This window comes from Hemitrygon akajei, chromosome 7 (assembly GCF_048418815.1).
Source record: "Hemitrygon akajei chromosome 7, sHemAka1.3, whole genome shotgun sequence".
Taxonomy (NCBI): Eukaryota; Metazoa; Chordata; class Chondrichthyes; order Myliobatiformes; family Dasyatidae; genus Hemitrygon; species Hemitrygon akajei.
This window is the reverse complement of record NC_133130.1, coordinates 61643037-61787215: the sequence shown is the minus strand read 5'-3', so window position 1 is coordinate 61787215 and position 144179 is coordinate 61643037. Positions and strand designations below refer to the sequence as shown.

General features: G+C 39.4%; 1 protein-coding gene across 1 annotated transcript; it reads left to right on the top strand.

Moving 5' to 3' along the window:
- Positions 1-25152: 25152 nt before the first annotated feature.
- On the top strand, positions 25153-125702 carry LOC140730501 (EGF-containing fibulin-like extracellular matrix protein 1). Its single transcript, XM_073051032.1, has 11 exons — positions 25153-25454; positions 25961-26048; positions 26325-26373; positions 28052-28312; positions 99935-100057; positions 107814-107933; positions 111730-111849; positions 112670-112789; positions 121948-122071; positions 124484-124676; positions 125242-125702. The coding sequence occupies exons 2-11, from the start codon at positions 25968-25970 to the stop codon at positions 125401-125403; spliced, it is 1353 nt and encodes a 450-aa protein (XP_072907133.1). The 5' UTR covers positions 25153-25454; positions 25961-25967; the 3' UTR covers positions 125404-125702.
- Positions 125703-144179: the final 18477 nt, after the last annotated feature.

Below are 144179 nucleotides of genomic sequence, written 5' to 3'. Positions count from 1 at the left end.
ACAGTTCTTTTCCCCAGAATTAGAGGACATGGGTTTTGGGTGAGAAAGCAGAGATTTATTAAGCAACACACAAAAAATGCCAGAGGAACTCAGCAGGTCAGGCAGCATCTACGGAAATGAATAGATAGTCAATGTTTTGGGCTGAGACCCTTCTTCAGGACTGAGAAGGAAATGGAAAGGTGCCTGAATAAAAAGATGAGGGGGGGAGTTTATTAAGAACCTGAGGGGCAACTTTTTACCCAGAGTCCAGCCTTTATATGGAATGAGCTGCCAAAGGAGGCTGTTAAGGCAGGCATATTAATGACATTTAAAAGGTGTTTAGACAGGTGTCTAGACAGCAAAGATTTAGATGGATATGGCCAAATGAAAGCATCTGGCTTAGATGGGAAGATTGGTTAGCAGGGACCAGTTGGACTGAAGGGACTGCTTCTTTGCTGTATGACTCTGTATGCAGCTCTTTCTTGAAAAAGGAATGTTGTACCAAAGTACTATAACTGTATATCACCAAACCCAGAGCACTGTTTTTATCTATAGTTTTAAAACATGCTTGTCAGGTTGCTGCAGATGTACTTACAATGTGTTTTTAAGCAGTAAATCATCACCGTACAACAGTAAATGTCACAGGTAGCATTGCCAACAGCACCAACAGATCAAATACTTCAGGATACAAAATGCTTTCTCTGGACCATCATGAGTCCCAGAGAAGATAGTGCCCTGTCTGAACACCAAACACTTAAAACAAGTTCAATGTCATGTACAAATTAATAGCAATGCACTTCAAGAACTCTGCACTGATATTCAACCTCCAGTTTCACGTGCCTCTTTTTCCTTTCAGGATATTAATAATGTAAGATTTCTTCACATCAAGATAAGCTGCAGCTTTGAGTATTCCTGTATTTATCAGATTAAATCACTTGTTTTAATTTATTGCAGCATCAAGAGCAGTGGAAAAATATCAGTGTTATATTTCTACATCAGGTGTTGGAATGTGTTGCCTTCTATATGATTCCAGTAAGTATGATCTGTAATTTTCCTTTGGAGCCTTTTCCAGTAAGTTGATATTTGCAGATCCCATCCTGTAGCTTGTTGTTCAGACTTAAGAGTAAACCTGTTTCTCTTTTGTGTTTACTGCACAGAAAAATGTTAATGATTTCCTGCTGTAATAATGTGATAGTATAATGTATGTAAGTTAATATATCCACACTTTCCAAAAGGCAGATAGAGAAAGTAAAATTCACTTGTTACTTTTTGTTTCTGCTCCCACACTTACCATGGTAGAACTCGAGTGCAGACTTATCTAATAAGCAGAAATAGTTCATGATCACTTTCATCACTCAGCAATTTTAAAAATAGTTCACTGTAAAGACCTGGAGGACATCTCTTTCAATCATTGTATGCTTAATCATATCATCTGCAAACCTTTCTCCCAATGTAATAATGTCCTCTAGTTTTGAAGGGGTGTGCTATTGTGAACTCCAGTGTGGATGTGTGTCCACACATTCTGGGTAAATCTAAGGAAGATCCATAAAATGTAATTGAAGCTCATTATATTAAACACAACAATATTTTACGTCTTGCAGCATTAAACAGGATGTAATTGATTAACAACCGCATCTCTTCAATTTCCCATAAGTCTTCCCTTGCCCCATCATCCCAGACATAACAGGGATAAAGTTCCTTCCCTTGTCCTTACCTATGAATCTACAAGCCTATGAATATATTCTCTGAACTTCCAACACCTCCAAAGCAAACCCACCACAAGCACATTTTCCCCTCTGCACTTTTAGAAAGGATTTCTCTCCATGGCTGCCTTGTCCACTCATTCCTCCCCATCTGCTACAAGTGAACCCTTCTAAGAGTGAATTTGATACTGGTTTCTTTGACAGGAGGGTGCAGAAAATAGGAGAACTGCTGGAATCTGCTGAAAACTCAATGATGGATGCCAGAGTGGGATAGAAAATGCCTCCCTCCACCAGCTCTGCCTCTTCCTTCTTGTTGGTCATCGAACAAAAGATCAAAATAATTAGAAAACTTTCACCGCTGAAAGTAAGCACGAGATGAATTGCAATCATAAACTGGTCATAACTCAAATAGGTTTAATCTAACAGCAACAGCTTAGCCAGGTTGTGATTACAGAAAATATAAAACTGGTGAGCAAACGCCCAATCAGAGATTTTGCAGCAAATTAAATCTGTGCAAAGATATTGTGATAAGCAGAGGCTCAGACAGAGATTACAATGAATACAAATGCACTTGATGAGAAAACTAGGACCAGCATATAACATCAACCAGGCAGTTTAAGCAGAAGCACTAGAGAAGATTGAACATTTCCGGCCATCAGTTGCAATAAGTGCATGATCATACATGCAAACTTACAAATTAGGAGCAAGAATAGATCACTCAGCTCTTCAAGCCAGTTTGGATTTTCAATAAGATCACGGTTGATCTTACCTCAGCTCCACATTCCATCTACCCAGTGGAGACTCACCTTTCACAGACCTCTGCCTTAAAAATATTTAAAGACTGTTTCTACCACCTGTTAAGATAGATAGATACCTATTGATCCCAAAGGAAATTACAGTGTCTCAGTAGCATTACAAGTGCACAGATATACGAATATCAGAAGAGAAGTAAGAAAGAATAAAAAATAATTTACCTTGAACAGTCTAACAGGAGGGGTCATCACTTCTCTGGCTGTAGGTCAACTCATTATAGAGCCTAATGGCCGAGGATAAGGATGACCTCATATAATGCTCTTTGGAGCAGCACAGTTGTCTTAGTCTATTACGAAAAGTGTTCCTCTGTTCAGTCAAGGTGGCAGACAGATAGTGAGAAACATTGTCCCAAATTGCTAGGACTTTCCGTAGGGTCCTTTCTTCTACCACAGCCTCCAGTATGTCCAGTTTGACCCCTATAACAGAGCCAGCCTTTCTAATGTTTATTGAGTCTGTTGGCATCACCCATGTTGATGCCATTGCCCTAGCACACCACCACATAGAAGATTATACAACAGACTGATAGAACATGTGAAGGAGAGGCCTGCATACTCCAAAGGACTCTGTCTCCTCAGGAAGTAGAAGTGACTCTGGTCCTTCTTGTACACAGCCTTTGTGTTTGTGTTCCCCTCAAGTCTGTCAACCAGGTGCACCCCCAAGTACTTGTAGGTCCTCACCACATCCACGTCCTCACCATCAATAGTAACGGGGAACAGTGCAGGCTTAGTCTTCCTAAAGTCCATCACCATTTCCTTTGTCTTACTGATGTTGAGCTGCAGATGATTCAGCTTGCACCATTTGACAAAGTCCTCCACCAAGTCCCTGTATTCATCCTCCCGTCCTCCCTTTATACACCCAACTATTGCTGAGTCATCAGAGAATTTCTGCAGATGACATGACTCAGTGTTGTATCTAAAGTCCAAGGTTTACAGGGTAAACAGGAAGGGAGCCAATATATTCCCCTGTGGGGCCCCAGTGCTGCTTATAGCCATGTCTGACACATAGCTCTGAAGCCGCACAAACTGTGGTCTGCCAGTCAGTTAGTCCATTATTCAGAATACAAAGGAAGAGAGTTCCAAAGATTCACAACTCTGAGAGAAAAATATGCTTTTGGCTAAACTTTAAAAACATAGGGCCCTTCATTTATAAACAGAACTTCCTAGTTCTAGATTCACCCACAAGAGATTTTCTTTCATTGCCAAGCTATCAGGACCCCTTAAGATCTTCATATGTTTCAGTCAAATTCTTCATCATTCATCTTTGTCCCACCAGATACAAGCCTAACCTACCCAACATTTCACGAGACAATCCTCTCATTTCAAATATTTGTTTAGTAAACTTCCTCTGAATTGTTTCCTTATCATAGAGTTGTCAATGCAGTTCAGCACATCATGAAAACCAGCCTCCCTCAGTGAACTTTGTTGACACCTCTCAGTGCCTCAATAAAGCAGCCAGCATAATCAAAGACCCCATAACCCGCAGACATTCTGTCTTCTCCACCCCACCCCCAGCTCCCATCCAGCAAATATCATCCACGCTGGGCTCAAGAACTGCTTCTATCCTGCAGTTATAGGACTATTGAACTGTCCGCTTGTAAGATGAAATAGACTCTTGACTTTACAACCTAACTCATTATGACATTGCATTTACTCTCTATTTGCCAGACTTTGGTCCTGTCACTTATCTATCTATATCCCTTTGCAGCCTTCATATGTCCACTTCAGAGTGACTCTCCTTCTTTTAACATTTATTATCGGGATATTTAAGTGCAATACCTTTGAAGCTTCATCCATTTTATTAATGAAAACTGTAAAAAATGAGGTATTAGTACTGATCACTCTGACTGACCGCCTTTAATATCTTCCCAATCAGAAAAGGACTCAATTCTGCCTTCACTCTAATTCCTGTTATCCAGATAATCTTTTATCTATACCAGTAAGTTATCTCCTATTTTAGGAGCTATCATTTTAGACCATAAGACATAGGAGCAGAATTAGGCCATTCAGCTCATAAAATCTGCTCCACCATTCTATCATGGCTGATTTATTATCCCGCTCAAACACATTCTTCTGCCTTCTTCCCGTAACCTTTGACACTATCAACCTCTGCTTTAAATCAACTCAATGACTTGCCCTACACAGCCATCTGTGGCAATCAATTCCACAGATTCTCTGCCCTCTGGCTGAAGAAATTCCTCCTTGTCTCTGTTCTATATGGACAGCCCTCTATTCTGGGACTGTGCCCTCTGGTCCTAGACTTACCCACTGTAGGAAGCATCCCCTCCAAATCCATTCATTACAGGTCTTTCAATATTCAATAGGTTTCAATGAGAATCCCCTCTCCCCCATTCTTCTAAACTCCAGTGAGTACAGGCCCAGAACCACCAAATGCACCTTGTATGTAAACCCCTCCATTCCTGGAAACATTGTTTTGAACTTCCTCTGATAAAGGGGCCCAAAACTGCTCACAATACTCCAAGTGCAGTCAGATCAATGTCTTATAAAGCCTCAGTATTACATCTTTGCTCTTATATTCTAATCCTCTCAAAATGAATGCTAACATTGCATTTGCCTTCCTCACCACTGACTCAACCTGCAAGTTAACCTTTAAGGAATCCTGCACATGGACTCCAAAGTCCCGTTGCACTCCTGAATTTTGAATTTTCACCTGGTTTAGAAAACAGTCTATGCCTTTATTCCTTCTACCGAAGTACATGACCATAGACTTCCCTACACTACATTCCATCTGCCACTTCTTTTCCCATTCTTCCAATCTGTCTACGTCCTTCTGCAGACTCCCTGCTTCCTCAACACTACCTGCCCTTCCACATATCTTTATATCAGATACAAACTTGGCCACAAAACCATTGATTCCATCACCAACATTATTAACATATAACGTGAAAAGAAATGGTCCAACACCTACCCCTGCAGAACACTACTAGTCACTGGCAGCCCAGCAGAATAGCCCCCCTTTATTCACACTCATTGCCTCCTGCCAATCAGCCAATCTTCTATCTATGCAAGTGTAAGGGGTTTCTTCTCTTATGTTACTGCTAAGGCTAATAAAATGGCTTCTTTGTTATGTTAAAAGTAAAAATGCTTCTTTGTTATGTTAACTGGTGAGAGAGTGCTTGTTTGCAGCTTGTTTGGTTTATAATTACTGATAATGAGAATTGTATTCATTTGTTAACCAATTGGGATAGATGTTATTCTTTCTTGTGAGTCTGTAAGCTAGTGTTGCACAGGCTTTTGGGGAGAAGGCGTGATAGGAATAGAGAGAGGAGACGCGATGCTGTAAACTGGGCGATGGAACGGACCCTGAGCAGGGGTCCCAGGCCCAGGGTTTTCGGCGAGGAGAGGAGACGAGGACAGATTCATGTGGAGCGTCTGGTCAGCCACCATTGTTGGTCCCAGACGGCAGGTCGAGGAGGTCTGAGGGGATCAAATGGTGGCAAAAAGACTTCGTTAACTGAGCTCCAATGGGTGTGCATGAAGTGGTTGGACTTTGATAAGTCTGGCACCTTTTACTTTTCCTTTTTTATTGTATCTCTATTAAGTACATAGTTCCAATAAGATCTATAAAGAGTAATTATTTAATTGCATATGGTGTACTGTCTGTTATTTGGCATGGTGGGGACATCACACAGCATCCACACAAGCTGATTACCCAGTTTGGCAGGGCTGAAGGCTGCTCCCCCTAGATGGAAGCGAGCTGAGCGAGCCTGAGGCTTAGCAGGGGGCTACACAAGCATCTTCCCTGTAATACCATGGGCTCTTATCTTGTTAAGCAGCCTCATGTGCAGCACCTTGTCAAAGGCTTTCTGAAAATCCAAATAAGCAACATCCATTGACTCTCCTTTGTCTATCCTGCCTGTTATTTCCTTAAAAATTTCTCCTTAAGGAAACCATGCTAACTTTGGCTTATTTTATCATGTGTTTCCATGTACCCAAAACTTTATTCTTAATGATGGACTCCAAAATTTTCCCAACTACTAAAGTCAGGCTAAGTGTCCTATAATTTCCCTTTCATAAAGAGTGGAGTGACATTTTCCAGTACTCTGGAACAATTCCAGAATCTACTGACTCTTGAAAGGTCATTATTAATGCATCTACGATTTTTTCAGCTATCTCTTTCAGAACCCTAGTGTGTAGTCCATCTGGTCCAGGTGACTTATTGACCTTCAGACCTTTCAGCTTCCCAAGGACCTTCTCCTTAATAATCGCAACTACACTCACTTCTGCTCCCTGACACTCTTGAATTTCTGGCATTTTGTTTGTGTCTTCCACAGTGAAGACTGATGCAAAATACTTATTAAGCTCGACTGCCATTTCTTTGTCCCCCATTACCTCCTCCAAAGTCATTTTCCAGCAGTCTGATATCCACTCTCACCTCCCTTTAACTCTTTATATATCCGAAAAAACTTTTTGTATCCTCTTTTATATTATTGACTAGCTTACCTTCATATTTCATCTTTTCTCCCTTTATGGCTTTTTTAATAGCCTTCTGTTGGCTTTTAAAAGCTTCCCAATCCTCTAACTACCCAGTAATTTTTCCTCTATTATATGTCCTCTCTTGTACTTTGATCTCCCTTGTCAGATGCAGTTGCATCATCCTCCCTTTAGAATATCACTTCATCTTTGGCATGTATCTATCCCGTGCTTTCTTAATTGCCTCCAGAAACATCAGCCATTGCTGTTCTGGAATCATCCCTACTAGCATTCCCTTGCAAATAACTTTGGCCAGCTCCTGTCACATGTCTCTGTAATTCCCTTTACTCCACTGTAATACTGATGCATCTGACTTTAACTTCTCACTCTTAAACTGCAGGGTGAATTCAATCATGTTACGATCACTGCCATAAAAAGTTTCTTTACTTTAAGCTCCCTCATCAAATCAGGTTCAATACACAATATCCAACTCAGAATTGCCTTCCCCTGAGTGGGTTCAATCACAATCTGCTTTAAAAAGCCATCTCATAGGCACTCTAAAAATTCTCAGTCTTGGAATCCAGCACCAACCTTATTTTTCCAATCTACCTGCATATTGAAATCCCCAATGATTATCCTAACATTGGCCTTTACACATGCTTTTTTCATCTCCCATTGTAATTTCTGTCCCATATCCTGCAGGAGGCCTGTAACTCCCATCAGGGGCTTTTTACCCATACGGTTTCTTAACTCTACCCACAAGGATTCTACATCTTCCAATCATATCTCTCTTCTTTCTAAGGATTTGATTTCATTTTTAACAACAGAACCACCCCAACCACTCGGCCTACCCGCCTATCTTTTGATACAATGTGTATCCTTGGATGTTAAGCTCCTATGATCTTCTTTCAGCCACAACTCAGTGATGACCACAACATCAATATCTAACAGTGCTACAAAATCATCTACATTATTCCATATACTGCGTGCATTCAAATATAACATCTTCCTGTATTCATCACCCTTTTTGATTTTATCCCCATATTACTCTTCAACTCATTCCACTGATTGCAACTTTGTCCCAACATCTGGAAATCTAAAACCCTGCCATTCATTCAAATGTGCTGTCATCCTATTCCTTCCATGAATAGCATGTGTACTGGGGCTAATCCAGAAATGACTACTTTGGAGTTTCAGCCTCTTCCCTATCTCCCTATACTCACTGTGCAGGACCTCTTACCCCTTCCTACCCACCTATGTTATTGGTGTCAATGTCCACCATGGCCTCTATCTGCTCACCCTCCCTCTTGAGAATATTTTGCAGCCACTCTGAGACATCCTTGACCTTAGGAGGAAACACACCACCTTGGCAGCTCTTTCGGAGCCACAAGATCTCCTGTCCATCCTCTTAACTATCGAGTCTCCTATCACTGTCACTATAGCTGACTTTACCTTTCCCTGCTGGACCTCAGAGCCCGCCATAGTCCCACTGGCCAAGCTGCTGCTTCTGAGCCCTGATAGGTCATTCAATACCCCTGCCAGCAGTATCCAAACGGATGTACTTGTTGCTGATGGGATGGCCACAGGGCAACCCTGCACTAACAGCTTACTCCCCTCAATCGTCCTGGTGGCCTCTGGGTGTGGCCATCTAAGTAAATGTCTCATCTATGAGGTTTTCAGCCTCCTGGACAGTCCTGAGTATATCTAGCTCCAGCTCCAGTTCCTTGACCTTGTCAGTCAATGCTGAAGTTGGGTGCATTTCCTGCAGATGTAATCGTCACTGAGACCGTTAGGTACCTGCAATCCCACATTTTACAGGAGTAACATTCCACGGCATTAGCTACCATTCTGTCTACACTTGTTATACCTTTGGCTCTAACTTCTTAAGCTTAAGTTCTACAATCAACTGAATGATTGCAAATGACTGAAAACCCTTAGCCTACACCTCATCTCACTGAAGCCTGTTGAGCCAATGTCTGACAATTCTAATGCTAGCGATAACAGGCTATTTTCCACAATAACCTGTTATATTGTGTAAAATGTAGTGAATTCAAGTGCCACCTCTGCAAAGGAGTAAAATTGTATCCAGTGAATATTCTCCAGGGAAGGAAACAAAAAAAAACAACTGGTTAAGGAACTCAATAGGTCAAGCAGCATCTGTGGAAGTAAAAGGATGGTTGACATTTGAGAAAGGACCTAATGCAGTGTCCCTCCTTCAGTTTGTTAATCTTTGCTCCAGACTCCAGCATCTGCAATCTCTTGTGTTTTCAGGAAGTTTTCCATAACTGCTCCACCTCAGCTCCCACAGTTTGTGCTTGATCAATAGTGCTTACTGAAATGGTAATTAATGGTAAACAGTTTAGATATAATCGTTGTTGAGCTTATCAATAGGGTTTCGGTAATCAAATCTGAACAAGCATACTAAGCTCCTCACTTACAGGGGGAACAGTTAATATTCAGCATGGGAAATGTTTACAGATTGTTGTGCTCACAGAGGGAATTTATCCTACCTACATCCTGGATGCAAGTAGGGTAAAACAAGTGGAAGTAGAGATTCATGGTGTACACTTGGGTAAGCTTGGTCTTAATGCTGAATCCTTATGAAATCTCAACATGTGTATTAAAAAAGATAAAAAAACTGTTTTAACTGTTTAAGAGTAAACACGAGGAAATCTGCAGATGCTGGAAATTCGAACAACACACACAAAATGCTGGTGGAACACAGCAGGCCAGGCAGCATCTATAGGGAGAAGCGCTGTCGACGTTTCAGGCCGAGACCAACCGAGTCCTGACGAAGGGTCTCGGCTCGAAACGTCGACAGCGCTTCTCCTTATAGATGCTGCCTGGCCTGCTGTGTTTCCCCAGCATTTTGTGTGTGTTGTTTTAACTGTTTAAGTATCATCTAGCAAACAAAATAAATATGGGTATATTAGAATATATTCAAATCTCATTAAAAAATAAGAAAGGAAATGGAAAAATAAAACACTTGCCAATCTTAAAGGAAATTTATGAATATGTAATGGCCTAGAAATTAGATTTGTTCAATTTTAGGCTTATAAAATGGGTGCCAAAATTTTCCCTAATGCCAAGTATTTGAGTTGTCAATTAATAAGAAATTGCAGTTGCAGTTCACTCCCTTTGAAACCCAACCTGCATGCATCATTGGGCCTGGGCAATCTGACATATGAAGTCCTCTATCCAGTTTCTCAGTGGGCGGAAGTTCAATTGGAAATGGGTACAAATACATCAAAACATGCAGAAGATTGAGTTTCTTAGTATAATTTCCACATAATGAAGGGAGTAATTTATAGTATTTTAATATGTTGCTAATAAATCTGCTGCAGTCGGCACATGGCGTTGTGTAATGTATTATGAAGAAACAACATTAAAAAGAATGTTCCTTAAGCACTGTACTCCATTACAGGTTAGCTATAGTTTTGTATATTGGCATTATTGATTGACAACTTAATTAAAGGGTTGACAGTAGTGCAAGAGGACGTTACAGGAGAGGAAGGTAAAACATATGGCAAATTCAGATTGTTTATGTCTGTAAGAAAGATGGTAGAGTGCAGAAGATTGATATGGTATACCATATTGTAGAAATTATCACTTGAACATGTTCATTCATCTCTAGTGTTGTTTTTACTTCACTGTCCATTTTCTACTGTAGCTTGTGATAAAGTGGAAGCCAAAACTGGGAGCCAGTTCTGAGTTAAGATCGACTAATAAGAGAAGAAATGCCAGAAGATTCAAATCAAAGAGTTTGACTTTCAATTTTGCATGAAGATGCAAGATCCCACTAACAACAGTGTGGTCACAACCAGTCCAAGGGTGTTGATTAGGATGTAAATAGTGAGCAAGGCACTGAAGAAGATTTTTTTGCTCTTCCTCTTTATATCCACCTGAGAGGGCAGGCAGGGCCTCCCTTTCAGAATACCGCAATTCACACAATGTAGTCGTCAATAAGTAAGTCTTTGTGCACAGATGTCTAAGAGGAACTGAAACCTCCGGTCTCAGAGTTCAGTTTTCTATGAACAGAATAATGGTTGACTATCAAGTTTGATCTCAATTCATTGGGGAAGAGAAGGTAGTCTAAAAGTTATGAAAGAATTGTAAAGCCATAAGAACATAAATAATATATATTTATTATTAATTTTATCACCTGACAACTCCTTGTGTTGTTATTCTCTGATGGAAAGTTCAAAAAGATTTGAAAATAAAACAGTAAAGATTATTACCATATAAATTAGAATGTTCAGTGGGTCTTTCTGGGACTTTTAATATTTTAAAATGGAAAGAGTAATAGCATTTATATCAACAAATTTTAGATATATGAGAGAACAGATCTCCTTTAGAGCCATTATCTGTGAAAAATGGAAACCAATCAGATGGAAAATTAAGTGCACTTTCAACTATCACTTCAAGATCTTTCACCCAATCAAAATATTTCAAATTATTTTCAATATTTTTATAATATGTCTGACCATCACCACGATTGACTATTTTCATCATCTTTGTGCCAATATTTAAGAAAAAGCGATGAGATGAATAAGTTATCAAAACTGCATACTTCCTCACCACTGCTTACCTTGGCCCGTTCCAAGAACAATCTTTGTGGTCACATGCCAGGTTTAGAATTGAAAGAAAGAAGTGGGGGGGGGGGGTGAAAGCAAAAAGAAAGAAACTGGGGATCTCATTCGTCTGTCACATTACAAACACAAATGTAATATGCACTATATTTATTACAGGATAGTTACTCATCTGGATAGGTTTCATCTCAGCTCATGGTATATGTAAACAAAGAGAAAAGATCTTTGGTGAAGAAATGTAAGGGAAAGAAACGTTCAAAAAGCAAAGATACCCTTGCCAAAGTTAATTAACTAATGCATATTTGTTGCAATTCTGCTACCTCCACTATTTCACTTCCTGCAGTGGCTTGCTGTTAACTTATAATAATACCAAAGAGTAAACAGAAAAGGAAATAATATAAGGGCACTGCTGTGTTAAGTCAGCAAAGAGAAAAATGTGTTTAGCCACCAGCTTTCCAAAGTAAAGTTACATCTGAACAGAAAATTATTGAGACAGAAGGACATTGTTAATTTTTGCATATGTTTCTCATTGTCCAGTTCTGCTGAGTAACATTCTGTAAAATGTTACTTGAAATCATGGAAGTTCACAGCTCAGCATGCAGTGAATAGGAACAAGTTATACAATTATCTTCTTCAACTAAGTGCTGGTGATTTGCAACTACAGAACATTATATGCATTGTCAATTTTATAGACTGATACTGGTATGATTTTGGAAGTGCAATTTGTTGAAATTGTTTTTCCAGTTATTTTTACTGGACGAGAAACTGCATTAAAATAAAAGATTGGTTTCACAACTTAGACCTGGAACTCCTGAAATGAAGCTTTCCTTTCCAGGATTTTAGTTGCTTTGAGTTGACTTCTCCTCCCATGAGCCAGTTTGTAATGGGAAGATATTAGAGCTTGCCCATTGTCTCATCTGTTACCCACTGAACTATCTTCCTGTTGACTATATTTCCGACCTTCTGGATTTCCCGAAGGAATAATATTCCTCCTGATATTTTAACATTGTTGAGAGAGAGAGAGGAATATTTGTGCTTATATGGGCTTAAAATGTTAATTTTAAGATCTATCAGAAAGCAGACAACACTTTAACCACACAGGCATATAGTCATCAGTTAAAGCCATCTTTATCTTTTTCCATTGATTTTCCTTCTTCAATCTTTGCCTTTTATTTTCTCTGCTCAATTGCTTTCTTTCACTTTAACAAGAATTAGTATCATAGTAGTTCTTTACCTGTTCTGCACATTCAAGTAGTAGATCACTCAATGAGCTACTTAAGTCTGAGGGACATCAATCTCTAAAATCTCCTGTCTTTATCCTTGATATCTTTACTATATGGTTTGATAAATGACTTATACCAAGGAGCTTAATTTCATCACAAAAGAAAAGCATTTTGGCAGAAATTAAAAATGAAGGTTACATAAAACATAGACATTTACATTTTTCAGGATTTGTGGCATCATTTCATAAATTAATTCTGATAACATTAAATAAAAAATAATTGCAATATCACAATTGGAATCACCCTACAACATATTTAGTTCAGTTTCAGGCTGATAAATTGCTAATTCCATCAACACTATTTCACCAGAAAAATATCAACAACCCTGATTTGCCATCAATAGAATGTCTATGTGTTTCCATCAAGGTAAAAACAACAGATTTTAAACACCAATTAAGAATTTCCTGTCAAACTTAAGAAATTACATTTAACTTATACCATTTCCTTTGTGTTTTCTTTTTTATAGTAGCAGGCTACCTAGTCTAACCAATTAATCTGCGTCAATGTTTATTCACCTCCTCCCATTCTTTTCAATTAACCTTATCACTTCTATTCCTTCCTTCTATTTCATCTGCTTATGGATTGTCTTATGCCTGGTTATTATGTTCCTCGTGGTATAAAAGCATCTCATTTTTTCCCAGATATAATGCAGCACTTGATGTCAAATGATAATGACAGTGAGCTAGTGTTTCCTTTTAAAATTTCCACACCTCTATTTCAAAAGCCTTTGAATTAAATTGGTAAATATGCTTGCTAAAAATCAATTTATACTGTAGAGAATGCCTGTTGAAATCTGTGTTCAAGCTCACCTTTTGTAACACCCAAAACAACAAAAGACAATTGTTCCACCAGACCGTACTGAAGCTGCCAATGGGAAAGGCCTGTGTGTGGCTCACTGCTCCACAAATCTCTGAGCCTGTTGGAACAAGAATAATTCACTGTGGGCCTTGAGATTATTTCACCAATTAAATAAACCATGAGTGATCTGTAACCAAACCTGTCAAGGAAATGGGCTTTAAGCAGGCACTGCAACTCCTCAAAAAATACTAGTTTTGAAGCTACACACACAAAATGCTGGTGGAACACAGCAGGCCAGGCAGCATCTATAGGGAGAAGCGCTGTCGACGTTTCGGGCCGAGACCCTTCGTCAGGACTAACCGAAAGGAAAGAACTTCTTCAGTGTAGGCATCACTGGCAGAGGCTTCGCTGCGTTCCACCAGCATTTTGTGTGTGTTGTTTGAATTTCCAGCATCTGCAGATTTCCTCGTGTTTAGTTTTGAAGCTGTTGACCTGCAGCATTGCATAAATAGAATACACATTTCTATTACCTGTTTTTAATAATAAATTTATTTTATTTAGAGATATGTGTGTAACAGGCCCTTACTGCCAAAAGAGCTACCTCACCATGCAACCCACATGTTCAATTCTGTCCTGATCACAGGACCATAAAGCCAGAAGACATAGGAGCAGAATTAGGCCATTCAGCCTATCGAGTCTGCTCCACCATTTCATCACGGTTGATTCCGGATCCCACACAACCCCATACACCTGCCTTCTTGCCATATCAGGAACCAATCAAATATATGCACAGTCTTGGCCTCCACTGCAGTCTGTGGCAAAGCATTCCACAGATTCACTATTCTCTGGCTAAAATATTTCCTCTTTACCTCTGTTCTAAAGGGTCGCCCCTCAATTTTGAGACTGTGCCTTCCAGTTTTGGATACCCTGCCATAGGAAATATTCTCTCCACATCCACCCTATCCAGTCCTCTCAACATTCAGTAGGTTTCAATGAGATCACCACGCATTCTTCTAAATTCTAGTCAGTACAGCCCCAAAGCTGCCAAACACTCTTCATATGTTAACTCCTTCATTCCTGGAATCATCCTCATGAACCTGCTCGGGGCTCTCTCCAATGACAACGCATCCTTTCTGAGATATGGGGCCCAAGCTGTTGACAATACTCTGCAGCCTGACGTGTCTTATAAAGACTCAGCATTATCTCCTTGGTTTTCATATTCTATTCCCCTTGAAATAAATGCCAACATTGCATTTGCCTTTTTTACCACAGAGTCAACCTGTAAATTAACCTTCTGGAGTCTTGCACGAGGGCTCTTAAGTCCCTCTGCACCTCTGATGTTTGAACCTTCTCCCCGTTTAGATAATAGTCCAGACTATTGTCCTTTTACTAAAATACATTATCATACATTTCCCAACACTGTATCCCATCTGCAACTTTTTTGCCCATTTTTCCAATTTGTCTAAGTCCTTCTGCAATCTCATTGCTTCCTCAGCACTACCTACCCCTCCACCTACCTTCATATTATCTGCAAACTTTGCCACAAAGCCATGAATTCCATCATATAAATCACTAACAAACAATCTGAAAAACATGGTCCCAATACCGACCCCTGCGGAACACCACTAGACACTGGCAGCCAAGCAGAAAAGGCCCCTTCTATTTCCACTTTCTGCCTCCTGCTTGTCAGCCATTCCTCTGTCCATGCCAGTATCTTTTCTGTAATGCCATAGGATTTTATCTCGTTAAGCAGCCTCATGTGTGGCAACTTATCAAATGCCTTCTGAAAATCCAAGTAAGTGACATCCACTGCCTCTCCTTTGTCCACCTGCTTGTTACTTCCTTGAAGAAGAACTAACAGATTTGTCAGGCAATATTTCCCTTTACAGAAACCATGCTAACTTTGGCTTAATATTCAAGTACCTCGAAACATTATCCTTTATTTAATATTAAATTTCAACACTTTCCCAACAACTAAGGTTAGACTAACTGGCCTATAATTTCCTTTGTTTTGCCTTCCTCCCCTCTTAAAGAGTGGAATAACATTTGCAATCTTCCAGTCCTCTAGGACCATGCCAGAATCAAGTGATTTTTCAAAGAGCATCTGTTAACTCTTCAGCAACTTCTCTCAGGACTCTGGGATACTATCTATCTGGCCCAGGTGACTTATCGACCTTAAGACTTTTGAATTTGCCTAACACTTTTTCCTTTGTAATAGCAGTGGCACTCACTCCTGCTCCCTGACACTCCCAAACCTCTGGCACACTGCTAGTGTCTTCCACAGTGAAGACAGATGCAAAGTATCCATTAACTTCATCAGCCATTCCTTTGTTCCCCATTACTATCTCACCAGCATCATTTTCCAGTGGTCCAATATCAACTCTCACCTACCTTTTATCCTTTATATAACTAACAAACCTTTGGTATCCTGCTTTATATTATCGGCTAGTCTGTCCTCATATTTCATCTTTTCTCTTCTTATGACCTTTTTAGTTGCCTTTCATTGGATTTTAAAAGCTTCCAATCATCCAACTTCCCACTCACTTTTGCTACCTTCTATGCCCTTTTCCTTGGCTTTTTTGCAGTCCTTAACTTTCTTTGTCAGCCATGGTTGCCTACCCCTACCATTTGAGAACTTCTTCTGTGGGACATATCTATCCTGTGCCTTGTGAACTATTCCCTGAAACTTCAGCCATCTCTGCTCTGCTGTCATCCCGACCAGTATCCCCCTCCAATCCACCTAGGCTAGCTCCTCTCTCATGCCTCTGTGATTCCCTTTATTCCATTGCGATACTGATAAACATGAGTTATGCTTCTCCCTCTCAAATTGATGAATTCAGTCATATTATGATCACTGTCTCCTCAGGGTTCTTTTACATTAAGCTCTGTAAAAGATCTGGGTTATTACATACACTCAATCTAAGATAGTTTTTCCCCAAGTCAGCTCAAGCACAAACTACTCTAAAAAGCTATCTCACAGGCATTCAACAAACTCCCTCTCTTGCAATCCGACACCAAGCAGATTTTTCCAATCCCCTTGCAATCACAACCCCACATTTTGGCTGCTCTTTGGAGGACTGTATATGATTCCCAGAATGTTTTTTCACCCTTGCAATTTCTTAACTCCACCCACAAAGATTCAACATTCTCTGACCCTATGTCACCTCTTTTGTAATTCCATCTCTTGCCAACAGAGCCACACCACTGCCTATGACTTCCTGCCTATCCTTTCTATACAAAGTATATCTTTTGATGTTAAACTCCAACTATGACCTCCTTTCAGCCACGACTCAGTGACACCCATGGTGTCATAGCAACCAATCTCTTATTGCACCACAAGTTCATCTAGCTCATTCCGAATGCCATGTGCTTTGTACAGCATCTTCAATCCTGCATTCTTTGCCCTTTTTGCCTCTGTGGTACAATTTAACTCTTTGCTCTGTCTGCACTTGACCCAATCATTGGCTTGTCCTTCCTTACATTCATGTCATCTAGTTGTAAACCTGGTGGCTCATCCTCAGCTCTATCATCCTAGTTCCCATCCCCTATTTACAATAATCAATTAACCTACTAACCCGTATGTCTTTGGACTGTGCAAGCAATCTAGAGCATGGCCACAAGTAGAACATACAAACTCCTCATAGAGAGTGTCAGAATTGAACTCTGAACTCTGATACCATAAGCTTTAATAGCATTGTACTAACCACAATGTTACTGAGGTACCCCAATCATAAAAATTAGAATAACTATTATGACTTTCCTGAGATTTCGTCATTCATGTATTATTAATCAACATGCTTCTGAAACATAAATCGCATTCTGTGACTGTTCATTGTGTTTTTGTGTCAGTGTTATGCAGCATATAATGAAAAATGCTTTGTAATGTCACCTGTTGATGTCTTCAATCTTGTACAAGTTTCCTTGGACTTAAACTGCTACAAAACAGAATATTTTATTGATGTGCGGAAATAGGTTTATCTCTCATTTAATTTATTTTTTCAGTAATATTGTCACATTAATTACTTCCAGAAGTTGCTGTTTACCAAAACAAAATGTAGTGCATGATCTAATTAACTAAGAAATGTTTCAATAGTTTTATTTTTTTCTATCAAGACCTGTGGAAAAACAATATTTTTGAACTTGTACATTGATGTATTTTAAAACATGGTATTTATATGCCAGTTTAACTTCGTACTTAATTATACTGGCTCTAAATAATCCTATAACTATCACACGAAAATGATGACTGAGCTTTATTTTTTAGTTGGTATGGGGATTGGTGATAACATTTTAAAAATATATCCAAAGGAAAAGTTTTGAGGGATATGGGCCAATTGCAGGCAAATGGGATGAGCTTAGATAGGCACTTCGGTCAACTCAGCCAAGTTGCACTGATTACAAATTCAATTTCCAGTGGACATAACAGATCTCATGTCATTATTTCAAAACAGTATATTTATTCTGGTGTAAAACGGAAAATGTTGGATTTATTTTATTTCTTTGCATTGTTAATTCCATCATTCCCTAGTTTTTGGTTTTAATTCTCTTCTGGTGCAAAGGCTAACATTAATCCCTCAGAAAAATTCAACTAGCTGGGCTTATTCCACTCCTTTTCCTGAGACTTAGCTCTGTACAAACTGACTGTTTCATTTGCCTCAGAATATAAAATTTCTAAAGTAACTGATGAACTCCTAAGATTCTTAGAATATTCTTTTGACACAGAAAGCCTAGTCTGCAATCCAGCAGTGCCACAACTAGCAAATCGGCACTAAAAACCATTTTTGTAAAGATAACAGTAACACTGAATTTATTTTCAATGAAGACAGACAAATTATTAAGTCGTCATGTTGTGCAAAACTGACCAATTTCTTTGTTAAACAGTTTTGCGGGACTGCACAACACCATCAGTGGGACTTTTTTTAATCCTGTACAGATGCCATCCATATTGCCACAAGAGCACCAGCTCTTCATTCCAAGGTGTATTACTGCTTTGACTCAAGGATAACATACTTCTTCTGCATGTGATCATGTAAAACTCTCATGGCCATGATGTTTCCATTATATTGATGTTCATTCTATTGCCCTGAGATAATTTCTCTCTCCCTCTAGTGGAAGCATTTCAGCAGCAGAAATGTTTAAAGCTTTTGTCAATAGGCATTCCTGCAATGAAAAATCCACCACAGCAAATATTTGGAAGCAATTCCCAACAAACTAGGTAAGCAATTTGGTAGCATTTGTGACACTCTGCAAAGCCATGAGTACTTCTAATAAGACTAAAAGTGTATCTGACCCTTTTCTGAAAATCATTTTTAAAAAAGAGAGAATGTTTATGTTCCTGTGAAGTTTTTTAGTGGAATTGAGGTAGTTGTAAAATTCTGGTCCTTAGCTCAGCTGAGATTTGGAAAAGTGAAAAAGATTAGCTGCCGTATATGCTGTGACTCTCAATATAATTCAATATTTACTTTAGACTACCAACTGAGAAGTCAGTAATTCATATCAAAAGAAAAATTCTTGTTATCTGGACATGAACATTGGCATCTTCATCAGCTCCCTTCATTTTGGCCACGATTCCAGCTATATCCACCCTCATTTATCAGAACCAGGTTTATTATCACTGTTTCTACCAAACAAAATCTTTTGCCCATTACTGTGGTTCATTTGAAGCAAAATGAGAACCCTAAGACCATTTGGAAATATCTCTCAGGTCAATATGTATTACCCATATTCTCAACATCAAACCTGGCCTGTGACTGAGAGGGTCCTACTTAAGTGTTGAAATAAGAATCCATTTTCCTGTATGCTCTGCCTCGCCAATAATGCAATAGTTACTTTACTTATGGAGCCATTGTGCAATACAAACTCTTTTGCACAGTTGGTCGATGCTAAACATGGTGTCCATCCAGCTGGTCCCGATTTCCTGTATTCAGGCCATATCTCTCTAAGCTTTGCTGCTCAATGTACCTATCCAAGTACTTCTTAACTGATACTATGGTACCTGTCCAACCACTTCCTCTGGCAGCTTATTCCATATATTCACCACCCTCTGTGTGCAAATAGTTGTCCCTCGGGTCCCTTTTAAATCATATTCCTCTTCCCTCCAGCTTATGCCCCCTAGTTTTGGACTTCCCTCGCCTCAGGAAAAGACCATCCACCACATCTATGCCTCTCATAATTTAAAAAATTTCCTGTAAAGTCACCCCCTATTTCTTCTATGTCCAAGGAATAAAGATCTAGCCTGGCCAAACTCTTCCTATAACTCAGGCCCTCTAGTCCCAGAAGCATCCTTGTAACTCTTTTCTGCTTGCTCGCAAGTTTAACCACATCTGTCCCATAATGGGGTGACAAAAACTGTACACAGTACTCCAAATGTGACTTCATCAACAACTTATACAGCTGAAACCTACTGTCTAAACTCTTATGCTCAATCCCTGACTGATGAAAGAAGCATGGTGGCCTTCTTCAAGGGAACTTATTGAGAACTCTTACATTTTGATATCTTCTTCTATTTCTATTTCTGAGCAAATACATAACGTTTAGTGCAATAAAATCTAAAGTCAAAACTTAACGAACATGAAATATATTAGCTGCAAGGAAACCGACTCAATCCATTAAAAGCCATCCTTTTACAACACTCAGCCTTATGTTAATAACCTGAAGAAAACTTTTCCAAAGCTGCTGCCAATTTAAGGTTTTAATGTTTTTTTTATATTCATATTTTAGGCCAACTAGTTCTAAGAAAATTGAAGATATTTCAAAATCCATTTCTGTGTAATTGTATTAGTGTTCATCACTCTCACACATTAACTCCTTCATTATAGCATCTACTTAGCTTTAATAAACCGAGCGTCTTTACAATATTTAACTTCTTCAATTAATTACAAAGTTTCACTTGCAAATAAAAGTTATGTTTTGTTTTCAAGGCGTTGTACACGGCAGTAAAGAATGCTGACAAATTGCTTTCATAGGAAGCATTCACTGGCCAGTGGCCTGATGCTTAGAATAAAGTTGTGAATGAAAATGCAAAGAGAAAAACAAATTATATGCATTAAAACAATTAAAAGTTGCCAAAAAATAATTAAAGGAAAGCCAGAACTAAAAAAAGCTGTAAATATTGGTCAAAGGTATTTGAAAATGATTCATGAAATATTGCAAGCATGGTGAGAAATAAAAAAGATAATTACCCTTGATGAAAACTCTTTGATACAGAGCAGCCCAGCTGTAAAGATCAGTTTTCTTTCTGATAACAAGAATAAAAATGGGAGGATTACTTAAATATTCAGAATTGAAACAGTGCATAGACGCAAATATTTTTTCCAGCATTATTGCTTGGAAAAGTTCTCAACATGTTGTATGAAAAGGAACCAAAAGATGAAACATCTTTTGATGAACTTTTTTCATACCCACATTTAATGAACTCTAATTATATAAAAAATATCTGAGTAGAATAATGAGTGTCAGTAGATCTGGGAAACTTCATTTTTAAAATATAATACAATTGGGAATGGTTACCAGGTCAAATTCTATTGCCCTAGAAAATTTTTAGACAGCATTAACATCCCTTTACAGCATAAATATCACTTACATTGGGACGCATTACAATTTTCAATTTATATAGGCCTAAATATTCCTTTCTTCCCTCATTTCAGAAGCATTCATATATTTTATGTCTTTTTAACTTTCCTTCCATTTAATCTATTTAGCAAATTTTAAAAATGCTATTTTACTTTCTATTTGCTCATGACTAATTTTATACTTCCCATAATTTTTCTTGCCTCTAATTACTCCACACTTGTAATATTTTCCTACAGCAAAGTTAAACTTTTAAGTTTCTAATGCTCGGGTAAACTAAATATGGCTGATGGGCCAGTAGTATGAATATGAAAATACCTTGAATACAGCAGCAAAATCATTTTTTTCTGAGTGGCCACTAGATGGGAGTCTATGTGCTCGTTTTGAGACTGTATTAGAACTAACACAAAAAAAACCAGCACTCATAAACATTTTAAGAGTTGTTAGACTTGGCATCATCTTGTATTCGTATGCAACATGTATTCTCTGCAAAATGTTTCTTCACTCGATGAATTACATTTACTTGTCAGCTTTCAAGGCCTCTATCCATTTCCCATACTTAGACTGTCTATCTTTCTAAATATTTCCATATTTGACAAAGTGCAATTAGGTATTTTCCTCCTTATTCTACCTCGAAAGTAACATCTTATTTGTAAACTACATTTGTTAGAGTTAAACCATTGGATACTGCTTATCAGAGAGTCTTCAAGCTGGAAATGGCCTGAGCTCACTGCATTTCGAGTCTTAGAACACTACAGCACAGAAACAGGCCTGTCTAGTCCATGCTGAACTATTCATCTGCCTAGTCCCATCAAATTTCACCAAAACTATAGCTCTCCATATCTTTCCCATCCATGTACATATCCAAATTTCTCTTAAATGTTTAAATCGAATCCAAACCCACCACTTGTGCTGGCAGCTTGAACTACACTCTCACTACCCACTGAGTGAAGAAGTTCTCCCTCATGTTCCTCTTAAACATTTGACCTTTTACCCTTAACCCATGACCTCTAGATCTCATTTTACTCAACCTCAGTGAAGAAAATCCACTTGCATTTACCTAATCTATACCCCTCATAATTTTGTATACCTCAATCAAATCTCCCCTCATTCTCCTACACTCTGGAGAATAAAGTCCTAACCTATTCAGCCTTTCCCTATAACTCAGGTCCTCAAGAACTGATAAATTTTCTCTCCACTCTTTCAATCTTACTGATACCTTTCCCATGGGTAGGCGACAGAACTGCACATAATATTTCGAATTAGGCCTCACCAATGACTTATACAGACAACTTCAACAGAACATCCCAACTCCAGCACTGAATACTTTGAATTGTGAAGACCAATATGCCAAAAGCTTTCTTTACAACCCTATCTACCTGTCATTTGTTGTTGTTTATTTGTATATTATTCATTGCCAATTTTTAAGCGCCAAAAAGACAAAGGTTCAAACTTCAAATTAAGTTTATTATCACCATATACTACCCTGAGATTTACTTTTTTGCAGGTATTCACATTAAATACACAGAAATGCAATTGAATCAATGAAATACCACACACAACAAACAATCCAATGTGCTAAAGACTGTGCAAACACAGAAAAGAAAAAATACAAATAAATAAACAAATAAGCAATAAATATTAAGAACATGAGTTGTAGAGTCCTTAAATGTGAGTCTATAGATTCTGGAATCAGTTCAGTTTTGGAGTGAGTGAAGATCCTATTGGTTGAGCAGTAATAACAGTTCCTGAACCTGGTGATGTGGGACATAAGACTCTGAATGGCAGCAGTGAGAAGAGAGCATGGCCTGGATGGTGGTGGGGTGTCCTTGAAGATGAATGCTGCTTTCCTGCCACAGCGCTTCTTGTAAATGTGCTCAATGGTGGGGATTTATTTACCTGCAATGGACGTGCACGTCGCAGGTTGCAGGTGTGTTGAAATAAATGTCGGTGAGATATCTTCACCAGAGACACACATATAATGCCATCAAATTACACGGTTACAGATCCCACAACCAGCCTGGGACGTAGGGACACTGTACAGATGAGTGCTGCACCAATTGCCTCCATCTCATCGTTGTGGGCGAGTGCCTGGGTTGGAGCAAAACTCTCTCCGGTCCACTCTGCAATGTTGTCTGTCCTTTTCTTCCTTTGTCTGCCCCTTTTTCTTTTCCCCTGCATGGTCTTTGAGAGTCCACATGATCTTGTAATGTGGCCATACCGTCTCAGTTTCCTTGTCTTTACTGTGGTCAGCAGATCTCCATTGTGCCTCGTGCTGGGTGATGGTTCTTTGTACTTCTTCATTTGAGACGTGGTCTGTATAGAAGGTGCTGAGGAGCCTACTGAAGCATCTCATTTCTACTGCCTGGATCTTCTTCTGTTTTGTTGTCAAAGTCCATGATTCGCATTTATACAATAAGATGGAGTGCACAAGTGCATGCAGGAGTTCCAACTTGGATCTGAGAGTGATGTTATTGTCTCTCCGGACTGGTTTTAATTTAACCAGTGTTGCTGTTGTTTGGGTTGTCCTTGCAAGGACTTCAGGCTTCTTGGTTGATGATGGCACCATTTAACAGTCTCCAGTTCTTGTCCACTGATGATGGTTTTTGTTGTGACTGGCTCCTTGCTCTTTCTCATCAGCATGGTTTTCTCTGCACTGGTCTCCATGCCATATCTGGTAGGTGTATCATCCAGACAGTTCACCAGGCAGACCAGTTCATCCTCACTTCCTGCCAGTCCATCAATGTCATCAGCATTGGTTATGGTCTGTCCTCCGATACTGACTGTGCAGATATGGTCTTCCAGGGCATCTGTTATTATTTGCTCCAGGGAAATGTTGAACAGTGTGGGTGAAAGGAGGCAGCCTTATCTGGCTCCAACTGATGGGTGGAACCACTCTCCAAATGTGCCATGAACAAGCTCCACACTGCTAGCTTTGGTGTGGAGCTGCTTGATGGTTTGGATCAGCTTCTGGCCCAGGCTGTATCTCTTCACCGTGGCCCAGTGCGCATCGTTGCCACACCCTTCATGCAGTGGATGAACAAGTGGAAGATGTCCTGTGGATGTTAGCCGTATTTCTTGCACGGTACTCCGATATTGAATATGTGTTTTGTTGTACTTCTTCCACTTCTGAATCCAGCCTGTTCTTCAGCAATTACTTCTTCTACCTGTAGTTTCACTCTGTTCAAGGTGACTTTCAACATCACTCATCTTGCGTGGCTGATAAGAGTAATGGTTCTATAATTCTGGCACACTGCTGAAAGTTGCCTTTCTTTGGGAGACAATTGAGAGACATCGTAGAAGATATAACGGTGCTGCGAAGATACCCGTGACTTTCTCGCGGTTTATTAATTTCAATATCTATATTTCCCTCCTCTTCAGAAAAAGAACTGCTCATTCATCACTGCAGAGAAGAACGCTGACCTAGGAGCTCGTGCCGCTTGTCAGAAAGGCTTCGAACTGGAGGTGGTCGAGCTCACCGCGTTTATTTGTATTTTATTATTCATTGCTTGGATGAACCTCTCGGTCGCGCCAGCCAAAGGTTGTCGTAGTAAATCACCCACATGCTGGGCTGGAGTTGTGTGTTGTTCTTGGCTCTCAGAGTCAAGGAGCAGTGCAAACAGAGGCCGTTTCACAACTGCAAATGCGGGCTTGAGCTTTTTAACAAACTTCCGATAACTTGCCCACTCAGATACATTGTAGTATCGTTTTCAGTTCATTCTCGTCTAATTCCAAGAAAATTATTTATGTCAACATATTTTAAGACTTGTCAAGTGTAGGGGCTTGAGTCAATGGAAAATACCACACACGGTGAAAATTGATTTTGTTGCTTATATTTTCTATCAACTGCCGATGACGAAGTCTATCGCTTATATTTGGAGAAGCATTCAATTTTACAGGCAGTAGCTTTATTCCAAAGCAACCCACAAGTATGCCACTATTAGTTTACAACCCCATTTGATTGTGGGATGACAGATCACTGATTGCTGGTCCCGCCTGCCTTCACTATATAGGCAGCGAGCAGCGGTATCACCTGATGACTGCAGTTGCAGCAAGACTCTCGTTAACTGCTCCTGAAGGGTTTGTAGTTCGCTCTTCTGTTATCAGTTTGGGTATTGTGGTTAGCCTGTGAACCTGCAGAGGGAGCAACACCACTGCCGCACAAGATCTTCCTCATAAACCACTGCAAGTCACATACTCAGCACTGCACTCCTGATCTGGTTTTAAAAAAAAAACAGCTAAACTCGAACAGAGAATTTTAAAGAGCTGTGAAGTCCGCTGTCATTAAAGGTAATACAAGTATATTTCGATAACGTTTAAATAAATGAATAAGATAAATATAATTTGGATTCTGGTTGTAATTCCATGTGCTTTTTACTTTTATGGGTGTTTATTTTCATTTTAACTATCTGGTAATCTCTTTCTGAATGCACCTAAAATATGGTCATGGATATTCACAAATGTATGGAAATGAAAAAGATAATTATCATATGTGAAAACCAAGTGGTTAAACATAGAAGGAATTTTGAAATCACTGAATGAGGGAATATTTTTGAATCATTAATAATCTGATATGAATTTGGAAAACCATGAATGCTTGCTTCTCCTCACTGTTCTCTGCTGCTTGTCAAGACTTGTACAAATGTTGTTAGATTAAACTTGAACTCATTCCAAAATATGTGTTAAAAAGTCCTTTATGTTTATCATGCATTCTCAAATGATAAATGTAGACTCATTATAAAAACACTGCAAAACTTGTATTTTGTTAGTGATTATAAATTATTGTTGTTCTTTAGATACAAGATGCTGCATTGGTGTTTGCTGGTGACATTTATTTTGCACAGTACATCCTCACAAGAGACTAGTGAAACCATCACATATACGGTAAGATATCTTGAAGAACTGAACGTTAAGGACCACATAAGATTTATTACAATTAAATCAGCTACTGCAAGGACACATTTATAGTAATTTATAATTCAATAAATTTACACTTTTAACGCATTTGATAGTTGCTCCTTTCTGAAAACATTGCTGACTTAGAAAATGACAGTTCTCTTAATTTAAGTTTTTTTGGTATGTTCCAAACTATTATTATTAACCAATTAATGCAAATGTGTGCTGAACTTTGAAACTTTTTTTGCCTTTATATTCCTACAGCAGTGTACAGATGGTTATCAATGGGATCCTGAAAAGCAACAGTGCAGAGGTAAGATAGTAAAATAAGAGAAACTGGGATTTCAAGTTTATCTCCATTTCACTTTTTAACTTTTCCATTTTTCTGTAATTTTCATATCATATTGTAATGACATCAGAACTAATGGTGATGAAGTATTTGACAATATTTATGAATGATCAATAATAAATATAACTGAATTCTAGAAGTCAATAATTGTATCTGCAGAAATTTAACAAAGGTATTGGAAATATATTTACATTATCATTCAATGCCAATTTTAATACTTAAGAAAATAAATGACAGTTTTTCAAAAAAAAATCCTGAATAAAACATATCATTGCTGATGCGTAATTTGATCAGCATCCTGAAACCAAACCAAGATCTGACTTTCTTCTTGGCTGTTTGTCTTGCTTCCCTGTTTTGAAGTTGAATTACCCCATTTCCTTGGTCCTTCCACTGCTTATTTCTTCATCCTTTAGTCTCCTTGGTTATGGGAGTGTTCTTTCAAGTTTAGATTTATTGCCATCTGACTGTACATATATACAAGCAAAGGAAACGATGTTCCTTCAGACCACGGTGCACCCACAAAACAATCATCACACACAGAACATAAAACAAAATATTACCACAAATAAGTTAATAAAATATAATTCAAAGTGCATGTAGTTTGCAGCACAGGTAAACAGCTCACTGGCCTAGTGATAAGACCTCAGCAGTGGCAAGGTATTCATTAGTCTCATAGCCTGAGATATCTAGTCTGGCAATCCTAGTCCTGATGCTCCTGTACCTCCTTCCTAATGGGAGTGGATCAAAAAGATTGTGGGATGGGTAGGAGAAATCCTCAACAATCCTTCAGATCATTCACCCAGCAACCGGCTATCAATGAGACTAAAATTTCATTTCATTTCATAAATTTCATTTACGTTTTCTGGAGATCTACCACATCAAAATTTTGTTCCACACAACCCAAGCTGTTATGTACAATTGAAGAGGCTCATATAATTACCTACTCTCCACTTACTCCACCATTGCAGAACTACAAAGGAAAGGAGGTAGGTCAAAGGTTCAGATCAAGAATCTCTGGGAGAGCCGTGAAAGTGATAGAGAGGGAGAGAGAGGTGGTAAATTATGGAGATTGGGACCTTGAAAGTTGTTGGCATAATTTGGAGGCTTGAACATCTGCTGAAGACTGTAGGCTAGCAGTTGGATATGGAGGTCAAAATTTAAAGAGGAATTGCATGAAGGGAATGGTACTACAAAGAGTAAGTTTTTATATTAGAGCTTTATGAAGCCTAAGACTGCTTGGTAGAATCTGGTCAAGTAACTTACTCTGAAGCAGGACTTGCATGTCTTGAAAAGACCAAGTTCTGCATGAATGTCCCAAGAGTGACATGAGATATATGCAGAATGTACACGTGGAAATCATATAAACATTGCATTATACACATCATAACTAAGCCTCTTTTTTCCAAGGTATGCTAATTCAAATTTCCATCAACATTATGGGCATGTGTTTTTAAAAACTTAACATATCAAAGTCGAAGATGCACACTCCCACTGTTGGATGGGGGGAATGGGGCTGATCAGATTTCTTCTAGTGCACCATTAACTTCTCTGTGATTCTGTGCAGTAATATCTGACCTTTTTATTTTCTTTAGAAAATAGTCTTTCACTTTTTAAGTGTTTTTTTTGTTTTATTGTTTTTCAGATATTGATGAATGTGAGACTATTCCAGGTGCATGCAAAGGAGAAATGAAATGTATAAACCATTACGGAGGATACTTGTGTCTGCCTAGATCAGCTATTATTATCACAAATAGTAGTGTTGAAAGTAGGATTGTACCCACAACCACTCCTGCTCCTGCTCGTGTCCCTGATCCAACTCAACGGGTCTATCCAAATCTACCTCGCTTCCTGCCGTGGAGATGTGCACGTGGCTTTACACTTAATGATCAAAACCAGTGCAAAGGTAAGACAGCATTGTAGACATTTTTTTGCAATTGGATGCTGGTTGAAAAAGAATGGTGCTGGTTATTTAACATAACTATGATTTAATATAAACAAATATACAATAATACATTTATTGAATATTTGATTATTATTCCAATGCAATGAGTTCAGTGGGATATAATCATTTAAATTTATTTCATATATCCACAGAAAGTATTATTGCTTCTGTTATCTTTCACATTTTGCTTTCCACTGATTTAGGAAACTCATTTTACTTCATATTCTTGGCAATTACAGAGTTCAGGAGCACTTGATGAGAATCCAGCAGGATGCAAAATTCCAGCAGGGAGGTTAGGCAATGTCACTGACCTTTTCCTTGTAAATCTTTTTAAGATTTCTAATAGTACAGATGCTTTGTGCGTTGTATACAGTAGATTGTTCTTCTATACAGAATAGTGACAAGTACCACCTTGAGAGGTTTCCAATGACCAGAAGCTTAATTGCTATGACTACAAGAGCAAATCAAAAACAGAGTGGCGACTGTCTCTGCTTCTGACTCCACAATGCTTCTTCACAATGCTGCTTCATCTTTAGGGCATAAGTGATGAATTCGCCGGAGTGATTTGCTTTGACTATTACTGGTGTAGCAATACTTCAGAAGCCCATTTAAGCAAGGGGCTTCTAAAGCAGCCCACTTAATGGGGATCCACATTCTTGTGTAAACAATAATTCTATCTTACTTCTTCTACCCAAGCACCTGCAACATACATTGTTTAGTGCCATGCCATGGTGTTTCCACAACTTATGAACTCCAGAAGAAAGACAGCAGGAAATCCCCAAAAGGTTCTCCTCCAAGTCACATGCCTTCTTGACATGGAACTATAACACTAATCCTATTATCTTTGCATTTAACTATTCGAGCACTCTACCAAATTGCATTGTTGGAGTAGCTTCATCACAAGGTCTATGATTGTTCAACAATATGGCTATTATCACCTTTTCCAGAGCTATTCAGGATGATTAACAAAAACAGTCCTTTCTATGGATGAAGAACAAATGCAATATATCCTCAAGAAATACCTATTAATTTTTCTGAGACTAAGTGATGTGAATTGGTTTGAATCTATGCACAGAACATGTTTAACATTTAGCAAGGCTTACAAGCAAGTAATATACTTTTTGGGCCAGAATTGGTCCATTGGCTGAATGGAGTCAAGAAAAATACAGTGAGTTATTTTAAAAATAAATAAACTGTTCAAATCTAATTGACTAGTTTAGGCAAAGTCAGGCATGAACTCTGCTGCATTGAATTAAATAAACATTTCAATGCAGCTGACTGCAGAAAGAAAAGGTTCAAAGCTTTCCTTAATTAAATGCTTAAATATTTAAAGTGTGCAATTGCACTGAGGAAACATAGAAACATAGAAAATAGGTGCAGGAGTAGGCCATTTGGCCCTTCGAGCCTGCACCACCATTCAGTATGATCATGGCTGATCATCCAACTCAGAACCCTGTACCTGCTTTCTCTCCATACTTCCTGGTCCCCTTAGCCACAAGGGCCATATCTAACTCCCTCTTAAATTTAGCCAATGAACTGGCCTCAACTGTTCCCTGTGGCAGAGAATTCCACAGATTCACCACTCCCTGTGTGAAGAAGTTTTTCCTCATCTCTGTCCTAAAAGGCTTCCCCTTTATCCTTAAACTGTGACCCCTCATTCTGGACTTCCCCAACATCGGGAACAATCTTCCTGCATCTAGCCTGTCCAATCCCTTTAGAATTTTATACGTTTCAATAAGATCCCCCCTCAATCTTCTAAATTCCAGCGAGTATAAGCCCAGTCGATCCAGTCTTTCTTCATATGAAAGTCTTGCCATCCCAGGAATCAATCTGGTGAACCTTCTTTCTACTCCCTCTATGGCAAGAATGTCTTTCCTCAGTTAGGAGACCAAAACTGCGCACAATACTCCAGGTGTGGTCTCACCAAGGCCTTGTACAACTGCAGTAGAACCTCCTTGCTCCTGTACTCAAATCCTTTTGCTATGAATGCCAACATACCATTTGCCTTTTTCACTGCCTGCTGTACCTGCATGCCCACTTTCAATGACTGGTGTACAATGACACCCAGGTTTCGTTGCACCTCCCCTTTTCCTAATCGGCCACCGTTCAGATAATAATCTGTTTTCCTGTTCTTGCCACCAAAGTGGATAACCTCACATTTATCCACATTAAATTGAATCTGCCATGAATTTGCCCACTCGCCTAACCTATCCAAGTCACCCTGCATCCTCTTAGCATCCTCCTCACAGCTAACACCACCGCCCAGCTTCATGTCATCTGCAAACTTGGAGATGCTGCATTTAATTCCCTCATCTAAATCATTAATATATATTGTAAACAACTGGGGTCCCAGCACTGAGCCTTGCAATACCCCACTAGTCACTGCCTGCCATTCTGAAAAGGTCCCGTTTATTCCCACTCTCTGCTTCCTGTCTGCCAACCCATTCTCTATCCACATCAATACCATACTCCCAATACCGTGCTCTTTAAGTTTACACACTAATCTCCTGTGTGGGACCTTGTCAAAAGCCTTTTGAAAATCTAAATATACCACATCCACTGGCTCTGCCCTATCCACTCTATTAGTTACATCCTCAAAAAATTCTATAAGATTCATCAGACATGATTTTCCTTTCACAGATCCATGCTGACTTTGTCTGATGATTTCACCGCTTTCCAAATGTGCTGTTATCACATCTTTGATAACCGACTCTAGCATTTTCCCCACCACCGATGTCCGTCACCAACTTGCGCGAGGATTTACACTTCAGTGAGCCTATCCTATTCAGCAGCAAAGCAATGGAAAACTGCCTATTTGCGTTCTAAGCCTGTCAGGTCACTTGTCTGAGTGCTACTGGTACCACATAACTTAGTACTACCTGTCGCATGGTCAGGTGGTCGGCGACTAAACCAGCTCCCCCCCCCCCCCCCACCCCAGGCTTGCCTGGTGAGGAGGGTGGCTAGACACCCTGCAGGATGAAAAACAAGACCTGTCAAAGGGCGGATGACCCCTCTCGTAGGGTCAACGGCCATCTAGCAAACACGTGCCATGAAGCACGGAAAGGGCATCCCTTGCATCGAAGCTTGGTCTGGCTATTCACTGCAACAGAATGTCCCCCAGCCATCTTGGACTGCACTATGCCATTGGATCCGGGAGGGGATGTCGAGAGGGTCGGTCTGGACGTGTGCAAACCCCTACTCACCTAAAATCCATTCACACACACGCTGTTCCTTTCTGAGGAGTGGGGTTTCCCCACTAACTGACTGGAAGGAACTATTATCATCCTTTGGGATGGATAGTCAGAAGAAGACTAAGCAATTGATTCATATTAGTTTCTTTTTCAAGACAAGCCTCCCTCCTCTCTATCTTTTTGCCGCAGACTGTCCTGTTGTCTGCACATGCAGTATGCGGAAATAGGTAGATGATCTTGCAGCATATTTAGAGATGGGCACTATGATGTTGTGGGCGTCGCTGAGTCATGGCTGAGAGAAGATCATAGCTGGGTGTAAAGTGGGTAGACTTAACATTCATCAGAACAGTTGCCAGGATGTGGGATAGAAATTACAATGGAAGATAGAAAAGGCATGTCAAAAAGGCAATGTTACAATAGTCATGGGGATTTGCATGTGCAGGTAGATAGGGAAGATCGGGTTGGTATTAGATCCCAAGAGAGGGAATTTGTAGAATGCTTATGAGATGCCTTTGTGGAGCAGCTTGTGGTTGAGCTCACTAAGAGTAGATAGATAGATAGATAGATAGATACTTTATTCATCCCCATGGGGAAATTCAACATTTTTTCCAATGTCCCATACACTTGTTGTAGCAAAAACTCATTACATACAATACTTAACTCAGTAATAATATGATATGCATCTAAATCACTAACTCAAAAAGCATTAATAATAGCTTTAAAAAAAAAAGTTCTTAAGTCCTGGCAGTTGAATTGTAAAGCCTAATGGCATTGGGGAGTATTGACCTCTTCATCCTGTCTGAGGAACATTGCATCGACAGTAACCTGTCGCTGAACCTGCTTCTCTGTCTCTGGATGGTGCTATGTAGAGGATGTTCAGGGTTTTCCATAATTGACCGTAGCCTACTCAGCGCCCTTCGCTCAGCTACCGATGTTAAACTCTCCAGCTGAGCGATTCTGGTTTGGGTGTTGCATAATGAACCAGATTTGATTAGGAAGCTTAAGGTAAAGGAACTCTTGGGAGGAGGCCGTGATCATAATATGATAGAATTCACCCTGCAGTTTTAGAGGGAGAAGACGAAGTCAGATGCATCAGATTCACAGTGGAGTAAAGGAAAATACAGAGGCATAACAGAGGTGTTAACCAAAATTGATTGGAAGGAGATATTAGCAAGGAGGAAGGCAGAACATCGTTGGCTGGAGTTTCAGGGCATTTTGGAAGGCACAGGATGGGATACATCCCAAAGATGAAGTAGTATTCTAAAGAAAGGATGAGGCTGTCAAGAGAAGTCAAAGACAGCATAAAATCCAAAGAGAGGACATATAATTTAGCAAAAGGTAGTAGGAAGTTAGAGGATTGGGAAGCTTTTTAAAAACAGAAGGCATTGACATATATCATGAAATATGTTCTTTGGTGGCAGCAGTACAATGCAAGACATACAACTGACAATCATTACAAAAACTAAACAGAGTAATAAAGGAGTAGTGAAGTGGTATACATAGTCCATTCAGAATCTGATGGTGGGGGGAAGGATATACTCCCAAAACAGTGTGTGGATCTTCAGTCTCCTGTACCTCCTTCCTGATGATAGTAATGAGAAGAGGGCATGTCCTGAATAGTGAGGGTCTTTAGTGATGGATGCCGGCTTCCTGAGGCACCGCCTTTTGAAGCTATCCTCGATAGTGAGAGGGTTGTGCCCGTGATGGAGCTGGCTGAGTTTGCAACCCTCTGCAGCCTCTTGTGATCCTTTACATAGTAACTTTCCTCCTCTCTCACCTCCACACCAGTCCGCATGCTCTCCACCATACCTGTGTAGAAATTCCTTAGTCTTAGAGACATACCAAATCTCCTCAAACTCCAAATGAAGTATGAGTGCTGTCATTCCTTCTTTGTGATTATAAATGATGAAATTACACGGTGTTTCTTCCAATTTTATTCAGAATAACTTTTAAATCAGAGAGTCAATTAAAAACCCATAAAGTTTTCAGATTATTGGTAATATGTTGTCAATGGAAAAATGAACCTGAGAATAATGCAAAATGGGCTGCTTTCCATATCTACCTTTTAACATTTTTGGTGTAGCCATTGTGTGGTGACTGTTTTGTGGTTGAATTACTGAATTTGAGGGTTAAGAACTGGAGTTTTGTCAATACAAGCTTCAGCAAAGAGGATGAGCAATGCAAGGCAAGGTAAGATCAATTACTTTCTCCATGGTCTTGATGATTTAGAAATGGCAGTTAGGGTAGTTTTGTGATCCTCCTGCAGAATATGAGAGATCCAGGAAACTTCCAGATTATCTGGTCTATGTCTATGGGAAGTTCATCTAGTACGAGCTCTTAACTGACCACATTAGGCAACTAACTGGAGCTGCAGCTGGACTCACTCAGGAGCATCCATGATGCTTAGAGTAACATAGACAGCAGCTTTATTGAGACTGGCATTCCAAAGGTACAAGCAACAGGCATTTGGGTAACTACCAGGAAGAAAGAAGGTGTAGACAGTGTTTGCAGGATTACCCTGTGGTCATCGCCATCAGAAACAAGCATATTATATAGATGAAAACAAAAACACAAAATGCTGGCAGAACTCAGCAGGCCAGACAGCATCTATGGGAGGAGGTAGTGACGATGTTTCGGGCCGAAACCCTTCATCAGGAGTGAAGTAACATGGGATGGTTGAGGGGGGATAAGAAGTGGGGGGAGGGATAAAGTAGAGAGCTAGGAAGTGATAGGCTGGAGGGAAATGGGCTAGGGGGAAGGTGGAGAATTATGGGAAATAAAAGAGAAAGAAAGGTAGAGCTGGAGGGAGATTATAGTGAGGGGGGGAAAAAAGAGAGAGAAAGAGAACCAGACTAAAATAACAGATAGGGATGGGGGTAAGGGGGGGCAGGGGTATCAATGGAGGTCTGTGAGTTGGATGCTGGCAGGTAGGAGGCTACCTAGGCGGGAGATAAGGTATTGCTCCATCGACCTGCATGTGGCCTCACTTTGACGGTAGAGGAGGCCATGGACAGACATGCCGGAGTGGGAGTGGTCTGTGGAATTGAAGTGTGTGGCCACAGGGAGATCCCGCCACTGCTGGAAGACTGAGCACCGGTGTTCGGCGAAACGGTCTCCCAGTCTGCGGCGGGTCTCCCCAATGTACAAATGGCCACATCGGGAGCACCGGATACAGTATATCACCCCAGTTGACTGGGAGGTCAGGGTAATGCATTGCCCCCTGGGTGCCAGGGTCAAGGGTGTCTCTGAACATTTGCATTGGATGCCCTCATTATTTTATATTGTCTAATGCAAAACATGTGTACTATAAATGAATGGAAAAATTGTGGTTGTTTTCCATTGTCCTTAAAAGAAACGTGGGATTATCTTCCAGATTAATTTTTCTAACATTTCTGTGACCTGACTGTAGCAATAAATTATATTTTTAGTTTAAAAAGAAATGGGAGGGCACCACAGTAGCATAGCTGTTAGCACGGTGCTTCTACAGTTCAGGGTGTCAGAGTTCAGAATTCAATTCCTGCCCCATCTGTAAGGAGTTTGTACATTCTCCCTGTGACCACATGGGTTTTTTCCTGGTTCTCTGGTTTCCTTACACATTCCAAAGATGTACCAGTTAATAGATTAATTGTTCATGGTAAGTTCTCCTGTGATTATGCAAGGGTTAAATAGGTGGTTCATTGGGCTGGAAGGGCCTGTTCTGTGCTGTATCTTTAAGTAAATAAATAAACACCCTCAAGGGGAGGAACAAGCAGCCAGAGGTTGCTGTACATATTGGTACTAACAACATGTATAGAAAATAGGATGACATCTTGCAGAGTGAATCTAGAGAGTTGCAGATGTTAAAAGGTAGGATCTCTCGAGTTGTATTCTCTGGATAACACAGTGCCATGCACCAGTGAAGGTGTGATTAGGAAGGTGGGCAAATAAATGTGTTGCTGAACAGATGGTGCAGAAAGGAGGGCTTCAAGTTCTTGGACAACTGGAATCTCTTAAAGGGTGGAGGTGAGCTGACGTGGAGGGATGGGTTGCACCTGAACTGGAGGGGAACCAATACCCTGGTGGGGAGACTTGCTAGAGGTTCTTGGGAGGGTTTAAACTAATCTAGCAATTGGGGGTGGGTGGTTGCGGTGGGACCCTGAAGTAGTTCTGCAGCAGATGAAGTTAAAGCAAATACAGAGGTTAAAATGAGTGTTTTTTTTGTCGAGTACCTCTGCGAAATTTCCTGATGACCAACCATTTTAATCCCTATCCCCATTTCCGTTCTGACCTGTCAGACCATGGCCCTCTTCTGCCATGGTGAGGCTACACTCAGGTTGGAGGAGCAACACCTCATATTCTGTCCAGGTAGTATCCAAGCTCATGGCATGAACATCAATTTCTCCAACTTCTGGTAATTTGTTTTCCCTCTTGCCAAATCCTCCCTCTTGTAACCCTCCTTCCATGGTCCACTCTCCTCTCCTATCAGATTTCTTCTTCTTCAGCCCTTTACCTATTCCACCTATTACCTCCCTGCAGTTTATATTGACCCTACCTCCCAACCCCCACCTGGCTTAACCTATGACCTTCTAGCTTGTCCTCCTTCCCCTCCCTCCACCTTCTGCATCTTCCCTTTTCCTTTTCAGTCCTGATGAAGGGTCTTGGCCTGAAACATTAACTGTTTATTCATTTCTATAAATGCTACCTGACCTGCTGAGTTCCTCCAGCATTTTGTGTATGTTGCTCTGGATTTCCAGCAACTGCAGAATCTCATGTGTCTGAAAAGAGCAAGTCCAGTAGGCAGAGACACGACATGGAGCTCGGCATGTCTGATAGGCAAAACAGCATGTATTTTAATGAAGAAAATTGATGAGTAAGGCAGGTAAACTCAGGGCACAGATTTGCACATGGGATTGTGATACTATAGCTCCAGGCCCTTCCCATCGTGTGCAAGCCCAGCTAAATGTACAGCCCATACATACCAGTGAGCAATTGTGGATGTGTCAGCTGTAGTCTTCTGTCATGTAGGAACTCAGTTTGTGGCCATATTCCAAGTTGAAAACTGTTTGGACTATAAACAGTTCACAGGAATGGACTCTGCTACAGGGGCCTGTATTACAGAAGCATGGTTGATAGATGGCTAGGACTGACAGCCCAGTGTTCCAGGCTCCAGCTATTTCTAGCATAATAGAGATAGAGGTAAGAGAGGAAGAAAGTTACTATATTGGTTAGGGAGAAATATCACAGTAATACTTATTAAGAATATCTTGGGGGTGGGGGATGAGAGGTGGGATGTCCAGCAAGGCTTTACGAGTAGAACTTGGAAACGAGAAAGGGGTGATCACCTTGATGTGATTATGTTATAGGTGCCCACACTAGTCAGTGGGAATTAGAAGAACAAATATGTAGGGAAATTACAGATGTGTGGGAATAATAAGGTTCTTAAGGATGATTTTAACGTAACTTCCCTAATATTAACTGAGACTGCTATTGTGCCAAGTAATGAGATGAGGCAGAATTTATTAAGTTTGTCCGGGTGTCTTTTGAGGTAATATCTAGATAACCCTACTAGAGAAGGAACTACACTAGGCCTTCTGTCAGCACCTGGGCAAATAGCTGATTATCATAATTCTATTAGGTTTAAATTAGGCATGGCAAAAGTTGGGACCAGTTCATAAGTTTTAGTACTAAATTGGGATAGGCTAATTTTGATGGCATTAGATGGGAAATTGCGAAGGTTGATTGGGAGTGGTTGTCAGTGGGTAAAAGGACATCTGGCAAGCAGGAGGCTTTTAAAAGGAAAAATTCAGGGCCAACAAGAGCAAGGAAACATATGTCAGGTACAGGCAGCTGAGTTCAAGTAAGTCCCTTGAGGACTTAAGGGTTATACACTTAAGAAGGAAAGTAAAGGAGAATCCTAAAATATTTTTTGTGTATAGTAAGTGTGAAATGGTAACTGGGGAGTCAGTAAATACCCTTAAGAGTGAGTGTGAAGACACAGGAGATTAGCAAGGACTTAGATTAATACTTATCATTTATACTTTGGGAACTGATGTACTTAGGGAAGTGCACAATGGAAATGTGAAGTTATTTCAGGAGCACTTGCATGGAGTTCTGCATAGGTTTGTCCCATTGAGGCAGGGAAACGATGGAATAGTCAACATCTAGTCGACAAGAAGAAAGAAGCATTCTTAAGGGTTAGGAAGCAAAGATCAAACAGGGCTCTAGAGTGTTACAAGGTAGCCAGGTAGGAGCTTAAAAATGTATTGAAGAGAGCTACAAGGGGACGCGAGAAGGCCTTGGCAAGTAGGATTAGGAAAATTCTAAGGCATTTTACACGTATGTAAAGAACAGAAAGATGACTCTTGCTTGACAAATCTGTGGCAACTCTCTGAAGAAGTAACAATCAGGATAGACAAAGGAGAATTAGTTGACATTGTGTACTTGGATTTTCAGAAGGCCTTTGACAAGGTGCCACATGTGAGGCTGCTTAACAAGCTATGAGCCCATGATATTACAGGAAGATCCTAGCATGGATAAAACAATGGCTGATTGGCAGGAGGCAAAGAGTGGGAATAAAGGGAGCCTTTTCTAGTTGACTGCCAATGAATAATGGTGTTCCACAAGGATTGGTGTTGGGACTGATTCTTTTTAAATTATACATCAATAAGTTGGATGATGGAATTGATGACTTTGTTGCAAATGTTGCAGACAGTATGAAGATAGGTGAAGGGCAGGTAGTTTTGAGGAAGTACAGAGGCTACAGAGGACTTGAACAGCTTATCAGAATGGGCAAAGCAATGGCAAATGGAATATAGTGTCGAGAAATGTACGGTCATGCACTTCGGTAGAACAAATAAAAGGGTTGACTATTTTCTAAATGGAGAGAAAATACAAAAATCTGAGGTGCAAAGGGACCTGGGAGTTCTTGTGTAGGATTCCCTAAAGGTTAATTTGCAGGTTGAGTCTCTGGTGATGAAGGCATAAGCAATGTTAGCATTCATTTCAAGAGTTCTAGAATATAAAAGCAAGGATGTAATGTAGTGAGGCCTCACTTGGAGTATTGCAAGCAGTTTTGGACCCCTTATCTTAGAAAGGATGTACTGAAACTGGAGAAGGTTCAAATTAGGTTCACAAAAATGCTTCCAAGGTTGAATGGCTTGTCATATGAAGAGTGTGAAGTATGAAGAATGGCTCTGGGCCTGTATGCATTGGAATTCAGAAGAATGAGGGGTGACCTCATTGAATCCTATTGAATGGTGAAAGATCTCAATAGAGTACATTTGTAGATGTGGAGAGGATGTTTCCTATGATGGGAGAGTCAAGACCAGAAGACACATGCACAGAATTGAGGGGTGTCCTTTTAGAATGGAGATGAGGAGTAATTTCTTCAGCCAGAGACTGGTGAATCTGTGGAATTCTTTGCCACAGGTAGTTGTGGAGGCCAAGTCTTTACGTATATAAGGTAGAGGTTGATAATTTATTGATTGGTCAGGGCATGAAGAGATATAGGGAGAAGACAGGAGAATGGGGCTGAGAGGAAAATTGGATCAGTTATGATAAAATGGTGGAGAAGACGCAATGGGCCAAATGGCCTAATTCTGCTCCTTTACCTTATGGTCATATGACGATCTTGATAGTAGGGCCAATCAGGGATAAGAGAGGAAATGTGCTGGAGCTGAAGCCCTTAATGAATGTTTAGCTTCAGTATTCACCAGTAAGAGGAACCTTGATGAATGTGAGGTGAGTGTAGAGCATGGTAATATGCTGGAATATCTTGATGTTAAGAAAGAGGATATGCTGGAACATTAGGGTAAGTCCTTGGGGATGATCGTTGCATTCTCACTGGCCAGAGGAATAGTACCAGATGATTGGGGAAAGAAAATATTATTAATTTATTGAAGGTAATAGTGATAATCCTGGGAATTATAGACCAAAGAGCCCTAGGCCAGTGGTGGGTAAACTGTTGGAGAAGATTATTAGAGAGAGGATTTACACACATTTGGAGAAGCATAGCCTGATTAGGGATAGTCAACATGGCTTTGTGAAGAGTAGGTCATGCTTCAAGAGCCTGATTGAACTCTTTGAGGAATTGACAAAACATTTGACAAGGTTCCTCATAGTAGGCTCATTCAGAAAATCGGGAAGCATGGGATCCAGGAAAATTTGGCTGTGTGGATTCAGAACTGGCCTGCCCACAAAAGGCAGAAGGTGGTAGTAAGATGGAGCATATTCTGCCTGGAAGTCCATGATCAGTGGTGTTCCAAAAGGATCTGTTCTGGTACCTCTGATCTTTGTGATTTTTGTAATCGACTTGTCTGAGGAAGTACAAGGGTGGGTTAGTAAGTTTGCAAATGACACAAAAGTCAATGGCTTTATAGATAGTGTAAAAGGATGTCTTAGGTTCAACAGGACATTGATAGGATATAGAGCTGGGTTAAGAAGTGGCAGATGGAATTCAATCCAGAGAAATGTGAAATAATTCACTTTGGAAGATCAAACTATAAGGTAGAATACACTGTAGAGTTAATGGCAAAGTTCTTAGCTGTGTGGAGGACAAAGGGATACTGGATATAGATCCCTTAGTATCACAGAGCAACTTGATAGGGTTTTTGAGAAGGTATAAGGTGTGTTTGCCTTCATTAGTCAGTAATTGAGTTCAAGAGCCATGAGGCAATGGTGCAGCCTATAAAACTGATGAAACCACACTTGGAGTATTGTACTCAGTCTGGTTACTTCATTATAGGAAGAATGTGAGAGCTTTAAAAGTAGTGCAGATGAAAGTGTGCCTTATAAGGATAGGTTGAGCAAGCTAGAACTTCTCTCTTTGGAATGAAGAATGATGAGACAGAATTTCATCGAGGTGTACAAGATGTTAAGAGGCATAAATAGAGTGGACAGCCAGACACTATGTCCCAGGGTGGAAATGACTAATATAAGGGGGCATAACTTTAAAGTGTCTAGAGGAAAATATGGAGGAGATGTCAGAGGTAATTTTTTTTGGCAAAGTGGTAAATACTTGAAATGTACCACCGGGGGTGGTGACAGGCAGATACATTAGGGATATTTAAGAGACTCTTGGGCACCTGGATGAAAAACAAATGGAGGGTTATGGAAGGGAAGGATTAGATTGATCTTCGAGTAGGTTAAAGGTTTGGCACAACATCACGCTGCTATATGATCCTCCACGATCTCCATCAGCAGAGTTGCATCACAAGGCCGTGTGATTTGCCCCAGCTCTACTTGCTTTGTACTTGTGTCTGTGAGACTGACCATAGCTCCAGTGCTGTACTTAAATCTGCTGACGACATCACTGTTGTTGACCAAATCAAAGGTGGTGACAAATCAGCAGGTAGGAGGGAGATTGAAAATCTGGCTGAGTGGTGCCAGAACAACAACCTCTCCCTCAATGTCAGCAAGACCAAGGAGCTGATTATTGACTTCAGGAGAAGGGAATTGAAAGTTAATGAGCCAGTCCTCTTCAGAGGATCAGAGGTGGAGAGGGTGGAAACTGTCAATGCTTCAGTGTTATCATTACAGAGGATCTGTCCTGGGCCCAGCATGAAGTGCAATTACCAAAAAAGCACCACAATTTCCACTTCCTTAGAAGGTTTCAAAGACTTGGCATAACATCTAAAATTTTAACAAGAATATATTGACTGCTTGCATCACGGCCTGGTATGGAAACACTAATTCTCTTGAACAGAAAATCCTACAAAAAGTACTGGGTACAGCCCAGTCCATCACAGGTAAAGCACTCTTTCCCCTCCCCTCCCCACCCCCTGTTGAACATATCAACATGGAGCATTGTTACAGGAAAGCAGCATCCATCATCAGTGACCCCTAACAGCCTGGCCAGCATGAAGAAGGCACAGAAGCCTCAGGACCCACACCACCAGGTTCGGGAACAGTTATTAACCCTCAACTATCAGGCTTCTGAACCAGAGCAGATAACTTCACTCACAGCAACACTGAACTGATCCCACAACCTATGGACTCACTGTCATGGACTCTTTTTCTGTCTATCGTATCTTGTTGTCTTTTGCATACTTGTTGTTTGTCCGTCCTGTTGACTGCGGTCTTTCATTGATGCTATTGTGTTAATTGGATTTACTGTGTATGCCCACAAGAAAATGAATCTCAGGGTTGTACATGCTGACATGAATGTACTTTTATAATAAATTTACTTTGCACTTCGTACTTTTTCTCTCTATCTGTCTTTTCCATGGAGGCATATATGGGAACCAGTGAGTTCAAGGAAGAGAACAATGTTATCCTGAAACATATCAACATTATGAAAGAGGTGGTGTTGATTGATTTTTTTTTACTTAAATCTTTTAGTGGCAGTTGATTTGAAGATCTAAGAACATTGCAGGATTTCAAAAAAATTTATTATGATAATTTAAAAATTTCAGCTATGAAGTCAGCTCAGTTACATTTTAGGGCGTGAGCGTTTGTAATGACATTTACCTTCTCTTGAACTGGGTGTAGTCCTTTCAGGAATAATTAACTTCATTCACTAGTGAAGATCTCCACTCAACTTTCCTTTTTAAACCTTCCCCCTTTCACCTTAAAGTTATGCCATTGAGTATTTGATATTTCCACATTGGAAAAAGGACTCTGACTCTCTACCCTCCCTTGGCCTCACACTCCAGGGGAAAGAGTCCCAGTTTGTCCAACCAGAATTACTTCCTAATTCAGGCAATATCCTGGTGAGCCCCTTCTGTATCTTCTCCAAAGAGTCCACATACTTCCTATAGTTTAGCAACTAGAACTGCAAGCAATAATCTAAATGTGGCTTAACCAAAGTTTTGTTCAACTGCATCATTAACTTCCCAACTTTTATACTCACCCTGACAGTTGAAGGCAAATATACCATATGCCTTTTTACCACCCTATCAACTGGTGTTGCCACTTTCAAAGAGCTATGGATCTACACCCCAAGATCTCTCTATAAATCAGGTGCTCCTAAGGATTCTGCCATTTATCCCACTCTTTCCCCTTGTATTTGACCTGCCAAAGTGCAGCACCTCACACATGTCCATAGTAAATTCTATCTGCCATTTCTCTGCCTGCATTTCAATTGGTCTACATCCTGCTGAATCCTTTGACAAGCTTCCTCAGTATCCACTACTCTGTCAATTTTTGTCTCATTAACATACTTGCTAATCAGCCCAACTCTTTTTTTTAGGCCATAATATGATCATAAACATAGGAGCAGAATTAGGCCACTTGGCCCATTGAGTCTGCTCTGCCATTCCATCATGGCTGATTAATTATCTCTCTCAACCCTATTCTCCTGCCCTCTCTCCATAATCTTTGACACCCTGAATAACCAAAAACCTATTAACCTTTTAAATATACCCAATGACTTGGCCTCTCAGCTGTCATCACAAAGAATTCCATAGAGTCACCAGGCTTAAGAAATCCCTTCTCTTCTCTGTTCTAAATAAAGGTTCCTCTATTCTGAGTCTGTGCCCTCTAGTCCTAGATTCACCCACTATAAAAAACATCCTTTTTACATCCACTCTATCTAGGCTTTTCAATACTTGATCGGTTTCAATGAGATCCCTCCTCATTCTTCGAAACTCCAGTGAGTACAGGCCCAGAGGCATCAAATGCTTCACGTATGTTAGTACTTTCATTCCTGGAATCATTCTGATGAACCTCCTTTGGATCCTCTCCAAAGTAAGCACATCTTTTAATCAAGGGACACAAAACTCTTCATAATACTCTAAGTGCAGTCTGACCATGGCTTATAAAGCCTCAGCATTACATCCTTGCTCCTATATTCTAGTCCTCTCAAAATGAATGCTAACATCACATTTTCCTTTCTTGCCACTGACTCAACCTGCAAGTTAACCATTAGGGAATCTTGCACAATGACTTCTGAGTTCCTTTACACCACTCATTTTTGAATTTTCTCCACATTTAGAAAATAGTCTACACTTTTAATCCTTCTACCAAACTGGATGACTGTACACTTCCCTACACTATATTCCATCTGCCACTTTTTGCCCTTTCTCCCAATCTGGCAAAGTTCTTCTGCAGACTCCCTGCTTCCTTAACATTACCTGCCTGCCATCTTTATTTGTATCATCCACAAACCTGGCCACAAAGCCATCAATTCCATCATCCAAGTCATTGACATAGAATGTGAAAAGAAGCTGTGCTACTGATCCCTGCAGAAAACCACTAGTCAGTGGCACCCAACCAGAAAAGGGTTCCTTTACTCTCGTACTTTGGTTCCTGCTGACCTTGGCTTCCTTTATCATGTGCCTCCAAGCACCCTGAAGCTTCAACCTTAATAATGGACTCCAAGATCTTCCCAACCACTGAAGTCAGGCAAACTAGCTGAAATTCATTTCTTTTGCCTTCCTCCCTCCTTTCTTATAAAGATTAGGAGAATGGGCAAGAGAGTGGCAAATGAAATACAATGCTGGTAAGTGCATGGTCATGCACTTTGGTGGTAGATATAAATGTGCAGACTATTTTCTAAATGGGGAGAAAATCCAAAAATCTGAGATGCAAAGGGACTTGGAAGTCCTTGTGCAGAACACCCTAAAGGTAAACTTGCAGGTAGTGTCGGTGACGAGGAAAGCAAATGCAATGTTAGCATTCATCTCAAGAGGTCAAGAATACAAGAGATGTGATACTGAGGCTTTATTTGGCACCAGTGAGTCCTCAGCTTGAGTATTGTGAACAGTTTTGGGCTTCTCATCTAAGAAGAGATGTGCTGGCATTGGAGAAGGTTCAGAAGAGGTTCACAAGGATGATTCTGGGAATGAAAGGTTGTCATATGAGGAACATTTGATGGCTCTGGTTCTGTACTTTCTGGAATTTAGAAGAATGGAGGGATCTCATTCAAATCTTTTGAACGTTGAAAGGTCTACACAGAGTTAATATTGGAAAGCAAATTTCCAGTGGTGGGAACATCCAGGACAAGAGAGCACAGCCTAAGGATAGAGGGGCATCCATTTAAAACAGAGATACAGAGAAATTTCTTTAGCCACAAGGTGGCGATTTTGTGGAATTTACTACCATAGCCATCTATGGGGGCCAGGTCACTGGGTGTATTTAAGGCAGAGCTTGATAGATTCTTCATTGGACACAGCATCAAAGGTTATGAGGGGAGGCTGAGGAAGGGAAGAAATGATCAGCCATGATTGAATGGCAGAGCAGATTTGATGGGTCAAATGGCCTAATTCTGCTTGTCTATTTTATGGTCTTAATAGAGTGACATTTGCAATTTTCCAGTCCTCTGAAACCATTCCTGAATCTAGTGATTCTTCAAAGATCTAATGCTTCCACAATGTTTTCAGCTACCTCTTCAGAACCCTGGGGTGTAGTCCATTTGGTCCAGATGATTTATCTACCTTCACACCATTCAGCTTCCCACACTTTTCCTTAGTAGTAGCAACTACACTCACTTCTGCCCCTGGACACTCTCAAATTTCTGCTAATGTCTTCCACAGTGAGGATCGATGCAAAATTCTTATTAAGCTCATTCACCATTTCTTCATCTTCCATTACTACCTCTACAGCATCATTCTCCAGTGCTCCAATATCTATTCTCAACTTTCTCTATATATCTGAAAAAACCTTTGGTATTCTCTTTGATATTATTCACTAGCTTACCTTCATTTTTCATCTTTTCTCTCTTTATGACTTTTTTTAGTTGTCTTCTGTTATTAAAGCTTCCTAATTCTTTAAATTCCCATTAATTTTTGCTATAGTAAATGCTCTCTTTTTTGCTTTTATTCTGCCTTTAGAATACTACTTCATCATTGGGATGTATCTAATCTGCACCTCTGAATTGCCCTGTGAAACTCCAGCCATTGCTGATTTGCCATCCTCACTATGCATGTCCTTTTCCAATCACCTTTGGCCAACTCCTTTCTCATGCTTCTGTAATTGCCTTTACTCCACAGCAATGCTGATACATCTGACTTTATCTTCTTTCACTCAAACTGCAAGGTGAATTCTATCATATTATGATCAATGTCTCAAGGGTTCCTTAACCTTAAGCTCTGATCTGATTCATTGCACAACACCCAATCCAGAATTGCCTTGCCTTTAGTGGGCTCAACCACAAGTTACTCCAGAAAGCCATCTCATAGGCATTCTACAAACTCTCCCTCTTGGGATCTAGCACCAATCTAACTGTCCCAATCAACTTGCACAACGAAATTCCCAATGACTATTATAACATTGCCCTCTTTACATTCCTTTTCTAATTCTTATTGTAATTCCAATCCCACATCTTGGCTATGCCTGTGTATAAGTCTCATCAGGGTCTTTTTATCTTTGCAGTTTCTTAACTCTGCCCACAAGGACTCTACATCTTCTGATCCAATGTCACCTGTTTCTAAGGATCTGATTTCATTTTTTACCAACAGAGCTCTATGTACCTGCCTATCCTTTCAATACAAAGTGTATCCTTGAATGTCAAGCTCCCAACTATAATCTTCTTTCATCATGTCTCAGATGTCCACAACATCATACCTACCAATCTTTAAATGCACTACAAGATCATTTACCTTATTCCATATACTGCATACATTCAAATGTAACACATTCAGTCCTGTATTCAAAGCCTTTTTAATTTTGGCCCCATGTTAATTTTGCCCTATCATTTGCCTGTCCATCCTCACTATCTCATTACACATTGCATCGACTCGTATACCAACTGCCCTAGCCATATCACTCTGGTTCCCATTCCCCTACCAACTTAATTTAAAACCTTCTCAACAGCTCTAGCAATATTGGTCCCCCTCGCATTCAACTGTTGCCCATTCTTTTTTGTAGAAGTCATACCTTCCCCAGAAAAGATCCCACTGTTCCAGAAATCTGAAACCCTGCCCCCTGCACCACTTCCTCAGCCATTCATTCATCTGTACTGTCATGCCGTTCCTGCCCTGACTAGCGGATGCTACAGGGAGTAATCCAGAGATGACTACTGGGGTTCCTGCACTTCAGCCTCTTCCCTAACTCCCTGTACTTGCTGCACAGGAACTCTTCCTCATTTCTACCTACAGTATGTGCACCATGACTTTTGGCTGCTCACCCTCCCTCTTGAGAATTTTCTGCAGCTGCAATCTTTTGTCCAAATCATTTACATATTACAAGCAACATCGGTCTCAGCATGAGCTTGCAGAACCTATTTGCCACAGAACTCCAGTCAGATTAACACTATGCTCTGTCTTCTTCAGCTAAGCCCATTTTAAATCCAATCTCTCAAGTCTCCATGGATCTCAAGTACCTTAATTGTCTGGGTCTGCCTACTGTGAGAGACCTTCTTGAAAACTTTCTTCAAACCTTATACAACATCATTGTCCTCCCCTCATGAATTAGCTTTATCACATCCTCACTTAAGTCTGTAAGAATGACCTTCCATGATAACTATCCCATAGTCTATGCTTTTCCAGATGCAGGCAGATTCTACCCCTAAGAATCTTTTCCAATAAATTCGCTACCACTGATGTAAGCCCCACCTCCTGTTCCCCACAGCCTCTAATTTTCTGGGTTGCCTCTAGATCCATTCTTAAATAGAGTATCAACACTGGCTATTTTCCAGTCCTCTGGATCCTTGCCTGTGACTAGAGAGGACAAAAATATCTCTGTCAAGGCCCTTGCAATCTCTTCTCTTGCCTCTTACAATAAACTGAAATGTGTCCATCAGGTCTTCTATTCTACCTAATGTTCCTCAACACCTTCTACCCACTCTCTGAAACCTCTACATCCTTCCTATAGTGGAACAACCAGAAATTAATGCAGTCTTTCAGATGCAGCCTCGGAAGAGTGGTTTCTGCAGTATTGCATGTAATACTAAAATAAAAAAGCTACAACAGCCTGACTCATGAACTCAGTGCCTCCACTAATAAAAGCAAGTTCACCATCTGCTTGCTTTACCATGCAATCAAACTGAACAGCCACTTTCAGGGAGCTAATGACTTGGATCCAGCATCTGTCTGTCCATCAAGACTGTTTAGGTTCTTTCCATTGAATGTGTATCCTTACATTTGATCTCCTGAACTGCGATCCCTCACAATTAAATAAATGAATCTCCATCTGCTGTTTTTCCATCCATATCTGCAGATGATTCATATCCTGCTGTATCCTTGGCAATCTGTTACACTATCCACAAAGCTAGTCTTTGTCTGTAAAATTGCTAACTCACTTGCCCGTATTATCATTTACCATTGTATTGTAGTGGCCATTTTGTTAGGTACCCTTGTACACTTGCTCATTAATGAAGATATCTAATCAGCTGATCATGTGGCAGCAACTCAGTGCATAAAAGCATTCAGATATGGTCAAGAGATTCAGTTGTTATTTGGACCAAACATCAAAATGGAGAAGAAAAGTGGTCTAAGTGACTTTGACCGTGGAATGATTGTTGGTGTCAGAAGGGGTGATTTGAGTATCTCAAAAACTGCTTATCTCCTGGGAGTTTCATGCACAACAGACTCAGTTTACAGAGAGTGGCAGTGGGTGGCAGTCCTGTGAACAAAAACACCTTGTTAATGAGACAGGGCAGAGGAGAATGGCCAGACTGTTTCAAGCTGATAGGAAGGCAATAGTAACTCAGATAACCATGCATTGCAATGGTGTGGGGAAGAATATTTTTGAATGCATAGCATGTCAAACATTGAAGTGGATGGGATGCAGCAGACATACACCCAGTGGCCACTTTATTAGGTACAGATCTCTAAGCATGGACTTGTAGCCAAAAGCCAAATAATGTCCCATTAACCACTGCTCTTTGCCTTCTATGGGCAAACCAATTCTGAATCCAACTAGTGGATGTCACCATGGGATATACATCTTAATCTTTTGAATGAGCCTATCATGAAGGTTGAATAATTTAAAAACTGAACTAAGAACGGTAAATGCTGAAACATGTAGCAGATGAAGCAGCATGTGTGATAGGGCAATAGGTCTGGTTTAAGGACCAGGGAGCAGAATTTTCTGTTTTTATTAAAGATTTTATGAACTTGTTGCAGAATAGCTTTAACCCAACGCCAAGCGATAACATGCAAAGTTTTATGTGTACTTTGCGATTAAAAGGCAAATTGAAGTAAGTTTAAAGGCAATTTGAGGAAGTTATTGCAGGACTATAGATGTGGCGACACACTCTCACAAATGCTAAGAGACAAAATGGTGTGCAGAATCAGTGGTGATCAGATTCAGAGGCAAATGTGACTGAGAATCGCTCAAGGAGTGGTATCATCAAATAAAAATAAGCAGGCTTTGCAATTGAAACTGGCTCTTTCATGCAAGGCTAGGGTTTTGATGCAATACACACTGTTCTGAAGCAAACTGAACATCATTTTCAAAAGGTAACCAGAGACTTCCTGTTTCAGAGGGAAACGTAGGCCTTCTGAATGCAGATTCGAGCAAAATCTGTTGCATTAACCTAGCTTGTCACAATGAATATAAACTACAATTGAGTTAATACTAAGAAAAGAAGAAATGCTGAAGGAGCTGTATGGTTTGCTTGCCTTTCTTAGTGGAGGCACTGAGTTCAAGAGTCAGGAAGTTATATTACAGCCTTATAAATCTCTGGTTAGGTTGCATCTAGAGTTCGCAATCAATTCTGATCTTCCCATTTCAGGAAAGTTGTGAAGGTTTTGGAGAAGGTGCAGAAGTGGCTTACCAGAAAGCTGTCTGAATTAGAGGGCATGGGCTATAAGGAGAGTTTGGGCAAACAAGGATCATTTTTCCTGGAGTGGCAGAGGCTGGGGGGAGAGCTGATGGGAGTTCAAATATTGTGAGAGGCACAGGTGGAGAAGAAAACTGGTGAACCAGGGTCAAAATATCAAATATTAGAGGGCACACATCTAAGGTGTGAGGAATTCAATTCAAAGGAGTTGTATGGGGCAAGTTTATTTTCAACCGAGACTCGTGGATACTGGAATGCATTGTCAGGGGTGGTAGCGGAGGCAAATAGGACAAAGGCATTCCGAAGGTTCTTAGAAAGGCACACGAGTGCACAGGGAATGGAGGAATTATGGGCATTGTATAGGGAGAAGGGATTAGTTGAGTTAAACACTTAATTACTGGTCTAATTATTTCAACACAGCATCATTGCTCTGTACTGTTCTTGACATCCCAGAGAACAAAACAATGGCAAACATCCCCAAATCACCATGACCCCTGCTGAACTGCAAGAGAACTACTATCAATTATATTCAATTAATTTATTTCTATAGATGTTATTCGTGTACATGGTTCAGAATTATGATTGAAACATTGAGCTGCAGTTGTGCCTGGGATGAGAGTACTGGACTTTCTGCTCTGCAAAGGAATGAGAAAACCTTGTAATAATTTGATAATGTCAAAAATTGTGCCTGTCTATATGGAATAGTTAATCCCTTCAATATTAATTGCTCAACTTATTTCCATTATTTTAAATGACTAATTTTTAATATTAATAGTTACATGTCAATTTATTAAAGCCAAAAAGATCACTCATTAACATCAGCAGGCAACAATATATAAGCTTTTGTCTTAGTACACCGAGATATGTTGCATAGAGTAAGCTAAGTGAAGCTGAACCTAAGTTTTATTGGTTGGTATCAGATTTCAGTTCACTAAGGGTTTACTTTATACACAAAGAGGTTCAAGAAGTGAACTTGTACACAACACAAATATTTGAGTCGGATATTGAGGAAGTAGTGGTATTAGCAGCTTGGATTATTATATTGTATAATTAGAAACAGGACAATTTGAATTGCAAAACTCTAAGGAAGCCAATCACAGCAGACCAGAATAGAATACTTGAGAATTGATAACCCTTGCTGAAGAATCTGTGAGAGCATAAATCTGATGGGTTAAATGGCCTCCTTCTGAACTGTGTTTTCTTGAGAAGAAATAGAATGCAAGTGAGGATTGACCACTGGGGAAATCTTTGTGTTAATGGAAAAAGAGTCATACAATCAGCCTTCAACTGCTGCACAAATGGAGTGATTTGGGAAAAAAAATCTGGATAATTTACAAAATTTTTTGGTGAGAGGCCATTTGATGTTAATTTGTTTCAAAGTGTCTAGTTCCAGATCAAGTAAGGAAAAAAGAAATTAAGCCAATGAAAAACATTTTACTAAGAGGGAAGAGGGAGGGGAAAAAAGGTGAAAGCTGGAGGCAACATTGATGAAATTAAGGTCAGAATGGGTGCATGAAGCAGCACCAATGCAGTCATCAACCCATCCACCCACCACCTTAACAGGGATAGAGTTCCTCCTGTCTTCACATACCACTCGATTAGCCTCCACATCCAACACATCATTCTCTGCAACTTCCACCATCCTCAATGGGACTCTGCCCATCAAACACATTTTTACCTCCCCCTGGCTCTTCACTTTCCACAAGGATCACTCCCTCTGTGCTTCCCTTGTCTAGTTATTCGCTCCCTGTTAGTCTCCTTCCTGGCACGTATCCCTGCGAACAGTAGAACTGCTACACCTACCCATTTACTTCCTCCCTCATCTCCATTCAGGGGCCCCAAACAGTCTTTCCAAGTAAGGCAAAACTTCACCTGAGAATCTGTTGGGGCCATCCACTGTATCCAGTGCTCCCAATATGGCCTCCTCTACATTGGTGAGACCCAACATAAATTAGGGGACCGCTCTGTCAAGCACCTCCACTCCATCCACACAAAGCAGAACTTCTCAGTGGACAAGCATTTTAATTCCTATCTCCATTCCTGTTCCAACATGTTGGTCAATGGCCTCTCTTCTGCCATGATGGGACCATTCTCAGGTTGGAGCAGTAACACCTCCAACCTCATGGCATGAACATCAACTTCTCCTTCCGGTATATTTCCCCCCTTCCCTCTTCTATTCCCCACTCTGGACCCTTATCTCTTCTCCTCACCTGCCTATCACCTCCAGCTGGTGCCCCTCCTCCTTCCCTTTCTCCCATGGTCCACTCTCCCCTCCTATCAGATTCCCTCTTCTCCAGCACTTTACTGTTACCAATTATTACATCCTAGTTCCGTTCTTCATCCATCAGCCCTCCTCCGCCACCCACCTGCCTTCACTATCATCTTCTGCCTTGTCCTCCTTCCCCTCATTTCACCTTATTCCTGCACCTTCCCCTTCCTTTCCAGTCCTGATGAAGGGTCTTGGCTCAAAACGTTGATTATTAATTCATTTCCATTGATGCTGCCTGACCTGTTGAGTTCTGTGTGTGTTGCTCTGCATTTCCAACATCAGCAGAATTCCTTGTGTTTCTGAATCAATGAATAGAGTTAACTTCTCAGGTCCATGACTTTTTATCAATGACAAACAGACTTAAGGGTCCATTGGGAACAGTTTTTTTAAGAGTTACTACAATGTGCAATCTGAAAAATGCACTGCAAGCATTCTCTTCTGATAGCAATCAAAAACTTGTATAGCATAGTAAAAGGATCTGGTTTTAACAATGATCATAGCTGAAACGGAAAGGAAAATACACCAAATGTTACTTTTTTTCCTGTTAAGACTGATATCAGTGTCAAGTATGGAACTGCTGTGGTCAGTATTGCTCAGTTACAGTATGCAGTTTTTGGGAATCATTACACTCAAAATGATCAAACAGGAAATACAAAAAGCTAAGACCATAAGGCAATTTAAGGAATGATCCAGTAAAATGTCTTATTGATGTATGGACAAAATATAGAATTTACTGCCATTTATAATGTACAAAATTAAGAAATTGTATTAAAAATAATTAACATAAGCTATTAATTTTCATTTGTTGATCATGCTAACGTTGAGATATTTTAAAAAAGCAAGTAATACGATCAGGAGCATTATCCCTTAAAGTCTTGCTGGGACTGTATCAGACACTGTATTTACATGAATAAAAATGCATTTACTGATTATGATGATGGAACACCAGTTTACTTTGTCAATTCAATCCTTAAGGTTATCAGGTTGAGCAATTGATCTGGCATGGCAAGATTTACAGTAATGCACAATGGAATGGGCTAATAATAAGAATATCTGATGAGTGTGAAAGAATTGTTACATAAGCACAATACTGAGTATTTTAAGAATGATGTTTGAAATAGCCTTCATTGCATTGCGCATTCATAGCCTAAGGATATTTATTCCTAAGGTATTATAGTATTTTTATGTTACTGAAATGATTCAGAAACGTTGGTAATAGAGTAGGTTCAATGAAACGAATCTCCATCTTCTGTTCCTATTCAAATAGGCAGGTTAAAATTTTGAAATAATTTCCAGGTTTTAAATGGATTTATACTGTATATCTTTAAAAAGTGACATTCATTTGGTTAATAGATAATTTCATGCAGATGCTTGTGGTTTATTTTTCCAAACCAACAGGCCGTGTTCTTTAGCTGAGTGTTTTTGAATTTTTTTTATGCAGGCACCATTGCGTGATCAAACTTGGACTCCAAGGGCTTTTTAATGCTGACATCATTGAAAAATCTGGAGATATTTTAGGTGGAGATTAATGAAAACTCCCATGTGTGCTACGCAGCCAGAACATGTTTGTACGACCACATTTATCAGAGCCAAATTAGCCAGATAAACAAGGTCACTAGAGTATGAGTCACATGTACAAATGTAATAATTACATATTTCAACATAATACAAGTAAAAATAATTGGAATCATTATGGAACTGGACGATCTAGCATATAGGTTCCCTATTTTTTAAGTGATTAACAATTTTCATCAAACATTTCTTTTAACTCCATTATACATTCCACCTGCTATTGGGAACATCAAAAGAGATTTTCTTCTATAGAACAAAATATTCTCTAAGTATATTTTATGTAATCACATCCTTTCCTTTACAGGCCCTCACAGGTGTAAATCACATGGACAAAATAAACTAGCTAATCAAGTCCATGTATCATTTCCACATTCATATTTTCTTAAGTGCTGAAAGGTGGATCACAGCAATAAAATTAATTAAAAACTAAATTTAACGTATTACTCATGATGTGATTTTACTCTTCATATTTTCCACCCTAGAAGTTATGGTTATAAAAGAATAAAGAAAACAGAAATAAATTCTAATTTTAAAATAAAAATAGAGGGCTATACAGTAGGGAAGTACTAGACAGTTTCTAGAGTAGGTCACATGGTTGGCACAACATTGTAGGCCAGAGGGCCTGTAATATGCTGTAGATTTTTATGTTCTATGTTCTAAAATTACTGGTAAACCAACTAAAATGAAACACAAAGTGAGGACAATCATGAGATAAAAATGAAAGAAACTGAATGGCTCCTGCAATATGTAATAGATATATGGAGAAATTTAACATGGAGGGTTATATGGGAGTCAGGGTTTAAGGGTCGACACAACATTGTGGGCTGAATGGCCTGTACCGTGCTGTATTGTTCTTTGTTCTTTGTAACTGCTATGTACTAGAATCAAACAAACCCGGAATGCAACATGGAAGTTATTACATACCTTTTGAACAACAGTAATTTTAAATTTGAAATGATCAAAAGTAATAGTTTTGGCACAAAGTTTCAGAAGAGCGGTTTTAAAACAGTGAAGAGAGTCTGTATGTAATTGAACAGAAAATTAAATACCTTTTAATATTTGGTAAAAGAAAATAACAATATTTCATAAAAAGCAAGAATAAATACTGTATGAATACAATGGTTCATTAAGAAGGCTTGAAAGAACTGCAAACAAGTGTAATTATCAAAAGCAGGGAGCAGGTGGAGATTCTCTGTGCTGGCTTGCTGTCATTATAGAGAAAACCTGTTGGAAGGAATGGAATGAAATGTGGGCACTGAAATACAAATAACACCAATGTGTTATACATTGTTATCATACCAACATAAATTTAACAGTGTCTTCTGATGGTTATTTGGATCATAGCCATTCCATGCAATCAGAAAAATTACATTTTTAAAGGCCCATGTAAGTATATAGTCTCCAGGAATCTTTTGTCAACAAAAAAACTTTAAAATAAAACAATTCTCAGCCAGCCTGGATACTGGCATGGATGCTGTGCTTTGAAGACTAGAAAAGCACATATAAACAATTTTTTTCCACTCACAAAATATCCCATGACACAACAGAACAATTATTGTAGGAGCCTAACCAACTTACACCAAACTAGTGGCAAATCTCTGCTGTGGGCCTTGTTGTGTATTTAATATTTCAGTAATATTTGAGTCATATTGTAAATATATTGTTTGATTGGGTATTCTTTGCTGTTTACATAATTCATTACAGTTTATATGTAAAAGTACATGAGTGGCATACGTCAACATGCCACCACATCATAAGTGCATGCCTTGCTATAAGTAAAAGTGAAGAGTACGCGGGTTATCCCCGGCTCTGTGTTTTTCTTTCAATTAGTTTTTATGTTTTGGAGTTACAAAACATAACAATGGTGATGAGGAAGTTCTAAATTAACCTGGGACAACTACCTACCTGTTGAAGCACAGCTCAATGTTTGAGTTTTTAAAAAGAGTACAGCACGTTTTTTTTCCTTCACAAAGGGACAGTTATTTTCTGTCTTTAAAAAAAGGCAGAAAGTGAATGAAATTCACAGGTTCATAATGTGAATGCTGGGTGATGATAATCACAACTAAAAGAAAAGCAGAAATGGCTTGCTATATTGGAAAGCTGGGAACATTCGATTGCACAAAAGGTAACTGGGTGATGTGTACTGAGTGAATTGAACAATATTTTCAAACAAATGGAATAGACAATGAGAGACAAGTTCCAGTTTTGCAATGGAATAGACAATGAGAAAAAGTTTCTGTTTTGCTGAGTGGAAATGGTGGAAGAACATATGGTTTGCTTAGGAGTTCCACCCAAGCCAAACAAAATTAGCTTTGTTGATATTGTAAAAGTAATGCAGCAACATTTAGAAGCAAAACCACCATTGATTGCAGAATGCTTTAGGTTTCATGAGCAGAATCAAAAAGAAGAGGAATCCATTTCAGCTTATGTGGCTGAATTGTCAAAATTATTCAAGCATTGCCAGTTCAGTGATGGGTTTAATGATGCACTGAGAGATCATCTAGTTTGTGGAATCTTACAAGAAATCATTTAAAAACAGCTCCTAACTGAAGTACAACTCACATGTAAAAATGCAGTTGAAATTGCTGTATCAATGGAAACAGTGGCCAGTGATGCAATTGAGTTGTAGTCAGGAATGAACGTGAACATGAACAAAATTGCAGTGACTGACAGAAATCTGCCTGGCCGAACAAACTGTGTTACCTTTGTGGCAAGTGATTACTTACGATAACACCGTAAGACCATAAGACAAAGGAGTAGAAGTCAGCCATTCGGCCCATCGAGTCTGCTCCGCCATTTCATCATGAGCTGATCCAATCTCTCCTTTAGTCCCATTCTCCCGCCTTCTCACCATAACCTTTGATGCCCTGACTACTCAGATACCTATCAATCTCTGCCTTAAATACACCCAATGACTTGGCCTCCACTGTCACCCATGGCAACAAATTCCATAGATTCACCACCCTCTGGCTAAAAAAATTTTTTTGCATCTCTGTTCTGAATGGGCGCCCTGCAATCCTCAAGTCATGTTCTCTCGTACTAGACTCCCCCACCATGGGAAACAACTTTGCCACATCCACTCTGTCCATGCCTTTCAACATTCGAAATGTTTCTATGAGGTCCCCCCTCATTCTTCTAAACTCCAAGGAGTACAGTCCAAGAGCAGTCAAATGTTCCTCATATATTAATCCTCTCATTCCCAGAATCTTTCTAGTGAATCTTTTCTGAACCCTCTCCAATGTCAGCACAACCTTTCTTAAATAAAGAGCCCAAAACTGCACACAGTATTCTAAGTGAGGTCTTACCAGTGCCTTATAGAGCCTCAACATCACATCCCTGCTCCTATACTCTATTCCTCTAGAAATGAATGCCAACATTGCATTCGCCTTCTTCACAACTGACTCAACCTAGAGGTTAACCTTAAGGGTATCCTGCACGAGGACTCCCAAGTCCCGTTGCATCTCAGAACTTTGAATTCTCTACCCACCAAGTCTCTCTGCAGACTCTCTGTTTCCTCAGCACTACCGGCCCCTCCACCGATCTTTGTATCATCAGCAAACTTAGCCACAAAGCCATTTATTCCATAATCCAAATCGTTGATATACAACGTAAAAAGAAGTGGCCCCAACATGGACCCCTGTGGAACACCACTGGTAACCGGCAGCCAACCAGAATGGGATCCCTTTATTCCCACTCTCTGTTTCCTGACAATCAACCAACGCTCTGTCCATGTATGTAACTTTCCCGTAATTCCATGGGCTCTTATCTTGTTTAACAGCCTCATGTGCGGCACCTTGTCAAAGGCCTTCTGAAAATCCAAATACACAACATCCACTGCATCTCCCTTGTCTAGCCTACTTGTAATTTCCTCAAAGAATTGCACTAGGTTTGTCAGGCAGGATTTTCCTTTAAGAAAACCATGCTGAGTTCTGCCTAACTTGTCATATGCCTCCAGGTACTCCGTAACCTCATCCTTAACAATCAACTCCAACAACTTCTCAACCACCGATGTCAAGCTAACAGGTCTATAATTTCCTTTTTGCTTCCTTACCCCCTTCTTAAATAGCAGAGTGACATTTGCAATCTTCCAGTCCTCCAGAACCAGGCCAGAATCTATCGACTTTTGAAAGATCATTGCTAATGCCTCCACAATCTCCACTGCTACTTCCTTCAGAACACGAGGGTGCATTCCATCTGGTCCAGGAGATTTATCTACTCTTAGACTATTCAGCTTCATGAGTACTTTCTTATTCGTAATTGTGACTGCACATATTTCTCTTTCCTGACACCTTTGAATGTCCAGTATATTGCTGATGTCTTCCTCAGTGAAGACTGATGCAAAATACTCGTTCAGTTCCTCCTTATCTCCCATTACTATTTCTCCAGCATCATTTTCTATCAGTCCTATATCTACTCTCACCTGTCTTTTACTCTTTATATACTTGAAAAAGCTTTTAGCATCCTCTTTGATATTATTTGCTAGCTTCCTTTCATAGTTCATCTTTTCCCTCTTAATGACCTTCTTAGTTTCCTTTTGTAAGCTTTTAAAAACTTCCCAATCCTCTGTCTTTCCACTAATTTTTGCTTCCTTGTATGTGCTCTGCTTTGCTTTTACTTTGGCTTTGACTTCTCTTGTCAGCCACGGTTGCATCCTTTTTCCATTCAAAAATTTTTTCTTCTTTGGAATATATCTGTCTTGCACCTTCCTCACTTCTCGTATAAACTCCAGCCACTGCTGTTCTGCCGTCCTTCCCGCTAGTGTCCCTTTCCAGTCAACCTTGGCCAGTTCCTCTCTCATGCCACTGTAATTTCCTTTACTCCACTGAAATACCAACACATGGGATTTCGGCTTACACCAGAGCAATGCAGGTTTAAAGGTGATACTTGCAGAAAATGCAACAAAGTAGGACACGTACAAAGAGCGGGTCAGGCAGACACAAATAAATGGGCTGCACAGGGAAGAGAAAAAGCTAAAAAGTCAAACTGCACTTTCAAAAAGAGCACTAATCTGTATGCTGTTGTTGAGTAATCGGATAATAATGAGAGTGACACAGGACATTTACTATTATGTGAAAAATAACAATTAGACAAGTAATATGGCTTACACCAGAAGTGAACGGCAAATTAATTAAAATGGAATTGGACACTGGCTTGGCTGATTCAGTCATTCGACAAAATGAGTTTGAACACCATTTCTAAGATAGTAAACCGAAGCCTGCAAATATCCAACTAAAAACTTATACTGAAGAGAAGGTGACCCCTGTGGGAGTGACATTCATAACAGTGAACTACAACAACCAACAAGCTACATTGAGATTATATGTGGTAAAACAGGAGAACTAGCTTTGGTGGCTGAGACAACTACAACTTGATTGGAAATCTATTCACCATCTGCATGCCACATCCCCTGCAAAGAGTCAACGGAGAGCAAGTTAAGAAAGGTAATGTATGATGCCACAGCACTGTTCGAGGATGGTATTGGAAAACTGAAACTTATCAAGTGTAAAATAGCATTAAATGAAAATGCCACACTGGCTTTACAAAGCCCATCTGGTTCCTTATTCCAACTGCAATGAAGTAGCCAGTAAGCTAGACTGCATGGAGGCTACAGGAATTCTTTCCAAGGTTGAGTAGAGACCATGAGCAACACCAGTGGTCCCAGTAGCCAAGAAGAATGGGTCTGTCAGGATCTGTTGTGATTTCAACTGAAAATAGATCAATACTCTCTCCCCAGGATAGAGGATATCTTTGCAAACCTTTCTGGAGGGAAACTGTTCAGCAAAGAGGACTTAGCTGAAGCCTACATACAGATGGAGATGGAAGAAAAATCCAAAATGTTTCTTACCATCAACACTCACAAAGGGCTTGATCGCTATAATAGGAAAATTTTTGGGTGATCAACTGCACCTGCACTCTGGTAGAAAGCTATAGACCAGGTGCTGCAAGACTGCCCAGGCACACAGTGTTATCTGGATGACATGATTGTTACCACTAACAATGACAAGGAACATCTCAAGACAGTGTTAAAAAGATTAGAAGATTATAGGCTCAGTGTATGATGCAACAAATGTGAATTCTTTCAACCAAGCATCACTGACAGTGGTCACACCATTGCCACACAAGATTACACAAGTGTGCAGAGAAAATTCAAGCAGTGGTGGATGCCCTAGGGCCAAAGGACATGTCACAATTACTATCCTTTTTAAGATCCGTTAATTACTATAACAGGTTTCTGTCAAACATGGCTACTGTGCTCCAACTCTTGAACTCATTACTTCAAATTAGGAAGAAACAACAATGGACAAAGCAGTGTGAGGTGGCTTTCCAAAAGGCAAGGGAAATGGTGACATCAGATACTGTACTCACACATTATGACCCACATCATCCAGTGAAGCTTGCTTGTGTTGCCTCGCCATATGGATAGGTGCAATCATGTCACATATTATGAGTGATGGACGTTAACACCCCATAGCCTTTGTATCATATTCTCTTACCACTGAGGAGGAAAATTGTGCAAAGATTGACAAAGGGGCCTTAAGTCTGGTTTAGGGTGTTAAACTTTTCAACCAGTACTTATGAGAGAGAGTTTACCCTCATTAGTGATCATCCAACCACTCATGTCCATCTTCAGTCCACAGAAGGCTGTTGCACTATTGCAGAGATGGGCTCTGTTTCGTGGAGGACACAATTACAAGCTTAAATTCAAGAGGACAAGTAATTATGAAAATGCTGATGGATTTGCTGTTTACCCTTGGAAAGGAAATACCTGAAAAATTTACAGAACAGGACACTGCTCTTAACATATTCTCCCTAATGCAAACTGAAAGTTTCCCTATTATGGCAGAGATGATCCAATGGGAAAAAGAAAAGATCACACACTGTCTCAGATCTACATAGCAACCCAAAATGGCTGGAATGTGAAGCAGAAATTGTAGTTACCCACTTTAACCAGCACTGGGTTGAATTTTTCCTTGACAGAGATTGCTTTATGAGGGGATTGAGAGTTGTTGTACCATCCAAGCTGAGAGCTAAAGTGTTGGAGGAGCTACATACTGGTCATCTAGGTGTGATCAAAATGAAAGTGTTGGCTTAATGCTTTGTCTGGTGGCCTGGAATAAATCAGCAGATTACACAGCTTGCCATGCACCGTTTGGGATGCCAACACCTGCAGAAGATGCCAAGAGCTGCCCCATCACTGGGAATGGCCTGCATTGCCCTGGTAGGAGATTCATGTGGATTTTGCCAGACTATTTGTGGGCACCAAGTTCTAGGTAGTAGTGGACGCAGCTACAAAGTGGCCAGAAGTGTTCCCAGTAGCCTTCACCACAGTCTCATCAACTCCTGGTGTGTTGAGAAGCCTTTTCTCAATGATTGGTGTTCCAGAACACTCAGCCAGTGACAATAGACCACAGTTTGTTGCAGAACAGTTTCAGTCATTCCCTAAAGTTAATGGAATAAGATATAGTACATCTGCACCATACCACCCAGGTACAAATGGCTTGGCAGAAAGGTTTGTCCGGAAACTTAAGAAGACAATGCAAGCAATGTCAGCAGAACACACTACACTGACTCCTTGCATATCGCAATGCAGCACACTTCATAACCAACGACTCACCAGCTATGCTGTTCCTGAGCCGTCCCTCATACTCAGGCTTGGACCTCCTCAAACTGAATCTCAGAAGGAGCACGTAAGATAAAGAGCTGAGTCAAATTGAGGGCTCCTCAAGCAAGGTTTGATGTCTTACTCCTGGACAAACAGTCCTGGCGAGGGACTACAGAAGCGATCAAGAGTGGATACTTGGAAAGATACAGAGCTGAACCACTCTCCTACACAGTGGAGATTGTGTCTGATATCATCTGGAGACAAAACATCGATCAGTTGAGGAGAGCAAAGTCAATTGTTACAGAAGAAAGGAGTCCAGAGATGTCATAAAAACTTCCTGCAGTCCCAGAGTCAGCTCCTACAGCCACCAGGGAACCTGAGATCTGAGATTGTTTTACAACCTCAAATCTCTCCTGCCAAGAAGAGTGAACACCCCACCCCCCACCCTCCCAGGTCAGGAAAGACATTATCCCACAAGAGTAAGAAATCCTCCACAGAAATTAAATCTTTAGGTCTGTATGAGACAATTTAAAAATTGCTTTATGCTGTAGATGTCTATATGGTAGTTGTATTATATGGTAGTGTGTGTGTGTGTGTGTGTGTGTGTGTGTGTGTGTGTGTGTGTGTGTGTGTGTGTGTGTGTGTGTGTGTGTGTGTGTGTGTGTGTGTGTGTGTGTGTGTGTGTGTGTGTGTGTGTGTGTGTGTGTGTGTGTTGAGATGCATTCTATATTGAGTTAAAGGTTATAGCTAAGCAGGGAGGAATATTGTGTATTCTATATTTCAGTAATATTGTAAATACATTGTAATTGGACATTCTTTGGTGTTTACATAATTCATTATGGGTTATACCTAAGAATATGTGAATGGCATATGTCATTATGCCACCACGTCGTACGTGTGCCAAGAAGAGTTTTAAAAGTAAAAATGCAGAATACGTAAGTTATCTCTGGCTCCATATTTTTCTTTCAATTAGTTTTTATGTTGTGGACTTACAAAACACAACAGGTCCCTATTTTAATACAGCAGTTCAAGGAAATCATGATATGAGCTGTCGATGTTATGCCATCATTTTCTGCAATTTTAACTCACTCAGTGGAGACCCTCACCAAAACAAAATTGTCAGCTCATTATTTGGATTCTGGCCCTTGAAAGTCATTTGCAGATTTGAGCTTGATGAATTAGGGGATTATCTTACACAACTGCAGAACAGAGGTGGGATACTTAAGTTCCATCATCAATCTTAATTTATTGTTCATGACGAAGCATAGACTGCAGCTGGAAATGAGAGATAGCTAGGAAGCACATGCTGTCTAGAAGGCTATCCCTAACACAGAAAGCCTCCTTTTGGATGCCAGATTGTATATTTACACAATAGTTTCAATTCAAGCTCACTAACTTAATACAGTTAAACCCACAGTAGATGTCTGTGTACATCTACTGTGCAACATTTACATGTTTTCTGCCCTAGAGATGGAAGAAGAAGCTCTCTATCTCTAAGTTTGTGCTTAATCTATCCTGAAATAAGTACACTGTTGTATGTCAAACTTGTATTTGGAGGAAGTCAGAATCATCTTCATAGGAATTGAGAATGGCTTGTTTCTGCTCTAGTGTGTATATTCTGTAATTGCTAATGAGGCCAGTCTGGGACTGTCAGACTCTTCCACTGATGGAGTAGAAGGTGATGTGAGCTTCTGAGGAGTCCATAAGCTGCTGAGCAACCCCTGCTTCCCACACCACCCCAGATTCTAAGTGTTCTAAATGCAAAGGCTCAAATTTCTCAATACATTTATACTTCCACCAATTTAAGTGGTTGTGAACTGACAGTTCCCAGAAGGTAATTGGTACATTGTACAGTATTTCTTTATGGAAACTTCAGGTATATCCTTGAGTCTTTATTTCTGTCTTCCTTGCAACGTCCTCTCATGTCTGTTTCAGGAGCCTGGTGTCAGGCATGGGAATGGGCTCATAGTCATTCAAACCTGAATGCTGTGGATATTGGCCTGGAAGAGTTTGCATACTGTCGTTCATTTGTCCTCCCAGTGAGTTTGTAGCCAGAATGTTGGTGGAATGTTTTCCTTTGCCTTGAGGCACCAAATATAGGTAGTTGAAGTCTTAAGCATTTCAGAAGGCAGATGAAAGCAAGAACAACCAAGCTTTTGCATTAATGATTTACATAAATGCAAACCAGGGAATGTGGAGCATCACAAACAGAACTAACTGCACATTCTTACCAATTTGCATACAAAAGTTTAGAATAATAACAGAACTGGTTCAGCTCAAAGAAATAACGCAATGAATAGCTATTTAAACACACAATTACTAAAACAATCTTGATAATTGTCAATTCATCCAAAATTCTATTGCCTACATCTTTTCTCTTCTATCTCATCCTCATTGGTTCTTGGTCCTCCAGTGCATTTAAATTAAAATTGTCTTCAATGTATTTAAGTCCCTTTAGAGTCTCCACCTTTACCATCTCTGTAACTTCCCATGTTTCAATGCTTCTTCAAATCTTTATTTTGGTATCTTCTGAATCTTTGAAATGTTCATCCTGAACCTCCCCATCTTGCTATTTCCATTTCCTCCTTTAAAACCATCTTTAAAAATACATCTTTGCAGCATAGTCTTCATAAAATACATAGATATTTTCATCAAATAATATTTCTATGAAGCACTTTATTGAAGAGGCAATATGAATATAAATCATTGATGTTCCCAAACTGACAGACCTCAACATTCAAATAAGTCAGTCAGAACTCTAAGGTAAAACTATTAAAAGGAAAAAGAACGGAATTGAGGGCACTTTAAGAGCCAGATTTTCAAGGCACGTATTTGGCCCTGGTTTGCATGTTGAATACCCTTGGGCCAAGCAATAGCACATACAGAAGTTGCCAAAGAATATGTAACACAGAAACTGGAAGTATAAAATATCCACAAGGGGCCAGACTGGATGCTGGCTAAAGTCATCAATAATTAAAGCAGGAAATTAATGATGCTTTTTTTATGTATTTCAGAGGTCCTTAAAGACTAAAGTAGTACCTGAGGACTAGAGGGTAGCAAAGTAATTGATCTATTTAGAAAGACAAATACTGTGGTAATTATAAAGCAACTAACTAAAGCCTGTATTTGCATAGAAAGTGCTTAAGAGCAATATGTAGCTATGTAATTTAAAAATCACAAAGTTGGGAGTAACATGCAGGATTAAAAAGTAAAAGAAAAAAGGTCAAACTTTAATTCACCTACCACCATTCACTACCTGAGGATTCCCTGAAATGCTTCCCATGCACTCTTACAGTGGGTCAAGGTTATACTATAGATAATGGAACTTCAGCATCTTACGTTCATAAACAAAAGAAAATCTGCAGATGCTGGAAATCCCAGCAACTATGGAAAATGGTACGGTCAACTTTTCGAGGAGAAGTCCTGCTGAAGGTTTTCGGCCTGAAATGTTGACTGTACTCTTTTCCATAGATGCTGCCTGGCCTGCTGAGTTCCACTAGCTTTTTGTGTGTTTTAACATCTTACATGCTGACGTTGTTTTCGTAAAACTTCTTGAAAGGCAACTTATTGTGTATTAATCTAGCAGCATTGAAACTAATGTGTGCAATACTAAACAAAGGAACATTCAAGGAGAACAGAAAAGGTATGAACTAATCTTTCAAAATCAGTGTTACAGAAATTGAAATAGGCAGTTCTTGGGATTGCATAGATGTTTCTTGGAGTTAATAGCCATGTCAACTTCAGATGTATAACATTTGAAATGATAAACATTATGGTTATCTATGTCTATGCATGGCCTCCTCTACTATCAAGATGAAACCACACTCAGGTTGGAGGAACAACACCTTATATACCGGCTGGGTAGCCTCCAACCTGATGGCATGAACATTGACTTCTCGAACTTCTGTTAATGCCCCTCCTCCCCTTCTTACCCCATCCCTAACATATTTAGTTGTTTGTTTTTTTCCCTCTCTCTGCCCATCACTCTGCCTGTTCTCCATCTCCCTCTGGTGCTCCCCCCTCCCCCTTTCTTTCTCCCGAGGCCTCCCATCCCATGATCCTTTCCCTTCTCCAGCTCTGTATCACTTTCGTCAATCACCTGTCCAGCTCTTAGCTTCACCCCACCCCCTCCGGTCATCTCCTATCATTTCGCATTTCCCCCTCCCCCCACTACTTTCAAATCTCTTAGTATCTTTCCCTTCAGTTAGTCCTGATGAAGGGTCTCGGCCCGAAACGTCGACAGTGCTTCTCCTTATAGATGCTGCCTGACCTGCTGTGTTCCACCAGCATTTTGTGTGTGTTGTTTGAATTTCCAGCATCTGCAGATTTCCTCATGTTTAAACATTATGGTTAGTAGATTTGGGCGGAAATGAAGACAAGGGCTTCAGTCTTCCCAATATTCAATAGAGAGGTGACATAGGGTCAGAAGGTGTTGAATGGTTGTGGGTAGAGCTAAGGAAACGAAAGGGTAAAAAGACCCTGATGGGAGTTGTGCGTCGACCCCAAAACAGTCATAAGGAAATGGTCTACCAATTACAATGGGAGATAGAAGATGCATGCCAAAAGGGCAATGTTACAATAGTCATGAGGAATTTCAATATGCAAGTAGATTGGGAAAATCAGGTTGGTGCTGGATCCCAGAAGGGTAACTTCTAGAGTGCCTATGAGATGGCTTTTTAGAGTAACTTCTGGTTGAACCCACTAGGAGATCAGCTATTCTGGATTGGGTGTTGTGCAATAGACTGAAATTGATTTCAGATCTTAAGGTAAAGGAACCCCTAGGGAAAAGTGATCATAATATGATCAAGTTTACCCTGAAACTTGAGGAGGAGAATCTAAAGTCAGATGTATTAGTATTACAGTGGAGTAAAGGGAATTACAGAGGCACAAGAGAGGAGTTGGCCAAAATTGATTGGAAAAGAACACTGATGGGGATGATGGCAAAGCAGCAATCGCTGGAATTTCTGGAAGCAATTCAGAAGACGCAAGATATATACATCCCAAAGAGGAAAAGGTATTCTAAAGGCAAGATGACACACCATGGCTAACAAAAGAAGTCAAAGCTGACATAAAAGACAATGAGAGGGCATATAATAGAGCAAAATTAGAAGCAAGTTAGAGGGTTGGAAATCTTTTTATAACCAACAGAAGGCAACTAAAAAGTCATTAAGAAGGAAAAGATGGAATATCAAAGTAAGCTAGCTTATTAAAGAGGATACCAAAGTTTCTTCAGGTGCATAAAGTGTAAAAGAGAAGCAAAATGGATAACAGACCAATGGAAAAAGATGCTGATGAGGTCGTAATGGGGGACAAAGAAAATGTTGGATGAACTGAATAAGTATATTGCATTAATCTTCACTGTGGAAGACACAAGCAGTCTGCCAGAAGTTTGAGAATGTCAAGGAGCAGAAGTGTGAGAAGTTGCCATTACTGGGGAGAAGGTTCTTGGGAAACTGAAAGGTCTGAAGGTAGATAAGTTACCTGGACCAGATGGTATACACCCCAGGGTTCTGAAAGAGTTGGCCAAAGAGATTGTAGAGGCATTATTAATTATCTTTTAAGAATCAATTGATTCTGGCATGATTCAGGAGGAATGGAAAATTGTATATGTCACTCCACTTTCAAGAAGGGAGAGAGGCAGTAGAAAGGAAATTATAGGCCAGTTAATTTGACCTCAATAGTTGGGAAGATGTTGGAGTTGGTCATTAAGGATGTGGTATTGGGGTACTTGGAGGTACATGATAAAATACGCCACAGTCAGCATGGTTTCCTCAAGGGAAAATCCTACCTCACAAATTAGGTGGAATTCTCTGAAGAAATTCTCTAAAGAGGATACCAAAGTTTCTTCAGATGCAAACCATGTAAAAGAGAAGCGAGAATGGATATCAGACCAATGGAAAAAGATGCTGGTGATGTACTAATGGAGGACAAAGAAATGGTCAAGGGTGGGAACCAAACTGAAGTGATGAAGGAAGAGGCAGTTGGCTCACAAATAGAGAAAGCTTGGAGACAGTGTGTGAGAGAGGATAGGCAGCTGATAAAGAAAGGACTCACTCAGACTGATGGTTTGAGATGTGTCCATTTTAATGCAAGGAGTATTATGAACAAAGCGGATGAGCTTCGAGCATGGATCAGTACTTGGAGCTATGATGTTGTGGCCATTACAGGGACTTGGATGATGCAGGGGCAGGAATGGTTACTTCGCGTGCCAGGCTTCAGATGTTTCAGAAAGGACAGGGAGGGAGGCAAAAGAGGTGGGGGCATGGCACTGTTTATCAGAAATAGTGTCACGGCTGCAAAAATGGAGGAAGTTATGGAGGGATTGTCTACGGAGTCTTTGTGGGTGGAAGTTAGGAACAGGAAGGGGGCAATAACTTCACTGGGTGTTTTTTATAGACCACCCAATAGTAACAGGGATATCAAGGAACAGATACAGAGACAGATTCTGGAAAGGTGTAATAATAACAGAGTTGTTGTGATGGGAGATTTTAATTTCCCAATTATCAATTGGCATCTTCCTAGAGTGAGGGGTTTAGATGGGGTGGAGTTTGTTAGGTGTGTTCAGGAAGGTTTCCAGACACAATGTGTAGATAAGCCTACAAGAAGAAAGGCTTTTCTTGATCTGGTATTGGGAAATGAACCTGATCAGGAGTCAGGTCTCTCAATGGGAGAGCATTTTGGAGATAGTGATCACACTTCTATCTCCTTTACCATAGCATTGGAGAGTGATAGGAACAGACAAGTTAGGAAAGTGTTTAATTGGAGTAAGGGGAAATATGAGGCTACCAGGCAGGAACTTGGAAGCATAAACTGGAAACAGATGTTCTCAAGGAAACATACGGAAGAAATGTGGCAAATGTTCAGGGGAAGTTTGCGTGGGGTTCTGCATAGGTATGTTCCAATGAGACAGGGAAAGGATGGTAGGGTACAGGAACTGTGGTGAACAAAAGCTATTGTAAATCTAGTCAAGAAGAAAAAAGAGCTTACGAAAGGTTCAAAAAACTAGGTAATGATAGAGATCTAGAGGATTATAAGGCTAGCAGGAAGGAGCTTAACAATGAAATTAGGGGAGCCAGAAGGGGCCATGAGAAGGCCTTGGTGGACAGGATTAAGGAAAACTAAGGTATTCTACAAGTATGTGAAGAGCAAGAGGATAAGACATGAGAGAATAGGACCAATCAAGTGTGATAGTGGAAAAATATGTATGGAACCAGAGGAGATGGCAGAGGTACTTAATGAGTACTTTGCTTCATTGTTCACTACAGAAAAGGATCTTGGTGATTGTAGGGATGACTTACAGTGGACTGAAAAGCTTGAGCATGTAGATATTAAGGAAGAGGATGTTATGGAGCTTTTGGAAAGCATCAAGTTGGATAAGTCACCGGGACCAGTCGAGATGTACCCAGGCTACTGTGGGAGGCGAGGGAGGAGATTGCTGAGCCTCTGGCGGTGACCTTTGCATCATCATTGGGGACAAGAGAGGTTCCAGAGGATTGGAAGGTTGCAGATGTTGTTCCCTTATTCAAGAAAGGGCATAGAGATAGCCCAGGAAATTATAGATCAGTGAGTCTTACTTCAGTGGTTGGTAAGTTGATGGAGAAAATCTTGAGAGGCTTTGTCAAAGGCAGATCATGCCTTACGAGCCTGATTGAAATTTTTGAGGATGTCACTAAACACATTGATGAAGTTAGAGCAGTAGATGTTGTGTATATGGATTTCAGCAAGGCATTTGATAAGGTACCCATGCAAGGCTTATTGAGAAAGTAAGGAGGCACGGGATCCAAGGGGACATTGCTTTGTGGATCCAGAGCTGGCTTGCCCACAGAAGACGAAGAGTGGTTGTAGACAGGTCATATTCTGCATTGAGGTCAGTGACCAGTGGTGTGCCTCAGGGATCCAATCTGGGACCCCCTACTCTTAGTGATTTTTATAAATGACCTGGATGAGGAAGTGGAGGGATGGGTTAGTAAATTTGCTGATGACACAAAGGTTGGGGGTGTTGTGGATTGTGTGGAGGGCTGTCAGAGGTTACAGTGGGATATTGATAGGATGCGAAACTGGGCTAAGAAGTGGCAGGTGGAGTTCAACCCAGATAAGTGTGAAGTGGTTCATTTTGGCAGGTCAAATATGATGGCAGAATATAGTATTAATGGTAAGACTCTTGGCAGTGTAGAGGATCAGAGGGATCTTGGGGTGCGAGTCCATATGACACTCAAGGCTGTTGCGCAGGTTGACTCTGTGGTTAAGAAGGCATACGGTGTATTAGCCTTCATCAATCGTGGGATTGAGCTTAGGAGCCAAGAGGTAATGTTACAGCTATATAGGACCCTGGTCAGACCCCACTTGGAGTACTGTGCTCAGTTCTGCTCACCTCACTACAGGAAGGATGTGGAAACCAGAGAAAGGGTACAGAGGAGATTTACAAGGATGTTGACTGGTTTGGAGAGCATGCCTTGTAAGAATAGGTTGAGTGAACTTGGCCATTTCTCCTTTGAGCAACGGAGGATGAGAGGTGACCCGATAGAGGTGTACAAGATGATGAGAGGCATTGATCGTGTGGATAGTCAGAGGTTTTTTCCCAGGGCTGAAATGGCTAGCACAAGAGGGAACAGTTTTAAGGTGCTTGGAAGTAGGTACAGAGGAGTTGTCAGGGGTAAGTTTTTTACGCAGAGAGTGGTGAGAGCATAGAATGGGCTGCCGGTGACGGTGGTGGAGGTGGATACAATAGGGTCTTTTAAGAGACTCCTGGATAGGTACATGGAGATTAGAGAAATAGAGGGCTATGGGTAACCCTAGGTAATTTATAAGGTAAGGACATGTTCAGCACAACCTTGTGGGCCAAATGGCCTGTACTGTGCTGTAGGTTTTCTATGTTCTATGTTTCTATGTTTTTAAATAACAAGCAGGATAGACAAAGGAGAATCAGTGGAGGTTGTGTACTTGGATTTTAAAAGGCTTTTGACAAGGTGCCACACATGAAGCTGCTTAACAAGTTAAGAGCACAGGGTATTATGGGAAAGTTACTAACATGGTTAAAGAATTGGCTGGTTGACAGGAAGGAAAGGGCAGGAATGCAAAGAGCCTTTTCTGGTTGATCACCAGTGACTAGTGATGTTCCATAAGGTCTATGTTGGGATTACTTCTTTTTACATTGTATGTCAATGACTTGAATGATGGAATTAATGACTTTGTTGCAAAGACGTGGCAGTTCTTGTACAGGATTCCCTAAAGGTTAATTTTCAGATTGAGTTTGTGGTGAGGAAGATAAATCAATATTAGCACTCATTTCAAGGGGACTGGAACATAAAAGCAAGGATGTAATGCTGAGGCTTTATAAAGCAATGGTGAGCCTCACTTGGAGTATTATGAAATGTTTTGGGCTGCTTATCTAAGAAGGGATGTGCCGACATTGGAGAGTGTTCAAAGGAGGCTCACGAAAATGATTCCAGGACTGAAAGGGCTTGTCACATGAGGAGTGCTTGACGACTGTTGGTCTGTAATCACTGGAATTCAGAAGAATAAATGGTGACATCATTGACACCTGTCGAGTGTTGAAAGCCCTCAATAGCGTGGATGTGGAGAGAATATTTCTCATGGAAGGGGAGTCTAAGACCAGAGGATATTGCCTCAGAATAGAAGGATGTGCATTTAGAATGGAAATGAGGAGGAATTTTTTTCACCAGAAAGTGGTAAATCTGTGGAATTCGCTGTCATAGGTGGCTGTGGATGCCAAGTCATTGGATATATTTAAGGCAGAGGTTGATAGATTCTTGATTCATCAGGGCATGAAGGGATATAGGGAGAAGGCAGGAGACTGGGGCTGAGAGGAAAAATGGATCAGCCATGATGAAATGGCGGAGCAGGCTCAATGGGCCAAATGGCCTAATTCTGCTCCTATATCTTATGGCTTTATGGTCTTGGACTGTACTCCTTGGAGTTTAGAAGAATGAGGGGGGACCTCATAGAAACATTTCGAATGTTGAAAGGCATGGACAGAATGGATGTGGCAAAGTTGTTTCCCATGGTGGGGGAGTCTAGTATGAGAGGACATGACTTGAGGATTGCAGGGCGCCCATTCAGAACAGAGATGCAAAAAAAATTTTTTAGCCAGAGGGTGGTGAATCTATGGAATTTGTTGCCACGGGCAGCAGTGGAGGCCAAGTCATTGGGTGTGTTTAAGGCAGAGATTGATAGGTATCTGAGTAGTCAGGGCATCAAGAGTTATGGCGAGAAGGCGGGGGAATGGGACTAAAGGGGAGATTGGATCAGCTCATGATGAAATGGCAGAGCAGACTTGATGGGCCGAATGGCCGACTTCTGCTCCTTTGTCTTATGGTCTTGTATGAAATCATGCCAAACAAAGCAAAACTTGCACACTGCCTATCATTACATAAGTGGTCTGCTTTCAAAATTCAAAACTAAGTGGACAGTGCATTTAAAAGAAAACATTTTGGAATAGATTGGTAAAATCTGAGTCTTGGAATGAGCAAAGTTATATTGGGATTCAATAGGCATGTCTGTTTAAAGTTTAAAAACAGTAATTTTCCCAGAAAATGGATGGTCTATTATTATTAATAAAGCAAAAATAACAAAATAACAAAATGATATCATAACTAATCTGGAGTCCTCTGGAAGTAATCAACAATAACTATGAAAATAATGAAACAGTAACTTGAATTCACAAAATTGATTCCAGGATTGAATGGCTTTTCACATGAAGAATGTTTGATGGCTCTGGGCCTGTATTCAGTAGAATTCAGAAGAATGAGGGGTGACCTCATTGAAACCTATCACATTGTGAAAGACCTTGATAGAGTGGATGTAGAGAGGATGTTTCCTGTGGTGGAAGAATCTAAACCCAGAGGATACAGCCTCAGAATAGAGGGGCGTCCTTTTGAAGTGGAGATGAGGAGGAAGTTATTTAGCCAGAGAGTGGAGGATCTGTGGAATTCGTTGCCTCAGACAGCTGTGGAGGCCAAGTCTTTATGTTATTTAAGGCAGAGGTTGATAGATTCTTGATTGGTCAGGGCATGAAGGGATACGGGGGAAAGCAGGAGAATGGGGCTGAGTGGAAAATTGGATGAGCCATGATGAAATGACAGAGCAGACTCAATGGGCCAAATGGCCTAATACAGCACCTGTATCTTATGGTCTTATACCATGACAGTAATTACATTCTATGCTCTCCAGTTATAGAAAGGAAGCCAGAGAATTTTGAAATTGACAGGTCTAGCATAGTTACAGCTTGGTTGAGTTGATGTCAGTGTTACTAGGCAGTCTTTGTTGTCATCTGCTTTTGGCTTTCAGAGATATTCCACATTGCTGCCCAATATATAGTATGAGGTTTGGAACTGGAATCAGATTGGTTTCCATAGCCATAAAATGAACATAACTGCAGTAGTCCTGATCATTTTGCAGAAGACACTGTTGAATAGGCAGAACAGTGCAAGTAAACAGATCCCATGCAGATAGATGTTTGTTGAGCAATCTTAACAGTGATGCAGAAATGAACTGAAATTCTTTATCTCCTCAGTATATATTCTTTCAAAGCCAGAGCCCTACTGATCTTCATTCCATTTCAGTTGCTGAGAGTGATCACTAAAGTTGTTCTGTTTCTGCCTTTCTCACTGCAGTTTCTTTATTGGCTTCGGGGGATGGGTGTGAGTGTTGTCCTGTCTGATGTGCCTCTTGTTGCTCATCTTCTTTTCCGCAGTAGTCACATTGGAAAAACTGAAAGCTCAGCAGAAAACCGGAACTCATCAGAAACTGTACATACAATAGGCATTGAATTGTGAAAGGAACGCAGCATGTGGTTCTTCTGAAAATAAATTAGGGAATGGACAAAATAGAAAAGAAACAGGAAAAAGTTGCTGTATCAGGACTTTGAGAAAAGTGGTGGTGGTAACTAAGTGGTTGGTCAATGAGTTCCTTGCAATTTTGATAATTTAAAGTCTGAATTCCTGATGAGTATATTGTATTTACAAAGATTACATAGCTTAGTGATAAAATGTAACAGGTTATAGTATACAGCCCGACCCATTGAAACCCGGAATTACATCTATGCCTATTAAATGATATTAAAACACTTTGATCAAAAACCTTTTTGTTAGGTCCACAAACACAAAGAAATCTGCAGATGCTGGAAATCCAAGCAACGCACACAAAATGCTGGAGGAACTCAGCAGCCCAGGCAGCATCTATGGAAAAGAGTACAGTCGATGTTTCGGGCCAAAACATTGACTGCTTACTCTTTTCAATAGATGCTGTCTGGCCTTCCGAGTCCCTCCAGCATTTTGTACGTGTTGCTTTTTTTGTTAGGTGTTAATAAATCTAGCTACAGTATTTATAACTGTTATCTAAATACCTATCAAGTCTAGAGATGTGAAATTGAATCTAATCTTCCTAGAATCAAAAAGACTACAAAAAGAAATCAAGATGCAGAGTTAGTATAAATTGCTTGTTATATAATTTTGCAAGCATCTTATCAAGTTCCAGATTTCCATTTGGATCAGAGAAATACAATTCTGTGATTTATTGAATAACATTCATGTGCTGACATTGTGTTGAAATTAGTTTGATTCTATTCCAATTAATCCTTTTTATCTCTTCAATACCAAAGATCTAAGAATCATCATGAGACAAAAGAAATAGTCGTTCCATCTTCCAGGCACAAGCCGATCATAACTCCCTAATAGGTCAAATTTTTTTAAAACAAATGCCTCGCAAGTTCACACAGGATATTTGTCAGTAGCACAAGCAATTTCATTTAATTTAATCTCAAGATTCTAAGTGAAAAGCCAATTTATAATGCAATGGAAATTTTATTTTCATCTAATTTTTAAAAAATATCAAGTTTCTCTTGATTTGTACATTAAGGCAACAGAGTTTTGTTTTAAGGTACCTTTAAAAAGACTCTTCTAGATACAGTCTATGCTTTTTTTGTCATGAATTCCAGGTAATCATTTCAGATGCTATGATCTTTCTCATCAAAAATAGAAAATTAGAATTCATGAACTTCAGGTCTTGCTTTAGATAATATGGAATATATTCTGAAAAATACTTTATTGATACATTCATCCTATTTGTTATGTTTTATAAAATCCTCCAAGTCACTTCCTTGAGGTAACTTACAGGCTGACGTTACTTACAGGCTTACGCTACAGAAATTTTTTGGTGTTGGCAGAGACTATATTGGAAACCAATGTAAGATTACATTCTTCATATCAGTTCTGAAAAGAGCATTGTTTTTTTTATCAAAAGGCAGTTGTCAAGTTAATTTTTTGTGTGTAACTGAACAGCTCAAGGCACAGAGTTTTCTTTGACTCAGAAGATGATATACATTTTCTTGGTCTTTTTAAGAGTATTGCCATCATCTGCAACCTTGAAATGTCTGAGAATGGTACTTTGATCGTCTCAATTAGAGCATCCAAAACCACTTACATAAAAAAATATAAAATGTCGCTATTAGCCAACAATGGCTGATAGTGTTTTACATAGCTTTGTGTGGGTGGAAAGGGGTGGTAATGAAGGAAGAAATGCAATGATGGGCCAAAAATATGTAATGGACAAAAATATGTGTGCTGCTGATTGAAAAAGTATATTTTAGGATGATTTTGAAGATCAGATCACTATGGCTAAATTGGTCTAGATGGCAGTTCCAAATTCACAAATTTAAATGCCCAATCTCAAAAGGTGAGGGAGATATAACTAAGGATAAGCCAGCTGTGCAGAAGGATAAAAGTCTGGGATCAATTATTGAGATAGCACAGGTAATGTTGGTTGTCCACGGCGATGACGTTTGTTTGTGCAGCTCATCAATTGTACATCTTATCAGGGCACAACGTCCAGTCTAGTCCTGAGCCTTCCACCGAAGCTGCTTAGGTACAACATCAGCATGCCTGGGGTTGCCTTTCACACAGTTCTTAAACCTCTTATGAGGTTACAATCTGTCTCTTCTTCCTTGCGACAGCAATTGTTTGGATATTCTGGGATCCTCCAAGTGTATAAACATGCCCCTGTCCAGAAAAGCTGGGCTTGCAGGATCATTGTGCTCTCTACTCTTTCGAGGACTTCCAGGCTGGTGACACAGTCCTGCCAACGGATGCCCAGCATTGATCTCGGGCTATGCGTATTGCTGTCATTTTAATTTCTGTGGGCAGTCTCAGTTCGGCTGCTACAGGAGTTCATCTCGCACAGGCATTCTTTTCAGTCTTTTTCTCTGCAGTGCTGCATCTCACCTCCAACAAGGTTTTCAAGCATTCCAAAGCTAATTTACAGGCCTAATGGGAAACTATGTTACTCTCACTCCAGAACTAAAGTCACCATAATTTCAGAATTCAAGCTGTGGTAGACAGACAATATTTATGTATACGTGAATTCAGAAGGTAAGCTCCCCATCATTGTCTATTCATACACTAAAGCATTGATAGAATGAGCTTTACACTAAATGTGCACAAAGGTGTCCTTTACCAGTCTTCCTACACAGTTCAACAATAATGATTGAAATCTTGGGAAATGTGGCCTCTTCCCTATATCGTGGGAGTTATCCTGCTGAGATTCCTGATGAAATTCCCTCTGTTTCACTGTACCCGCCCTTGGTTGCCTGAGGACAAGCGTGTTTGAAGGCAATGACTTTAAACTAGTAAAAAGAAGCTGGGTTGCTGAGCAATAGTAATTCCTACCCTCCAGGCTGATACAGACTACTTATAATTGCATCTCAGGACATTGTTGAAAGACCAGCAATATGGCCTCTCTGCAAAATATTCCAAATCCATCAACAAGATAAGCAAACCAAGCACACTCCTTTCACATGTTGATATCAGTCACATAGCCAAGGCCAGACTCTTCATTCCGAAGGGAAGGACTAATGATAGGTCTCAGCCCACTTGTGACAGAATGCACAGAACTGCAGTTATATGATCCTGAGACTGCCAAGGTAGCACCAGGATAAAAGTGTGGTCAAAGCAGATATATTTGTGATGTTTCATAAACATTTAGATACATATTTAAAAGAGAAAATAGGAAAATAAGGCAAAGTGAGAAAAGAGAAAAATACTAGAATTAATTAGTGCTGGCAGAGGTACAACGAGTTGCATGGCCCCCTTCATACTGTTTGATTAATCACTCATACCCCCTGAAAGAGTAGAAATTGAACAAGTTCATTACAGTTCATCTCCGGGTGATGAACATTCAACTGCTGAACACCCATGCATACAAACAAGCTTCCATAATATGATTAAATTCAAAAGGTTGGTGCATTTACACATGTTGCTTCTACAAACAGCAGAACCAGTTTCCTCTCTCACCACTTTTAGTAATTGTTCTTATCAGTTTTATGTACTTTCAATGCTATTCTTTAAAATACAGAGGCGATATGATTGACATATCGAGTGCTGCCACTGCACACATCTAGATAGGTCCCTGACTATGTCCACCAAACACAAAGGATAATCTTGGATTCCACGCAGCAGACACACTAAACTGGTATGATTTTCTGATGAACCTGTACTGTGTGGTACACATTAAATTTTATTTGTAGTAGAATTTATTGATGTGCAGGTTGGTTGAGAGCTTAATTGTACTGGCAATGATCCATTCCATTGTTAAATGACTGGCTATCTGCACTGTAAGATTCCAGTCAGAATTTCACATGATTTAAATATCTTAATTAATTTCACAATATTTTTCTTTTGCTTCTAGTAAATCAAAAGAGATATTAGTTCATGCTGTAAATTATTGTGTAACTTAATGCCAGACAATCTCTCATAGATATCCAGACAGTGGTTATAAAATATTACACATCCATGACTGAACAACATACCAATGTACCAAGCCATTATAGTCCTAAATAAACATAAAACCTTTGAAGTACAGTGGAAATATTTTAGTAATCCAGATGAAAAGAAATGATATCAATGAATGTACACAGTGAACAAAAGGACTCCTACTCCTTCAATTACTTTAATATCTCTATTTTATTTTTACAATGCCTACAGACAAATGAACCAAGAAGCAAACAGCTTATTTGAATATTGCAGTTTTTGTTAGATTATTTCACAAAAAAATAATATCTCTGTGATTTGGTTCAGAGTCTGTTGCCTCCAAACATTTTGATCAATCATGATTCATTGTCAATTGTTTTTGGTAATTCTTAACGTTTCTCTCATAGAACTGTATTTATGTAATCATTCAAAACCATAGAACAAGAAGATTTTAGCCTTTGTTCAATATATTATGGAATATTTTAAAACAATCCTTTATATTTTATTAAGTAGGAAATATAATTTTGTATTTCAAGCATCAAGAAGAACTACAGGAGCATTTAATTCTAAATAATAAAGTATTGTATAAAATAAGACATTAATCCTTGCATGTTTGCTGTTAAAGATTAAATGATAATTGTACATACCACATGGAGGATCATGATGTAATTTAGAATTCTATGCTTTTGAAAGATTTTGGTAAAAATTTTGAAGTATTCAGAATTAATTGCACTCATTTAAAGTGCATTAAATGAAGGGAGCAATTTATTTTGCACTTCCTACCAAATTTAATGCTCTCATCTGTCACAGTTGACCAACTTGCTGTTGATTACTCCCATTGTGTGTAGTGTTTCGCATCAATTTCTAACAAATCAGATGTAAATGGGTTTGCTTTATATGCCTGAAAGCTATGATGGAGGAAGGTAATGGTTATGGCATTGAACTAACACCCCAGAAGTTATGAATTAAATCGATTGCACCACACAGAACAATCATGAAAACTCCAGTTCTTACATTAATAAAAGCAATTGATTCACTAGGGAACCTGTCAGCCCAAACAGTATAGTCTAAACAGGACTCCTGTCCAAACTATTAGTCAAAGGAAGAATAGAAAAAAGGTGCTGGCCATGTCTGAGGAGTAATGAGAAAAGCCATTAGTAACAGTGCCAGATGCCTTGGGTGGTTGCAAAGTTGAATACAAAATGCTTGAGAGTGAAAGAAATGTGGGTACCAATTCACAAGATAAATTTCATCCTACTTTTATGTACTTGGGACTAAACACAACAGTTGGGCAAATTGACTGAATGGGTTTCAAACTGAGTCGAGTGGAGCAGGAGAATTAGGAAGCGCTCTTTTGAATAGCCATGTCTTTTCCTTGAGTACACACATCTATTGATGTAACAGCATGTCAACTTCTGAGCCTTCACAGGATTCACAGAAAACTCTTTGTTGCTTTAGATTTATAGTTTCAGATTCAGCCACTGCCTTATTTGTCTTACAGAATAAATGGATAATGACTATCTTCATAATTGCAGTTTCTCCCTTTTTTATTGGTTGGTCTGATATACTGATGATGCATGAATCATTTTCTCCTCTTTCTCTAATGTCAAAACAACTTTCATATGACATTCCATTTCATTACCTTATGCACTACATCAACTTGGGAAAGAGAATTCATGAGAAACAAGCTGCGATAGGAATATGCATGATTTTGTTTTTAAGAAAGGTAGAAAGAGAAGGTATCTAAATGTAGCTAATTCTAACTTGGTATTCATTGCGATTTTTGTGTAAAGTCTGGTATGAAACCAAGCAGATGTTACATATAAATGAACAAATTCTTAGGACAAACGAACTAGCAAAACAGATCATGGCAGTCTTAAGCTGGTTTTTCATTCCAGTTATGAAGTGGACACCATGTTTGTAATAAATAGCCTAAATTATGTCAAACAGAGAAGCTGTAGGGTAACCTAAGGAGCATCCTGCTGAAGTCCATCAGATGGATATTTGACTGGAAAGCTAATAGTAAACCTGAGTTTAGATTGGGGTACAGCACAGTGGGAGGGTATTTATGTATTGTAAACCAATTATTCTTGCAGCGTCCACAGAAGTTATCATTATCTTCCTGACTCCATGTAAATTATTGAACTATTACAGTATATTTCCTGAGCCTTTCTTGGAACCGATTAGAGAGTGCACACTAATTAGTTCTGAATTAAAATGGCTATGTTGGGTAGAAATTGAGCACAAAGATGTTGACCATCAGTGCTAAGTGGTAAGCCATCAAAGCTAATTATTCATTTAGAGATAACAGGCCCCATCAGCCCAATGGCCCACCCCACCGTTTTACACCATGTGACCTATTAACCTACTAACCTGTACTTCTTTGGGATGTGGAAGGAAACTGAAGCACCCGGAGGAAACCCGAGTGGACGTGGAGAGGATGCACACATACCTCAATGACAGCAGCAGAACTGAACCTGGATTGCTAGTGCTGTGATGGCATTAGGTTAACTCTCTGCTACTGTGATACTTACCAGTTGGCCTTGAGGAAAATTCCTCATGTGAATCTTGGACAAAGATTTACTCTTCATTTGATATATGCTGCTTGGAGGTGTCAATTCAAAAGGCTCCATTGCTTCAAGCAATTGTAATGCTATAAGGATAGCAGACAGTTTATCGAACATATTAAAGAAATTTAATGATGTAAAGAGAAAACAAAGAATATAGTATTATTTGCTAAATATTATGAAATGTTATTAAAATTAGAGTTTGATAAAACTAAAATATCATAAATTGAGTTATTTGTAAATCTTAAATGACTTTATATTTTGAAATATTTGTATGAAAGAATAATGACACATACACATTAAATTACATTGATGAGACCAGATAATCTGCTAAACTATGAGATTTTGATGGTAAATACCAGCAGTTCTACAGAAAATGGTGTTTGTGTGTTTAAATGGCAGCAAATACGGGATATGCCAATGGTGAGACTCTTTCTTGCTGAGATTCCCAAGAATTCCAAAGTCCAATTATTTTGCTCCAGCTTGGGCAATACAAATATTCCTGTTTTCCTGAAACTAAAGAACGACCCTGTAACCCACAATGATAATGGATCTTTGCTGTAATTCTGGTGAAGTTTCACATCACTAAGACAATGGGGATTAAATTTATTACAGCCAGTAGTAATCTTAACCAGATTGATTACGGATTCCTTGGGATCGGAACAGCGTGCTTTCCCCATTGCCAACTCTAATTGCTCTCTACTTGTATCATAAACGAACGATATCCAAAGGACCACCAGTATTGAGCAAAAAGCATTATTCAGGGCCTCAGTACAAGAAGGTAAATATTAAAGACATCACAACAAGCAGCTGAGTGATGACAGTGATGCCATACTATATTAAAGCACATTGCATAGTATAAGAGCTTTTGATTTTTCTTAAGGTATATCAGAGGTTGAATTGGATTGCCTGTGAACAAAACTGCAATGATTCTGGATTTAGTTTCAAGTATGTGTGGGTGTAGAAAATGGAAATAATATTTGGAAGGAAAATGTGATAGAAATAGAGCCAGGAATAAAAACAAAGGCTTGAAAGGAATATTAATATTTATAAAAGACTTGATTGGCAGATGTATTCTTTTGTCTTTTACACAACTGATGTGGGAAACATCCAAGAGCCAAAAAATTGAATTCTTAAAATAGTGAAGAAATGTTGCTGGCAAAAGATTGGAATCCAGAGCCAGGGCTGGAGACCCCACAGTCTGACGGCAAAGTAAATGCTTGGGAGATCAGTATCCTGGAACGAACAAAGCTGCACCTGCATCACTGCAGGGGAGAAAAACTCCGTTAAGGGAGAACATGGACGTACTCCCACAGGAATTAAACCATTGTTTCGTTGACCACACAGGTAGTAGAAAGATTGAGTTACAAGATAAGGGTTTTGATTATGTTAAAAATGGTAAGCACAACAGTTGAACAATGAACTTGAAGCTCAAAATATTATACACAAGCAAGTGATTGTTATTATGATCTAAACTTCATAAATCTTTATATGCTATATGCACTTTTCGGTGTTCTTACATACACGCAGTAGCCCCTTTATTAGGCACCTCCCTTACCTAACAAAATGGCCACTGGATGTATGGTTGTGTTCTTCTACTGCTGTAGTCCACCACCTTCAAGGTTCCACATGTTGTGCATTCAGAGCTGCTCTTCTGCACAGTACTGTTGTAACATCTGGTTATTTGAGTTACTGTCACCTTCCTGTTAGGTTGAACCAGTCTAGCCATCTTCCTCTGAATTTTCTCATTAACAAGTCATTTTCACCCAAAGAATTGACACTCACAGGATTTTTTTATGTTTCTCACACAATTCTCTGTAAACTCTAGACACTGTTGTGTGTGAAAGTCCCAGGAGATCAGCTGTTTCTGAGATACTCAAACCACCCCATCTGATACCAACAATCATTCCTTGGTCAAAGTTACTTAGATCCCATTTCTTCCCCATTCTGATGTTTGGTCAGAACAACAGCTGAACCTCTTGACCATGTCTGAGTTGAGTTGCTGCTACATGATTGGCTGATTAATTATTTGGATTAAATGAGCAGATGTACATTTGTATCTAATAAAATGGCCACTAAGTGTATGAACCTTGCTATTTTCCTCTCATCCGGCTTTCATACGAGGTTTTGCATTCTTACACACTTGATTTTCATAAATAATGTTTTTTTTTCTATGTTTGTTCCTTGTGCTTTCCTACTGTTGTATAATTTATTCGCACATTGAACCCCCAGTATACAGCAGTTCAATCCACAGTGCTTGATATTTAATTAGGCTGAGATGAATTGCTGTCATTATGGATACTTGTTTCAATACTGCCCATTTTGTCCAAAACACTGACAAGATGGTGGCATGCTCGGGAGCAGCAGCCACTCCTGGTCCAACCAAAGGTGTATTTGTTCATTCTGTGTGTCTTTTTTACAATTGTAAGTCACTATGAGATACTACGAACATCAAGTACTGCAGGAGTATCCCTTCAGCGAGTTGCTCAATAGCGATGGAGCTGGACTTCATTGCATACCGTTATTGTGCAGTCATCTGGACTTGTTGCCAAGAAAGAGCATGGTCCAACAAACGGAGTGAATGATTGTCCTGGATGTTTTTATCATGATCATAAGACCGAGTTGGTTATTGGTAATGCAGAATACTGAATATGGTTTACTGGTTCATTGTCGAGACCAATGTAAGGGGAGCTGCGTCTCCTCATTTGTGGCAAGTTCTAGGCCTAGGTTGAGGGTTCGCCTGTTGCAAGTGCCCAGGAGATGGGAGGCAGTGTGGGAGAACATCTGTAGGGCAGGCAAGACTCTGTATAGGGGTTTAGGCTTGCGCCTCCTGCCAGTGCAACCCTCAAGTATTCACTCCGTGTTGCCTTCAGTGTTCACTCAGTGCACTTCACTCACTTCACTTCAGTTCTGCCCTCCCTTGTTTGCTCTGTGCTGCCCTCTGGTGCTCACTTGGTGGAAGACCAAGTTGGACCAGGATAACATCCTGTAAATCTGGTCATGCCACTCAGGGACTTGAGCTATCTTTTTTCTTTGTGACTGTATTTTTTTCTGAAATTGTAACCATATGTGCTATTTGTGCTATGCACTATGTGCTGTTGGTAATGTGTTTTGCACCTTGGCCTGGAGGAACTCTGTTTTGTTTGGCTATATTCATGTATGTTTGAATGATAATTGTGCTTGAACTTGATTTTGCACTAATGTCTGGCAGAAATTTATGCTCCAATATGTATTTGCAGGGAAAATTGTTTAAATATGATTATTTTATTTTTCAAAGCACATCTTGGAATAAGTGCTTGATAGAAGAAATGGTTTAAAAGGAACTCAAAACAAATTCCGAATAGAAAGCTTGGTGCTTTAACTAAAGATCCCAGCTGAGTAAAGCTAAGAGCTTAGCTATTACTTAAAATAAGATGCAAGGTCCAGGTGTGCAAGTCCACAGCCGCATATGTCATTTCTAATATTCAACAAAAAATTGTCTTGCATTTTTGAATTACTTATATGTTTAGACTTTTATTTGTAAGATTGTGCCAACCAAAACTAATGTTTCTGAGCTACCGGTGCTGTGATGACAGAGCAAAGAGGAATTTGGCAATGCAAGTATGTAGGAAAATAATAAGCTTGTTTGGGCAGAGTTCACTGAATCATGGCAGCTGCATCAGGGCCAAAGTTTCTTGCTTCTAATATCTCTGGAAAAATTCAGATGTAATCATCATAGAATTAAGATTATAGGTGTATTGCATCTTTTACTTACTCACATATATACATTTAAAAACTCAACTAAAATCACAATATTATGGATAATTGGCAAAGGATAATTTTACTTTTGTTAAGGACTTTTGTGTAGCAACCACTGGTTAAATGGTAGTTCTTAAAGGAATGCTTTGGTTACTGGTCTCAATAATGGCCTTTTTGAAATTAGCTAAAGCAACTTTCATATTTAAGTATAAACCACAATAGCAATGTATTTTAAACATCTAAAAATGAATAGACAATTTAGTATGATTACCAAGGCTGTACTGCAAACCCACAAAAGTCAAAAGGTTGTAATTGTCAGATCGTTGGTTTGAATACATGGAAAGGAAATGCTTACTCACAATAGTTAAATAAGATGCTTGCTGAATACCTTAATCAGATAAAGAGGTGTCCCTTTGTTTACAGTAATAAGGCTTAATGTTAATTTTAATTTTAAGGATATATCAATGTAAGAGTAACTATATCATAACACACAGTGTCACTTTAGTTTCATGATTACATGGAACAGATAATCACAAAAGAATTCATTTGAATCAATTGTGTTTTTTTATTGCAAGTTCAACATTCAAAAAAATAGTTGAGAAACACTAACAAACAAAATTGAGCTCGGTAACACTTTTCCTCGAGCGCAGTTGCATTCAGAGTATGTGAATACTTCTGGCATGATTTTAGCAAAAGTATGCAAAGGTATGTAGAGCAAACAGATCATGACATCAATTCGCTTCAAAGGCTTTTTTTATGCTTAAGCTGCTATTTTTGAAGTACCACGTATTTTTCTTTCTCAATGTCCTGGAATTCAACATTAATTTAACGACATATCGGACCCTGGCTATTTAAAATGATCAACTATTAGCATAGTTAAAGATTAACTGCTACAGTTCCACACATTTTGGATATCATGGCCTTTCAGCCCATCTAGTCCATACTGAACTATTATTCTGCCTAGTCCCTTAGACCTGCACCTGAACCATAGCATTCTATATCCTTCCCTTCCACGTTCCCATTCAAAGTTCTCTTAAATGCTGTAATTGAATCCACATTCACCTCTTCTTCTGGCAGCTCATTCCACAATCTCACCAACCACTGAGTGAAGCAGTTTCGCCTTTATGTTCTCCTTAAATATTTCACTTATCATCCTTAACCTATGACCTCTAGTTCATGTCTTACACAACCTCAGCTGAAAAAGCATGCTTGCATTTACCCTATCTATAACCCTCATAATTTTGCATACCCCTATCAAATCTCCCCTCTATCTCCTATGCTCAAGAGAATATAGTCCTAATCTGAGGCTATAGGTTCCTATAATTCAGGTCCTCAAGTCCCAGCAACATCCTTGTAATTTTTCTGTACCCTTTCAATCTTGTTGATATCTTTCCTTTAGGCAGGTGACCAGAAATGCACACAATACTCCAAGATAGGTCTTATACAACTTCAATATAACATCCAAGCTTCCTTAATCAATAATTTGATTTATGAAAGCCAATGTGCCAAAAGCACTCTTTATGACCTTTCAAGGCGCCACTTTCAAGGAATTATGGATCTGTATTCCCAGATCCCTCTGTTCTTCCACATTCCTCTGTACACTACCTCACTCTGTGTAAGTCCTTCCCTGGTTTTATCTCCCAAAGTGCAACACCCTACATTTACTTCCATATGCCTTTTTTCATTCCTTTTCTCCAGCTGGTCCAGATCTCACTAGATGCTTTGATAGCTTTCCTCATTGTCCATTACACCCCCAATCTTGTTCCCATCCACAAATTTGCTGATCCAGTTTACCACATTATCATCCTGATCATTGGTATAAATGACAAATAACAATGGACTCAGCACCTATCCCTGCGGCATACCACTAGTCACTGGCCTCCAGGCAAAAAGTCAACCATCTATTACCACTCTCTGGCTTTCCCCCCAGAAAGGCAATATCAAATCCAATTTACTGCCTCATCCTTCTCTGCTCCATTCCCCAAATAATAATATTCATGGTAATATATCATCTCCATTAGATTGGAACTTATCATTAGAGATTTGATGGTAAGCAGAGCCAGCTTTATCTATATATCTAATCTTGAAAGCAATGATTTTTTTTGTATTTAATCAGTGATACGTGTTACTTTTCTTCACTTAGAATAACTAACATCTGTCCTGCTATTCATTTGGAACTTTGTGTTTCCATTTTTTTTACAAGGATTCATGGTGAACAACAATAGAACATATGTAAGTCGTTTTGTGTCACTGGTCTTTATAAGCATTGGTAACTGATCAAACTTTACTTTTTAGTCAGAATATTAAAAAGATGGGCTTCAATCTCCAAAATAATGAATGTCTCCTATCTGGAAATTGAGGATTACATTCTAATGTAGTGCCTTTGTTCCTCAAAGTCCAAAGTAAATTTATTGTCAAAGTACATATAAGTCACCGTATTCTACCTTGAGATTTATTTTCTTGCTGGTATTTACAGGGAAAAATTAAATACAATAGAATTTTACAAAAATCTATACATAAACAGACACAAAGACTGACAACAACCAATGTGCAAAAAGAAGACAATCTAAAATAACTCGGCTTTACATCAAAATATACAGTGAAATGCATCATTTGCATCAAGTCAAATCAGCAAGGATTGCGCTGGACAGTCTGCAAGTGTCACCATGCACCTGGCACCTACAGAACATTCCAGAATCAGAATCACTGACATATGTAATGAAACTTGTTTTGTGGCAGCAGTACAATGCAATACATGATGTATATTATAAATTAACATGAATATAAATTACAAAATATTTCAGAAATCTGATGGTGGATGGGAATAAACTGTTCCTAAAATGTTGAATGTGTGTCTCAGGCTCCTGCCCCTCCTCTCAATGGGAAGAGGACATGTCCTGATCGGTGGGTGTCTTTAATAATGTATGCTGACTTTTTGAGGCAACACCTTTTGAAGATGTCCTCGATGGTGGGGAGGCTACTGCCGTTGATGGATTATGGTTGAGTTTACAAACCCTTGTAGTTCTTTACAATCCTGTATAGTGGCCCCTCCATACGAGGCAGTGATGTAACCAGATAGAATACTCTCCATGGTACATCTATAGAAATTTGCTAGAGTCTTTGGTGACATGCCAAATCACTTCAAACTCCTAACGAAATATAGCCACTGGAGTGCTCACTTCATGATTCAATCAATTTGATGCACTCAGGATAGATCTCCAGTGATGTTGACACTCAGAAACTTGAAACTGCTCACCCTTTCCATTGCTGAATCCTCAATGAGGACTGATAGGCTTTCCCTCGGCTACCCCTGCCTGAAGTCCACAATCAATTACTTGGTCTTACTGACGCTGAGTGCAAGATCGTTGATGTACCACCACTCAACCATGTGATCTGTCTTGTTTCTGTACACCACCTCATCACCATTTGAGATTCTGTCAGCAGTTTATTTATGTCCTTTGCACCGTACCTAGCCCCATAGTTATGGGTGTAGACAGAATAGAGCATCAGTCTAAGCACACATCCTCAAGGTGCACAAGTGAAGAGAAGAGGTTATTTCTGATCCACACTGGTTGCGGTCTCCCGATGAGGAAGTGAAGGATCTGGTTGCAGAACAAGGTACAGAGGCCCAGTTTTTGAAGCCTATTGATTAGAACTGAGGGGGTGGTGGTGTTGAATACAGAGCTGTAATCAATAAATGACAGTCTGACATTGGCTATGTTGTTCTCCAGGTGATCCAAGGCCAAGTAGAGAAATAGTGAGATTGCATCTGCTGTAGATTTGCTGTAGTGATAGGCAAATTACAGCTTGCAGAAATCAGAACTGATCTTTTGTAATATAATGAATTAATGAAACCCCCGTTGGTATTTGCTCTCTGAGATCCCTGCCAGAGATTTTTTATCTTTATAAATGGTTTTTACTGGTATTTTCCGATGCAGGCATGTGATATTACATGAAGAAGCATGTGACAATTGTAACTCTACCAGAAGCACTCAGGGCTATGAGACACAATATAAGTTTCCCAGTGTAGGAGATCAGTAATACAGTTTGTACTGAAAAAAAAATTTTGACATGTTCCATGCTGCTGTTTAAATTCTGAAACTTCTGTTTCAGTACTCTAACACATATATAAGTTTAACCATCTGGCTATTGTTTCTGGTATGCCAGTTTACTTTTGACAACATGCATTGACCTGTTCTCATTGAAAAGCTGGATGCACATTGAATTTCAACAAAATTAAAAGGTTTTTTATCAAGAGTTTATGAAATGTTGTATTTGAGAGTTTTGCTAAATTTTTCTTTCCCTAAGTTTCCCCATGGGTCTGCTAGTGATGATATTCAGAACTAATCCTGTCAAATACCATCTACTCAAGGTCCAATTTGATTTGTTAAAAGGAACTCACACTTGCCCAGTATGCAGAGGATCTGTTTACCCAGACTGCAGGCTCCAGCTGTGGCACTTTTCCAAAATTACATAACTCTTGCTTTGTATGCATTACTCAAGAAAACTAAAAATAATTTTCTAATAAACAAGAAAATGTAATAAAGACACAATTTTGAAACTTGCAATTCATTTCTTATCTTGTGTCCAACTTATATGTAGCATGTAAAATACACATGTTTTTAATCACAAATTAATTTCAAGTCATGTAATGGCAGAGCAATGCAAAATCAGGCAAAATATCAAGGTTTCATTTAATGGTTGAAGTCCCTGAAATGACCAAAGTGCTGATTATAGATCTTGTCTTGCAGGGAAGATTAGGCCAGACACTTCCCCATGGAGAAGAGAACTGTAGAGCCAGTTCGTTCCTTGTATCCTAAAGTTGTTTAGGACAGTGCAATACTTTCATTGTTAGGGAAGTAAAGTCAAATTTTTTCCTATGTGAGTAGCAACAGAAGTGTGAAAAAAAGAAAGTAAAAGAATAAAAATGACCAGAAAAGTGCAATCATCAATAGCAGATCCAGGGACTCATAGAAGGAAAATTTAGCAAATTTCTCAAATGTATCACCTCATAATGAGAATATTATTTTAATTTGCTATTTTCTGCCTCTGCACTTGGCTTTGGAATATCTGGATAACAGCAATACATAAGTCAGGCTGCATTTTATGGATTACAGCTCGGTGTTCAACACCATCATCCTTTCAGTACAAAGCAGAAAACTTCAAAACCTGGACCTCCATACATCCCTCTGCAACTGGATTTCTGACTTTCTCATCGGGAGACCACAATCAGTGAAAACCAATAATAACACCTCCTCCTCACTGATAATCGAAGCAGGTGCGCCTCAAGATGAATGCTTAGCCCACTTCTCTGCTCTCCCTGTACTCATGACCGTGAGGCTAAGCACAGCTCATACACCATCCATAAATTCGCCGATGACACAACTATTGTTAGCAGATGTCAGATAGAGAAAAGGACGTACAGGAGTGAGATAGATTGGCCATTTGAATGGTGTTGCAACAAAAACCTTGCACTCAGCATCAGCAAGACCAGAGAATGAACTGTGGACTTGAAGAAGGGAATATTGAGAGATCAGGACACCCGTCCACTTTGAAGAGTCGGCAATGGAAAGGGTGAGCAGCTTTGAGTTTTTGGGTGTCAATATTTCAAAAGATCTATCTGGTCCCAACACACTGATGCAATCATGAAGAAGGCATGCCAGTGGTTATATTTTATTAGAGTTCTTGAAGATGTATAGTGGAGAGTATTCTGAGTGGCTGCATCACCAACTAGCATGCAGACTCCAATGTGCAAGAACAAAAAAGGTTGTGGACTCAACCATCTCTGTCACAGGCAGCACCAAGGACGACTTAAAAGATGGTGTCTCAAGCAGGTGGTAGCCATCATTAACAACCCTTGCCTTTTGTGTCCTGCCCTATTCTCATTACTACCGTGAAACAGGAGCAGAATTAGATCATCTGGCCCATCGAGTCTACTCCGCCATTCAATCATGGCTGATCCTTTCTTTTCTTCTCCTCAACCCCAGCTCCCAGCCTCCTCCCCATAACCTTTGATGCCATGTCCAATCAAGAATCTATCAATCTCTGCCTTCAATACACCCAACGACCTGGTCTCCACAGCTGCTTGTGGCAACAAATTCCACAGATTCACCACGCTTTGGCTGAAGAAATTTCTCCCCATCTCTGTTTTGAAAGGGTGCCCCTCTATCCTGAGGCTGTGTCCTCTTGCCCTAGACTCTCCCACCATGGGAAACATCCTTTCCACATCTACTCTGTCTGGGCCTTTTAACATTCGAAAGGTGTCAATGAGATCCCCCCCCCCCCGCCCATCCTTCTAAATTCTAAGTGAGCCTTACCAGAGCCTTATAAAGCCTCAGCATCACATCCTTACTCTTGTATTCTAGATCACTTGAAATGAATGCTAACATTGCATTTGCCTTCCTCGCCACTGACTTAATGTGCAAGTTATCCTTTAGAGTATTCTGCACAAGGACTCCCAGGTCTCTTTGCATCTCAGACTTTGGATTTTCTAACTGTTTATAAAATAGTCTGCAGGTTTAGTTCTTCTTTCAAAGTGCATGACCACACATTTTCCAACATTATATTTCATTTGCCACTTTCATGCCTATTCTCCTAATTTGTCTACGTCCTTCTGCAGCTTTCCTGTTTCCTCAATACTACCTGCTCCTCCACCGCTCTTTGTATCATCTGCAAACTTGACAATAAAGCCATTTGTTACATCATCTAAATCATTTATATGCACCATAAAAAGAAGCGGTCCCAACACCGGCCCCTGTGGAACACCACTAGTCACTGGCATCCAACCAGACAGGCATTCTTTTATTCCCACTCACTCCCTCCTACCAATCAGCCAATGCTCTAACAATGCTAGTAACTTTCCTGTAATGCTATGGGCTCTTAACTTGGTAAGCAGCCTCATGTGTGGCACCTTAGCAAAGGCTTTCTGAAAGTCCAAATATACAATATCCACTGCATCCCCTTTAACTATCCTACATGTAATCTCCTCAAAGAATTCCAACAGATTCATCAGGCAGGACTTTTCCTGAAGGAAACCATGCTGACTTTGTATTATCTTGTCCTGTGTCACCAAGTACTCCATCACCTCATCCTTAACATTTGACTCTAACATCTTCCCAACCACTGAGATCAGGCTAACTGGTCTATAATTTCCTTTCTACTGCCTTCCTCCTTTCTTAAAGAGTGGGGTGACATTTGAATGTTCCAGTCCTCTGGCACCATGCCAGGGTTCAATGATTTTTGAAAAATCATTTCTAATGCCACCACACTACCTCTTTCAGAACCCTAGGGTGCAGTTCATCTGGTCTGGGTTGCAAGTATCTTTAGGTCTTTCAGCTTTTTGAGTACCATCTCTCTTGTATTAGTAACTGCACCCACTTCCTTGACACACTACAACATCAGCCATACTGCTGTGTCTTCCACAGTGAAGACTGATGCAAAATACTCCTTTAGTTTATCAGCCATTTCCTTGTCCCCCGTTATTATTTCTCATGCATCATTTTCTAACGGTCCTATATCCACTCTCATTCCTTTTACTTTTAGCATACTTGAAAAATCTTTTACTATCCACTTTGATATTATTTGCTAGCTTGCTTTCATATTTCATCTTTTCCCTTCTAATGATTCTTTGAGTTGCTCTCTGTATGTTTTTAAAAACTTCCCAATCATCTATTTTCCCACTAAATTTTGCTTCCTTGCATGCCTTTTCTTTTGCTTTCACATTAGCTTTGACTTCCCTTGTCAGCCATGGTTGTACTATTTTACCATTTGAGTATTTCTACATTTTTCATTGGGAAGGAGGTACAACAGCCTGTAGACCCATTTTATGAACAACTTCTTCCCTTCCACCATGAGATTTCAAAATGGTCCATGAGCACTACCTTGTCATTCCTCTTTTGAACTATGTATTTATTTATTTGTAGCCAATGCAATGGATTCCGGTGAACTGGAATTTTGGCCCAATTAAACAGCTGGCTCAATTAGCCAAAGTTTCATGGATATAGTTCAAAAGGTATAAAAAAAAGACAAACTACCATTAACTGAATAACAAATAGTACATTTAAATGAAATAGAGAACAATATCAATACTACTACTGAACTATAAAGCTGTATATTAGTTCCTAATAGTTAGTGATAGAAGAATTTATTCCAGTGAACCTGGATACTGCTACATTCTTTTGATTGACTGTGAATGCACAAAAACAGCACAGACAGTGCAGATAATGGGACTATCTTCTTACAATGCTATAAAAAATTTAATCTTCCAAATCTTCATTTTCATCATAATATTCAACATTATTGTTGATACCTTCAAATTCTTCATGGTTCCAAATTTGTTGAAGCCGTGAAATCATTTCATTTTCACTTCCAGCTGTTTCTGGCATCTCTAAGCCTGAATGCTTGAAACCACAGTGAGCAGATCAGTTCTGAATTGTTTTACCTGCTCATTTCTCGTAAATTATCACTGACAAAAATCACTGCTTTTTTAACACAAGCACACACAACTGACGCTATTTAAAATCTGTTCTCTCTAAGCACTGTGTAGTGTCTAAAAGCCACACAACTCCATGTGTCTGATGCTAGTTAGAAACCATTCAGCAGCAGTCTCCTGCACCAGTGAAGCAGCATAGTATCCCATGTAAACAAAGGGAATCCTGGCTATTTCTCAATTAGTTCTTGTTCTTTAAGAATTGTCTCAAATAAGCAGCTGCTCTGATTTACCAATGGCCCAACTAACTGGAATCCATTGTAGTAATTTTTGTCTTGCACTGTCTTGCTGCCACAAAACAACAAATTTCACAACATATGTCAGTAGTAATAAGCCTGGTTCTGGTTATGAGCTTTTTGAAGTTTATTCAGTGTTCTGACATAATAAAGAAAGTACATGAAGATGCATTATAGGACAGTTCATCAGTAGCTTCTGAATAGTTGCTGTTGATTAACCATAAATCACCAGCATCACTGAGAAAGTAAGCTACTATTGCAATTTACTTCTATTTTCCGACCCAAAGAAAATTTCAGAAATAAGCACCATATCTCCAATGAACTTTAATTGAATCTGGCACAGTTCCAGATATCGGAAGATAAATCTGAACCATGATCAGAATGTTGACTTTTGGCCCAATGACATTGTAATGAAATGTACTTTTATTTTCTTTCATATATATTTGGGCTCTCAGAAATGATGATTTATTTCCTTATGGAAACGTTGTTTTTTATTCAGCAGCACTGGCAGCTTCTTCTGTAACACAGAGGTGCATTCATCACAGCCCAGACCACCACACATCAGGGTTGATTTTCAACTTCTCACCTGGCATTGCAGATCAAGTAGTTTCTGTAATCGTTGGCACATCTTTGCATTACTTCTATGCAGGGGGTGAGCTTAAAAATTACCAAGACCAAACTATTCTTGGTGTATTTTTTCACATAATGATCCTCCTCGTCATTTGTTCACCTGAAGTTAACAGGTCTCAAGTAAGTTTGAAACGTTTATCAGTTCATTCCCTAGAATGAAGAGTAAGCAATTTTCTGTTTAGAAACAAGCAGGCAGATTTTCCACACTAAATGAAGACATGGGTAAACAAGGAATACTGCACATTTATTTGTTTCCTGCTGAGTCAAACTTTCACAGGGTGTAGTCCATTTGACACTGCATACCTTCTCCAACTTTCATAAGATCACAGCCAGATGGAGTACCAGAGAAAAAGAGAAAATGGTGTAGTGTCAAGAGAACAAACTTCCCTTCTATGTCAGACTTCAGGAAACTGGGTGAAGTACACACCCCTGACTTTATCAAAGGGGCTGAGGTGGAGATCACTGAGAGCTTCAAGGTCCTTGGAGTAAATATCATCTATGATTTGTTCCGTACTGCCACAAAAAGCACGCCAAAACTTCTTAATCTTCAGAATGCTCAGGGAATTCCACATGTCCCTGATGACTCTTAGCAATTTTTATGGAAGTACCAAAGAAAGCATCCTATTCAGATGCATCATAGCTTGATATGGTAACTACTCTGTCCAAGACCATAAGAAATTGCAGAGTTGTGAACACAGCCCAGTTCATCATGCAAACGAACCTCCCCGTCTTTGCCTCCATCTACATTCCCAATGCCTCAGGAAAGCAGCCCACATAATCAAGGAGCCTCTTCATCATTGTCATTGTCTCTCCCTCAGAGCAGAAAATACAAAAGCTTGATGGCGTTAACCACCATACTTAAGTCCAATTTCTATCCTACTTTTATCAGACCCTTGAATGGAGCTCTAGCACACAAAATAATGAACTCTTGATCTCACAATCCGCATTGTCATTGTAATTATATATGGCATAATCTATCTCAATGGCATTCAAAATAAAAGCTTCCCCATGAATCTCAGTACATGTGACATTAATAAACCTATACCAACAGCTGACCTTTCACCTCAAAGCACTTTCCTGCTCTAACTCCAAGTTCTTTAGCTCCTTCAGTATCTTAAAATATTCTCAATATCTTAATCATTCTCAATTTCATTGAATAACTGAGGAATCATTTCTGTTAGATTTATCATCTTTGATCTTTTATGATTTCATATCATCTTCAAGAGATTTTTAATGAATACTGTATCTACAACAGAAAATATGTCAAGGAAATTACATACTGTATGTTATATTAAAAAAAGAAGCTCAATCTTCTAAACTGAATTTGTTCATGTTCCAGTCTTTGTATCTATGCCTTATAATCTGATCCTACATTTACAATTATTGTCTTATGACTGCATTATGTCCTGTTCTGTAGCTGAACTTAAATCCATATTGAGCAAATATCACTTTAAGGAATTTTACCTGTACTCAATACAGCTATTATAGTGGTTCAAAAGTAACCATGACTCAGTAATTTTCTGAAACATCAGTCACCAAGTGACTTTTGGCAGGACAACCGGAATTAAACAGGGTGATTCAGTTAATGGTTTCATTTTTCAGTAACTCACCTAGCTCCAATAATTCACTCCTTGTGTAACTTAGAGGCTGAAATTCCCAAAGCAACTAAGGTTTGCTGGCACACACTGCATAAGTGGTACAGAAGCAGCCCAAAACTTTGACAGTAATGGTTTTGAACAATTTTCCCAGTGAGAAATGCAACTGTATCTTCAAGTAACGAGCAAGCCCAATGAGGAAGGTATATTTCCAACATAAATTAACATTTTTATTTTATGGTTTTCCTCACTTCAGAAGAGAAATGTTTAGTTCACTTTATATCAAGCCTCTGAATTTATTCCAACTATTGATAGGCTGTGGAGATAGAGAGATCAGATATAAATGGAGAAATAAAATTCTGCATGAAGAAGCTTTTTCACTGCACACATCTGCAGCACTAAAATTCAAACCTGGGTATGGGAAGAAGAAATTTATCTGAAAGTTGGGTGAATTCTTCCAGGCATCACATTACAGAAATATCCTGAGTGAGCAATAATGCAGCACTTCAAGCAGCAAATACAGTGTAAATGCACTTATGATGGAACCTGGCAAAGACTGGAGAGCTTAAAGAAAGTTGCCAAGGGCAAAGTAAAAGTTAACAGCGTAACCTACTAATAGAACCATAAAACCATAGATCACTACAGCACAGTACAGGCCCTTCAGCCCTCCATGTTGTGCCGACCCATATAATCCTTAAAAAAAAGTACTGAACCCACACTACCCCATAACCTTCCATTTTTCTTTCAGCCATGTGCCTGTCCAAAAGGTTCTTAAATACCCCTAATGTTTTTGCCTCCATCCCTAGCAAGTCATTCCAGGCACTCACAACCCTTTGTGTAAAAAACTTACCCCTGATGTCTCCCCTAAACTTCACTCCCTTAATTTTGTACATATGCCCTCTGGTGTTTGCTATTGGTGCCCTGGGAAACAGGTACTGACTATCCACCCTATCTATGCCTCTCATAATCTTGTAGTCCTCTATCAAGTCCCCTCTCATTCTTCTACGCTCCAAAGAGAAAAGTCCCAGCTCTGCTAACCTTGTTTCATATGACTTGTTCTCCAAACCAAGCAACATCCTGGTAAATCTCCACTGCACCTTCTCCATAGCTTCCACATCCTTCCTATAATGAGGTGACCAGAATTGAACACAATACTCTCAATGCGGTCTCACCAGAGATTTATATTCTCACCAGAGAATATATTTCATGTTCTAACCATCCTCTTCTGCCAAGCTCAAATGCAGTCTTACAACTGGCACTAAATATTTCTTTTAAACCAGGGGTTAATACTTTACAATGTAATGGAAATGTGCATGTCCTTACCAACTCTCAAGTGAGTGAAAAAATAGGCCTCTATTGTGTAACAAATTATAGTGAAATGAACAAAATTAAATTGGTAACCAATTGCAAGCCAATTATATATCTATTTTGCTTTTCAATGGAAAATTGAATGAACTCTAATTTGTAATTACTGTTTTTTTTTTATCAATTTCACCTTGAAAGATTTTCCTCAGCGAGATCATTTAAAGCATAATGGTAATTTAAAGGCTCAACCCCAGCCAGGCTTTCTTTGCTGAGTCTCTCGTTTGTACAAATGATATTCTGGCAGTCTCTTCAAATAACTTTGCTCTGTGTAACCAGTATCATGTGTAGGCAAACCTTCCTCATTTGAATTCTGTTGAAATCTTCCTTATATTCCATCTGTCACATGAGACTTCCAAAACCTGAACCTTACATTTCACTGCAGTATTACTAGTGGATATAGAGAGGGGAAAGAAAAGTTAGAACCAGCTCATGACCATCTCCAACAAGACAGAACCTATTCCAGAAGAGATTCACAAGGATGTTTCCAGGAATGAAGGGGTTAACATATGAGGAGCACTTGGCAGCTTTGAGCCTGTACTCACTGGAATTTAGAGGAATGCAGGGGAATCTTATTGAAACCTGCCGAATGTTGAAAGGACTCGAAAGGGTGGATGTGGAAAGGATGTTTCCTGTGATGGGGGTATCCACAACTAAAGGGCACAGCCTCAGAATTGAAGGGCAACCTTCTAGAACAGAGGTAAGGAAGATTTTTTTTAGCCAGAGAGTAGTGAATCTGTGGAATGCTCTGACACAGACTGCATTGGAGGCCAAGCCTTTTGGTATATTTAAAGGGGAAGCTGATCAGTCAGGGTATCAGATATGGCAAGACAGCAGGTGTATTGGGTTGAGTGGGATCTGGGATCAGCCATGATGGAATGGTAGAGCAGTCTCAATGGGCTGAATGGCCTAATTCTGCTCCTATGTCTTCTGGTCTTATGGCCTTATGGTCCCGAAGCTGAACACAAATATAATTTCAGATTGTGTATATCAAGTAGGAATTTGGAGAAACAAGAAATTAACTTTTATTGAATATATTGTGTTTAATTGCATAATGTGCTGATGCTTTGCATAGTTCAACTAAGCTAAACATGTTTTGTTGATGATTTACATTTGTATTCAGTGACTGAGGCTTCTTGCTTAATGTCCAACAATGTCCCAGTGAAACTTTCCTTTCACCATTCTCATCACTGACAATGCCAAGGTTTTCAGGGAAGAAGTCTAAATGGGAAAGAAGAAAATGAATCTTTAATGACATGTTGCATTTCATGGTTTTGTATGTTTGAAGCATTTTGCCAACCAGTTGCATGTAGTTTGGTGCTCAGTAGTTGCCAAGAAATGTTTCAACAACATCCTTGGATGACTTCCATGCAATTTTCTCCAGTCCCACTAGAAGTTCTTCGAATTGCCTGTCATTGGTGACCTGTATGATTTGTGGACCAATGAAAAACGCCTTCCTTAATCTTGGCATCAGGTATTCTGGGAAACAACTGTCTTAAATTTCAAAATCCTTTTTGGAAATTTTTGTGCCTGGTAACAGCAGATTACATCTTTGCAGTCTTGAACCCAGTAATTCTGTTTTTGGCTTTGACAAACACAAGTCTCTGAACAGGTCATTTAACTCAGATTGTGTTATTAAATCAGGCTCACTCAACATAAAGGATTCAAAATCTGTACCAGTATCAGTGTTCTTTTCCATTCCTGGCTTGTGCATCATGGCATCTTCATCTGCCTCCTCTAGACTCCATGTCCTGTTTTTCTTGCCTGGACAAGATAGAAAACTTTTCAGCTGACATTGTGGGCAACATTTAATTGACTTGAATTATCGAATGAAATACCAAATATAGGTGATTTCAAAAAAATGGTGTGTGATAGGGATATTTCATGGTGATTTTCATGATCAGCAGCTCAAAATCCATAAGGTATACTCAATAGTATTCAGGAAGCAAAATGTTTGTTGTCCAATGTTAGTGGTTCAGTGGAATACACTCTGTTTGCCTGAATGAGTTCAGCTCCAACGCCAACAGACCAAAGCCGCCAATTTGTTTGATTACATATCCATCTCCCTAACTTTTTATTCACTCCTCCAGATGACCACCATGGAGGCAATGTGTACTATTCACAAAATGCACTGCAGTAATTTACTTAAGCTACTCCAGTAGCAGTTCCCAAGACACAATTTATAACATGAAGATGGACAGTGGTAACAGTCACAGGGGAACACCACCAGCAGGTTCCCCTTGAAGACATACCATGACTTGGAAATATATCACAATCTCTTCTTCGTCACCAGCTCCAAATCTGGAAACTTCCTACTAGACAATGTTGAGAAAGAACAATCAATACTCCTGTGCTTAGCAACAAATCTGATGAGCCAGCATGAACTCCAGACTGGAGGCTTGGTTTTGTCAGTTGTCAAAAACTTCTTAAGCAGTTTATTAGACCGTTTTGTTCTGGAACTTCCATATGACAGCATACTTGTTATTCATAGTCCTGCAGATACACTTGTTTAGGACAGTTCACTTCTGGAAGCACATTCAAATGTCACTCCACTCTTTAAGAAAGGAGGAAGGCAGCAGAAAGGAAATTATAGACCAGTTAGCCTGACCTCAGTGGTTCAGAAGTTGCTGGAGTCAATTGTTAAAGATGAGGTTCTGGAGCTCTTGGTGACAAATGATAAGATAGACAAAGTCAGCATGGTTTCCTTCAGGGAAAATCCTGCCTGAAAAACCTCTCAGAATTCTTTGAGGAGATTACACATAGGATAGATAAATGGGATGCAGTGCATGTTGTATGTTTGGATTTTCAGAAAGCATTTGATAAGATGCCACACTTGAGGCTGCTTACCAAGTTAAGAGCCCATGGGATTACAGGAAAGTTACTAGCATGGTTAAAGCATTGGCTGATTGGTAGGAGGGAGTGAGTGGGAAAAAAGGATCCTTGTCTGGTTGGCTGCCAGTGACTAGTGGTGTTCCACAGGGGTCGGTGTTGGGACCGCTTCTTTTTATGGTGCATATAAATGATTTAGGTGATGGAATAGATGGCTTTGTTGCCATGTTTGCAGATGATATGCAGATTGATGGAGGAGCAGGTAGTGTTGAGAAAACAGGAAGGCTGCAGAAGTACTTGGACAGATTAGGAGAATGGTCAAGAAAGTGGCAAATGAAATACAATGTTGGACAATGCATGGTCATGCACTTTAAATGAAGAACTATATCTGCAGACTATTTTATAAGCAGGGAGAAAATCCAAAGTCTGAGATGCAAGGGGACCTGGGAGTCCTTGTGCAGACCACCCTAAAGGTTAACTTGCATATTGAGTCAGTGGTGAGGAAGGCAAATGCAATGTTACTATTCATTTCAAGAGATGTAGAATATAAGAACAGGGATATGATGCAGAGGCTTTATAAGGCACAGGTGAGGCCTAACCTTGAACAGTATTGGGAAAAGTTTTGGGCTCCTTATCTAAGGAAAGATGTGCTGGCATCGGAGAGAGTTCAGAGGCAGTTCACAAAGAAGAGTCTGGGAATGAAAGTGTTATCATATGAGGAACATTTGATAGCTCCAGACTTATTCTCGCAATAATTTAGAAGGATGAGGGGGGGGTCTCATTGAAACCTTTTGAATGTTGAAAGGCCTAGCCAGAGTAGATGTGGAAAGGATGTTTCCCATGGTGGGGGAGTCTAGGACAAGAGGGCACAGACTCAGGATAGAGGGGCATCCATTTAAAACACCGATGCAGAGAAATCTCTTTAGCTGGAGGGTGATAAACTTGTGGAATTTATTACCACAGGCAGCTTGGAGGCCAGGTCGTTGGGTGTATTTAAGGTAGAGATAGATAGGTTTTTGATTGGACACAGCATGAAAGATTATGCAGAGAAGACCAGGAAGTGGGGCTGAGGAGGGGAGAAAAGGATCAGCCATTATTGAATGACAGAGTAGACTCGATGGGCCAAATGGTCTAATTGTGCTCCTGTGTCTTGTGGTGTTATTCTCACCCAGTAGCATCTTCTGTATATACAATAACCAACTCACAATCTTTGAACAATTTTTAAAGCACTACAGTCACCATGATTAAGGTGCACCTCCTGGTGAAGATTGTCTCAAGTGACTTACCTATTATATTTGTGTACAGTGGAATCTGGTATGTTACTGATGTCATCTGCTGTGGTCTAAAAGAAAAAAAAAGAAAATATCCCTGGTAATCTTGTAATCCTAATAGTTTGACAGTCTAAGGTCCAAGCTGCGACAGCACAACAGGTCCTGACTGGTACACTGTTCCTTCAAATGGAGAAACGCAACCTCTTTGACGGTGCCTGCCTCCCTTTTGATCCTGTTCTCTTGTGCCTTACTCCTTCTCCTCCAACTTCCAAGACAGTCTTGCTGCACCATCCATTGATTGTAGTCAATACTGCAGTACCATAACATCACATTTTCATAAGTCAAAATAAAATTTTCAATGGAAACAGCAAATGCACAGATGTTAATTGGTAACTCAAAATGGCAAACCAGTAAGAAAATTTGAAAGTATTGACTGATCCCTTTCAATAACAGTGCAAAAGCAGTCCTCTCCCTTAACAGTGCCTGATGTTGCTGGCTGAGTTTGTCATGAGGCTGGTACAGCTCTGGGAAAAGTCCTCCAATAAACAAAGAACCTTAGCTTGAATATATTAGTAATTTTACAGGGGTGTGTCCTGCTTGGCAGCGGAGCAACCTAAACCTAACATGCACCAGGTACAATTATTTGCAATACTGTATATCAAGGACTTCACGTAATACCACCAACAAGTAGATGCGGTTAAGTTCCATTAAGTTTCTAAGTTGATGTACCTTTGGAAGCTGAAATGGTAATAAGTAAGTAAAACTCCAGAAACAGTTATGCATCATCATCCACGACTGAAGTATGTGTATTTTTTCCCTCTTTGAAACAGATATCGATGAATGTGCATTAGGTAGCCATAACTGTGGTCCAGAACTAATCTGCATAAACACAAGAGGCTCATATAGCTGCCGCTGCAAGCAGGGTTATCGCAAACGTGGAGATCAATGTTTGGGTACGTACAGTAAAACTACTCAGAAATGGATGTTGTTTTTGCTTTGCTTTAAGTTCTTAAATATGTTTTGAGGAATATCTTTCTGACATCTTGGGACTTCACTCAAAAACATGATTTGAAAGGTAAGTAATTTTCTGCTCTTGTTTAAATCAAAAAAGGTAAATCTCAAAAATTGCCTGGTCTGTCATTTATCATTGCCACCGGGATTTCTTTAAAATAAACATTACTTAGAAACAATAACCTCTCCAGACAACAGACAATTTAGTGGGTGTCAGTCAGAAAGGGCTTTTCTCACAGGTAGTAGACGGTAGCTGATGTATTTACAATCACCTTCAGAGGACGTGCTGACTGGATGATCCATCTTGGTTTCATCATGAGGTTCCCACCTTTACAGAGAACAGCTTTAGCCAAGTTAATTAATTCCAACAGATATGAAGGGCAGAAACAAATGATTATAATAGAAGAACATAAGACATAGGAGCTGAATCAGGCCATTTGCCCCCTCAAGTCTTCACTGCTATTCCATCATGGCTGATTTATTTTCCCTCGCAACTTCATTCTCTTGCTGTCCCCATAATCTCTGACATCCTTACTAATCAAGAACCTATCAACCACCACTTTTAATACACCCAATGACTTGGCCTCCACAGTTGTCTGTGGCAATGAATTCCACAGACTCACCACCCTCTGGCTAAACAAATTCTTCTTCTCTGTTCTAAAGGGACATCCTTCTAATCTGAAGCTGTGTCCTCTGGTTTTAGGCTCCCGCGCTACAGAGAACATCCTCTCCACATCCACTCTGTCTTGGCCTTTCAATATTCCACAGGTTTCAAAGAGATCCCCCCTTCATTTTCATTAACTCTAGTGAGTACAGTCCATAACCATCATACATTAACCCTTTCAATCCCAAGATCCTTCTTGTAAATCTCCTCTGACCCTCTCCAATGCCAGAACATCCTTTCTTAGAAAAGGGGCCCAAAACTGCTCTTAATACTGCAAGTGTGGTCTGACCAATGTCTTATAAATCCTTACTTTTATATTCTAGTCCTCTTGAAATTAATGCTAAATGAAAGATATCAGACTTAATAACATTCCACCTGTACAATTAAATTGGTCCAATACAGCTTATATTATTAGAAATTCCTGGAAAATGTTGAGAGTTGTCCAAGTGTATCCTGCCTAATGATGAATCTAACCTAATCAACTATTGCCTGCTTAAACTGTTTTCATTCATCAGTAAATGGCGAATCTGTCAGGAGGAATGCTATCGGGTAACATTTTCCAATAATCGGCTCTCCGGTGTTCAATTTGCATGATGCCAGAACCACCTGGCTCCAGAACTCAACACATTCTTGAGTTAAATATTGGTCAGAGAGCTGAGATTCAGATATAAAATGAGGGTGAATGCCTTTCATAGACATGATATTATTGATCCATACTAAAACTGAATATAATAGAAATGAAAAGAAAATGGAGTTTAACTGTAAAACCTATTTCCTCTTCTTAACCCAAAGAAAGGATCAGAAATCAACTCTTTGTAAAGTCCATTGGCACTTTGCACTTCATGGTGGGAACGGGGCAAAGACTTTACAAACAAATTATGTGCTATGTGGATCAGAAGTGTTGTAGAATGCAGGGATTCCTAAATATTTTTATTGCACTGAAGTAAAGGATTTGGGATGGATTGTGGGTTGATATCCCATCAACACAATAATTTCAAAATCCTTCAAACAATGATAAGTAGTTAATGATGGAATGGAGTCCAGTCATTCTGGATCAATATTTGTGTTGAGGGAAGCCAGGAACAAACTCCTGACGAAGGGTCTCAGCCCGAAACGTCGACAGTGCTTCTCCCTATAGATGCTGCCCAGCCTGCTGTGTTCTACCAGCATTTTGTGTGTGTTGTTCTTTGTTTTTCTGATCATTCTCCTCCTTAAGGCTTTTGTTCCTCTTAAGCATAAAACTCAGCCCTTACCTAAATAATGAGGGTGAGCTGCCAGCGTCTTCCTGGCTCTGCAAGTTGCCTGTATTGTCTGCCGTGACCTTCTAAAATGTCCTGCAAAGGGGAGAACAGTAGAAGGGCTGAAATCTCATTGACCAATCACCAAGAGTACTGTACCATAGTGTCTTGAGTAAAATTCCTGCTGCTTCCAAAAAAGAAATAAGTTCATTTTTCAGTGAAAGCTGTTGTTTAGACCCTGTCTATCATGAGAAAACTGAGCAGGATAATCCTAAATCAGTCACTAAAAAGCTCTTGATTAAAATTGTTGTATTTGACTTTAATAATAGTTTACAAGTTCTGTGGCTTGGTGGTGCACCACTTTGTGCTGCTACCGCACAGTTGTACGGGCCTACATTCAATCCTAACCTCGAGTGCTATCTGTGTAGAGCCTGTAAGTTCTTCATATGCCATGTGGGGTTCTGCTGGGTGCTCTGGTTTCCTTCTAAACCCTAAAGGTTCAACAGGATATCTGGCTACTGATAAATAGCCTTTAGCTATGATTCAAAAGTACCCATACAAATTCTAATCAGATATTTTAACAGTAAATTTCAGGTAAATACCATGAATCTATTAAACTGGGCCTTGCAGCATTCAATACACAAAATTGTGACAAAATTATTTTCCTAAACCAATAACGTTAACAGGGTTTGCAGATTCCCACGTGAAGATTATGTTATACACTAATTCATTCTTCAGTCACAACCAAAGAGATGAAATTATATCTGCAGCCATCTGTATGGTTTTCTGCAAAAACCAAAGCTGGGAGTCACTGAACTATCCCAAGCCTCTCATACATATCATTCTTCAATGTAGGTCTGTGCTAAATCTAAAGTTAAAATTAATTTATCACTTCTTGTCTAGTTTTCACAATAACAGTTTCCAAATAATTCATTTAGTTTGCAAAAACATTCCTTGAGTCACTAAAGAAAAAAAAATAGTTCAGGATTGTGTGACTTAGTATACACGCATGTAAAGAAGTACTTCAATTCTTTATTTCGTATAAGGTGGAAAAAGTCACCCAAATTCACATACAAGAATCATTGAAAATAAATTAATCAGTTTTATTATCAATGATACCAAATGCATAATTTATTGCTGTGTATATCCTGTAAAAAATATTCCCAAGCAAACTATATTTGTTATTACATCATCTGGACAATCCGCCTCACTAAAAATGAACCCAGTTTAACCAGTTGGATCAAATAAAAAAATGCATTCCACATATTCTATATGTCAAGTAACATAACAAAATTTGCCAGTAAAATATGGTTAGCTACAAAAGCAAAGTGCATTTTCCATTCAGGAATACAGTTTCCAAGTCTTCAATCATCCCTTACTTTGAACTGCAGTTTGAACACCTAGAAGAGTAGTTGGGTAAGAGTGGAGATAAAGTTCAGTTCTGGTTATGAGTAATAAACCAGTGTAGGAGCTTTATAAAAAAAACCATGACCTCAGCTCAAAGACACATCGATATTTGATCTCATGAATCTATGTTCAATGTTCACTGTCACTTCAGTTGTTGATTAAGTTTTTTAAGAATGTACGGTAAATTTGGCTGCAATATAATGAGATGGGAGGAAACAGGGACCTTGAGGGCAGTTTTACCATGAGCGGGCTTGTCTGGTCCTGTCACATTTCAAAAGCTTTTTGCCCCAGTCACTGCCTACTAGACTGAGAAGCTGGCTGGAAATCAGACAATAGACAAGGATGGGAGGAGGAAATATCAGGAGAGGAGAGGACTGAGATATCAGGTAAGGGGAGCTCAAGGTGACTCAAGAGGGGACACCTGAGAGTTCAGGATAGAGAAAATATTGAAGGATGGCCAAAGAGATTGGGAAAGGATCAATGGAGTACTGTGAGCGATTAGTGCAGAGAGAGGCTGATGTGAGAGGAGATGGTGGACTGTGGCAGATATAAGAAAGGGAGGAGTCTCTGGGGATGTGTCCTTGATTGGATGGAGGGTCACATTGTTCCTTCTTCTATCTAAATGCCTCTTAAATGCTGTAATTGTATCCAGCTTGACCACTTCCTCTGCAGTTTATTTCAGGTGTTCACTACCCTCTATCCAAAAAGGTTACCTCTCAGACCGCTTTTAAGTCTCTCTCCTCTTACCTTGTACCCTCTAGTTTTGGACTTCCTAACCCTGGGGGGAAAGACTATGACTGTTCTCCTTATCCATACCTCTCATGATTTGATAAATTTCAGTGAGATTACTCCTTATTCTCCTACGCTCTGGTCTAATGAATAAAGATCCAGCATAGCCAACTTCTCCCTACAACAACCTTGTAAATTTCATCTGCACCCTCTCCAGCTTGACAATGTCTTTCCCATAACAAGGTGACCAAAATTGTACATATATTCCAAGTACACTCATCAACAATTTACAAATCTGCAACATAATGTTCCTACTTCTAAACTCAGTGCCCTGACTGATGAAAGCCAGTGTGTTAAGTGTTTGTTTCATCACCCTGAGCACTTGGTCCTTCTGTTGCACTCGTTGGTATCCTGACATTCAATGTACTGTTTTGAATGTTCAAAATGCATCGCTTCACACTTAGCTAAGTTGAAGTCCATTTGCCATTCCTCAGCCCATCTCCCAAAATGATCAAGATTTCTTTGCAATTCATTGTAATCTGCTTCACTATCATCAAGCACCAACCCCTCCCACCCCCCCCCCCCCCGAAATTTAGTACCAAATGTTCAGTATCCACATGTTAATTTAGTATCACATGTTCTATGCAGCAACACTAGCTTCTTTTAGCTGTAGGGCTTTCTGAGGAAAGTATTTAAGCCATACAGACCCTATTAAAGTACTTAAACGAGTGACTCATTACAGAAGAAACCCGGCATCCAGGCTGCCTGGGCTGCTCAAATGCCTCCCCAGCTCCAGCCTTTTGGTATAAATAACACTCTCACCCATCAATCTGGGCAGCTGTCTGCTGATATTTAAGAGATTGTCCACCAAATCAGAAGAATGCTTGCTGAAGATGCAAGTAACATTACTACTTCTTAAAACAAGTTTACATTTGCTCCACACAATGAAAATCAGGTTTTGCTTATTATGGTTGGTCAGAAATAGAATGAAATTAGTAACTTCAAAGATCCTTGTAAACTTTCAAAGGGACCTGGCGTTGGCACAGAGTCCCAGGCTCAGAAAAAGTGGCAAACTTGTTACAGACTGTTTGAGTAAAAGGGTACAATACATATTACTGCACTCAGAATCAAGAGATTTAAACTAATATTCTTTATTTCCTAATGATGACTCAGAAAGTATTAATCTAAACAATTCAAAAAATTGGATTCCTTTTTCTAAAACTCTGCAAATCAAAATTGAGTAAGAATTTATCCTTTTGAGAAGGTAATCCTGGGTTTGAAGCCTGTTCATTTAACAGTTATATTTCTGTATTTAATGAATGAACATTTATGACAGAACTATGATTACAGTGAAATCCAAATTAAATTAATAATGTTTCTGCATAAAATGCACATGATATTGTGCTATTCCAAATTTACTACTCCTTTTAGTTTGTTATGCAGGGAATCAGGCCACACTGTTCACTGGCCTCAACTGGGGGAGAGTGTGTGGGTAAGCTGTGGGTCAGGGTTTTGGAAACAAGTTAGGAAAGAGATCAGGGCTTCAGAGGCCAGAAGGATGATCAGGTATTGAATTCATGATTATTTAATGTTATTTCTTGTACACCCATCACTGGTTTGTACAATGTCATTATTTCCCATCAGTCTCCTCGTGTATAGCCCAGTGTCATTTTATGGCCATATAATCAATGTATAGAAACTGTCTGATGTATTTATATTTATTGTTTTTTATTATTATTTTGTCCTTTAACTTATGTTTTTTTGAGCTGCATCAGATCTAGAGTAACAATTATTTTCTTCTTACACTTGTGTACAGGAAATTGCATTAAATTATCTTGAATCTTGAATCCTGAATCCAATACCTGGCCACCCTTCTGGCCTCTGAAGCCCCGATCTCTTTCCTAACTTGATTCCAAATCCCTGACCCACTGCTCACCCACACTTCCTTCTCCCTCCCCCAGTTGAAGCCATGCACAAAGCCTATATTGTCACAGGACTCTCTGCCAGCACCCCCAATGCTGTTCCCAAACCTAGCTTCACACCTTGAGCCTTAGATGCTACTGAGTTTTGTTGCTGTGACCACAATCAGGTAGCTGATACCACACTGCACAAACGTGCCCCCCTCCCAAAGCTACAATTAACTTCTAGGCTTTTGTGCCCTTGATTGTTGCGGCCAATGTGTGACTCTAACCCTACAATTAGTAATTTCTGGAATGCCATCATTTATTTATTGCCTTTCACTAGATGCCTTGTTGACAGTGATAGGAATTCACCTTCATGAACCATTTTGCTCCTTCTGATGAATTAACTCTCGACTTATTGCTGAGATGGTAATTCTATTGCAAAGGAAACATAATTATTCTTTCAAGTAAGGATGGTCTGTGGCTTGGAGGGATACCTTGGATGGTGAACCCTGCTGCCTTTGTCCTTTTTTGGTGACAGAAATCATGGGTTTGACAAGTGTTGTTGGATGTGGCTATAGTGGTGGTGGGAGTAAATATTTAGGGTGATGGATGAAGGTCCAAGGCTTAACCTGATTTTAAGCAGCTTATAAAGTGTATTTGGGCTCAGTTGATCAGACCCAAAAGATCCAAGCTAGTTCAAGTGTCCAGGAAATGTGGTAATAAGCATACAAACTCAACAAAGTAAATTAAGTCTAATCATAAAACAGAAAGCACAAATAAACCACACTAAATACTACTGTACATAGTAAGTTACAAAGTTTCCACCAAGATATCAGGCATAAAGATTCTTCGTCTCTGCTTGATTGTTGCTGCCATGGGGGGAACTCTGATTTGCAACTCATAACATCACCCTGGGACCATCCTAGTCGCAACTCCTCAGTCAAGGTGAAGTCCCTAGGACCAAACGAAAGGTGCCCCAATAAATAGGGATTCAATCTACAAGCACTGAGAGACACATATAAACTGATAAACTCTTTGGTCTTCTCATGCCACTAATGCATGAGGCCAAAAAGAATGCAGCCGCTATTAGCAAACCAACAGCGTTTAACCTTACATCCTGTGAGCTCACAAAGAGTTAAAATGTCATTTGGAATTGTTCAGACTTTCATCTAATATTTTTACAAAATTTTATACACCACGACACATAAATCATTACAATTTAATAACATCACATACATTACAACAAAGAAGGTAGACCACTAACCCTTTCTTAGACTAGTTTGGGCAATAATGCTGGCCTTCCACATCCCCAGAATAGATATTTAAAAATGAAATGATGAATGTTGACAGAAAATCTCAATATCAGTTGAGTATATGACAGATTGCAACTCTGGGCCATGGTTGGACTGTAACCACAGTATCTGATTAGCAATATCATTGCTCCTTAACCAAGTATCCTAATAACCACACTACAGCTGTATTTGTTTAGCACTAAAATGGTTGGAGATGAAATAGGAAATAACTAAATCAAAGCTGATATCAGAATGCAGTAAATTAGATGGCAACTTATGAAAAAAATAAAGTATGAACCTAAGTGTTAACAATAAAATATGACTTGAAGCAGAAAGAAAGCAATCTTGCTGTGATAATATTACATCATCGGGCTATGGCCCTTGGCTCTCATCATTCTGGGTGTCTGGCAATGATTTTCTTAAACATGAGTAGTTGTGTAATGTATTTTTCAATGATTACACAGACATTGATGAATGTAACGTAGCCACCTACTGCCATCATGGATGTGTCAACACACCTGGTTCCTATTACTGTCAGTGCAACATTGGTTTTCAGTTGGCAAGCGACAATCGCACATGCAGAGGTAAGCATCTGCTCTTACTTACAATTCAGATACCTTCCTTTAATATATAATTCATCAACGCAGTGATTTCAGAAAAAGGAAACTTTTTGTTATCAGCTGTCAAAAAATATATAAAAAGCTTTAAATACAAAAGTAGAATGAAAGAATGTTTTGCTTTAATTCTCCATGTTGTCCCTCCATCACATCAGCCCTTTTGAATTATGATGCTTGTGTATCTTTATGATTCAGAACTTAACATGAGTTAGTTTAGGCCTGCATCCTTTTAAGTCTGATTCAACTCCAGTGGTTGGAAATCTTTCATTCTCCATAATGACATCATTAGACCTGGCAGATGCTGTACAGCTCCATGTGTAATTCTCTATTCGAGTCATTTTAACTTGCTATTTTATAGTGTGAGCAATACCCTATTGCAATATTTTCCTATTCACTGCTGCCAGGCTGGCCTAAGGCCCGAGTTCATAGTAATTCTTGGTGTTCCAACAAAATTCTCTTACAGGCTTATAAAACAGCCTGCCTTTTATGTTCTAATAAATATTGCAATAAAGAACCTTTTAGTTATCTTCTCTGGTGGTTTGGTGAGTAAACACACACCTGCTATGGCACTGAAACATAAGGTTTGTTCTTGGCTGTGGTTTATCCCTGATGATGCTCGGAGTTACATAGGACCTCTACAGTGGAAATCAGTTCCTTAGCAATCAAACGTCTTGCTGGGATTCACTGACACTTGTGGAAATACCATCCAAGTGAAGTTCATGGTTTGGCTGTATCGCTCTCAAAGTGAAATAGCCAACCTGGGGTAAGTGGCTTGGAATTTCCATGGTGATACTTCTACATAGCCACCATACCTTCAATGAATTTCTATTTTGTACCTGAACAGGAGTTGTACCTAAACTTTGCCATCATTCCTACTAAGATAGGGTGAGGTGCAGATAACACATAAAATGTCTGACCATTTTTGAAGTTTAAACACAAAAGCATCAGGCAATTGCCAATAGTCATGAAGCTGTACTTGAGAAAACAGAGATAACAGAAGTGATTTCTTACCTGTTAATGAAAGATCTGGTCAGTCTCCAGAGTTTGGCATTTCTGTTTGTAAACAAAATTTTGGACTCAGTTACTGATTGCTGTCTGTTTTAGCTCAGTTGATATATTGGTTGATAAACTCTTTGGTCTTCTCATGCCACTAATGCATGAGGCCAAAAAGAATGCAGCCGCTATTAGCAAACCAACAGCGTTTAACCTTACATCCTGTGAGCTCACAAAGAGTTAAAATGTCATTTGGAATTGTTCAGACTTTCATCTAATATTTTTACAAAATTTTATACACCACGACACATAAATCATTACAATTTAATAACATCACATACATTACAACAAAGAAGGTAGACCACTAACCCTTTCTTAGACTAGTTTGGGCAATAATGCTGGCCTTCCACATCAGTAAGAAAACTTACTGAAACTGGGAATCTAATACAGGTTGAGTACTCCTTATCTAAAATTCCAATTCCAAAAACTTCAGAAATTGGAAAAATTTTTGAGCACTGACATGACATCACAAATGGAAAATTCCAGAATGGGCTGGGAAGGTTCCCAGCCGATGTGCAGGTCTCCACACATCACAGACAATTCTGAGAAGTGACCCCACATATGCAATGAACAGAAGTTAATGACAAATAGGAAAATACTGCATAAAGTGAAAAATGAAAAACTCAGTCATATATTGAAAGAATGCATTCATCAGTGTTGGAATAAACACATGCTGCTTAACACCTGATGCTGATATGAAACAAGCAAAAATCACCACGATGAACTGAAAATTGAAGCTAATTGTGAATATTCACAGGCTGGTCGTAGAAATTTAAGAAAAGGCATGGCATTAAATTCTTAAAGGTTTAAAAATTCTTAAGATAAAGCTCCTGCTGATGATGATGCAGCTGAGGAATTCAATGATGAGTTTACGAGGAGCATCACTGATGAAAATCTAACACCAGGACAAGTCTACATTGCTGATTGCTTTTATACCTTACATCAAAACCTATAAAAAATACAAATTCAATGTACTGTAGCCTTTTAGTCAAAACACAGCATCATAGGTGGAGACTGAAAGCCTGCCGTTGTGTGTTGGTGTTCAACAGCTGATTCAGGTTTTCTCTCAATTCTGCTGTGCCGCTGTGCCGCTTTACCCTGCACACATAATATTTTCATTAGATTAATTATATTTAATATTTTTTACTGTTAAGTACATATCAACAAGTGTAAGACAAAGACTGCTTACCAGTAGCACGTAAATTCAGAATCAGAGAAGATGGTGACCCCAATCTATCTCATTATATATTCCAAAATCTGAAATCCAAAACACTTCTGGCCCCAAGCACTTTGGATAAGGGATACTCAGCCTGTATTATCAAAGACTAAAATATGACACAACGTTTCAGATAGAATGTGGTATGAATTGATGATCATTATTCTGCCTTTTGGACTAGGTAAGTTTAATCAGAACATCCCTCTCTGAACCTGTCTCTGGTTATACCTGGCACTAAGCAGTTCTTGGAAAAGTAATAACTTCCAGTGATCTGGTGATAATCTATAAAATAATCAAAGCCAATTGTCAAAATATATTAAATTGAAAGGTAAATTTTGATTTTTTTCCCCGTGTTTGACTATGTTATTGAAAAGTATCAGCCTCAAGAGAAAGTTATTTTTAAAAGATCAATTTTGAAATTGGATCATAAATATTTTTGAACCCACACTCCCAACTCTGTCCATCTCCCTCCACGTTACTAGTCTCCTAACAAGAAGGGAGATGCAACTCAGAAGAGCCTAGAATAACTAAGGCTGTGTGTGTAGCCCTGGTTACTACATTACAGGAAGTATGGGGATTGTACAGAAGAGGTTTACTGGGATGTTGTCTCACGTGGAGCTGTAAGAATAAGGTAATTAAGTTTGCTTTCTTTGAAGTAAAGAAGGCAAAGGAATGGCCTGATTAATGTGTACAAAATTATGAGAGACATACACCAGAAGAAACAGTCCGCCTTAGCTAAGATATGACATTGGTTTAATAAAGGGGTGGGGGACTTTGATAAAGGGTTTTTTTCACCCAGAAGGTGGTTAAAAGTGGGAATGCAGTATCAGTGTGTGGTGCTGCCATGTAGTCTCGCCACATTTAAGAAATATTTAGGTGAGGACTTGAAATACCATGGAATAGAGGGCTATGGGGCAGGGCTGAGAAATGGGATTTGTATAGATAGGGACTTGAAGCTGGCACAAACACAATTAGCTCACCAGTTTGTTTCCTTTCAGTTTGCATTACTGTCTCTTCTTCCATAAAATAATGACGTCTTTGACTAGATCTACTCTGGAGCTATCCAGTTCTATGAAACAAATTGGGATGCTGTCTTACTCTGTTGTGAGACTGTAATCCTATGTCAAACGAGAGTTCCTCTTGATCTGAAAGTGCACTTGTTGTTTTCATAGGAACTTCTGAACATTTAACAATTCTCCCAGTCAGTCATACAATCAAGACATTCTGAATGAGTAGATTATTCAATTAATCTTCTCCTAAACTGCAACAACATTAGTGTGTTTAAAGGGTATTTATCATTGAACTTGGTTGAAAAGATGGATTCTGTAGAAAAAAGCTTTTGAAAGAGCCACCTTGGAAAAATACCTTTACAACATTTCACTAAAAACTCCGTGTTTGCCAACATTCTGTACTTTTCAGCATTCCATTATGTTATTTTGTAAGTTTGTTTTGCTGAGATTTTGATTGATGTTTACATTATTTCTTTCCTTTGAGATATTAATGAGTGTGAAACAGGTTCTCCATGTGATCATCAGTGCTTTAATATTTTGGGTACGTTCATCTGCCAGTGTGATCAAGGATATGAATTAAATCCAGACAAAGTTACATGCAGAGGTAACTACAGAATATTCTTCCAAAATTTATGTAACTGATCTTAACCTAACTTTATATGTCAAGTACTAATTATTTTGATTATATTCTTTTACTATTTTCCTTTTAATTATTTACTTTTTTAACCTTCTATATCTTCGATGGTCTTCTGTTACTAATGTTTTAGATTCTTGTAATTAGCACTGGCCTTGAAGCCTTCTGACTTGGGGAGTGGCAGATGGCTGCAGCAGAATACATTAAAGTGTAATTTTGCACACTATTGCCTCAGGTTATGCAAAGCATATAGCTGCTCCCTACTTGGCACCTTTGCCACGATCATAACATAGGCACTTTCCATTCTGCTTTAGTATTTGTATTGATTGACTGCAAATGGAAAAATTATTGATACAATCTTCTTCTGTGAACGTAGTGAAATGGTGTTTATTGGTAGCATTCACCACAAATCAATCACTTTGGATTTATTAATATATTATTTTTGTATCTATTCCTGCAGATTACGTTTGTGTATATTCTGATGTATGATTATTATAATGTCAAGGCATCAATAATAGGAACAGTGTATTCATTTTATCTTGGTCACAATATGAGGCACAACAAAATGATATGAAGTTGGATGCAATGAAGATTTAGTCCTTTGAACAACGCCTATAGAATTTTAGTGTGAATTATACCACTTTTCATTCTTGTTTGTCCTGCTTACTTCATCACGTAAAATATTAAAGCAAAAGTAGCAAGATAATGCAAGTCTATTCTGAAATTTTCACACAAAAGCTTTTTTTTACTAATAGAGGTTAAAATGAAGGTTTATTCTCTTGTACTGCAGATGTTGATGAGTGTGCCTATTCAAGCTACATGTGTCAGTACCAATGTGTAAATGAACCAGGAAAATTCTCATGCATCTGTCCCAAGGGATACAAGCTTCTGGGTACCAGAATGTGCCAAGGTAGGGAATTTCAAATTCTAGCTTCTTTTTTCTTTTAGTAGAAATACAACTGTTATTTTGGATGTTTAAAATCTATAATTATTTTTGTACAATCTTGCCTCTATAGTATTGTCATACCACAAAATATATAACCACAAGAGATTCTGCAGATGATGGAAATCCAGAACAACACACACAAAATGCTGGAGGAACTCAGCAGGTCAGGCAGCATCTATGGAAACGAATAAACAATTGATGCTTTGGGCCGAAACCCTTCAGGACATCCTGTGTGTTGCTCCACAAAATTTTAGTACTCATACTGACACCACAAATCCAAATGAGAAACAACACAATTACATCATGTAATCATATGTAAACAGATAATCTTGTTGATGAGTTCCGATGCCTAGATGACCTACTGCTAATTAGTACAAAGCAGTTGGATGCTGAATGGCTTTGTTGATGTTTTTTTTTTGTTCTGTCTATTGTTCTTCATTTCTCATTTTAGACAAAGCTATATTAAAGTACCAAAATTATGATAATGAACTTACACCGCATTTACGGCAAAGAAGCAGGCTATTCTCTTCAAATGGTCCATGCTGGTGTAACGGTCCACGTGAGCCTCCTGTCACCCTAATACTATATCCTGTTCTTTCTCTCCTGCTCATGTGTTTTTCTTATTTTTCTCCTAATGTCATTTGCCTGAACAACTAATACTGGTAGCAAATCAATCTCAACCTCGTCTCGGAGCAAAGTAGGTTCTCTGAACACTGCACTAAACTTAATAATTGCTATCCTTCAGGAACTGATGTTCCATCTCTTGCATTTGACACATTGCTTTTCATGCCTCTCACAGTGCACATCTCCTATACATTCATCAGATGCTATAAACACAAGTAATATACCTAGCAAGTTTATAGAATTACTGTGATTCATATCAGGCAAGTTAGTAACATTATCTAGATATGTTATCTTGATGAGAGGTATTAATCATGTGGATAGTCAGAGGCTTTTTCCCAGAGCTGAAATGGCTAGCACAAGAGGGCACAGTTTTAAGGTGCGTGGAAGTAGGTACAGAGGAGATGTCGGGGGTAAGTTTTTTTACACAGAGCATGGTGACTGTGTGGAATGGGCTGCCGGTGACGGTGGTAGAGATGGATACGATAGGGTCTTTTAAGGGTACATGGAGCATAGAAAAATAGAGGGCTATGGGTAATTTCTAAGGCAAGGACATGTTCAGTACAACTTTGTGGGCCAAAGTATTATGCTGTAGGTTTTCTATGTTTCTATGTTTATGCATGGTTTTATGTTTTAATTTTTTCTTACAAATTGCTAGCAATCAAGCTGATAACTGCACAAGATAATTTGTCCATCCAAAATATTGGAGAAATTTTGACTTATTCTATTTATCTAGTGAGATTTACATATTGAGTAAAATAACCAGAAGGAATAAGAAGGCAAATGAATTAGAGTGGATCAATTCAATAGCAAATCAGGTACATCAAGAGAAATAAAACAGGAGTTGAAAAACAGACCAAACCAAGATAAATAAAGAAAATTTTAAAAGAAATCTCAGGAGTTTAACATTTTTAGCAGCTTTATGGAGAAAGGTAAAAAATGCCATTCCACTTTTGATTATTGTAAGCATGTTAATCAAAATAGCTGAAAATTTAACCATTTAACCATATAACAATTACAGCATGGAAACAGGCCATCTCGGCCCTTCTAGCCATGCCGAACACTTACTCTCACCTGGTCCCACCTACCTGCACTCAGCCCATAACCCTCCATTCCTTTCCTGTCCATATACCTATCCAATTTTTTTTTAAATGACAAAATCAAACCTGCCTCTACCACTTCTACTGGAAGCTCGTTCCACCCAGCTACCACTCTCTGAGTGAAGAAGTTCTCCCTCATGTTACCCCTAAACTTTTGCCCCTTAACTCTCAACTCATGTCCTCTTGTTTGAATCTCCCCTACTCTCAATGGAAAAAGCCTATCCACGTCAACTCTATCTATCCCCCTCATAATTTTAAATACCTCTATCAAGTCCCCCCTCAACCTTCTACGCTCCAAAGAATAAAGACCTAACTTGTTCAACCTTTAAAATTTATTTTTACTGTTCTTTGAATATCAAATAATAACATCAACCAGCAATGTTAATTCTGTTTTTCCCCATAAATGTTACTTGGCCCTGTGAGTATTGTCAATAGTTTGACCTTTTTATTGTATACTAATAGAAGCAGCCACACGGGATTTACTTTAATGCCCGGCCCAAAGGATAGCATGCCAGTGGCTTTATTACTGCTGACTCCTACCATTGACTACAAGCTGAACTGGAGCAGCCACATCAGGGCTGAGTTTACTATACCAGGTCAGAGGCAAGAAGTATATTATGCAAGCTGTGAAGAAATCCCAAAGCCTTTCAATTTCTACAAAGTTTGATAGAAAACTCTCCACTTGCCCAGATGAATATGGCTGCAAAGACTCTTGAGAAACACAATGCTATCCAAGACAAAGCAACCCTCTTAATTTGTAGTGTATCCACCAGCCTAAATATTCATTTCCTCCACCACATCATACCATGGCTACAGAGCACATCATCTAGAGTATGGAATGCAGTTATTGCCATTGTGCATTTACGTTCTGGCTTGCTAAGTTGTAAAGGATCATACTGAAGAAAGTGTTATTATTTTATGCAGACATGTCCACACATGTTGATTATTGGGATAGTCAGACAAAGAGGGTTGGGGTGATATCATTGATGCACCATCAATAACTCACGCTGAGACTTAGGAAGTGAGATATCGGCTTTTATTGACTGGAAGAACAACACTACATCCTGGGAAAATGAGGGAGAGCAGCAGACCACAGTCGCCTTTATACAGGGGTCTGTGGGAGGAGCCACAGGAGCAGTCAGACAGGTATATCTAGTTCACCACAATCATCTTCTAGGTTAATCCTTAATCTGAAGTTAGAATTCATCAAGATAGTGGCAATATAGGTGGACTATTATATAATGAATGAATATTTCAGAAGCAGTAACAAATTGGATTTATGTAGTGCTTTAAACATAGACTTATTTATCCAAAGTGCTCCACTGTCTTGGGATAAAAAGAATTTGCATTCCATTGGATCATAGCATAAATCCTATAAGGCAACCCAATTGTGATTTTCTCCTCTATCCTCTTGGCACCTCCATTTAGCTAGAGGGGCTAAGCATCACAGACGAGTGAGAATATCTACTGGCTCCCACGTTGACGTACCTCCACCTCACAAACAGAAGTCCTACTCACAAATCCTACCATTCCCCCCCCCCCCCCCCACATCATTGTGATTTCCTAACTATCAGTGAACCAGCTCCTTCAATCGAGATATAGATGCCAGGTAGAAACTGATTAACATAATAAAGATGTGACACTGATTTTAAAATCATCCACCCCTCAGCACAATGTGCTGCAGGACACAGTGGAGGTTAATAAAGACAGGGTGACAACATCAATATTACTCAAAATACTGATCTCAAAATGGTGGCTTTATTGTTTAGTGGAATTAAAATGTGTTGACTATTGCCATCTATGCAACAATTGCCATGTCAGAACTAACCCTTGAACATTGCTATTAGAGCTTTTTAGGACATTGTAATCTGGGATTAATAATCCTTTTCTAGTTTATTATTTTGGATGTTCCATTTCTATTTCACAGCAGGAGATAGAAAATGCATGACAAAAGGGCAACAGTTAAAGGGGATTTCAATACGCAGGAAAATTGGAAAAATCATATTGGTGCTGATTTTGGTTTCCTAAGAGAGAGTAGGTCTACAAGCTGGCTTTTTAGAAAACCTTGTGGTTGAGTCCACCAGGGGATCAGCTATTTCTTAATTAGGTTTTGTGTAATGAACCAGATTTGATTATAAAGCATAAGGTAAGGGAACCCTTAGGAAGCAGTGATCATAATATGATACAATTCATCCTGTAGTTTGAGAGGGAGAAGATAAAGTCAGATTAATCAGTATTACAGTAGTTGTAAGGAAACCACAGAGGTATGAGAGAGGAGCTGGCCAAACTTAATTCAAGGGGATACTAGCAAGGATGGCAATGGCTGGAGATTCTGGGAGCAATTCAGAAAGTTCAGGATAGATACATCCCAAAGAAAAGGTATTCTCAAGGTAAGATGACACAACCATGGCTGACAAAGGAAGTCAAATTCAACAGAAAAGCAAGAGAGACCATATAATAGACCAAAAATTAGTGAGGTTAGAGGATTGGAAAGCTTTTAAAAACCAACTGAAAGTAATAAAAAATCTTTAAGGAGCAAAAAAAAAATGAAGGTAAGCTAGCCAGTACAATAATATCAAAGAGGGTACCAGATATATAAGAAGTAAAAGAGAGGTGAGAGTAGATATTGGACCAATGGAAAATGATGCTGGAGATGTAATAATGGGGGACAAGGAAACTGCGGACAGACTGGATGATTATTTTGCATCAGTCTTCACTGTGAAAGACACTAGCAGTATGCCAGAAGTTCAAGAGTGGTGGGGGCAGAAGTGAGTGTGGTTGCTGTTACTAGGGAGAAGGTGCTTGGGAAGCTGAAAGGTCTGAAGGTAGATAAGTCACCTGGACCAGATGGATTCCAGAAACTAGGGTTCTGACAGAGGTAGTGGAAAAGATTGTGGAGACATTAGTAATGATCTTTCTAGAATCACTAGTTTCTGGAGGTCGAGAAAATTACAAATGGCACTCCACTCTTCAAGAAAGGAGGGAGGCAGAAGAAAGGAAACTACAGGCCAGTTAGCCTGACCTCAGTGGTCGGGAAAAGGTTGGAGTCAATTTGTTAGGAGTGTGGTTTCGGGGTACTTGGAGACACACAATAAAATGAGCCACGGTCAGCATGGTTTTCATAAAGGAAAATCTTGCCTGACAAATCTGTTGGAATTATTTGAAAAAATTACAAGCAGGATAAACAAAGGAGAATCAGTGGATGTTATGTACTTGGATTTTCAAAAGGCCTTTAATAAAGCGCCACACATGAGGCTGCTTAGAACCCATGAGATTACAGGAAAGATGGTAGCATGGATAAAGCAATGGCAGATTGGCAGGAGGCAAAGAGCCTTTTCTGATTGGCTGCCAGTGACTATTGGTGTTCTGCAGCAATCAGCATTGGGACCACTTCTTTTTACTTCGTATGTCGGTGATTTGGATGATGGAATCGATATCTTTGTGGCCAAGTGATACAAAGATGGGTGGAGGGGTAGGTAGTGTTGAGGAAGCCAGGATGCTGCAGAAGCACTTGGATTAGGAGGATGGACAAAGAAATAACAGATGAAATACACTAATAAACTAATGTGGCAGGGGGATGGGAACAAAGTGCAGAGAGACAGAGGGGTGTAAAATGAGGGTAGAAGCAAAAAGTAGTAAGGTGAAAAGTAACAGTGGCAGGCAGGCAAATCCAGGGCAAAAAACAAAAAGAGCCACTTTTCAACATAATTGTATAAGGGCTAAAAGTGTAGTAAAAACAAGCCAGAAGGCTTTGTGTGTCAATGCGAGGAGCATTCGTAACAAGGTGGATGAATTGAATGTGCAGATAGTTATTAATGAATATGATATAGTTGGGATCACAGAGACATGGCTCCAGGGTGACCAAGGATGGGAGCTCAACATCCAGGGATATTCAATATTCAGGAGGGATAGACAGGAAAGAAAAGGAGGTGGGGTAGCATTGCTGGTCCAAGAGGAGATGAACACAATAGAAAGGAAGGGCATTAGCCTGGAGGATGTGGAATCGATATGGGTAGAGCTGCATAACACTAAGGGGCAGAAAACGCTGGTGGGAGTTGTGTACAGACCACCTAACAGTAGTAGTGAGGTTGGGGATGGCATTAAACAGGAAATTAGAAATGCGTGCAATAAAGGAACAGTAGTTATAATGGGTGACTTCAATCTGCATATAGATTGGGTGAACCAAATTGGTAAGGGTGCTGAGGAAGAGGATTTCTTGGAATGTATGCGGGATGGTTTTCTGAACCAACATGTCGAGGAACCAACTAGAGAGCAGGCCATTCTAGATTGGGTATTGAGCAATGAGGAAGAGTTAGTTAGCAATCTTGTCATGCGAGGCCCCTTGGGTAAGAGTGACCGTAATATGGTGGAATTCTTCATTAAGATGGAGAGTGACATAGTTAATTCAGAAACAAAGGTTCTGAACTTAAAGAAGGGTAACTTTGAAGGTATGAGACGTGAATTAGCTAAGGTAGACTGGCAAATGATACTTAAAGGGTTGACGGTGGATATGCAATGGCAAGCATTTAAAGATTGCATGGATGAACTACAACAATTGTTCATCCCAGTTTGGCAAAAGAATAAACCAGGGAAGGTAGTGCACCCATGGCTGACAAGGGAAATTAGGGATAGTATCAAGTCCAAAGAAGAAACATATAAATTAGCAAAAAAAAGGCAGCACACCTGAGGACTGGGAGAAATTCAGAGTCCAGCAAAGGAGGACAAAGGGCTTAATTAGGAAAGGGAAAAAAGATTATGAGAGAAAGCTGGCAGGGAACATAAAAACTGGCTGTAAAAGCTTTTGTAGATACGTGAAAAGAAAAAGATTGGTCAAGACAAATGTAGGTCCTTTACAGTCAGGAACAGGTGAATTGATCATAGGGAACAAAGACATGGCAGACCAATTGAATGACTACTTTGGTTCTGTCTTCACTAAGGAGGACATAAATAATCTTCCGGAAATAGTAGAGGACCGAGGAGGAACTGAGGGAAATACATGTTAGTAGGGAAGTGGTGTTAGGTAAATTGAAGGGATTAAAGGCAGATAAATCCCCAGGGCCAGATGGTCTGCATCCCAGAGTGCTTAAGGAAGTAGCCCAAGAAATAGTGGATGTATTAGTGATAATTTTTCAAAACTCCTTAGATTCTGGATTAGTTCCTGAGGATTGGAGGGTGGCTAATGTAACCCCACTTTTTAAAAAAGGAGGGAGAGAGAAACCGGGGAATTATAGACCAGTTAGTCTGACATCGGTGGTGGGGAAAATGCTAGAGTCGGTTATCAAAGATGTGATAACAGCACATTTGGAAAGAGGTGAAATCATCGGACAAAGTCAGCATGGATTTGTGAAAGGAAAATCATGTCTGACGAATCTTATAGAATTTTTTGAAGATGTAACTAGTAGAGTGGATAGAGGAGAGCCAGTGGATATGGTATATTTAAATTTTCAAAAGGCTTTTGACAAGATCCCACACAGGAGATTATTGTGCAAACTTAAAGCACACGGTATCGGGGGTATGGTATTGATGTGGATAGAGAATTGGTTGGCAAACAGGAAGCAAAGAGTGGGAGTAAACAGGACCTTTTCAGAATGGCAGGCAGTGACTAGTGGGGTGCCGCAAGGCTCAGCGCTGGGACCCCAGTTGTTTACAATATATATTAATGATTTAGACAAGGGAATTAAATGCAGCATCTCCAAGTTTGCAGATGACACGAAGCTGGGTGGCGGTGTTAGCTGTGAGGAGGATGCTAAGAGGATGCAGGGTGACTTGGATAGGTTAGGTGAGTGGGCAAATTCATGGCAGATGCAATTTAATGTGGATAAATGTGAGGTTATCCACTTTGGTTGCAAGAACAGGAAAACAGATTATTATCTGAACGGTGGCCGATTAGGAAAAGGGGAGATGCAACGAGACCTGGGTGTCATTGTACACCAGTCATTGAAGGTGGGCATGCAGGTACAGCAGGCGGTGAAAAAGGCAAATGGTATGTTGGCATTCATAGCAAAAGGATTTGAGTACAGGAGCAGGGAGGTTCTACTGCAGTTGTACAAGGCCTTGGTGAGACCCCACCTAGAATATTGTGTGCAGTTTTGGTCCCCTAATCTGAGGAAAGACATTCTTGCCATAGGGGGAGTACAGAGAAGGTTCACCAGATTGATTCCTGGGATGGCAGGACTTTCATATGAAGAAAGACTGGATCGACTGGGCTTATACTCGCTGGAATTTAGAAGATTGAGGGGGGATCTTATTGAAACGTATAAAATTCTAAAGGGATTGGACAGGCTAGATGCAGGAAGATTGTTTCCGATGTTGGGGAAGTCCAGAACGAGGGGTCACAGCTTAAGGATAAAGGGGAAGCCTTTTAGAACCGAGATGAGGAAAAACTTCTTCACACAGAGAGTGGTGAATCTATGGAATTCTCTGCCACAGGAAACAGTTGAGGTCGGTTCATTGGCTATATTTAACAGGATGTTAGATATGGCCCTTGTGGCTAAAGGGATCAGGGGGTATGGAGAGAAAGCAGGTACAGGGTTCTGAGTTGGATGATCAGCCATGATCATACTGAATGGCGGTGCAGGCTCAAAGGGCCGAATGGCCTACTCCTGCACCTATTTTCTATGTTTCTATGTTTCTACAGTGTTAGGAAGTGTACGGTCATGCACTTCGGTAGAAGAAATAAAAGCATAGACTATTTTCTAAACAGGGAGAAAATTTAAAAATAAGAGGTGCAAATGAACTTAGTAGTCCTTAGTAGTCCCTAAAGGATAACATGCAGGTTGAGTCAGTGATGAGGAAGGCAGATGCAATGTTAGCATGCATTTCAGAGGACTAGAATACAAAAACAAGGATGTAATGCATAGGCTTGATTAAGTGTTGGAGCGGCCTCGCTAGGCAAATTGGGAGCAGTTTTGGGCCTTTTATCTAAGAAAGACATCAGAGAGGGTTCAGAGGAGAATCATTCTGGGAATGGAAGAGTTATTATATCAGAAGTGTTTGGCGTTCTGAGCCTGTACTTGTTAAATTTTGAAGAGTGAAGGGGAATCTCATTGAAACCTATTGAATATTAAAAAGCCTAGATAGAGTGATATGGAGAGGATGTTTACTATATTGAGGTTCTCTAGGACCAGAGAGCACAACCTCAAAATAGAGGGACACCCATTTAGAATGGAAATTAGCCAGAGGGTGGTGAACCTGTGGAATTCTTGCCATAGGTGGCTGTAGAGGCCAGGTCATTGGGTGTATTTAAGGCTGAGGTTGATAGATTCTTGATTAGTCATGGCAAGAAAGGTTACTGACAGAAAGCAGGAGAATGGAGTGGAGAGGGAAATGGTTCAGCCATGATAAAATGGTGGCGCAGACTTGTTGGGCCAAATGTCTTATGGTCTTATTTCCTTGCAACAGATATAAATGAATGTGAAACTGGAAATGTTTGTGAGGAACAAGAGAAGTGCTGGAACTATAATGGTGGGTACAGATGTTATCCTCAAAATCCATGCCATGAACCTTACACTCAAATGGCCGAAAAGTAAGTACAGAACAACCTTTCACCTGTTGAAAATGATTTCAAATGGTGATTTGTTCATTTCCTACATTGTAAAGGAGGTGAGAAGACACATCTTAAATGCAGTGTACTGCAGATGCTAGACATCTGAATTGAAGCAGAAAACACTGGGGTTGTTCAGTAAAATCATGCAGCAATGTAGAGAAAGAGTATTTCATCAGTGTTACGATAAGAATTCACAAGTTTGTAATCTGCCAAACAAATACGCTCAGTGGCACTTTATCAGTTATCTCCTGTACTTAATAAAATGGCCACTGAGTGTTTGCTCATGGTCATCCGCTGCTGTAGCCCATCCACTTCGAGGTTTGACCCGCTGTGTATTCAGAGATGCCCTTCTGCACACCACTGTTGTAATGCATGGTTATCTGAGTTACTGCCACCTCCCTGACAGTTTGAACCAGTCTGGTCATTCTCCTCTGACCTCTCTCATTAACAAGGCATTTTCACCCACAGAACTGCTGCTCACTGGATTTTCTTTTCAATTATTGCACCATTCTTTGTAAACTCTAGAGACTGTTGTAATGGAAGTCCCAGGGGATCAGCAGTTTCTAAGATAATTAAACCATCCCGCCTGGCACCAACAATCATTCCACGGTCAAAGTCACTCCTATCACATTTCTTCCCCTTCTGATGTTTGATCTGAAGATCAGCTGAAGCCCTTGACCATGTCTGCATGCTTTTATGCATTGAGTTGCTGCCACATGATTGGCTGATTATATATTTGCATTAATGAGTAGGTGTACATGTGTATCAAATAAAGCAGCCACTAAGTTTACATTTACCTTAGAACTTATAGAATTTGAATATCTGATGAGTTATGAACTAATTTTTGAAATGCTGGAAATGTAACAGACAAGTGTTCATTATTTCATCTGTGAAACTTCCTCAGATCAGCAATACCTGCATTCATATATAAACAGCATGTTCAACTAGTGTTCAGTGTCTCTATATGTAAAGAGTCTCATAGAATTATTAAATAGAATCATAAAATTCCACCCATTGTGTTTCAGCCAGGCAATCTTGGTTTTACACATTAATGGTGATACTTTCCAGAGTTTGGGGAAGTTACTTCATAGCACATTTCAACATTTTACACTGGAATGATACTTCTTGACATTTTAAACACCTATGTAGAATTAGTACACTTACATTTCATAAACAAGAACATATTGGCTTATAGATGTACAAGAAATCAAAAGAACTAAATTAATTAATTGCCTGACCTAACCTGCTTTGCAGAAACACATAAGCCCATATATTGGCCCAACACTTAACACAGATATACTGTATTCTGCTTTAAAAAAAACTGTCTCATAGTTACTCATTGCTCTTCTTGAAACAATTTAATTAGAATTTTTCTATCATGGCTACATTTAAAATTGAAGGTGTTCTGCCTTCTCACACATCTCCCAAAACGTTGCTAGCATGTTCTCCCCTACTTGCTTTATTGATGACTTCATTCTCCCTATCTTACTCCAACTCTTCCCACGTCCATTATACCTTCTTCTTTTATTCCTCCCACCAGTTTATAATTCCAAACTTCCCTTCATTTTTTCTGTCATTGCCATAGGTTCATTTACACTTTGTTCTTGATTTTCCTTTATTTCTCTTTTCTGCACACATGCCCCTTTGAAAACGACCTTGTTTCTGGTCTTAGTGTTATTTCACCTTCTATATTACTATTTATTTCCCCTCCCCATTCTCTCTTTCCTTATCATACTTCACTGCCATCTGTAATTGATCATAATTACACTGCTGCCAATGAATAGGCAGATCACCTCCCAGGTAGAAGTTATTTTTCTCACATGATGCAGTATGTGATTAGATGTGGAAACCCATTCATAGAAGAGAGCCCTGGTCTGGTCCCTTAATGACAGGACTCGGGCAGAGGAGTTCAGCCCTCACTCATGCTGATATTGTAAACAAGATATACCTCCCTGTACCTGTGCATAAGAAAAGCAGAAAATGCTGTAAACACTCAGCAGGTCAGGCAGTGTCTGTGAACAGATAAAAAAAAGTCTGATGAATTCTGTTTCTCTCTGCACAGTCTCTGCCTGACCTGCTGAATATTCTAGCATTTTCTGTTTGTTTCATACTTCCAGCAACTGCACCTTCATTTTGATTTTCTATCTGTGTACAGTTTATTGATACGGTACATATCAGCATTCCCTGAAGACACTGAAAGACACACGACACATTTCCGGACCTTTAAGAAAGGTCCACCTCAAGTTCAAATTTTCATCTTCATTTAGACAGAGTATATTTCAGGACCAAATAAAGATACGATATGTAATAATTAGATTTACAGCATCGCGGGACATACAAGGACCTTACATGCTTATAATGAAAATATTGCTCACTTTGTTTCCTTTATAGTCGGTGTGTTTGTTTGGCAACTAATGCAGCCTGCCGTGACCTGCCTTATTCCTATGTGTACAAATACATGAACATTCGATCAGATAGATCTGTTCCCTCTGATATCTTCCAAATTCAAGCAACAAACATTTACCCCAATACTTACAACACCTTCCAAATCAGCTCTGGGAATGAAGGAGAATTCTACCTGAGGGTGAGTAATGCATTAATGTTTTTCATTAGTTGAATAAAAAGGTAGTCCTGAGAAATCTGAATAATTGCCAACAAGCTCCCAGTAGGATTCCATGCAATTATCATAATTTTTTTCAGGCTGGAGAGAGGATCCTATAATTTGGTTAACAATGGAAAGCATCTCTAGCAAGTAGGGGAATAGTTCAAAGTGCAATAAGTCTCTCTGAAATCAAACGTTATTTAAATTCTGCTCAGTAGTATCTACTTACAATATGACACCTCTACCTCCGTACTACAGTTGAGAATGCCTTTGGACATTTTAGAGGTGCACCAGTACACCTCAAAGAATCCACGCTGTGGCCAATTCTCCACTTATGCTCTGTCCCTTCGTAATGTGACTGCCACTCCTGATGCTCTTCAGAAGAGCTGCAACAGGAGTAGAAACTGAACAAAGGTTCTTATTGCCCATTCAGCTTTCTATGACAAGGACAACCTAACTCTTGCTCAAGAAAGAGAATGCAAAGCCACAGCTATGTTGCTAAATTTACCACATAATTTATTTAACTGATTATCTTGTGCTCCCACAGCAAACAAGTAATGTGAGTGCAATGCTCGTTTTAGTGAAGCCATTGACAGGACCAAAGGAGTACATTGTGGATCTGGAGATGCTTACAGTCAATAGTATAATGAACTACCGGACTGTGTCTGTACTGCAGTTGACAATAATAGTGGGGCCTCATCCATTTTAATCTGTGCAGCAAAGATTAAGTACAGTAATAATAAAGCATTTCTTACCACAGCATTTAACATTCTGGTCTGATTATGTAAGTTGCTTTATGAATCAATTTAACTTTCATTTTTGTATTTGTTACATGTTTTTGTACAAAGTGCCTTCAGTAATGAACTTACTAAAGTAAATATACATTAGAAATTAATATTTAAAGCTACATAAAGCTCTATAATGTTTGCTATTCAGCCAAAATTAAGCACTTATTATCATGGTGTACAAAGTTGTTTTTATCAAATAAAATGTACTTCCTATATTAAATTGGTGCCTTTGAAATATTTTTATAATTGTTGATAGTAATGACAATATAAACCAATATCAACCACATCAGTTTTCATTAAAAATTATGAGGAATTACTAATTTTGTTGCACTGACTCAAATACAGTGAAATTCAAGCCAAAGATTTAAGTGTTCTGTTTGTAATGATCAAATGTCTCTTAGCAGAAATAGTGATGCTTCCTCCAATATCAATCCTTCCTGACATTTAGAAACTCATTATAAATATTAGGCTGGTTGAACATGAATCCCACAACATCAGTGACCTGAACTTCCAGACCTATCAGTATAGCCAGGTTCAGAAGGAAGTAATAAATTATGCACGCTACCAACATTTGATGCCATTGGGGTACTATTTGCCAAGAACGTAAAAAGGACTAAAATGCCACTGAAAAGCCATTCCCAATGAAGATCTGCAAATAGATTTTTTTACACAGTCAGCAATTTATCCCTGCTACAATGGTCAAATTCTGAAGGTGTCAGCATTGCATAAGAACACCCGGGTGCGGCCCAGGTCTTGTCACCCTGGAGGGGCTCAATTCCACTAAATTAGCTTTGATATACCATTCGTCCCAGTGTCCTGAACATCAGATAGAAAGGATGCAGAAGTCAAAGGAATTCCAGAATAGAAAGTTGTTTATAGGTGAATGTGTTGTAGTCAGGGATGCACTAACTAACAAATGCCAGTATTATGCTCCATTCCTCCCTCCTTCTGTCAGTCAGACCCAGCAATTAAATCACCACAATGATTTAAATGGGTATTCTTGGCCCTAAAGATTAGATCAGGAATAGCAAGTAAAGCAATTTAAGTTGTTTATTTCCACTTATTCATCTTTCCTTTCATGTTTTTAATTATGCCATGTGTTTTGATGTTTAGCTTCAATTTTACAAACTATTTACAAGAATTTTAGCAGTATGTGAATAACGCTGAACATCAGAGTTATTAAATAAACCTATTAATCTCTGACAAACTTTCACAGTTGTTCCGGTTTAATTCCAGCTTTGCCTCCTATGAATTATTGACAGAGAATTCTGGAGCTAGATCCTCAGCAGAGCCCATCAGCTGAGGCCTCTCGTAGGTACAGAGGGGAAGGACTGAGGTCAGCTTGTTCAAACTTCTGCCAGCTGACTTGATTTCACTTCACTGGGTTCACTCACTAACTGCTATCGCTCTAACCTGGCACCAATGTTCTTCAGGACCTAGCTAGCACAGCCATTTGTAATGATGTCGTGACACTTAATGGGGTTGGAGGCAATGATAAGGACTCCCAGAGTACCCCCTCTCATGTGTAATTATTCATCAATTACAGTTCAGCATTCAACTTCCCTTGGTACAATTAACCAAGCCTCAAGATATGGACCTGTGTACCTTCCTCTGCAAATGGATCCTTGACTTCCTTGACCACAGTCAGAGCAGATCGGTAATAACATCTGCTCCTTAGTGACTAACAGCAGAAGTAAACCTCAAGGAGCTGTGCTTATTAGCTCACTGCTCTACAATCTCTACACTCATGACCACGTAGCTAAGCACAACACAAACACCATCTATACATTTGCAGATGACACCACTGTTTTTGGTAAAATCTCAGATGGTGATGAGGAGGCTCACTATCCAGCATCACCAACATCCTTGATGAAGAATGGGATCTTGGAGTCCAAGTTTCATAACTTCTTGAAAGTGGCTACACAGGTTGATAGGGTGGTTAAGAAGGCATATGGCATATTTGCCTTTATTAGCTGAGGCATTAAGTTCAAATGTCAGGAAGTCATGCCACAGCTTTATAAAACTCGAGTTAGTCTGCGTCTCGAGTGTTGCATACAGTTCTGGTGGGCTCATTAGAGGAAGGATATCGAGACTCTGGAGAGGGTACAGATGATGTTAACCAGGCTGTTGCCTGGATTGGAGGGCATGTGCTATAATGAGAAGCTGGACAAACTTGGGTTGTTTTTTCTCGAGCGGCAGAAGCTGAGGGGAGATCTGATAGAGGTTTAGAAGATTATAAGAGGCATAGATAGAGTACACAGAGAGTTATCTTTTAGAAATGTCTAATACCAGAGGGCATGCATTTAAGGAGAGAAGGGATCATTTCAAAAGAGCTGTGAGGGGCAAGTTCTTTTAAGAAACACAGAGGGCGCTGGGTGCCTGGAATGCGCTGCTTGGGGTGGTGGTAGAGGCAGAAATATTAGGGACTTTTAAGAGAAGTTTAGATAGACTAATGAATGAGAGGAAAATGGAAGGATATGGATTTGTGTAGGCAAAAGAGATTAGTTCACTCAGCTATTTGATTACTAATTTAATTGGTTTGGCACAATATTAAGGGCCAAAGGGCCTATTCCTGTTCCATTTGATGTTCTTTGTCCTCCCAGATGTTAATAATGAGAAGAGGGCATGTCCCAGATGGTGAGAGTAATTAATTGTGAATGCCAGCTTCTTGAAGATGTACTCAATGGTGGGGAGGTGTTTTCTCATGATGGAGCTGGCTGAGAATTCAATCCTCTGCAGCCTTGTGCGATTCTGTGCATTGAGCCTCCATATCAGGCTGTCATGCAACCAGTCACAATGCTCTCCTCTGTACTTCTTTAGAAATTAGCAGAAGTCTTTAATGAGCGGCAAATCTCTTCAAACTCCTAACAAATTAGAGATGCTGGCATGCTTTCTTCATGGTTGTATCGATGTTACTTTACAATCTGCCTGTTTGACGGCATTGATTACCTCTGAGTTTTTTTCCTTCCCTCTCCCTCTCTCCCCTCCCACCAGAAATGTGCATTCAATCTCAACTCAGATTTTTCCAAATACCACACCAATTTTGGAAACACGTTGTAGGAGGTGTATCACTGAGAGAAGCTTATATAACATTGAATTTACAGCATAGAATCCTTAAGTTCTGCCCAACTAATCTACCTTTGTGTTTATGCTGACGAATCTCATCTTCCCTCTCTTGATGTAACTCTGAGCTTATATTCCTATTTCAATCTCTCGTGATTACTTATTCAGTTTTTTTTTTAAATTATCTATACCATGTGTAGAACACACCTCCCAGCTGTTACTCTTCTGGTGGGTTCAGATCTTTCAATATTTAATATGTAGCTCATTATGTTCAGTGGCAAATGAAGGATATAAACACTCTGTGCCAGCTCTGTATGTTGATTGGCATCACTCAACATTTTACCACAGATCAATAATCACTCCTATAGGAATAAAATCCATTCAGCTGAGTTATGCCTGAAAATTTAAACATGAGAATTATTTATTGTGAGCAGAGATTTTTATGTGTGTTTCCATGGCAGGACGTACTGTTTAGGTAGTATGCTCTGAATATTTATAACTTTCAGATCATATCTCAGTTTTGGCAAGCAGCTGATGATGGGCACAAGCAGTATTTCCACCATGGACAAAGATCACTGCTGACACAAAGGAATCGAGTAACCACCTCGCATTTCTGACCCATGGGATCATCAAATTTCAACATCAACTTCTTATGCATTCTGGATGGGGACACCTGTGTTTTATAATCCACTGCTTGGTTACATCTGGAAAAGGCACTGCTCTTTGCCCATCTGGTCTGCACATTTAACAAATTAGAGCTCTGCAGGCACTAAACAGAAAACTTCCATTCAGGAATGTTCTGCTGCGTTCATTCAGCCTTCGCTGATTGAAGAAGCGGGTTTTTGCATATAACCTACAATGACCTCTGAGTATCAAGTTAAAGCCTTCACAATCACAATCAAAAGCCTTCACTTTTACTCGCACATGGCAAGTGATGTTAGCCTGTAGTAGGAGAAAATCTGAGATGACTTTTCTGAGAAAGAAAAATGCATTTATCCTTTTCACATCATAGAAAATGAACTTCAAGATAAGTCAGTATAATGGTAAAAGCATTCAATATTCAAGTTATTCATGTGGTTATTGTAAATAAAAGATTATTTCTCTAAGATCTGAATAAAAACATTCTATCATAAAATTAAGATCAGGTCACTTTCTTGGCGCTTTAGAGATGAGGGGCCAGCAAGAATTAAGGCCAACAAAAACTTGAAGAATGCCTTGAAGAGCAATCGTCTGTACAGATGAGGTTGGCCAAAAAACGCATGCCATTTGTAATTTTTTGTGAATGAAAAACAGAAGTTGTTGCTAGTTCCATCAGAATTGATTTTAATAAGTAACATGTTTAATTTAGCTGCTCACCACCACTCCTCAAGTCAACCAAAACCACTTAAACAAAGTAAAATGCCATCATCGGAACATGGGTACTTGTTCCTCCTGCAGCCAGAGATGGCCATAATGTTTAAGTTCGCCTTTTTCTTGTAGGGAGTTTGAGTTCCAGAAAAGAAACTCTTTTGCAGACATCAAAGATAATTTTTTAAACTTTTCCTCTTCGCATGAAAACTGCCTTTAATGATTGACATTCAATCATTGTAATGGAGATAACTAGTTAACAATTAAAATTAATAATTAGTAACAGTAAACTCCTGTAAAGCAGCAGATCCATAGTGATGAGATCAAAGAAGATTATAATAAATAAAACAACTTGTGATTAACCTGCATAGATGTACTTGTCTTTTTCATAGGCAATCCCTTATAATTAAGAATGACTTGCATGAATAAGGGTTAAGTGACATTATCAATGACCCACCCACCCACCCTCTCTACTCCCCGGTTTCATTTAGCAAAAACTAAAAAAGAGTGGAAGTACATATCACCATGCACAAGGACAGTTTCTACCCCACTGTTAAAAGACTATACATTAGTACATTAAAATGAACTCTTGGCCACATAATATACCTCGTTAATTCATAATCTACCTCATTGTGATCCTGTATCTTGTGGTTTACCTGCATTGCATGTTCCCTGTAGCTGTTACACTTTATTCTGTGTTATAATTGTTTTATCTTGTTCTACTTCAGTGCACTGTGTAATGATACACTATATATGAACAATATACAAAACAAGCCTTTCATTGTATCTCAGTACATGTGTCAGCAATAAACCAATTCCAAATCTAATATGGGATCTGCAAACTCTCCAGGGGATGAGGTAGAAGATGTCTGATGGGGTGGGTGGGCAGGCTGTGAGGTACACAGGCACTCCTTCTGCCTTTTATGCAGGGCTTCTATATGCTCCTGATACATGGACTCCAAGTACCGAATCAGGGATCGATACTGAGGGATCTTTCTCCTCTTTGAGGGATCATGGGTGATGGATTCTCAAGAGTCAGTAGGATTTTGTATTTTTGATTTGCTTGTTCCTCCATCCACCTGCTAATCTCTTCCCATGGCAATGATCAGAATAGAGTCTGCTCAGGCAGTCTGGTGTGAGGCATTCGTACAATGTGGCCTGCACCTCAATCTGTAATTAGCACCTCGATGGTAAGGATATTAATACTGATATTGCTTCACCTATTCTTCCAGTAAATTTGAAGGAATTTGCAGGGACAGACAATTCCAGAGCCTCAAGGGAATTGCTGTAGGTAGACAGAACACATTAAAGAGCGCTGGGGTCATTGCTGCCCAATGAACCATGGACATTGAATCAGGTTTTGATGTTCAACCTGCATTTTCAAAGGCTATGTATGTCTTTTCTGAATGAAAGTTCTTGAGATATGAGAGGCTGTCTCTTTTGTTCGGTCACACCTTGAACTTTGAATCTGGAGGACAGTTCTGTACACTGATAGGGGCTGCATTGTAAACTATTCATTAGGATCGTGGCTTGAGTATGTCATGAAATAAATATAAGATGGCGGTGAATTCCTGTGGGCTGTCAAATTTGTGCAGAGTCCTCTATAGCTCTTCATATGAATACTGTAAACTACCAGTCAGTAAATTAACAGACAGCATGTTCAGTGTATTGTAACGTATTTCACACATGGTTAAGATGGCGATGACTGGCCAATGTTATGACACAAACACACAAGAAAATAGGAAAATGAATAGGTCGCCAGGTCCCTTAAGCTGATCTATGCAGGCCTCAACTCCTGTGATAGTTCCTGGAATGTTAGAAGAGGTTACACAGAATGGGTCTATAACCACCAGTTCCAAGACCTTTCAAGTAATTAGCTATAATCCTTTAATCCTTTGATGACTTGGCCTCCGCCAATGCCTGGGGAAGAGAATTCAGAGATTCATTGCCTTTGAGAAAACAAATTGTACACCCCTTGGTTTGAAAGGACTGTTTCCTTTCTTTCTAATTAAATCTCCTTGTTCAGGACTATTCCACTGACAAAAACATTTTAACCCCGCCCTGTCAAACCTATTTGGAATAAGATCAGTCCATCATTCTTCAAAACTCCAGGGAATTTAAACCTATAGTGTGTAGCCTCTTTTAACAGGGCAATCCTCTCATTCCAGGAATAATCCTAATGAATGACATACAGTATAGGTATTTTTTCATATCCTTCTTTTAGATAATGAGATCAGAACTGTACATAGTATTCCATGTGTGGCCTCACCATTGCTCTGTACAACTGATATAAAACCTCCCTAATCTTAAATATCAACCTCTTCTAACTGAAGTTTGCCCTGTTAACTTGTTTCACTTCATTACTAAAATTTTGTTACTCACTCAAAAGAACACCTAAGTCTTTATGAATTCCACCCATTTGCTTTCTTTTTTAATTTAGATTATCATCTCTGTAGCGGTTACTTGAAAACAAACCAAAACCGTTGAGTTTCTGACCCAAGGTAATCGATACTATATAACACAATTCCAAATAATGACTTTCCAAATCAAAAAAGGTATATTTGATCCTTTATTATGAAACCAGCAAAGATGAATAATCTCTCAGCGATAAAAAATTAATGAAACTAAATTAATTTTTGGTCTCATAGTGATATTAGCGGTATTAATAGCAATATTAATGGTCTAATAGTGATATGAACAATATTAATAGCGATATTAACTGTCTAATAGTGATAGTTGCAATATTAATGGACTAATAGTGATATTAGCAATACTAAGTGATATAATAGTGTACTTAGCAGTCGAATGGCATAACCAAACAAAGAGAGTGGTCAATGAAAAATATAATTCCCCGTGGCTCACCCTCTCTCCTCTAGACAAAATTAAACTAACTGACAAAGTGTGAATATGTAACAATACTCATTTGCTTCTACCACGCCCCTACCCATGTGACCAATTACCATAATAAATGTACCACAAAATACAATACAGACAGAAAATAGATTCATGGCTCCTACAATCTGCCTTTTGATTTATCTTACCAAAGGACATGGCCTTACACTTCCTCACATTAAATACATTTGCCAGGCTTTAGCCCAAACAGTCCAACTCTATCCTACTGCAGAACCACAATATCTTCATCACGACAAACCCTTCCACCTACTTACATTCCAACAAACGTGAAAACCTTGCATTTCATTCCTTCTCTTCAACAAAAAAATCTTCAACTGCCTTCACAGTGAACCTATTCTAACACAGGGAGAAAATAGCAGGGTACAGTATTTTCTTACAATAGTACTGCATCGTTGGAAATTAGATTTAAATCCAAGAGTGTAATGCAGTATCTCATGCGATTTTGGCTGCTCTGCTACTCTGAGTGTGACATGGAGTCAATTCACATTAGAGAGATCATATATGTAATATTTATAACTGACCACATTAGTCATGAGATTGGACAACAGATTATTGACTGAGATGAACACAGTGTCAGAACTGTTGACATTGAATGAAATCAGGATTGCAGAAGAATAAGCTGCAGCTCTATGTTATCAATTTAGAAACAATGGAAACATGGTGTAAGATAGGAAATAAAAGCCAGGATAGATCATCAGGTCTTCCTACCTGCCATTCAAGAAGATTGTTGATCCCAGTTCCTCTTTCTTGCACAAACCTATATATCCTCCAACTCTCTAAATATTCAAGATCACGGAGACTGCACTAATAACAGAGAATGTACAACAATTTACAGATTATGTGAGATGAGCGTTGTCCCAAAAGAAGCTGAAAATGGACAATGTATAGATAGTTCCAACTAAGTAAGTGAACATACTGGATCTTGTAACGGGCAATTAACCTGGCTAGGGGTTTAAATTGTCAGTCAGGGAACGTTCTGGGAACAGTGATCATAATTACACAAGCTTTAATGTAGTTCTGAATCAGGATATGTCTAGCCTTGGGTAAAACACTAAGCTGGGGGAAGACTAAATACAGAAGTTTTAGGCAGGATCTATGAAGAGTGGATTGGGAGCAGCTGTTTGGGGGTAAGCCCACATATGGCATGTGCAATTCCTTTAAAAAGCCAGCCAGCTAGAGCTCTTTGGGGACGGAAGTTATAGATGGCAAAGTTCCAGAACCTTGGATGACAAAAAGATATTGTAAGTTTAGTCTAAAAGAAAAAGGAAGCAAACATAAGTTGAAATCGGACAGGGCTCTTGATAAATATAAATTAAGAAAGAAGGAACTTAAATTAGAAAGTGGTCATGAAATCTCCTTAGCTGGTAAGATTAGTGATTCTCCAAGGAGAAGGATGGTGAGATTAGAGACATAGGTGACACTTCAGACCACCTTGTCCATGACGACCTGGTCTTCTTCTTGCATCCAGACCATATCTCTTCAAACCTCTCCCATCCATGTTCCTATCCAAACCTCTCTTAAATGTCACAATTGAACCATTTCCACTGGCAGCTCATTCCACATTCACACCACCCTCTGAGTGGAGAAGTTCCCTCAGATTACCCTTAAATATTTCACCTCATATTTCAAAATTTTGTATACCTCTCTAGAACCTCCCCTCAGTCAAATGCACTCCGGGTAATAAAGTCCTAGCCTATTCAACCTTTCCCTATAGCTCAGGTCCTCAAGTCCCGGCAACATCTTTGTAAATTTTCTCTGCACTCTTTCAAGTTTATTGACATCTTTCCTGTGGGTAGGTCACAATGCAACCTCACCAACGTCTTATACAACTTCAAGATAACAACCCAACTCTTGTACTCAATGCCCTGGTTCATGAAGGCCAATGTGCTAAAAGATCTCTTTCTAACCCTATCTGCCTGTGAAGTCGCTTTCAAGGAGGTATGGATCTGTATTCCTTGATCTCTTTGTTCTACCACGCATTCAGAGCTCTACCATTTATTGTTAAGCCTTAGCCTAGTTTATCTTCCCAAAACACAAACACCTCACAGTTGTCTCCATTAACTTCCATCTACCATTTACAGCCCATTTTTCCAGATGAAAGTTTTGATAGTCTTCCTCCCTGTCCACTATTCCCCTATCCTTGGTGTTACCTGTAAATTTACTGATCCAGTTTATAATAAAATCATCTAAATCATTAGAGAAGGGTATTTTGGGGCATATTGATATTAAGAAGGAAGAGTTATCATAAGCCTTAAAGTGGATATTCCTAGGGTCAAGTGGTATCTATCCCAAGATACAAAGAGAGGCAAGGGGGAGATTGCTGTGATCTTGACAGAGATAATTATATCCTCTTTCATCACAGGTGACAACTCAGAAGACTGGAGTATAGCTAATGTTGTTCCTTTGTTTAAGAAGGGAAAAAACAGGGAATTATACTTTGTTGAGACTTACATCAGTGGTAGGGAAATTATCACAGATGATGGTCCTGTCACACATTTTTGATTGAGGTTTTTGAGCAAGTAACAAAGTTGATTATGAGGGTATAGCCGTGAACATTGTCTACATGGGTTTTAGCAAAGCATTTTGACAAGATCCCTCATCGATGGCTGGTCCAGAATATTAAGCCACATGAAATCAATAGTGGGTTGTTACGTTGAATTGTCTCCATAGAGGCATGTTTTTTTCTGACTGGATGCCTGTGACCACTAGGGTTCTGCAAAGATCAATGCTGGTATCTCTGTTGTTGGTAATATATTTGTAGACAAAAATTGATTGAGTTGTATATAGTGAAAAAGGTTGTTGAAAATTAGCAGAGAAATGACAGATGGAATTTGATGCAAACAAATGTGAGATGTTGCATTTTAGTAGGGATCAAGGAGTTCAAAGCTATAGCTCCTTTAAAGTGGCAACACAACTGGCCAGGGTGGTAGAGGAGGTGTACAGCCTGCTTGCCTTCACTGGTCAGGGCGCTGAGTATAAAAGTCAGGTCATGTTACAGCCGTATAAAATCTGAGGCCACATTCAGAATATTGTGTACAGTTCTGGTCGCCACACTACAGAAATGATGTGAAGGCTTCAGAGAGAGTGCAGAGAGGTCAACCCAGATGTTGCCCGGACTAGAATATTATTTATCAAGAGAAGTTGGACAAACTTGGATTGTTTTCTTTAGAAAGTCAAAGGCTAAAGGATGACCTGATAGAAGTATGTAGACAAGGTCTTGTTTCAGGATGGAAATGTCTGATACCAGAGGGGCTAGGTTTAAAGTGAAAGGGTTGAAATTTAAAGGAGATTTGTGAGACATGGAGAGCGGTGGCTGTCAGGAACATACAGCCAGGAGCAGTGGTTGAAGCAGAAACGATAGCAATGTTTTAGAAGCATTTAGACAGACACGTAGGCAAGCAGGGAATAAAGGAATACAGACCATGTGCAGGAAGATGAGAGAGGTTAAGATTGGCATCATGGTTGGCATGCTTATTTATGCGTATTCATTGTTTTATTATTAATGTATAACAGAGACAGGCTGAAATAAATGAAATATTTTAGAAAACCTGTTCAAAAATTATCCATATCAATCTTCTAAAAAGACATTGAAAATAACATTTCTAAATAGTATTGTTATTGTACATATGAAATGTGAACTGAAAGTTATAAGCTTTGGTGCATATTCATAAAATAGCAAGGAAAGGAGAATAAACTCACTTTACTCTCTGGGTTGTATTTGGTTGTTTTGAGAACTATCTACATGGCACTAGTTTCATCAATAAGGCTGTTCCTGCTATGTGAATAATAATGTGTACAACAGGTCTGTGACAATTTCAAACACATTATTTCTTTTCTTCTGGTTGTGTACGGTTCGGAGCATGCCATGCATCTTACGGTTGACAATAAAGATGGAAGGCATCTTCTTACATAATAGTTAGCAATGGTCCTTCAGTTTGGAGCAATGAACTGTACTTAGAAATTCCAGAAGTACTGATACCACATAATAACTGTAAGATGTCCTTTTATTTTTTTTCCCCCCAGACTGAATGCTTGTTGAGTTGCAGAAATGGAGAAATCTTTGTCAGAGCCCTGGGGAGTGGGGGCAATTCTGAGAGGTGATAGTTTTCAGGGGCTGTAAAGGGGGTCAGTCTCAGCAATTGGCAGCAACAGGTTCTGATTACAGAGTTGAGAGGGAGTTATGTGGCACACCAACTGCAGTTAAGCATTTTGGTCTCTGTTTATGATTCATTTTGGAATCAAGGAAATGATCTGAGATATTAAGTAATTGGGAAAACATAGTGAAGGGAAGAATAATCAGAAAGGTAAAAAGTATAGAATTGTATCTCCATCATTCATTAAACTTGTTTGCTTAAAGTAATTACACCTGTAACGTTGTTTTAAAAAGTCACTAATGACAGAAAATATTATAGCTCATTATGTCTATTACCTAACTCAGGGATAATTAAAGCATCTTAACATATGGCTATTCACAGATTTTAATGCACAGTGCGGCACAGCTAGTAAAACTGCTTCTCCAGCAACCTGGGTTCAATCCTTTACTTTACTTTATTGTCACCAAACAATTGATACTAGAGCTTACAATCATCACAGGATATTTGTTTCTGCCTGATTTCTGATACTGTGTGAGCAAAGTTTGCACATTTTCTCCATGACCACCCGTGTCCTCCAGGTACTCCAGTTTCCTCACACATCCCAAAGACGTAAGACTAAGTCAGTTCATTATCCATTATCAAAGCGCCTCATGTGTACGTAATACTGGAATCTGTAGTTGTTGGGGATATTGTCATGGTTCCGTTTGGCTGTTCCCCTTTAATGCTCCTTTCTCTCTGATTATGCCCTAATTTCAGTCATTAGATTTCCAATTGCTGCTAGTTTACTTAATTACAGTACACCTGGTTTTCATCAGAGACTGTGAAATAAGTACGATGGCGTCACTATCACAGGTTGCCAGTTTGTTGGTCTATTCTTGTGTGGTACTTTGTTCCCTTGTTGGATTAGAACTGTTAGTTCTAAGTCAGCTCTAGTTTCAAGATAGTCCCTGTAATCCTGTCTCCTTGTCAAGATTCCTCCGGTTTGCTGTTCTACGTTCATGTCTATACCAGCATCCCCAACTCAGTCGACATGCCGATGTCCTCCACTTGGGTTCTCCTCAGTCACCCCGTGCAACAGATACAGAGAAAATAAAACAGTATTAGTGTAGGATTTGTATAACTGAGTACCTGAAGGCCAATGTGGTCTCACAATTTCCGTGCAGTATATCTCTATGGATGCAGACATCTTCCTGCTTTCTACATTCAATAGTTCAAATGCAGATTTTGTGTCCAGTTTACTTAGTTGTTCTGAATGGAAAATTGGAGCTATTAGTTTACTAAATCTATTTTTAACACTGCACTGCTTTCCTCTCTCTATCTTATTTAGCCTCTCAACACAACTGATTATTAGTCTTAAATATGTATTATTTTGGCATCCATTTCCTTGTTTTTAAGTTTAAAAAGAAAAACATTGAATGGAGAAAAACGGGTAATTCCCACTACCAAAGCCCACCAGCAAATCATTCCAAGTTGTGAGACAACTGTCTACAACTACCAACAGAAGAGATCTGTTTAAACAAAACAACTCCCAAACAGAGTTACCTATAGTTAGATTACCCTGCAATCAATGACATAGTACATATGTCAGATATCCTAGTGCTTATATAAAACAGATGTTGTTCACTAAAGGCTTCAGCCTTCTATGAGCACTGAGCTTTCCACTACCACAAAAATTAAAGTTTAGGAGTTAAAGTTTAAAAAAAAAACATAGGTTAGGTTATCTGCCACAACAGAGTTAAAAGTTTTGTGTTTACTGTTCATAAGAATGTCAACACTCTGCCACTCATCAGAATTAACAGCAGTGGTATTCATTTCCTCTGAAATTAGGATGGCTAACTTCCAACTTTATTTCCCACTAAGAAGCATAGCTCACCTCCCTGACGGCAGTGAATAACCTAACAACAACTACACTCTGAGCCTCAAACTGCCTTGGACCCCATTTCACATCAATCATTCAGACTCAATGAAAAAACAAGAGATGTTGGAAGTGAAGGAGTGTCAGGAACTTTCAATACTTACTTATTAAATTAGAACAGTGAACAGCTTTGTTTAACACTACTAAAATAATTTACATGAGAATTCCACTGGGATGTTTAGATGTGAATCATAGGGCCATTAGAGACTTTGAGTTACATTTTCCATATTGCGCAAATCTGCTCAATATGGAGACCGGCAAACAAGTGATCTAAATCAAAAATGTATCACCTCCGGAGACTAAAGTTCAAATTGAGCCAAGGGACAACTAATGAAGATTAGATCCCCAGATGGCCATTATCGGTCACAGGGAAAAGTTGCTGACAATAACAATCCAGTCCCAGTGGACATGACTCCACAGCACAAAAATGCCCCATGTTTGGCAATTTCTGTTTTAAGAGATTTAGTTTGAATTTGAAAAAGATGATGTTATCATGTGTTGGTGATCTTTTGAGGAAGCACAGTTAATCTAAAAGTACAAGATCCACATGCAACCTGGATGAATAAAGCCAATCTCTAGTTACACTAAGTTCCTATTGCCACATAATTTATCTATAGAAAAACAATATCTGTCCCATAAAAATTCAAGTGATGTATTGAGGAATGTACAGTAAATGATCAAACAAGTACCTTGAGGAGTTTAAGTGATATGGGAGCACACAAGAAGATTCTCTGAAAGTGGCAAGAGGAATAGACAGATTGGTGAAGAAGGCATATGGAATACTTTCCTTCATTGGCTAGTGTCAAGGCACTGAATGTAGGAGTTGGAACATGGTATGGCTGCACAAGTCATTGGTTAGGCTACACATGGAGAGTATTGTGTGCAGTTATGCTAGGAAGGATGTGATTAAGCTAAAAAGGGTGCAGAAAAGATTCGCAGAACTGTTGTCTGGGCTTGAGTTCTAAGGAAAGATTACACAAGCTGGAGCATCAGGACTGAGAATGAAGAGGGAAATGACCACATAAAGAGGGTAGGTAAGTGGTAGAGCAGAGGTTATTTGTGGACTAAGAGGAACTGGAGGTGTTGAAAGATGATGGAAAGCTTGAACCAGATAGATGAGAGGGGGATATGGAGTTGGAGTTGTCAAAGTGAGGGTTGACTGAAGTAAACACGAGAAAATCTGCAGATGCTGGAAATTTAAACAACACACACAAAATGCTGGTGGAACACAGCAGGCCAGGCAGCATCTATAAGGAGAAGCACTGTTGACGTTTCGGGCTGAGACCCTTCGTCAGGACTAACTGAAGGGAAAGATACTAAGAGATTTGAAAATAGTGGGGGGAGGGGGAAATGCAAAATGATAGGAGAAGACCAGAGGGGGTGGGATGAAGCTAAGAGCTAGAAACGTGATTGGCAAAAGTGATACAGAGCTGGAGAAGGGAAAGGATCATGGGACGGGAGGCCTCAGGAGAAAGAAAGGGTGAGGGGGGGGAGCACCAGAGGGAGATGGAGAACAGGCAGAGTGATGGGCAGAGACAGAGAAAAAAACAAACAACTAAATATGTCAGGGATGGGGTAAGAAGCGGAGGAGGGGCATTAATGGAAGTTAGAGAAGTCAATGTTCATGCCATCAGGTTGGAGGCTACCCAGCCGGTATATAAGGTGCTGTTCCTCCAACCTGAGTTTGGCTTCATCTTGATAGTAGAGGAGGCCATGGATAGACATATCAGAATGGGAATGGGACGTGGAATTAATGATATGAATATGATATCAATCTCAATGAAAATGAGCCCTGCGTTGAGTAAAAAGAAAACCCTGTAGAACATGCAAACATTTTGAGCTGGAACTGATGAATATCTACAAACGGTTTGTATTTTGACCACTTTCTTGGGTCTCAAGCCAACTTATTTAATTTAATATGATATTAAAAATAGGGTTTCAACAATATCAGGATGCTCAAATAAAACCAATGAACAATCAAGAAGAAAATACAAGTTGAAATCACACTTAAGAGATAGAATGATGTAATTATCAGAGACCAATCATTTCATCCATCTAACCATTGATTTCTGCTGGGGTGAAGTTCCTCTGATGTCATTTATCTTCTATTATTTAGTACAATACCCAGTCATTAACCCACCTAAGCCTTTAGCTATTATTATAAATATTGCTTGTCCTCAGGAATAAATTAAGCTTTATACTGTATCTTAGAATCCTTCTCCTTCCAACTGGAACTGTTATAAGAGAGGAGAAACATGGGGAGGGGAATGCAACCAGGAGCTTAGACTCTAAAAAGCTATGGCTAAACAAATTAAAATAAAACAAGCCTGAGGTATTTTCAAATTTCCATCTAATCCGCATATTGCCTGCCTGCCTGAAGCCTCTTTCAAATTGCCTGGCCATTTTGGTTTTAGGGCTTATTTGGCTCCATTTTGTGAACTGTCATAATGTATCCAAGCAGATCTGACAATATAGGCTTCAACAGTGAACTGATGTGAACTTTCCCCTGTTGCTCCAAATCCTCCCCATAAGTACCATCGACTGCTGCCCAAGGTATTCCTCTCCATGATGAGAATGAAGTCTTTACTTTCCTATTTAGTCCAAAGGTGAACCGATGGCATGACAAGCTTCTTGATTTTATTACTCAGCTTTATCAACAACAATGGTTTCCACAAAATATTTCACAGCATTACCTCGATTGGTCCTTCAATATCGGTATTATAGACAAGCGAACTCCATTTTATGTCTGGGTGCCTCTGTAGCAGAAAGTTTGTTGTGTTATTTCATTAACATCTGTGTTTATCCCAGATGTACTTCTTAATGGATTTGGCCCAACAGCTTTATCCTCAGTTACCAACCTACCAACCTTCACATTCAACACATCAGCATTTTAAAATAGTTTTCCAATAAACCCAAAGCCAGTACCAGAAACATCTACCATTTTCTTCCCCTTTCAAATTCTGAAGGGATCATACTCTCTCAGAAACACAGGTTCATCTTTCTACCTTTATTAATATCCATTTGTCTACCAACTACAAGAATGCCTTTTGGCCTCTTCCATTCCCGCTATCGAAAGATTCTCTCCAAATGAAACAGTTGTTTTAATGGAGTGTACTACACTCAATGCTCATGATACGGTCTCAGTTATATTGGGAAAAGCTAAGCCAGAATACATGATGGCTTTGCAGAACATCACTGATCTGCCTTCAGGCTTTCAGATTCCATTAATTTTACTCTCCTCAATCTAACCCCTCAATGTTTGACTTCAAACACCTGTCCCAATAAAACTCCAGGCACATTGCAGCATTCATCGGTTTTTTAATATCATATTTCAATCACTTCTATTTCAGCTTTTCAGCATTCCTTCCACATTTTAGAGTGCAATTCTGCACTCCAGGCTTTTGTTTACTTACACTCTCTCCTGCTGTCTGCTTTTATAAACTCTCTTTCCTTGGTATTGGGTTAAGAAATCTTCATAAACCCAAAGATTCTGCAGATGCTGAAAATCCAGAGCAACACACGCAAAATGCTGTGGGAGCTCAGCAAGTTTCTCCGGCATTCTGTGTAAGGTAGCTGGAAGTCTGAAATAAAGCTGAACAAATATGCTCAGTGGTCACTTTATCAGGTAGGAGGAACATAATAAAGTGACCACTGTGCCTATATCCAGTACAAGGTCTTCTACTACTGTAGCCCATCCACTTTAATATTTGATATGCTGTGTGTTCAGAGATGTCTTTTGCACACTACTGTTGTAACTCATGGTTATTTGAATTATTGTGCCTTTCTGCTTGAACCAGTCTTGCCACTCTCCTCTGACCTCTCTTAGGAACAAGATGTTTTTACACACGGAACCACCACTCATTGGATATTTTTTTTGTTTATCACACCATTCTCTGTAAACTATAGAAACTATCATTCTTGAAGATCCCACAGTTTCTCAGATATTCAAACCACCACATTTGACATCAACATTCATTCCATGATTAAAGTCACTTAGATCACATTTCTTTCCTATTCCAGTGTTTGGTCTGAACAACAACAGAGCCCCTTGACCATGTCTGTGTGCTTTTACACATTGAGTTGCTGCTGCATGTTCAGCTTATAAGATATTTACATTAAGGAACAGGTGTACAGGTGTACCTAATAAAGTGGCCACTGGGTGAACGTTGTCTATTGATGCCTAACATCCAACAATGCCCATTTACAGAGTGTGTGTACAAATACAGATGAAACAGAAGTAGCTCGTAACAAAATTCCTCACCTATTCAAGGGCTCCTCATAGACTACTTCTCTTAAACATTCTACTAACATTGTTCAAGCCCATTCAGCTGTCAGCCACAAGGCATAATTCTCAAAGAAATATTACCCTACAACAATAATTTTTATTCACTACCAATATTACATACTGTACTTATACCTTTCTATCTAGTGCAAAAAGTTCTAGTTTGTACAGTCATACCTGATTCTAATAAGTTTTGGCATTGTATATTTTGTGTGGGAACTCTGCCTGTATGAAATATACATGTTGCATCTGTCACAGCTGCTCTGTTAATTAAAATAGTACAGTAGGTAATTATATACCACTGGTGTTACCCATCATGACTGACATGTGGCAAATATGGGAAACACTGGCAAAGCAGATGACAGTAACAAGAAAATAACAGAACTTGAATTATCAGATGCATTAAAAATTGTTCAAACATTTAACTCAAGTAGTTCACACATAAATTTAGCACACGACAGATTAGGACAGCATACACCAGGCTAATATGCTGGAAGATTTCTCATATGGAATATGCTTGAATGTTTCTCATAGAAAATGAGAACGAGGATGTGCTGGAACTTTTGAAAAATGTTAGTTTAGATAATTCTGCATTGCAGGATGGCCACAGGAGTAGTACCAGATGATGGAAAGGTGGCAAATGTTATTCCTTTGTCAAGAAAGGTAATAGGGATAACCCTGGGAATTACAGTATAGACCAGTGAGTTCTATGCCAAAGGTGGGCAAGCTATTGGAGAGGATTTTTAAGAGGCAGGATTTACAGGCATTTGAGAAGCATCATCTGAGGTAGGTTAGTCAGAATGGCTTTGTGAGGGTCAAGTCGTGCCTCACGAGCCTGATTGAATTCTTTGTGGAAGTTACAAAACAAATTGATGAAGGTGGAGCAGTGGATATAGTGTATATTAATTTTAGTAAGGCTTTTGACAAGGTTCCCCATGATAGGGTCATTCAAAAAATCAACAGGCAAGCAATCCGGGGAACCTTTGCTGCTTGGATTCAGAATTGGTTGCCCCCAGAAGGCAGAGCTTGGTAGTAGATGCAGTGTATTCTGCCTGGAAGTTGGTAACTAGTGGTGGTCCACAA

What these genes read in the sequence shown, in the direction of transcription:
- LOC140730501 (XM_073051032.1), top strand. Translation starts at nt 25,968, where the DNA reads ATGCTGCATTGGTGTTTGCTGGTGACATTTATTTTGCACAGTACATCC. An exon ending in GTGAAACCATCACATATACG is followed by an intron (nt 26,049 to 26,324) that starts GTAAGATATCTT and finishes ATATTCCTACAG; the next exon opens with CAGTGTACAGATGGTTATCA. An exon ending in TACACTCAAATGGCCGAAAA is followed by an intron (nt 122,072 to 124,483) that starts GTAAGTACAGAA and finishes TTTCCTTTATAG; the next exon opens with TCGGTGTGTTTGTTTGGCAA.